General features: G+C 42.3%; 6 protein-coding genes and 1 long non-coding RNA gene across 15 annotated transcripts; 3 read left to right on the top strand and 4 right to left on the bottom strand.

Annotated features, from left to right (window-relative positions):
• Positions 1–29,187: 29,187 nt before the first annotated feature.
• On the bottom strand, positions 29,188–45,929 carry vimr2 (vimentin-related 2). The gene is made up of 10 exons (XM_014211819.2): positions 45,746–45,929; positions 44,782–44,926; positions 44,210–44,359; positions 43,722–43,841; positions 41,113–41,208; positions 38,904–39,041; positions 37,271–37,423; positions 34,243–34,353; positions 33,522–33,646; positions 29,188–30,098 (listed from the first exon to the last, which is right to left on the bottom strand). The coding sequence occupies exons 1-10, from the start codon at positions 45,859–45,861 to the stop codon at positions 30,056–30,058; spliced, it is 1,197 nt and encodes a 398-aa protein (XP_014067294.1). The 5' UTR covers positions 45,862–45,929; the 3' UTR covers positions 29,188–30,055.
• LOC106611528 (uncharacterized) lies at positions 32,849–34,718 on the top strand. The gene is made up of 3 exons (XR_001330116.2): positions 32,849–32,944; positions 33,077–33,151; positions 34,597–34,718. It is a non-coding gene; the product is annotated as an uncharacterized lncRNA (long non-coding RNA).
• Positions 45,930–46,204: 275 nt separating the features above from the next.
• On the bottom strand, positions 46,205–82,159 carry ocrl (OCRL inositol polyphosphate-5-phosphatase). 8 transcript variants are annotated; one of them, XM_014211813.1, is made up of 24 exons: positions 81,157–82,075; positions 80,378–80,460; positions 75,303–75,394; positions 74,856–74,894; positions 74,104–74,217; positions 68,209–68,418; positions 67,701–67,968; positions 66,774–66,935; positions 66,178–66,279; positions 65,664–65,778; positions 65,305–65,421; positions 64,562–64,743; positions 64,032–64,143; positions 63,514–63,623; positions 62,744–62,879; positions 62,331–62,441; positions 61,796–61,961; positions 60,927–61,162; positions 57,374–57,397; positions 51,118–51,237; positions 50,723–50,807; positions 50,071–50,198; positions 49,750–49,861; positions 46,205–49,371 (listed from the first exon to the last, which is right to left on the bottom strand). In XM_014211813.1, the coding sequence occupies exons 1-24, from the start codon at positions 81,199–81,201 to the stop codon at positions 49,247–49,249; spliced, it is 2,994 nt and encodes a 997-aa protein (XP_014067288.1). In that variant the 5' UTR covers positions 81,202–82,075; the 3' UTR covers positions 46,205–49,246. The 8 variants fall into 8 exon arrangements, with proteins under 8 accessions (XP_014067288.1, XP_014067290.1, XP_045579792.1 ...); XM_014211815.1 differs by having other exon boundaries at positions 67,701–67,965; XM_045723836.1 differs by lacking the exons at positions 80,378–80,460; positions 81,157–82,075 and adding an exon at positions 82,082–82,159.
• Positions 82,160–82,299: 140 nt separating this feature from the next.
• si:ch73-335m24.2 (protein eva-1 homolog C) lies at positions 82,300–92,507 on the bottom strand. 2 transcript variants are annotated; one of them, XM_014211817.2, is made up of 8 exons: positions 92,292–92,507; positions 85,289–85,491; positions 84,841–84,964; positions 84,427–84,579; positions 83,890–84,033; positions 83,628–83,705; positions 83,410–83,493; positions 82,300–83,098 (listed from the first exon to the last, which is right to left on the bottom strand). In XM_014211817.2, the coding sequence occupies exons 1-8, from the start codon at positions 92,401–92,403 to the stop codon at positions 82,704–82,706; spliced, it is 1,293 nt and encodes a 430-aa protein (XP_014067292.1). In that variant the 5' UTR covers positions 92,404–92,507; the 3' UTR covers positions 82,300–82,703. The 2 variants fall into 2 exon arrangements, with proteins under 2 accessions (XP_014067292.1, XP_014067293.1); XM_014211818.2 differs by lacking the exon at positions 83,410–83,493 and having other exon boundaries at positions 92,292–92,505.
• Positions 92,508–96,877: 4,370 nt separating this feature from the next.
• On the top strand, positions 96,878–101,789 carry clic2 (chloride intracellular channel 2). Its single transcript, XM_014211812.2, has 6 exons — positions 96,878–97,173; positions 98,862–98,971; positions 99,790–99,915; positions 100,006–100,109; positions 100,430–100,611; positions 100,891–101,789. The coding sequence occupies exons 1-6, from the start codon at positions 97,120–97,122 to the stop codon at positions 101,050–101,052; spliced, it is 738 nt and encodes a 245-aa protein (XP_014067287.1). The 5' UTR covers positions 96,878–97,119; the 3' UTR covers positions 101,053–101,789.
• A 1,050-nt stretch (positions 101,790–102,839) lies between these two features.
• Positions 102,840–104,795, bottom strand: urp1 (urotensin-related peptide 1). The gene is made up of 5 exons (XM_045723831.1): positions 104,504–104,795; positions 103,912–104,043; positions 103,689–103,729; positions 103,452–103,557; positions 102,840–103,121 (listed from the first exon to the last, which is right to left on the bottom strand). The coding sequence occupies exons 1-5, from the start codon at positions 104,604–104,606 to the stop codon at positions 103,090–103,092; spliced, it is 414 nt and encodes a 137-aa protein (XP_045579787.1). The 5' UTR covers positions 104,607–104,795; the 3' UTR covers positions 102,840–103,089.
• A 15,249-nt stretch (positions 104,796–120,044) lies between these two features.
• c1galt1c1 (C1GALT1-specific chaperone 1) lies at positions 120,045–123,114 on the top strand. The gene is made up of 2 exons (XM_014211811.2): positions 120,045–120,282; positions 121,630–123,114. The coding sequence occupies exon 2, from the start codon at positions 121,652–121,654 to the stop codon at positions 122,606–122,608; it is 957 nt and encodes a 318-aa protein (XP_014067286.1). The 5' UTR covers positions 120,045–120,282; positions 121,630–121,651; the 3' UTR covers positions 122,609–123,114.
• The last annotated feature ends 4,202 nt before the right edge of the window (positions 123,115–127,316 follow it).

Below are 127,316 nucleotides of genomic sequence, written 5' to 3'. Positions count from 1 at the left end.
AGTGGGGAGGGGAGAGGAAACTGGGAGACTGGGAGAGAGAGTGACTTCTGTCTCCTTCTGTTGTTAAATGTGGACAACAATATGACATCGTAATAAAAAGGGTCGATTTCGTAATTACAGACATCAACCGAAATCAAATATGCCAAGACTGCCACAGCTTTTCCTAATTTGAATCTTTCCTTTGGGGAATGTCCATATTGGGAATAGCCAATGGGGTGGCAGGTAGCCTAGTGGTTAAAGAGGCGAGCCAGCAACTGGAGGGTTGCCAGTTTGAATCCCGGGTCCAATGGGTTATTTCTGTCCGGAAATGAGCTGGCAGCTGGAGGGTTACTGGTATCAAATCCTAAATGCATTGTCTGCTGTTATGCCCTTGAGCATGGCACTTAACCCCCACAACAACAGCTTCCCACTACTCTCAAAACCTGTATGTGTGTCTTTCAGAGGGGTTGGGATAAAAACGGAAGTAACATTTTGGTTGGACCTTGTGTGCAATTTACTAATAAAGTGATCTTAATTTCTTAGTGGCAGTCTTTGAAGATTAGAATTTTGTTGTTGTTGATTTCTTAAGGAGGAAGTCGCCCTGCGGTACATAATGATGTCATACTGCTGAGTCTACCTTTAAGGTGGAGATTCCCTCCAATGGGGTATGTACTGTAGAGAGATTTATGATATCATCCCAAGTTCCTTTGAAGTTAGAGAGCACTTCTAAAAAGGTATGGTGAGAATGTGGTGGGGGATGTTGGGTAATGTTGCACCTTTCATTGAACTAATTTCCCTCGTCACTGAGCCAAAACTGTCCTCCAGGATGAAACCGCACACTGTACAGCTCAGCCACATTAGCCCTACATCGCAGGCTGGGAAAAAAGCAAGTGCACTAGCCCATAGGCTAATGTATCGTCGACTGTGGTCAGAATAGCGTGGAGGAGAGGTGTGGTCAGAATAGTGTGGAGGAGAGGTGTGGTCAGAATAGTGTGGAGGAGAGGTGTGGTCAGAATAGTGTGGAGGAGAGGTGTGGTCAGAATAGTGTGGAGGAGAGGTGTGGTCAGAATAGTGTTGAGGAGAGGTGTGGTCAGAATAGTGTGGAGGAGAGGTGTGGTCAGAATAGTGTGGAGGAGAGGTGTGGTCAGAATAGTGTGGAGGAGAGGTGTGGTCAGAGTAGTGTGGAGGAGAGGTGTGGTCAGAATAGCGTGGAGGAGAGGTGTGGTCAGAATAGCGTGGAGGAGAGGTGTGGTCAGAACAGCGTGGAGGAGAGGTGTGGTCAGAATAGTGTGGAGGAGAGGTGTGGTCAGAATAGCGTGGAGGAAAGGTGTGGTCAGAATAATGTGTGGAGGAGAGGTGTGGTCAGAATAATGTGGAGGAAAGGTGTGGTCAGAATAGTGTGGAGAAGAGGTGTGGTCAGAATAGTGTGTGGAGGAGAGGTGTGGTCAGAATAGCGGAGGATCGGTGTGCAGAGAGGCCTGAGGTCGTCGGCTGTGGTCAGAATAGCGTGGAGGATCGGTGTGCAGAGAGGCCTGAGGTCGTCGGCTGTGGTCAGAATAGCGTGGAGGATCGGTGTGCAGAGAGGCCTGAGGTTGTTGGAGGCCGATGCACACAGTGCTGCAATCTTTACGTGTACATTTTTGGCAGTAAACATAGTCCCATAGGGGGATCTGGTGATATTGCAAAATGGAGCCTTCTGCTGTGCTGTCATGTTTAAAATAACCAAATAACCTTTTATAGATGTGTTTTCTGTTGTTATTGGGAGTCTTATAAGATGAACACTTGTTGGTTTTCAATGGTTTGTTTGTCAGCAGGATGACACGTCAATTGATAAGAACAATATTTGAGGTGTCCGTTTGTCCTTGAGTTCCATGAAACGGGCCTATCTATACACCCCAGAGGCAACACACGCAAGAACCAACATAGCGCAGGGAGGAAGTCAGATCGCAAAAAGCGAAGATTATCAGTTGTGTGCATGGTAGAGATTGTCGGATGACAACAGCACATCCTGGGCCCTAGAAAGACCGTTGATGAATACCTTTGAAGCTCACACCAGTAAACCTTTCTCTCTCACCCACACAACAGCCCACCCAATCCCAAAACAACATTTAAATTTAAAAAATTCTGCTGTTCAGGGGGTGCATTGCCGTGCCATTATCTTGTTAGGGCCAATTAATTAAGAGGCCACGTCTTTAAGGGGCCGAAGCAGGGCTTGTCAGCAATATTTAGGGTGATTTTTTGACCAAACGTTTGTGTTTTTTCGTCCTTTTGTTCTGCCAACAGTGCAAAATGACTGGAAGGGCAGATAAAATGAAGTTATATGGGCAGCTTCAAGTTGAAAGAATGGGACAGTGACAGTCCTTAAAATAACAGGGGGGAAAACCCATCACAATGAAAACCCATTCAGCTTCTCCCTCCCCCAGTTCCCTTTGTAACTTAGCGGTATTCCAAAAACACATCACACAACAATAACTCTGGAGTATAGTGGCCATGTCCTTACTGGATGTCTTCCCAGTCAAAATAGAACGGGAATAAACATATAACTTAGTGCAGCGGGAAACAGGGGACAAAAGCATTAAAAACGGAAGACAATGATGCTGTGACACACACTAACCTATAATTGCACACAGCACAGGATGCGAGGCCAGTCATTGGCTGCCTCTCCAGGGCCCTGTGGCCTCCGAGGACGAAAGCCATCATGAAATTGCATAGGATCAGCAAATCACTGTCAGATGGCCACTGGCTAAACCATTCCAAAATAAACCCATTTTCCCATAAGCGTGAAGAAGTTTACAAAGCACAAGGTAAGGAGAGAGACAAGGATAGACCACAATTTGTAGTGGCCTAATAGACAGATGTCAACGCAATGATCTTAAAACACAATCCCTGAATAGGCTCCATTAGCAAAGGAGAGGAGAAATTGAGCTTTTAAATCTCGATAGTGTTCCCCCACGATGACAACATTACCTCAAGCTGCTTGAATGCATTAGGTTACTTGGAAAGTAGTGTAGTAGTACTCGAAAGATCTTGGCTCTGGAGATTCATTCATCCGATGAGACAGAAACAGGTTGCCTTAGTGAATACTATACAGCTCATAAATGCATTAGCTTGGAGACGGAGACATTAAGTGAAGCAGCAAGTATTTGGGCCATGTCCAGACAGCTCTAATCTGCCAGCATGGATTAGATGAACCCTATTAAAACTGTAATAGCAGATTTCCCTAAATCACTGCCAAAGCTTTCCTCTTTAACAAGTTTTTGAAGATATGCACTAAGACCAGCCCCTTTTAACCGTCAGGCTGTTCTTCATGTCTTAACGCAGGTCAACTCTCAGGTGTCACAAACCAGCTGCAGAGAGAAGAGATAGAAAGAACAGAAACAGAAGAACACCAGAGGGAGAAATACTCCACATATTTGTTTATTGAATGAGAAGGAGAGAGAGAGAAGTAGAGAGTAAGAACACGGAGTGGTCCCAGAAACCAGCCAGCTCCCTATTCCTCCTCTATCTCTCCCTCTCTCTGACAGACACAGCATTTCAGGCCCAGCCAGTCTTTTCTGGCACCTCTCCCCCACTAAGGAGAAGACAGTGTAGACCCATCTACACCTCAGTGTGAAGCCAGTGCTCCGCACATCAACGTCAGTCAGGCAGCGGCAGTGGCAGGCGCATCATTTATGGCAGACAACCACTCTCTAATCATGCCAAGTGGAACCATACTGTGCTGGCTCAGATATTTTCTCTTAACATTGTTGAGTTCCAACAACCACGGTGGATGCGTAACCAGGCCAGCGCAATACAGTTCGGCTTGGCTCACTAGTATGGAAAGGGTATTAGACAGCCACTCAAACTGTATATACTGCAGATTACTGTATACATGAGTGTAAATATGAGCCATATGCAAATATAAAATCATTGTCCTTGATAATTGTCCTCCCACAATCCCAGTGGAGTAAATCTGCATTTTCTAATTTCTCCCTTTAGGTTCTTAATTGATTAAAAATGAATATGGTATGGTAATATTAGGCAAGCTTTTAACTGTGACTGGTTGTAGGCGATATATGAAGTTGGAGTCCCTGTGGTTAATGAAAGTGGGGTCTTGTCTAATTATTTTCTCAGAATTGTTTATCAAACACAAACCCTGAATTCCTTTCCTCCTCCACTCTGGGCATGTGTGTGTGACATATCTGGTTAGCATTCCGAGTCCAGGGTTAGTAAACACAGATGGGAGGAATATACAGAGCAGATTTCAGAAAAGACATGCATAGGGTGCTAACAGCTAGCATAGTGAGGCTGTGACTGCTAACGGAGAGCATTGCTATTGCTACTACCGACGCATAGCATGCTAGTAATGTATAGCATATGCTAGCAATGCATACCAAGCTAATGGATAGCATAGATATACAGCGCCTCGTGAAAGTCTACACACCCCTTGCACAGCTTCACATCTTGCTGCCTTAACATTTTATCTAAAAATGGATTACATCAAAAATGAAATCTGCCAATGTACATAACCTACTCCACATTTCCAAAATCAACCAGCCATTCTGGGGTGTCTTTTGCATTAACATTTGTGTCATTTTCAGCCCTGAAAAAAAAACCTCTATCCCAGGGTTAGGTATTCAGAAGCCTATGGTAAGGGTTCCTTTAACTTTTGATCTGTTCTTTGCTCCTTTCATATTTATTTTGACCCTGACAAACTCCCACAGTCCCTGGCGGTGACAAGCATTCCTATAGCATGATGCTGCCACCACTGTAATTGAAAATACAGAGGATCAACAGCATTGCATTCACTCCACATTACTGGCCTGCATGACAAAGTTAAAAGAATGACACCTGTTTTAAGAAATACACTCCAAATCATCCATTATGTTTGCAACAAGGATGTGTAGTAATACTACAAGACAACACGGCAAAGAAATTCACTTTTTGGCACAAACCAAAAAATACAGGCTTGGGTCAACTTCAATACAACACAAAACAGATTGAAAACCTCTGTATTGTGGATGGCAGGATCATGTTATTGGTATGCTTGTAACCGGCATGGACTGGGGAGTTTATCAGGATCAAAATAAATTTGAAAAGAGCAGCCCAGGTAAAAGCCCAGGTAAAAAGTTTGAGAAAAACCAGCCTCAGTTTTCTAAAAACCTAACCCTGGGGAAGAGTTTTTATTTTCAGTGGGACAATTACAAAAACATGTATGCCAAAGACACACCAAAATGGCTTTCGAATAGGTGTTGAGTATTCCTGAGTGGTCCAGCCTCAGACCTGACTTGAACATTTGCTTGAAAATCAGAGACAAGGTTTGCTGTCCATCAATGACTCACAACCAAATGTACTGAGCTTGAGCAATTTTGACAAAAAACATTGGATAAATGTTGCCCTAAGAGTTGTGCAAAGTTGGTAGAATCTTATTGAGAATGATTCACAGCTGTGTAATGGCTGCCAAAAGTGCATCCAAACATACACAATCAAGACATTTTAAAGCAGCAAAAATGTGAAGACCGCGCAAGGGATGTGTAGAGTTTCACTAGCGGATAGGGGATGTGGTTGCTGTGCTACAAGGATACACAACATGGAGGTGCAGCCTGGGATAATAGTCTCATTCTCAGCTGTATGGCTTCATAACATCAAAGTTAGCCTGGCTGGTTAAGGGAAGGCAAGCTCCTGAGTTGATGGAGTTCCCAGGGTTCCTGGGGAATGGATCATCCACCTTGGGGGGCAGGCAACTGCCAAGGCCACATGACAGGCGTGCTGTCAGGTAATGGACCAACCCGAACCTAGCCAATCACAGCTCAGACGAACACAGAGGACTAGCACTGGAGAGGGGCTATTTGGCAGGCTAGTTGGACCTGTTCTTCAAAGTGTACATGTGTGTTAACCATAACATGATCACAAACATAATCTAGCATTGTATTGGAAGTCATTACAATGTTATTACTGAGAAATATCAGAAGTATTTTATATATCTCTCTGGGTTCAGTATTGTCTATGACATTTTGGGAAATCAATGTTGACAAGCCTAATATTCTCGAGTTAACTACTCGCAGCTGTAAACTTGGCTACAGTAACAGTCACACACTAACTATGATATGAATAATGTTCATCGCACTGCGGTCAAAGCACTTCAACTCAATAGCCTCACAGTGTATGGAGAGACAATTCCCAAGGTTTTGAATATTAACAGCCAAATCACTTTTCTCTCTTTGCTCAGGAAAGTGTATTCACATGGGTGTCATCTCCTCAACAGCTCCTTTAGTTGTGTAAACATGACGTCTAGTGCAATAACAGCCTGAAATATTGTAAGTGTAATCTAATTTCAAGAGGAACACAATGTAAAAACCAAAGCCAAACACCTTAAGAAAAAAACAGTCGGTTGCTAAATCCGTTGCTAAACCCGGCGAGAACTAGGAACGGCTTGCTGGAGCTCATCTGGCTGGATATGCCGTCACCCGCAAGTTACTGCTGATTGGTTTTGGTTCAGCCCATTACTGTGCTGTCCGGTTAGAACGTGACGTTGAGGCCCATTACTGTAACTTGGTCACCGCCACACACTCACACACACACACACACACACACACACACAGCTGCTTCCATTAGAAGGGTTTGGTTCTAGTGTGGTTCTAAAAAGGGATAGCAATACAATCATTAGGATCCACTTACAAGAGGCTATTGAGATAAATAGACGCAATACAACAGACATGCAAACTCTAAACGGAGATCAGGATGTGTTAACATATGACCTGATTAAAAGCATATCAACGAATGCAATAATAGTACAGGCTAACACAGGGATATTCACACATCAGCAATGTAAACATATTGCCAGAGAGGGAAAGAGAACTGAGTCTAGGGACATTAATAAGATGTGTGGCCCTCTATGGCCTGGCTACAGATCTTATCTGAGGCAATTAATAACTGCACGTGTGGGGGCACGAGAGAGGCTATACTTTGCAGCGGTAGAATGTAAACAATATAACCATTGTTAATACACTTAATACTGAGTAAGCTAGCTTGCACTCAGTAAACACTCTTGTAACAATGAATAAACAATACTAACTGGATGAGGTAGCATGCACAGGGTACATATAACCAGACAGTGATACCCTTAGCTCAGAGCTAGTAACAACAATTCAAACCTCTTACAAACTTATCTACACAGTTACATTGCACAGTAAGGTAACCATCACTCACTAATATTACACCTAATCTTATCCCATTAACATTTCCAACACTTAAACTTCATTCACATTACCCATAAGCACTCTGTTACGTTGTGCCGGATGTCATGCATTTCAATGGATACATCCACAATGGAGTGGAATCGCAATGCCCACTTTCGGTTGAAGGCTCCATTGCGTAACTTTACGTCGTTTTCAGTCCAGACAGAGTCCGTCGAAGAACAGAAGTTACCAAACCACAGATGAAAATATGTGGTTTTTGGTGATGGCTTTATGGGATAGATAGCTAGCTGCTCTGCAGTGTAAGCTTGACTTGCTATAAAGTAACAAGTTGAGGAAAAAGTAAGTAGGAAAAACATGTTTTATTATCACCTGAAACAAAATATTTATCCTGTCTTGAATGAAAAGGTCATATATTGCAATCTCCCAAAAGAAATGCAATCTCTGACGAGAGATCACGGGGCAAGATTCCGTGAAGATAACGTACGGCATAATGAAATACATCACAATGTAAACAGGGCATTACTTATTTCAATGGACGCAAACAACACTTTGGTTCGAAAACAGCTCGTGAACAGTCCGTAGGCACAACACTTTCTTCTTCTTTCGATGCCATGGACACACACACTAATGTGAGATGTCAGGGGGGCCTCTGGATTTCTGTTGGAAATCTACACATCATAAAAGGCCTCAATGGGGGCTTAGTCCTGAAAGGGTCTAGTCCTATCTGACAGGGCAGGAGGGCAAAAGGGCAGAGCAGCGAAGGGACCAGACAAGGTGGGGTCTAGTCTTAGTGTGCATCTGGCCGAACTAGAGGAGCAGCTGATTACTAAGGTCTCTTTAGAGGCCGATGGGGACCAGTAGGGTGCCGGTTCCACTGCAGACAAGGGGCTTAGAGGCAGCCCAATGAGGGAGGTGTACGGAGACACAATGACAGTCCTGGGCAACCCATGGATGTGGGTGTGGAGGAGGATCCTCTGGATTAGCTGGTGCAGGGTGCTCAGCTGATGCAGGGTGCTCAGCTGGTGCAGGTCGCATCCTTGGATTCTGAGCACAGTGCTGGAGGCTGGCCACGGCTGGAGGAGATGGCTCGCCTACTGCGACGGAGGAATGTGGCACGCCGGCGACAACTGTTGTTAGCAGTTGAATGCTGAAGGTGATGGCTCCCACGGTGGAGCAGGTGGGAACCCCTGGGTGAGGCTCATTAGGGATCTGAAGGTAGTGACAGGTTGGGCCTCAGAGACAAGGTCAGGTGAATTCCCAGGTGCAAGGGATGGAGGGTCTTCCAGTGCAGGAGGCGGGCGGTCCCCCTGGGGATTTAGATCTTACTACTAAGGTTGGAGGCTTAGAGCCAAGTATGGCAGTAGACTGTGAACAAAGCTGATTAGAGAACTTTGAACTGGGTAAGGCAGTGTTTCCCAAACTCAAGCCTCGGGACCCCAAGGGGTGCACATTCCATTACACAGCTGATTTAAATATTCAAGCTTGATGGTGAGTTGATTATTTGACCTTGAGGTCCCCAGGACCGAGTTCAGGAAATGCTAGACTAGGGGCAGGGACTGCAGACCTAGCTAAACAGCTGACACAGAGCCTAGCTGAACAGGAAATCCAGGGCCTGGAACTAGTGCAGGGGAAGTGACGTGTAGCACTAAGGGAGCTTACTGCTTACCAACTGAGGCTGGGGGCTGCTAACCAACTGAGGGCAGAGCCTGTGGACCTAGGGGGGCAGGTAACCGAAAGCCTGGCAGAGCAGCGGGCTGACTAGGGCTGGAGACAGCGAAGCTAAAATGGCTGAAGGCTGACATACTAGTGCTGATAGCTTTGGGCCTGAGAGGGAAACTGACTCTGAACCTGACAGGGAAACTGACTCTGGACCTGACAGGGAATCTGACTCTGGACCTGACAAGGAAAATCATTATAATTATGCAGGATTGACTGGACCTACCAGGAAGGCAGGGAACTCTAGACCTACCGCAGGGGCAGGATACACTGGGGGAGGACACTCAAAGCCAGGACACTTTACACCTGCCAGGTAGGCAAGAAACTTAAACTTTGACCCTACCAGGAAGGAAGGGAACTCTGACCCTGCAAGGAGGGAAAGGAACTCTGACTCAACCAGAAAGAAAGGGAACTCAGACCCTACCAGCAAGGGAACTCTGACCCTACTGTGAAGGAAGGGAACTCTGACCCTACAATGGTGGTAGGAAATTGGATGTCTAGGTCAGGGGGGACATTAGGGGTGACTTCTGGTCACCCAAGGTGATGTCCATATGGTTCCCAGAGGGATGGAACTAGCACAGTGCTAGAAGACAGGGCAGGAGAGGCCTCAATGTCCTGGCTGCACTTGACATCTGCAGTAGCTGCAGGCTGTGGCTCCATGCTACGAACAGACAAATAATCCAACGCTGGCTTGTCAAACCTCTGGCACTCGAGCATCAGTGGAATTATGTTTTTAGAAATTTTTACAAATTAATTAAAAATGAAAAGCTGAAATGTCTTGAGTCAATAACTATTCAACCCCTTTGTTATTGCAAGCCTAAACAATTACAGGAGTAAGCATTTGCTTAACAAGTCACATAATACATTTCATGGACTAATAATTTTGTTTAATATGATTTTTGAATGACTACCTCATCTCTGTACCCCACAGGTTATCCAATGCCTCACAATGAAGGGCACCTATTGGTAGATGGGTAATAAAATAAGACATTGAATATCCCTTTGAGCATGGTGAAGTTATTAATTACACTTTGGATGGTGTATCAATACACCCAGTCACTCCAAAGATACAGGTGTTCTCCCTAACTCAGTTGCCGGAGAAGAAGGAAATCGCTCAGGGATTTCACCATGAGGCCATTGGTGACTTTAACACAGTTACAGAGTGGCTGTGATTGCAGAAAACTGAGGATGGATCAACAACATTGTAGTTACTCCACAATACTAACCTAAATGGCAGAGTGAAAAGAAAGAAGCCTGTACAGAATACAAATATCCCAAAACATGCATCCTGTTTGTAACAAGGCACTGAAGTAATACAGCAAAAAAATGTTGCAAAGCAATTTGTTTTTTGGCCTGAATACAACGAGTTATGTTTGGGGCAAATCCAATACAACACATTACTGAGTACCATTCTCCATATTTTCAAGCATATTGGTGACTGTATCGTGTTATAGGTATGCTTGTAATCATTAAGGACTGGGGAGTTTTTCAGAATAAAAAATAAACAGAATGGTGCTAAACACATGAAAAATCCTACAGGAAAACCTGTTTCAGTTTGCTTTCTACCAGACATTGGGGGATGAATTCACCTTTGAGCAGGACAATAACCTACAACACAAGGCCAAATCTATACTGGAGTTGCTTACCAAGATGACAGTGAATGTTCCTGAGTGGCCGAGCTACAGTTTTGACTTAAATCTACTTGAAAATCTATGGCAAGACCTGAAAATGGTTGTCTAGCAATGATCAACAACCAATTTGAAAGAGCTTGATGAATTTAGAAAATAATAATAGGCAAATGTTGCACAATCCAGGTCTGGAAAGATCTTAGAGACTTACCCAGAAAGACTCACAGCTGTAATCGCTGCCAAATGTGCTTCTACAAAGTATTGACTCAGGGGTGTGAATAATTATGTCAATGAGATATTTCCCCATTTCATTTTCAATCTTCAAAATGGTTTTCTTTCTGCTTGCATTTTGTATTTATATTTTGATGCGTGTATTTTCTGTAATTTATGTAATTCAGGGCTCATGTGTAAAATTAACCTTTTTTGCAAAAATGTCTAAAAACATGTTTTCATTTTGTCATTATGGGGTATTGTGTGTAGATGGCCTTCAAAATATATTCTATCCATTTTGAATTCAGTCTGTAACACAACAAAATGTGGAATGTCAAGGGATATGAATACTTTCTGAAGGCACTGTATAAGGATTTGTACATTGACTACCATAATGAGTCTTCTATCACAAGCAGTGAGTAAAATAGAGCTTGAATAAATTGTGTGTGTGTTTTGTTAATCTGATTAGCCACCAGTAGCTCTGTGGTCCCAGTAAGACGTAAGCAGTAAGGAGGACCTTACAACGCAGTGGCCCTAGTCTCGCTGGTTTCTGTCCATGGACTTTTCCATGTGCCAACAACACAATTCAAAAGGCAACAAGGAGAGAAACACAAACAAACCCAAAAGCTCTGTGAATTAGTCTTGGTCAACAGCTGCTGGACAACAATGGTGCTCTATGCCTGACTGGGGTATCTGACACATTATTATCCCATTCGCTACACTTAACTTACAGTCGGGTAATCAAGCAAAAGCTTAAGGTGGCCAAGACAGAAAGACTAAGATAGAGATCTGGTACTATTCATGGCCACTACCTAGGGTCATTCCCAGCCTAGTTTTGTGGACCTCAGGAAGACTAGTGGTCGCTAAGGCATCAGGTAATTGGGATCAAGTAAAGAAGAAAGTTCATACTATGGTTAAATATAGCCAGAGCAGAGCTATATAGCCTGGAATCCAAACGTATAATGCTCTGTTTCACTATCCAGACTTAAGCAAAGAATTGGTACAAATGCAAACAAATACTATGGTTCTGGTAGAGAAAACACTCTCAGTTCATACAGTATCCAAATGTGTAGCCTGTTCGTCATAGATGTCCTGTTTACAGCTTCTGTCATCGTTAAGCCATTGTAATGGGAGGCATGCAGAGGTAATGTGAAACATGTTCTAATGTGTTGAGGTATTGTATAGGTCTGGTCCCATAACACATCTTCACATATGCTACAGTATATAGCACCTAACTGACAGAAGGGAACATCGTTGAGTTAAACATGACAGGCTATGGGCCTATGTCCTGGTCCTCACACAAGTATGATCGACTGTGTTTGAACCCAAGTCACCTGCGAGTCATAAGACTGTGTTAGCCCGCTGAGTTTAAGTTTGGGCATTCGGCTAGGGGAGCATATGCAAGTCTTCAGGTCTCGGGCAAAGGTCAGTCATCCCGGAACCATGTCTGTTACACAATGTGAAATAAAGTTCCATGCTCTCAATTCTAGATAATTGAATTAAAGCAGCCTATGTGCTAGACTAGAGGAAAATATATCTCAGTTGTTTCTGGTTGTTCGCTGCGATTTTTGGATTCCACGTATGAAACGCAAACCATGCATCATCTGCTTGCTTTACATTACATTGCCTTTCTTGTTGGTTGTGTAACAATGTGCAGCAACAAGACGTGTGTGTGCAAACATGAGGCACAATGCTCTCATTATCATGTGGCTACATCAGCTACCCATGCAGAACACTGGGTCTGCATACGGGCAGGAAGGGTCCCTTCCTTCCTCTCTATAATACATTGTGCCCTTGTATATCCCCTGTAGAACTCTCCTTGGATAGGGAGTCTGATGTTTATGCAGTTGCCATGGCAAGGGCTGTCCTTTGGAGAGGAGCAAGGGAGGTGTCGCATGATACACATCATCCTTCCAGGGTAATCAGACAAACCTGGATGTCAACCACAGAAATACCATCTCTCCTCTTTCTGCAGTCTGGTTGAGTGCTCTGGTGAGAGAGGAATGAAGAGAAGATGCATCACAATCAATCCAAAGAGAAGTCATTTTTTTGCATTCATTGTAATACCACCCAGAAGAGAGTTAATGATAGCTGCTGAACTAGCCGAAATACAAATATTCCCATAATTGTGGAACAGATCCCACTGTAACAAATGTGATATGAATTTCTTATTTTTAGCTCTTTATTTGTTTGCATTTCGAAGGTCCAAAATCTTCTCTGCTTTCGTTAGAGATTGCATTCCCTGTGAGACTATATGAATAGAATGTATGCCAGAAGAATACGCTTTCTCACAGAAACAGATACAATTCTTTTAAGGGAATGGAAATGGTTAGGAGTGCTTTGTCAATACATTGACTTTACAAAACATTAGGAATACCAGGTGAACCCAGGTGAACACTATGATCCCTTATTGATGTCACTTGTTAAATCCACTTCATTCAGTGTAGATGAAGGGGAGGAGACAGGTTAACCTGTTGGGGCTCGGGGGCAGTTTGACATGTTTGAACGAACGTAAATAGATTATTTACTAGTTGTTTTTTTTGTTTTTCGGCGTGATTTTACAACCCCCCCCCACCACGTTTTGTGGGAGCATAATGAACGCTAACTACTTGGTGTTATTTGGACATAAATTATGAACTTTGTCAAAAGAAACCACATTTGTTCCGGACCTGGGATTCCTGGCAGTGCCTTCTGATGGAGATAATCAAAGGTAAGGGGATATTTACAATGTTATTATCGATATTAGATGATGCTAACTGTATAGCATAGCTTATTGTTCTTAGCATAGCACCCCGTTTATTGCAAAATGTGATTTCCCAGTAAAGTTATTTTGAGATCTGGCCATTTGGTAGCAATTACGAGATGATAATATATTATTCTTTGAATGACAATATTATAATTTACCAATGTTTTCGAATAGTAATTTTGTTATGTTCACCGGAAGCATTTAAGAGAAGAAAAAAATCTGAATTTCACGCTACTGTAAAATGCTGTTTTTGGATATAAATATGAACTTGATGGAACAAAAAATGCATGTATTGTATAACATAATGTCCTAGGAGTGTCATCTGATGGAGATTGACAAAGGTTAGTGCATAATTCTAGCTGGTTTCTGCTTTTGGTGACGCCTGACCTTGAATTGAAAATGGATGTTTGTACTTTTGTGGCTATGTACTGTCCTAACATAATCTAACTTTATGCTTTTGCCGTAAAGCCTCTTTGAAAATCGAACAATGTGGTTAGATTAAGGAGATGTTTATCTTTTAAATTGTGTAAAATAGTTGATTGTTTGAGAAATTGAAATTATTAGATTTTTTATGTTTTGAATTTCCAGCCTTGTTAGCAATCCCGACTTGGGGTTCATTGCTAACCTGTAGCCCCAACAGGTTAAAGAAGGATTTTAAGCCTTGAGATAATTCAGATACTGAGTATGTGTGCCATTCAGAGGGTGAACGCGAAAGACAAAAGATTTAAGTGCCTTTGAACTGGGTATGGTAGTAGGTGCCATGTGCACCAATTTGAGTGTGTCAAGAACTGCAACGCTGCTGGGTTTTTCAACAGTTTCCCGTGTGTATCAAGAATGGTCCACCACCCAAAGGACATCCAGTCAACTTGACACAATTGTGGGAAGCATTAGAGTCAACAGGGGCCAGCATCCATGTGGAACGCTTTCAACACCTTGTAGAGTCCATGCCCCAATGAATTGAGGCTGTTCTAAGGGCGAAAGGGGGTGTAACTCAATATCAAGAAGGTGATCCTAATGTTTTGTACACTCAGTGTATATATATCCTTAGACATTCAACAGTACTTTATGAGATCATGTCATATTAAAGGCCATGCAATTGAACTAATTATCAATTAAAAGAGTTAATGCTCTCTGGCTTAAATTAATCAGCAATACACATGGCAAGTGTTTATGTACGCAGGGAATTTTAACTGTTGCCATTAAAAGAAAGGAGTCTCTCACTCAAGTAATTTCCTATAAAAGTTGCAATGCATTAATCTTTACTGTCCTTCCAATGTTAAAACAACATTTATATTTGGATACACACATGAAACCGATTAAAAACATTTTAAAAAAGCACTCAATATCGCTTCCATTCTGCCAAAGGGGCTTGGCAAAAGTAAAATTAAATATGCACCTTGGACATGTTTGGTGTAGACCCATAAAATCAAGGGGTTTAAACTGTCCAAAATATGCTACTTAATTCGTGGTGCATATTTGGCACTCCCTCTCCGCCCTGTTTCTCTGCACATTTGTCTCTGGCTGGCAGCTGAGTTGGGCCTGGCCGCCAGCTCCTTTCTGATTGTTTGATGATTAAATACATCTTGATTTGCTGAGCTAGCTGTGTTGTAAACTTCCTGTGCGGGTGCAACCAGTCAGGTCTGCGTTCGTTCTCCACCTGCACTCCCCAAAGGCCTTCTGGGAACACCATTATTAACCCTGCTAATTAGCCTGATTAACCACGCCTCTGCTCCGGCTCCGCTCTCTTTTAACCCCTAATTTTTCACTGTCTGGACTCTGGACCTGAGGATCGAGAAGGGGGGGGGGGGGGGTCTTCTAGCTAGCTCCTGTGAATATTAAACAGCAGTGACTGCAGGAATGCTAGCCTGCTAAATTGGCAGCAGATGTTGTTGGGGGGATTGGGTTAAAACGTTTTTTTTTTCTCCAAAGGGGCTGTAAAACATTGCAGGGCAGACAACTCCTTGGGTGGAACCTCCATGGAGTTGAGGCGCAGGCGATATGGGCCCGGTGGCTCTGCTGGTTTATTGGTGGCTAAACACTCCACCGGGCATTTAATGGTCACTGATGAGGGGTCTTCAGGAAACAAGTTCCGAAGGGAGATACTCCTTTAACAGTCTGAATACAACAGGGATTGAGTCTATGTAGCGCACTTGAGCCTTGCCTTGCCCCCATTGTAGGTGATAGAGGAAAAATAATTCTGAGATTAACTGGAGGATAACCTTCTTACTACCACCATGGAGTGATGTCAATGTGCTCCATATGTTGACCCTCTTTATGTAGACCTCCTAAGCTTTTATCCGGATAATTAAAAACATGTCGGTTTTGTCTGCACAGTTTGCGTATTTTCGGTTTAGATGTCTTACGTCAGCTAACTGGAAGTCCCATTTGGGCTTAGATGGGCACCAACATGTTTAATGTGTTCGCAAAGCTACATGGGATTTAAGTTACCTGCTTTGTCTGTCAATGTTGTGAGGAACCAGACCTAGTCGTCTGGGACAAGATGAATGACTGGCACGCCAAGACCAGCTATACCTCCAGGCTATGGCTGCCTACATAAACTGTAACGTGTCATTTTTTGGTTTCAAGCTGGATTTCTGGTGTTCTGGCTTCATGTCTTATGAGGCGGATGAAAAGGAACTGACAACGAACTTAAATAAAAGTCAACGAGTGTATATCAGAAACATATATTGAAATGAATTCTTTAAAACAATGATCCTCCTTCATTCCATTGGCAATACAGGCATATTACGGCATTCTAGCCTAAGCTTGGATATCCACTGCAAGGACATGGTACGAGGACATTTAGGTAGAAGATGAGGCTTAACATGGGAACTCGATGTTCAACTCCAGGGAAGCCATGATCCTTTCAGGCCATCTGCCAAAAGTCCAATAAGGAAAATGGATGGATCTGTGTAAGCCATGGCCTAACAAAGTCACTATGCTGAAAATGTTGCTAACACCTTGTAACGCAAATGAAAGCCACAGCTAAAGCGCCATACAAATCCTGCCAATTTACAGGTGTTCCCGTAGTCAAGACTGTTATCCGCCTCCATCCATTACACCCTTCTGAAGTTGATTAATTGAACACTTGAAAAAAAGGGTAACCTTTTATCAGCTTTGATCAAGACCCATTGGCTTTGTAGTGGTGGGAAATCAGGCGTAAATATGCAGAAATTACGCTTTTTATCATTAGATCAGAGGCAACATTATCATCACTCGGATAATATCCATAGAAAATACAGACATTATTTATAAAAGGGCCTACTACAATATTAATGGCTAAGTAACCGGGGTCTCAAAACAGCAAAATACACAAGATTCAAACACGGAACACTAATGAGTGGTAATGTACTGCTTGCCACCTGCTATGGGAGAGACATATGGGGAGTGTGGGATAAATGAGGGGCCATGGCTGTCAACAGTCTCTCAGTTATGCACACCAAGTGGAGACTGAAGACACGAGGGGCCACAAAAAAACATGATGAGAGGATAGAGACCCTTAGGCCACATGACTAAACCACTGCCATCACAATGTGGTCAGGGAAAAGGTGTGTGAAAGAGGTTGGAAGGGGGGTCATGGGGTCACATTTCTTTATGGAGACAATGCCAGAGTTCTGGTATTTTTTCAGGGACTAGGGGACGAATCCTATGTACTTCGATGCTGGTCTTCTTCTCCTACAGTGGATTTAAGTCCATGACCCCTATAAAGATAGAGGGATGCCCACGTCCTTCTACCCTGGGGCCTGCCAGTCGCACCCCCCAGGGAGAGGGGGCCCCATCATTTATTATTTCTTCCCCTCTTGTTAAGGAAATACTTTCTCAATACCCTCCTCAGGTTTGTATATTTGTACAGTCTTTATTTTCTTCCTTGATTCAACCCCCTTTTTCTCCTATTTATTTGCTATATAAACACCAGTTCGGTCCCCAGCTTCCACCCAGGGTTGAATTATTTGTATTTTTTTTATGATGTTTCTTCCCATTGAAGACTGTGTTTATTTGCCCGGGCGATCTGGTTGGGATAAGGGTATTTTGGGGGTACTTATGAGTAGGCGAGAGCTGAATTGAAGCATAAAAGCTGACCTGGTTACCATTACCTCAGGTTCTAATCAAATTCCTCAGCTGCAGATGGGAGAAATATGTTGACTGATCCAGCTCCTGCTGTTGGTCTCAAATGTCATAATTCATAGGCAAAGGCCCTGTCTCATATTAACAGGTTCAATATTACATTTCAATATTACACTCAATTTCAATAACCCACCCTGTAGTTTGGGTAAAAGAGCCAAACAGTCAATTATGTTAAATTTTTTCTTGGTCTGTTGATTGCCGTTTTCTCCCCTCCTTGAAACTCATCAAGGGCAACAGGATTAAAAGGCCAACCAAGTCACTGACCACTGACCCGTGACACAGCTTTGATGACCCCTACAACACCCCCACCCTTCCTTAAAGTAAAATTGTCCAGTTATCGAGGGCTGCCCTAGGCCCCTTCAATAGCTAGGTTTCCATTCAATTGGCGACAGATCTCCATGCGAATATTCTAAAATCGCGTAAAGAATATATGCACATTTTGTCACCAGTGGTGCTTCCACCAAACGGACTTGTTGTGGATAAAAGTCAGTGGGTGATGACATAGTGCACACAAAATGTTTCCATCACATTTTCAACTCTACTGATGGTTTTGTCACAAAAATTGTTGTGTTAAATAGAAAATGTACCTAATCATGTCTTGGCATGTGCGCTCTAGCTAATAGCTCGCTGTGTGGGTAGGGTGGTCTATATGACGAAATTATTATGGATAAGAGCGAGAATATTTTTATTTGCCAAACAGTAGTCAAGCATCGATCATCATTTCACCAGAATAAGACCCTTTATTTTTATAGGAAAAGAACATCAAGATCACCGTGCACTTTCACCACTCTGTGAAGTTCATCATAACTTATTTCATCTGTAGCCTAGTAAACTGCATGGTTTCCCAAGTCATAGAGGGATGACCAAACACCATATCATCGCTTGACTCTAAGTTTACTTTGATATGATGGTTATTAGATACATTTTTGTGCATAAAGGCGTTTCTACCGCCATTTCTCACATCATTATTTTACCGACACAAAAAGATCCCACCATGTCGAACGAACAAATTATCTTTTGGTATTTATAAAATTGTATATGTTTCAATCACAGCTGTCGTTATTTGTTTTTATATGGTATGACTTTACTTGCATAAAAACTGTAGATGGAAGCGTGGTTAATGTCACAGACAAGCTTTTTGGGGTTAACAGCAGCCATATTCTACTAAGCTAACATATGGAGTTGTTTTAAGATGGTCATACCATGGATCATTTAGCTATTTGATTTAGAATTGTAGGACCCCTTTAGGCATCCAACAAAATAAATATATATATTGAATTTGGCCTTTACTACTATAGCCCATAGAAACGCATTGAATAACACAATCAAAAATTAGAAAACTGACAGTAAAAAAAATACATAATGAGGAAAAATATTTTGAAGAGTCTATCCTATATCTAATTTAGGATATAAAAGAAATCTCAGGAAATATTGTAGTTTTTTGGACAAATATTTGTTTTTGTTGGCAATAATCTCCATACTTCCATTCATTCACCTTCAGACGAGTCCCGTGACAATTGTGAGGCTCATAAAAAAAAGGAGAACACCATCATGTTCGTGAGAGTCTCATCTTTCAATGAAGTGGTCATAGTTAGTAGGCCAAACCATTCAGACACTACAGATATTTTCGTGAGAAGACCGATTTTCGGGATGTCTGCTGGTCTGACAAACAGCTCTGTAGCTCTGTCACTTCCGCAGATGCGAAATCAAATCAAATCAAATGTATTTACAAAGTCCTTCTTACATCAGCTGATATCTCATAGTGCTGTACAGAAACCCAGCCTAAAACCCCAAACAGCAAGCAATGCAGGTGTAGAAACACCGTGGCTAGGAAAAACTCCCTAGAAAGGCCAGAACCTAGGAAGAGACCTAGAGAGGAACCAGGCTATGAGGACTGCGAAAGGCCGACATAGGTGGATGCGGGGGATTGAGACAGCACATACAAAAAAACAGATATCTCTAGCTTAAACTGACAGACTTTGATGGGGATTTTTATATTATATTACTTAGATTGATGCACAGGTGAACAAATAGACTCTTAACGATGTTAAGGTCTTCATTCGGCATAGTCGAATATATAACTGACTTACCATGCAGTTGTAACAAGTTTCACTGCATTTTGAGTAGAGTTCATGCCAACTTCTGTCTTGATGGATCGGAGTTGCCTGCCTGCATAGTTACAGAAATAAAATGTTCTGTTCAATGTGTCTCTCAACTGCCTCCACACCTTCTCCAATATGAGCAGAAGAACAGTGAAGAAGAAGTAAAATAAGGACTTGGTGTACACACACATAAAATGCACAGCACTACTAAATAAATACAGCACGATACAATATGAAAATTAAAATCTATTTTAATTCTTAACAGGCTGCATAGAGTTGCATAGAGTTATAGAAATTGAAAACAGCATTCAGTTCAATGTTTCTCAACTGCATCCGCGCCTGTTGGAAAGTAAAGCAACATAATTGTCAGTGCATGACCAGTGAGATATGTCGTGACGTGACTACCATTAATGTGATGACTGCTATTCATCAAATAATTACCTCCTACATTTAATTACTACCCGATTAAATTAATCATGTAACAATTAACTCATTAGGAATCTGGGGCACCACGGGAAAAGTTTGTTTAATAAATTACCGTTTCCCGAATTAACTCAAGAATATATCAGAATATATCTATCATACCAGTCATCAATTAATCAATTCATAATTTCCTCATATCAGTCTCATTCTGAATGTTGTTGACCTCGTAAATCTGCACAAACCCTAGCCTAAGTGATGAATCAGCGATAATCAAATTGGCTTAATTATTTATTTACTAACTAACTAAATAATCACACAGAATTACATAAACACACACACACACGGTATAGGTTATATTGATTACTAACATAATGCAATGAAAAGTCCCTAGTGGACTAACCTAATATGATGGCTTGTTACACAATGGAAAGGGGGTGGGGAAATAAAGAGCGGGAGAGACAAAGTGAGTGGACTTATCGAACATACATGTGGAAGCTATGCACGTGGGAATATGAATACTTTGCACATGAACGACCACTCTTTCGAAAATAATTGCAATGTATATATTTACACGTGGATGTCTTTGTCGCCTCTCTGTTGAACTCGATCCGTCTATGGGAAGTGGTTCGATGTAAGTCTCTGGTTGTGTAAGTCTCTGGTTGTCCACCAGAGGTCACAATGTCCTTAGTTGTAGTCTTCTTTGTCTTGGAGTGTTTGTTAGAATGGATACATCAGAGGTGTACCAAGCAGTGTTCAGAGGGATCTGTATTTCCCTACGTTTGTTAGATAGACACATTGGAGGTACCTATGATGGTGAGAGGAATTTGTCCTTCCCTCTCGTCTTGGTCAATTGTCCTAGACTACGTTACATGTAGAGCTGCTGGCGGTGCATGTTTTAGTCTAGTCTTCACCTTCGTCACTCATTGAGCGTTTCAGAGGGTCTTAACATTTTCTGGTCTTGAAGTTTTAACCATTTCCATCCGTGTAGCCCCCGCTCCATGCTGTCTGGTCTGGTAGAGTCTAACCATTCATGACGTCCGGCTTACACCGTCCACCTGATTGGTCTAATGTACATTTCGTTATGAGTCCTTTTAAGCACTCTGGTCTTGGAGGGTGTTCTATCCTGTTGACACAATGTATGCGCTCACGTGGGCGTGGTCACTGACCTGGCCCAGGTCTACATGAAAAGCCATTATCCCATTTAGAAGGCCAAAATCCCGCTTCCATCTTCTCAAAAGTATTGCTAAACTTAATCACCTATTTTATTCAACATTCAGATGCAAACCTGATAACACTTTCAGAGCTACAGCTATCTTGCTATACAGTCGTTCTGAAAATCTCAATGACATCACAAAATAGAAATACATTTTCCATATTCCATCTGTCATCATTACCAACATTCTTTATGTTAGAAATATTGTTTCAATGTTCATTGTTTGATGTTTTAGTTCTTTGGCAAGAGTCTCTCTGTAACACTAAGACATTCCATTCTCAATACTGCAGAGCCAAAGGGAAAGTTTCTGCTAGGTATTTACGGTCTGGCTGTTAAGTCATAAAACCGGGCCAATTCCCCCAGGAGAGAGAGAGTTTGGCTATCTGTCAGCCATTGGCCTAGCTCAGTGGTTCCCAAACTTTTATAGTCCCGTACCCCTTCAAACATTCAACCTCCAGCTGCGTACCCCCTCTAGCACCAGGGTCAGCGCACTCTCGAATGTTGTTTTTTGCCATCATTGTAAGCCTGTCACACACACACTATACAATATATTTATTTAACATAAGAATGAGTGTGAGTTTTTGTCACAACCAGGCTCATGGGAAGTGACAAAGAGCTCTTATAGGACCAGGGCACAAATAATAATATAATAATAATCAATAATTTGCTCTTTATTTAGCCATCTTACATATAAAACTTTATTTGTTCATCGAAAATTGTGAATAACTCACCACCGGTTAATGAGAAGGTTGTGCTTGAAAGGATGCACATAGCTCTGCAATGTTGGGTTGTATTGGAGAAAGTCTGTCTTAAATAATTTTCCACATGTAACCAGTATGAAATGGCTAGCTAGTTAGCGGGGTGCGCGCTAATAGCGTTTCAATCGGTGACGTCACTCGCTCTGAGACCTTAAAGTAGTTGTTTCCCTTGCTCTGCAAGGACTGCATCTTTTGTGGAGCGATAGGTAACAATGCTTCGAGGGTGTCAGTTGTTGATGTGTGCAGAGGGTCCCTGGTTCGAGCCCAGGTAGGGGTGAGGAGAGAGATGGAAGCAATACCATTACACACACACACAGTCTGTGCCTGTATTTACTTTTCATGCTAGTGAGGGCCGAGAATCCACTCTCACATAGGTACGTGGTTGCAAAGGGCATCAGTGTCTTAATAGCGCAAATTGCCAGGGTAGGATACTCTAAGCGCCGCCCAATCCAGAAATCTGGCGGTGGCTTCTAATTAAATTCAATTTTCACAGAACCGCTTGTTGCAATTTTGATGAGGCTCTCTTGTTCAGATATCGGTAAGTGGACTGGAGGCAGGGCATGAAAGGGATAACAAATCCAGTTGTTTGTGTCATCTGTTCGGGGAAGTACCTGCGTAATTATGCACCCAACTCACTCAGGTGCTTCGCTATATCACATTTTACATTGTCCGTAAGCTTGAGTTCATTTGCACACAAAAAAATCATACAATGATGGAAAGACCTGTTGTCCTTGTTAATGCAGATGGAGAAGAGCTCCAACTTCTTAATCATAACCTCAATTTTGTCCCACACATTGAATATAGTTGCGAGAGTCCCTGTAATCCTAGATTCAGATCATTCAGGCAAGAAAAAACATCACCCAGATAGGCCAGCCATGTGAGAAACTCATCATCATGCAAGCGGTCAGACGAGTGAAAATTATGGTCGGTAAAGAAAACTTTAAGCTCATGTCTCAATTTTTTACAAATGTGTCAATACTTTGCCCCTTGATAACCAGCGCATTTCTGTATGTTGTAAAAGTGTTACATAGTCGCTGCCCATATCATTTCATAGTGCATAAAATACACGAGAGTTCAGGGGCCTTGCTTTAACAAAGTTAACCATTTTCACTGTAGTGTCCAAAATGTATTTCAAGCTGTCAGGCATTCCTTTGGCAGCAAGAGCCTCACGGTTGATGCTGCAGAGCAACTGCTTGCACGCGCGTTAACACTCCACTATGTCTCCCTGTCATGGCTTTTGCGCCATCAGTACAGATACCAAGACATCTTGACCACCAAAGTCCATTTGATGTGACAAAGCTGTCCAGTACTTTAAAAATATCCTCTCCTGTTGTCCTGGTTTCCAGTGGTTTGCAGAAGAGGATGTCTTCCTTAATTGACCCCCCATAAACATAACGGACATATACCAGGAACTGTGCCAGGCCCGCCACGTCTGTTGAGTCATCCAGCTGTAATGCATAGAATTCACTGGCTTGAATGCGAAGCAGTAATTGTTTCAAAACATCTCCTGTCATGTCACTGATGCGTCGTGAAACAGTGTTGTTTGATTAAGGCATTGTCGGTATAGTTTTTTTGGCCTTTTCCCCCAGCATTGTCCCAGCCATATCCGCGGCAGCAGGAAGAATGAAGTCCTCCACAATAGTGTGGGGCTTGCCTGTCCTAGCCACTCAGTAGCTCAACATATATAACGCTTCTAGCCCCTTCTTATTAATGGTATCTGTTGCTTTTATACATGTCTTACTACTCGAAGTCATCTTAATTCTTGCTCAAACTCCTGTGGCTTATTTTTCAAATTGGCATGTTTTGTTTCTAAATGTCTGCACAAAAGTGAAGGTTTCATCAAGTTGTGAGATGGTACTTTTGCACATATAACACACTGTGGGTGAGGAAAGGCACTACTCCCAATATAAGTGATCCCCAAATCAATGTAGTTATCATATTTGCGCCTCTTCGATGGTCCAACGTCCCCATCTGTTGTTCGGTGCTTTCCCGGGTAAGTGTGCAGTAGCTCTTTGGCTGCATCAGATTCACAACTGTCAGTGTCCATGCTAGCTGGGCTAACAACAAACGTAGAATTACTGATGCTAGCATTGGATGTGCTTGTGGAAGCAGAACAACTTGTGTCATCTACAGGTGCAGGTGTAGTACTGCTTGTAGTAGCAGTACTACCAGTAGAGCTGGTATGTGTCTCTATGGACGCGGGCCTTACTTTTTTTAATCATTTATCCATTTTCGAGCAAACTGAATGAGCAGCAGCTAAGTTTGGCTACATATGGACTGTTAGTGGAATTCCCGCGAGAGAACAACGGTTAATGTGACTAGATGTTAATTATTTCACTCTGCTACCTGTATCTGACATTGTGTTGTTATTTCGCTAAACACTAGATGGATTCACTTTATTTTTGGCAGTGAAACGAGGCTACTCAGGCAAGAAAAAAACCTCACCCAAATGTATAGCCCTGTTGGAAAATATAAATGGACTGTTTGAAAATGTGAAGAAAAAAATAAATATATATATGGATTATATATATTTTTTAAAATGGGAATCACATTTTTATTTGGCGTACCCCTCGACGGCATTGCGTGTACCCCTGGGGGTAGCTGATCCGGCACCTTTGATCCTCACCAAGGAGAGAGAGTCATGACAGATACAATAAACTCGGTTTACCAAAGAAAATGACAGCATTGCTAAAATGCTAACGAATCTGCATAGCTTGCTAGTGAATGCTAAGTTAGCAGCTGGTGCTCAACATGAGTGAACATTGAGTTTGTGTACAAAAATAACATTTACAACCAACAGAATTCGAACTCAATGCAATAATTACATTTACAATAAACACATTTGACCATTTCTAGTAAACAAAGAGCGATATTAACACGCTTTTAAAAACAATACCTTCTCCAACAGGTATAGACAGGAATATATAGCCATTGAAACAGATGATGCAACAGGTTCACAAGAAATTAACCGAACCAGATTACACTGAACAAAAATAAACGCAACATGCAACAATTTCAAAGATTTTACTGAGTTACAGTTCATATAAGGAAATCAGTCAATTGGAATCAATGGATATCACATGACTAGGAATACAGATATGCATCTGTTGGTCACGTGGATCAGAAAACCAGTCTGACCACCATTTACCTCTTGCAGCGCAACACATTTCCTTCACACAGAGTTGATCAGGCTGTTGATTGTGGCATGTGGAATTTTGTCCCACTCCTCTTCAATGGCTGTGCGAACTTTCTGGATATTGGCAGGAACTGGAACAAGCTGTCATACACGTCGATCCAGAGCATCCCAAACATGCTCAATGGGTGACATGTCTAGTGAGTATGCAGGCCAATGAAGAACTGGGACATTTTCAGCTCCAGGAATTGTGAAACAGATCCTTGTGACATGGGGCTGTGCATTATCATGCTGAAACATGAGGTGATGGCATCAGATGAATGGCACGACAATTGGCCTCAGGATCTTGTCACGGTATCTCTGTGCATTCGAATTACCATCGATAAAATGCAATTGTGTTCGTTGTCCGTAGCTTATGCATGCCCATTCCATAACCCCACTGCCACCATGGGGCACTCTGTTCACAATGTTGACATCAGTAAACCGCTCGCCCACACAACGCCATACATGCTGTCTGCCATCTGCCCGGTACAGTTGAAACTGGGATTCGTCCATGGAGAGCACACTTCTCTAGAGTGCCAGTGGCCATCGAAGTTGAGCATTTGCTCAGTGAAGTCGATTACGACGCCAAACTGCAATCAGATCAAAACCCTGATGAGGACGACAAGCATGCAGATGAGTTCCCTGAAACAGTTTCTGACAGTTTGTGCAGAAAATATTTGGTTGTGCCAACCAACAATTCTCTGGCATCAGCTCTGGTGGACATTCCTGCAGGCAGCATGCCAGTTGCATGCTCCCTCAAAACTTGAGACATCTGTGATATTGTGTTGTGTGACAAAACTGCACATTTTAGAGTGGGCTTTTATTGTATTAGCACAAGGTGCACCTGTGTAATGATCACGCTGTTTAATCCGATTCTTGATATGCCACACCTGTCAGGGGGATGGATTATTTTAGCAAAGGAGAAATGCTCACTAAGAGGGATGTAAACAAATTTGTGCACAAAACGTTTTTGTGCATATGGAAAGGTTCTGGGATCTTTTATTTCAGCTCATGAAACAATGGACCAACACTTTACATGGTGAGTTTATATTTTTGTTCAGTATGGTTGGCCATCCTCACTGGTTCTATGTCATGTTTTTATACCAGCTCTGCTAAACTCAAATGACAAAGATTTGCATTGATGTTAGAAATAATACACCAGCATAGTGATAATAAGCCAGTTAATATGCCAGTAAATAAAGAGAGCAATAAAATAACCCTTAGTGACCAGATTGACCATTCAAGATCATTTCTGATTAATCAAAATAGTGGCACTGGCAAAAGTCAGCGACTCAGTGTGATACCTCTGGTCTGGTATATATCAGCTTGTTGTTAACGTACCACTACTTCGCTACAACCAATTGGCATGGAATGAATAAAAATCTTGCCATCCTGTCTTGTATTTGGAAAGTTTAAAAAAAATGTGTTTTTATGTGTTTGTATATTTCTGATGTGTAAGAACATTTCCCCATGAGACCGTCAAAAGACAGAATTAGTGTGAATGATAGGAGAGAGAGGCCATACTATACTATACTATCTCTTTAAACACATATGATTTTATCTTCCACTCCTTTTTGACACATGTACAGAAGGTCCAGAAATCGACCATCGGGGCCCTAGCAGTCCCATGTGGTAGAGGAGATGGGTGGTTGGCCGTTAGAGACCTATATCCATCCTGCCCTGCCTTTCTAAAGTCTTCGAAAGCCAAGTGAACAAAAAGATCGTACAACCATTTCAAATCCCAACAGAACCTTCTCCGCTATGCAATCCGATTTCCGAGCTGGTCACAGGTGCACCTCAGCCACGTTCAAGGTCCTAAACAATATCATAACCGCCATCGATAAAAGACAGTACTGTGCAGTCATCTTCACCGACCTGGCCAAGGCTTTCGACTCTGTCAATCACCGTATTCTTATCGGCAGACTCAACAGCCTTAGTTTCTCAAATGACTGCCTCGCCTGGTTCACCAACTACTTCTCAGACAGAGTTCAGTGTGTCAAATCGGAGGGCCTGTTGTCCGGACCTTTGGCGGTCTCTATGGGGGTGCCACAGGGTTTAATTCTCGGGCCGACTCTTTTCTCTGTATATATCAAAGATGTCACTTTTGCTGCGGGTGATTCTTTGATCCACCTCTACGCAGACGACTCTATTCTGTATACATCTGATGCCCTTCTTTGGACACTGTGTTAACAAACCTCCAAACGAGCTTCAATGCCATACAACACTCCTTCCGTGGCCTCCAACTGCTCTTAAATGCTAGTAAAACGAAATTCATTCTCTTCAACCGATCGCTGCCTGCACCTGCACGCCCGTCCAGCATCACTACTCTGGACGTTTCTGATTTAGAATATGTGGACAACTATAAAAACCTAGGTGTCTGGCTAGACTGTAAACTCTCCTTCCAGACTCATATTAAGCATCTCCAATCCAAAATTAAATCTAGAATTGGCTTCCTATTTTGCAACAAAGCCTCCTTCACTCATGCTGCCAAACATACCCTCGTAAAACTGACTATCCCACCAATCCTTGACTTCGGTGATGTAATTTACAAAATAGCCTCCAACACTCTACTCAACAAATTGGAAGCAGTCTATCACAGTGCCATCCGTTTTGTCACCAAAGCCCCATATACTACCCACCACTGTGACCTGTATGCTCTCGTTGGCTGGTCCTCGCTACATATTCGTCGCCACACCCACTGGCTCCAGGTCATCTTTAAGTCTTTGCTAGTAAAGCTCTGCCTTATCTTGTAGCACGCGATCCAGCAGGTATATTTCACTGGTCATCCTCAAAGCCAACACCTCCTTTGGCCGCCATTCCTTGCAGTTCTCTGCTGCCAATGACTGGAACGAATTGCAAAAATCACTGAAGTTGGAGACTTATATCTCCCTCACTAACTTTAAGCGTCAGCTGTCAGAGCAGCTTACCGATCACTGCAGCTGTAAACAGCCCATTTGTAAATAGCCCATCTAACCAACGACCTACCTCATTTTTTTTTCTCTGCTCTTTTGCACACCAGTATTTCTACTTGCACATCCTCATCTGCACATATATCACTCCAGTGTTAATTGCTAAATTGTAATTACTTCACCACTATGGCCTATTTATTGCCTTACCGCCATACTTACCTCCTTACCTTCATACTTCATTTACACACGTGTGGCTCAGTTGGTAGCGCATGGTGTTTGCAACACCAGGGTTGTGGGTTCGATTCCCACGGGGGACCAGTACGGAAGAAGAAAAAAAAAATGTATGAAATGTATGCATTCACTACTGTAAGTCGCTCTGGATAAGAGCGTCTGCTAAATGACTATAATGTAAATGTATACAGATTTTTCTGTTGTGTTATTGACTAAGTTTGTTTATTCCATGTGTAACTGTGTTGCACTGCTTTGCTTTATCTTGGCCAGGACACAGTTGTAAATGAGAACTTGTTCTCAACTGGTCTACCTGGTTAAATAAAGGTGAAATACAATACATTTTTAAAAAAGAGGGGGGTGGCAGGGGGCTGGGTGGGATATAAGTCTTCTGTGGGTCCAGTCCTCAGAGGCAGAGAACATGATTGAGTGCTGCAGCCCTGAGAAAATAAAGGCCCACAGACCCACCGGTCTGCTTCCTCCACTGCTCACCATGTTTCATGTCCACACAATTAAACAAGTCCCCCTGACCGCTTGCAGCCTTCTCCTAGTGTCTGTGTGGATGTGTTTCAATTCACCAGGAGATCACCGGTCAATATTAGCGGTATTGTTCATCTTTATGGCTGAGCTAACAAGCCTCTGATACCGTTAATAGCCAAGAACATTCACATGTGAGGTTAAGCATGAAGACAAATGGGGAAGGGATCACACAGCATAACTCATCCTCTGTTAAATGTACAGGTATGATTGTGAGGTAAGGCACTTAAGGTGAGAGTGAAAAAGACAAGAAGGTGATGTCAAGCAAAATGTTTTTTTTATTGTTCTGGTTTTAACTTGACTAAGTTCTTCCAGGTGTCATGGGCAGAGAATGAGCAAATAAGTCAGGAACAGCACAAAAGCTATCTGCTGGCCAGCTGTACGGAGCTGCAGAATGTCAACTTAAAACAACTATTTGCAAAGCTAATATACCAGTTCGCAAGTATACATGAACAGTGTAACTGACTTGACTGCCATTTCTGTGTAAAACATTAATGCATGACTGTAAAACAAATGATAGCCTTAACCGATCATGGCAGGTCACCTATCTTATGGGATATAAGAGCTGTCCAATGGCTGTGAACAGTGGAGAGGTCAGTGGTTAAGAGCGTTTAATGGGCTCATGCTGGAGTGAGGGGTAACGGGAGGTAAATGATTCTGCAGGGCCAGTCAGTGTGTGTGTGTGTGTGTGTGTGTGTGTGTGTGTGTGTGTGTGTGTGTGTGTGTGTGTGTGTGTGTGTGTGTGTCATATCAGTGAGTTAGCTCCAGAGACTGTAGCCACAACAGATAGAGACCACTTAGGGAAATTTCACAGACACTGAATACACACTCTCTACCCAGTCCCATCCCCCTCCACCCCAATGTTAGACAATTCCATCTTTCTTATAGGACAGGGGTCACCTGCCAGTGACCTGTTATCAATGGCCCTGGCACACCCTCCAGACCTCTGTCATGATTAATCGGTCAATGATACTTTTACATCTGCTCAAATGGTTGTGTGGCGGTTAGCTTCATGTGATCTCTAATGGCTGACTTAGGTCTGTTGTGTTTTGGCAACGCATGAAATCTGTATGGGAGGATATCCATCGCCGAAAGCAGGTTGGTTGGTCTGGTCTGCATCGGTTCCTCTCACAGGTAGCAAAGCCTCTCATCCTCCTCTTCCACCAAACCTCTGGGAATAGAAGAGAGGAAAGGGAAGAGAGGAAGAGGAAAACAACTGTAAGAAGGTCTGCTGATAACACACACACACACACACACACACACACACACAGAGTTCTTCCACTTCAGCTAGGAGGACTTAGACCCAACATAGCTAGCCTCCATAGAAACATTGTCTGTTTGATGTACTTCTTAATAAGCCACTATGGAAGCATACCTATCGGAGTTACGGACATTACTTTTTCATATTATTGAGAACATTTTTCTGTCCAGCACTTGATTTCAACCAGAATGTTTAGATAAGATGTGAATTAGATCAGATGAATTCCATCAGTTGTTCCTATTTTTCCTATTTCATTCATTATAGCCACCATATCAGGGCTAGGGGTAATCTCAATATCTGTTTAAACTTCTGCTTGTTGTTGTGTTGTCTACCACTAAGACATTGTTTGTGTCCCAAATGGCACCTTATTCCCTATAGTGCACTACTTTTGACCAGAGCCCTATAGGCCCTGCTCACAGTCCGAGTTACACACGTAATACTGCTGAAAGTGAATTGTTAACATTAAGACTCTGTTACTGGGGAGCTACAACAGCGGCGAGCATCTGGTCCAAACGGCTCAGTGTACATTTTACAGGCGAGACTCGTGTCATTAGGCTCTCTTCCGCAGACACATTTCCAAAGTGTGGAGAGAAGCTATATTTAATCTCTTATTCATGGTTTTAATCACAGATGACAAAACAGCCCTGTTAGCAAAATGTTTTAAAAAAGTTAAGCAATGTCGCACCCAGACCATCTTGCCTGCCTGTGCCTTGCCTAAGTGTCCGTGTGTGTGTATGTTAATGTGCGCCCGTGTCTTGAGTCTATGTGGTGCGTGTCTTTGGAACAGTCTGTTCAGGGACCAGAGTGTTTAAAAGGAGGCTATGGTGTGTTGCGGGGCTGCTGACATTAACAGGCTGGCGGATAAAGTGGCTTGGCAGAGACCCAGCCCACGGTCCTGACAGTGTGAGGTCCCCCCTGTCCATTCTAATGAGGAATTGTTTGAGGCTGCCTCTTCCTGATCCACAAGGATGTATCGGGGGGGCCTCCCAAGGATCGGATGCGTATGGAGGGGAGTCCAAATGTAGGGGGTCGGCAAGGGCAAAGTGCATCATTCTACATACCAGGATGGCAGATGGTTGAGCGCACAGATAGACAGGCACAAAGACACACACACAACAGGAGGGAGGCATGACAGCAACACAAAAACGTCTTCAAGGACACCGGACAGGAAACTGCATCATGTTTTCTGGGGCTGTCGTAGGGCCTTTGTTTCCTGTGACCCCAGTTAACCTCGGATGTCAGGCCTTTGTTCTCAGGAATGTCTTAATATGGATATTATGGATATGGAGTTGCACAGGTGACATGTCACATATACTACATGTTCACAATGTAGGGCTACACAAATATTGTGAACAAAATCGAAAATATCACGTCATCTGAAGATGCCATTGTCATTGTAATACTACAGAGGCCTCTGTACACTCTTCTCAATTTACATCAACAACATAGTTCAGGCAGTAGGAAGCTCTCTCATCCATTTATATGCAGCTGATATAGTCTTCTACTCAGCTGGCCCCTCCCTGGATTTTGTTTTAAACGCACTACAAAAAAGCTTTGTAAGTGTCCAACAAGCTTTCTCTGCCTTGTTCTGAACACCTCCAAAACAAAGGTCATGTGGTTTGGTAAGAAGAATGCCCCTCTCCCCACAAGTGTTATTACTACCTCTGAGGGTTTAGCGCTTGAGGTAGTCACCTCATACAAGTACTTGGGAGTATGGCTAGACGGTGCACTGTCCTTCTCTCAGCACATATCAAAGCTGCAGGCTAAAGTTAAATCTAGACTTGGTTTCCTCTATCGTAATCACTCCTCTTTCACCCCAGCTTCCAAACTAACCCTGATTCAGATGACCATCCTACCCATGCTAGATTACGGAGACGTAATTTATAGATCGGCAGGTAAGGATGCTCTGGAATGGCTAGATGGTCTTTACCATTCAGCCATCCGATTCGCCACCAATGCTCCTTATAGGACACATCACTGCACTCTATATTCCTCTGTAAACTGGTCATCTCTGTATACACGTCGCAAGACGGTTGATGCTTATTTTATAAAACCCTCTTAGGCTTCACTCCCCCCTATCAGAGATACCAACTGCAGCCCTCATCCTCCACATACAACACCCGTTCTGTCAGTAACATTCTGTTAAAGGTCCCCAAAGCGCACACATCCCTGGGTCAGTCCTCTTTTCAGTTCGTTGCAGCTAGTGACAGGAACGAGCTGCAACAAACACTCAAACTGGACAGTTTTATCTCAATTTCTTCATTCAAAGACTCAATCATGGACACTCTTACTGACAGTTGTGGTTGCTTTGCGTGATGCATTGTTGTCTCTACCTTCTTGACCTTTGTGCTGTTGTTGTCTGTGACCAATCATGTTTGAACAATCACTAGTTAACACTGCTGTGCAGTCTTTTTCACTACTACATAAGCCTTGAGTACCCTGTAGGTTATCCATTGTTATGCATAGGAATTTTGGGTTAAATGTATCAGTGCCTCTAGTATGGTGCTGGAGGGGATGGCTGCCATTTTACTGACTCCTGACCAACTGTGCTATTTTGTTTGTTTTTTCGCATTGTTTGTAACTTGTTTTGTACATAATGTTGCTGCTACCTTCTCTTATGACCGAAAAGAGCTTCTGGATATCAGAAAAGCAATTATTCAAACTCAAACTGGAAAAATATTTTTTCTTTAAAGATTCCGATGTGAAGGATATGCTTTGTGAAGCAAAGACAGAAAAAGGGGGAGGAGTGCCAATGAGTAAGTAAACCACCACTACCCTCCATATTATTGGCCAACGTGGAATCATTAGAAAATTAGCTAGACGATCTATGATTAAGACTACCCTACCAACAGGACATTAAAAACTGTAATATCTTATGTTTCACCGAGGCGTGGCTGAACGACGACACGTAATATGAGCTGGCTGGCTTCTCCGTGCATCAGTGGACAGAGCAGCTACATCTGGTAAGACAAGGGTCGAGGGGGTGTGTCTATTTGTCAGTAACTGATGGTGCACGATGTCTAATATTAAAGAAGTGTTGCGGTATTGTACCGATACGCCCTGTATATAGCCTTACGTAATTTTCTTGTGTTACTTCTCTGATACATATATATATATATATATATATATATATATATATATATATATATATATATATATATATATATATATATATATATATATTTCATTTTCGTTTATTTAGTAAATATTTTCTTAACTATTTCTTGAGCTGCATTGTTGGTTAAGATAATATAAGTAAGCATTTCACGGTAAGGTCTACACCTGTTGTATTTTGCGCATGTGACAAATACAATTTGATTTGATAGGGCCCACCTGTAGGCAGCGATCTCGATTTCCCGGGCCATCTTCTGACCCAGCAGCTCCTCATAGTCATCACATTGTTCCCTCATCTGGACCTGCAGGTCATACTGCTGCTCCCGCATCTCCTCAATACGACACTGAGGAGAAACAGAGAGATAATGGGCCATGTTCTAATAGCCGTACAAGCATACTACCACTTAGTGTTAAGCCATGTATCTAAGTATTGGACACATTCTAAGTGGTATGCTAGTGTGTTTATTGGAATCGAGCCATTGGGTTTATGGGATGGGTGGAGGTAGAAGTTATTGGAATAGAGCCATTGGGTTTATGGGATGGGTGGAGGTAGAAGTTATTGGAATAGAGCCATTGGGTTTATGGGATGGGTGGAGGTAGAAGTTATTGGAATAGAGCCATTGGGTTTATGGGATGGGTGGAGGTAGAAGTTGACCCTAACAGCTGGTCTATGGTCTGATATTTAACTTTCTACCCTTAGGATTGAGGGTAGGGTAAACTATTCCTAGATCTGTGATTCGGTTTGAGGGTGAGAAAAACAGTTTCTAGATCTTTGGTTCGGATTGAGGGAAGGATAAATTGTTCCTAGATATGTGATTAGGATTGAGAGTAGGGTCAACTGTTCTTAGATCTGTGATTAGGGGCAGTGTCTACTTGGAGCAGAGATGGTGGGGTACTGTACTGGGGTCAGTTTAAGCTCGGTGTGGTCTGTCTCTCTTACCTCCAGCTCAAAGATCTCCTCCACATATGCTTCTCTCTTCATCTCAATCTCATCTTCCAGCTCCTCACCACACTTCTCCAGCTCTGCAAGCTCCTTTTCAAGCTCTGCAATCTATACACACAAGTACAAACACGCAAAAACACAGAAATTCAGGTACATGGTCAGAGGAAACATGAGATGCGTGACTTAATCTCTGCCAATGTCATTCTAAACAGCACATTGAAACCTCAAACTGTATACTCTCTTCCTAACACACATACAATCACACCCGGCTTCCTGCTGTAAGTACACTGAACAAAAATATATATCCAACTGTTACGTTCCCCGGTTTTTGTTTGTATGTGTGTGTTTCAGGATGGCTTCCTGAAATTCCCCCCAAGCAGCCGATTGGTCGGCCACATCGATGATTGGAGAGCTGACCCCGTCCCCTCGTCAGGATACAGCTGTATCCCATTAGATTCCTTCTTCCAGCTATATAAGCCAGTGTTCTGTTGCTCAGAAGATAGCTGAGGGTTATATCATGTGTTGGTTGTTTCTCAGATAGAGCTGATGTTCTGTGATTGTTGCTGAGGGAGATGATTAGTATGTTATGTGTTGGTTTTTGCTGAGAGACAGGTTTTTTGTTAAGTATTTTGTAGCCGCTGCTTTTAAGGTATGTGTGTCCCCATAGGAGGCAGTGTTTTTGATTATTGAAATTGTTTACTTACGTTTGTATTCTGTTTTTGTTCCCATGGGGGAAGGGGAAGGCACCTAGGGAGTGCTTAGGCAAGAGGCCTGCGGGCATACGTAACCCGTAGTATTCACTGTCTATGCACACTAGGTAAGACCTGGGCGGACCACCCCCTGTATTTTGGTTAGCGCACCAGGTGGTGCTAAGTTAGGTAAGTAGTGGGTAGGCAGGTAAGGTAGGGGAGGGGGCTTTGACATTTAGTTTCTTTGCTTTGGTTCCGTTCAGCCCCTTTTCCCCAAATTTACCGTGTGACGGAATAAATTCCCAGTAAACGGTAAATTCTCTGCCTTTGTCATCCTTACTCGCACCTACAGTCCCATACCTCTTTCACTCTATGGGGAGTTGAGTTGTAACAGGGCGTTGCGTTCCCTCTTCCTAGAGGCGTACGTAACACCAACATGTAAAGTGTTTCATGAATTGAAATAAAAGATCGCAGAAATGTTCCATACACACGAAAAGCTCAAATTTTGTGCACAAATTTTTTAACATCCCTGTTAGTGAGCATTTCTCCTTCGCAAAGATAATCCATCCACCTGACAGGTGTGGCATATCACGAAGCTGATTAAACATCATGATCATTACACAGGTGCAACTTGTGCTGGCGACAATAAAAGGCCACTCTAAAATGTGCAGTTTTGTCACACAACACAATACCACAGATGTCTAAAGTGTTGAGGGAGTGTGCAATTGGCATGCTGATTGCAGGAATGTCCACTAGAGCTGTTGCCAGAGAATTTAATGTCCAACGTTTTAGAGAATTCGCAGACCACGTGTATGGCGTCATGTTGGCTGATGTCAATGTTGTGAACATTGTGCCCCATGGTGGCGGTGGGGTTATGGTGTGGGCAGGCTTAAGCTACGGACAACAAATGCAATTTAATTTTAGCGATGGCAATTTGAACACACAGAAATACCGTGAAAGATATCTATGACCAACAGTGGCATATCTGTATTTCCAGTCATGTGAAATCCATAGACTAGCGACTAATGAATTTATTTCAATTGACTGATTTCCTCATATGAACTGTAACTAAGTAAAATCTTTGAAATTGTTGCATGTTGCATTTATATTTTTGTCCAGAGAAGTTAAACAATTAGCTGTCAGAGACGGATGAGGATCAGGCTGTCTGCTTCTCTTTCAGGTAGATCACAGGAGCTCCAGGCTACGTCCTAAATGGCACTCGATTCTCTATATAGTACATTACTTTTGACATCTGGTCAAAAGTAGTGAACTATATAGTGAGTCATCTGGCAGACGGCCCCAGTCAGCTAGGTCTCTCTCTCCCCCCTCCCTCTCTCTCTCTCTCCCCCCCCTCTCTCTCTCTCTCTCTCCCCCCTGGTTGGATGCCCTGTGTGTGGGCAGGGGGGTGGGTGTGTGTCATCCCCCTCTATTATACACATCTCTAAGCTGAGTCTGATTTCACTGCAAGGTTGTTTGTTTGGCCAAGTTGTGTCTCAGTGAGAAACCAGAACTGGAACATCCATCATGGCCGGTGAGAGATAGATTAAGGGAGACAGGCAGGGACATGTCCATCAGACTAGGCCCAGGCTAGGCAGAGCGAGGGCTCACGCGCTGCACATTAAGGGAAGAGGAGACGGTGTTATGAGAGCGCGACTGTGGTTACTGAGGGGGCCTGATTCTATTAAGTGTTGATTCTTGAATGATGGATGAACTGCAATGGGAAGTTCCAGCATTTCCTTGAATACTGTAAACTTGAGTGAATCATTGAGTTTTGGGGTGGTTGGAGACTAATTCGTGAAAGACTGTACTGAGACATTCTACCATTTTCTCAATAAAGCCTGTCTGTTGTGTGTTTCTTTTTCTCTAGGAGATGGGTGATAGATGAGGTTCTATTTCCATTGTTCAGTTTGGGGTCTCTTGAGACACAGAGGAGGAATGTGTGAAGTTTTAAGAAGTTGATGATGAAGAAGAGAGAGTACTGTGAAAAGTCTGTCTAAAAATATATGAATGAGAGAGAGAGAGAGAGAGAGAGAGAGAGAGAGAGAGAGAGAGATCACTCATGGAGAACTCCTGAGGAGTGAACTGCCTTTCCCTCCCTATACTTTACTGTCTGTGGGAAGAAGCCATACATTTTCTACAATTCCTCTCGATTTCGTGGCTGATGTTTGATGCTGAACCCATGGTGGGGCTTCTCTAAGAAGATGTCTGGGAGCTGTGAATTTACTGGAAGGAAAGTAAGAAAACTTGAGAAAACAGAGTAAAATCAGCAGGTAGTGATTGTCTAAAAAAAAAAAGTAGGTGCATGCCAGAGAGAGAGAGAGAAAGCGGTTCCTCACCAGTTTCTTCAGTTCGCTGACGTCCGTTATTTGGCCGACGCCTGTGACCCCCGCAGGTCTGGCCACCGCCAACTCCTTTCCAGCTCCAATGGCGACAACAGCACCAGCAACAACAGCACCGGGGACAACCGCACCAGTTTCCCTGCACTCACACTGGAACATAACATAGTTACTACCTTCAATTTACTGCATGACACTAGATGACAGTGTTTCCCTTAAATTACTTTCCGGGGGGGTAAGTACAATAACCACAAGTAGATATTTCAGTTGTCTTACGGTTGTTGTTTAGAAATGCAGTATGCATGGGTTATTCATGTGCAATGAAGTCCTTATGTAGATACACTTCCAATAAAGTGTTACCCTTTCCACCATAAAGGGAATGGTGAAGGGGAACAACTTAAGACAGCAAATGAGTGGCAACAAGGGCTCACAGGTGTGTCAGAGTCAGCCAGCAATGACAATTACACTTCAATCCCAATGGCAATCATTTGGGGATGGAGACAATTGCACCTTGTGAGACACTAATGGAGGCCAGGCCCAGACCACAAGCTGTCCAGCTGGCAATGAACGAGGGAAGGAGGAGGAGGGGAGGATGAAGTGGGAAGGAGAGTGTAAGTGTCTGGGTTAGAGAGAATAAGAGCTGTGGTCAATTTCAACTAGTTCTCACAGTCTCACATCAGAATTAGACGTTCATCCATGTTTTGCAAACGTCAAATTTCGAAGTTGTTGCAAACGTCAAATTTCAAAGTGTGTAAGGTTAAGTTTAGGAATGAACTTCTAATGTTTAAGGTTAGGGTTACGTTTAGGAATTAACTTTTAATGTTAAAGGTTAGGGTTACATTTAGGCATTAACTTTTAATGTTAAAGGTTAGGGTTAAGTTTAGGCATTAACTCCGAAATCTTAAAGTTTCTATCACTGGATTCAAATTTGCAACCTTTGGAATCAGAGGTCGATGCTCACGCCCATCCACCATCCCCGTCCACAACGGCCTTGCAAAACCAAAACTTAGTTGACGGTAACAGCGCTCACTGTTGCCCCTAGTGGCCGGTGTCCAGGTCATCTTTTGACATCCACAGACATAAATGGACGTCAAATATTGACTTTAATCACGGGTAACCTGGCTGTAAATTTAGCCCAAAGCCTTTTCACATACACATGCACACACACACGCCGCCTAGGGGCCTGGGAAGGAGCCCAGGGGTCTGATTACGAACGTGACCTTGCTAGGGGGGGCAGACATCCCCGACCCGGGACCCTAAGGAGGGTCAGACCCACCGGAGAGCAAGGTTGACCCCAGCAGAGCACCTCTAGCTTGTAACACACACTCTCTTTCTGAAACACACCAACATAGACACACCAACGCAAGACACAGGAGGGACAAAGTGGGTCTGTACTGGTGTGCGGCAGCACCTCTGATTCTAAGGTTCGCCTCTAGTGTTATTTCAAGAGGAAAAGAAAACAAGCAGGCCCATCCCTCTGCGATGTGAGAAGGCTCAGGTTTAGCCAGACGGTTTGGGGAAGAAAGGGGGAGTGGTGTGTAGCCGGTGAGTGGGCTGTCAGGAGTTACATTGAAGAGTATGTGTGTTCTGTTTTTGTGACATGCACATTGTGTGTATGCTCCAGACTCTGTACCTGGATGGTCTCAGCCAGCTGGCTGTAGTTCTCCTTGATATCTATGATGGCTGACTTGATGTCAGGGTTGCAGAACTCCAGGACTCCTCTCCCTGCTGCAGCTGGACCCTCTACAGGGGCCACCATGTTCTGAACCATCTGCAGACACACACACACCATTATGTAAGTAGGTAACAACATTAAGCCCCCACCATGTACGTCTTCAGGTCACAATACCTAAAACTCCATTATTAACCTCCATGCATCCATCATAGTAGAATGAAGTGTTGGAGAAATACCCAAGCAGCTTGACCCTCATCTAATTTTTCCTCGACATGAGTAACGGCGGCTGATTCATCAGGGGAATAGGTGTTTGGAAATGCCTGGTAATAATAGCAGTTAATAAAACAAAGGAGGACTTCTGTTTTCATTTGGTATTGAGCCGGTGCTGTGAGTTATTCAGTGCAGGGAGTTATCGAGCATGTCCCTGAGGGAGTGTGTTAAACGTAGCCGGCCAGCCGAGTGGCCGGGCTTCACAGAGGAGAAAAAAAACAGAGTGATGGAACTGCCTCGCTTTCTCCCTCTCTCACTGCTCCCAGTTTCTTGTCTCTCTGCCTCGGCCTCTCCTACCGCCTCGGCCTCTCCTACCGCCTCGGCCTCTCCTACCTTCTATTCTGCTGTCTCCTTCTGCCCCTCTCCCTCTGATATTGCATTAACACTCCTACTCTTACGATAAGTGCCACGGGACCTTTAGTGACCACAGAGAGTCAGGACACCCATTTAACGTCCCATCCGAAAGTAGGCACCCAACACAGGGTAATGTCCCCAATCACTGCCCTGGGGAATTGGAATATTTTTTTTAGACCAGAGGAAAGGGTGCCTCCTACTGGCCCTCCAACACCACTTCCAGCAGCATCTGGTCTCCCATGCAGGGACCAACCAGGACCAACCCTGCTTAGCTTCAGAAGCAAGCCAACATTTGGATGCAGGGTGGTATGCTGCTGACATTGCCCTGTGTAGAGTGCCGTCTTTCGGGTGGGACGATAAACGGGTGCCCTGACTCTCAGTGGTCACTAAAGGTCCCATGGCAGTTATGGTAAGAGTAGGGGTGTTAACCCCGGTGTCCTGGATAAATTCCCAATCTGGCCATCATACCATCATGACCTCCTAATCATCCCCAGCTTCCAATTGGCTCATTCATCCCTCCTCCTCTCCCTTGTAACTATTCCCCAGGTCATGCTGTAAATGAGAACGTGTTCAGTCAACTTACCTGGTAAAATAAAAAATAAATAAAATGATTGGTCTATAAACTCATTTACCACCTGGTGATGTCACCAGGCAGGCTAAAATAGACACATTTCCAGCAGTCTTTTCAAACACTAAAAGGGCATTATCATTTTCATGATTTCACAGTATTATTCCAACCTCAAACAATACATTTCACTGCAGCTATCTGGTGTTTGTGACAATAAATTAAAACAATTATATAGTGTGGAAATATATAGAAAACACAGGTCAATTACATTTTTGACTGCACTGGCCCTTTAAAGATATGTGGGTTTTTGGTAATGGAATTACAAGGCACAAGGCAATGTTTCTTAAAATAACAGAAGGAAAATAATTTCTCCAAAACAAAATATAAGTGCTGATATTAGTTGGCAGAGGTCTTTACTTCAACTTGTGTTTTGATGTATTTCTAATACCCTTTAAGACTTTTTGTTTGCAAATGTTTTCTAAGACCCCCTTTCCCTCTGTTTGACCAGAAATTAAAGCCATTACTTGATATGCTCTTATGAACTTCACATGTTAGAAATTTCCTTTAACAACTGGTTATATCACCTGTGAGATCTATCCTTGGCAAGGCTTATTCTGGTTCTACCCTGCTTTGCTGTGCTCTAATCCTGCCTCAGTATCACAATTGTTCCTTGTAAAATAACTACTGTTCATGGTAAAACCTAATCAACAAGGTGGCCGGGGTCATCTGAACCGTGTTGCCTCCGGCAAACCCTAAACAGAAAAGCTTACTGCTTGTGTAAATGAGGTGGTTCAGCAAACCTTGCCAGAGATCTGAAGACTCAGTGGGCAAACAGTCTGTGGGCATGCACTTGTAAGTAATGACCCAGAGAGCCATTGAGTAGTACACTTTTCCACATTTGTGTACTAATACTGTGGGATAATCAATGTTTGCCATCCAGCCAGTCATAACTAGGATATGTCCCTTCTCTCTTACCGTCTCATGCTGTGCCTCCATGTGAGCCAGTTGTTCCTCATAGATTTTCACCTGCTCCCTCAGGGCCAGACAGTCTGCAGTCACTACATCCACTTCCTACAAAAGGGGTAGCAGACAGCCAGGTCAATAGAAAACCGAAAGCACCCGCTTGTCTTCTGATAGACTAGATATCATTTTCACAAGATTGCTTACACCAGTGTTTCCCAATCCTGGTGCTGGGGGCCCAAAGGGGTGCACATGTTTGTTTTTGCCCTAGAACTATGACGCTTGATTCAACTAATCAACTCGGATTAAGCCTTTAGTTGAATCAGGTGTGTTAGTGCTAGGGCAAAAATTAAGCATGGGTCCCTAGAACCATAATTGGGAAACACTGGCTTACACCAATCCAATAATATCTACACTGAACAACATAAAACGCAACATGCAACCATTTTAAATATTTTACTGAGTTACAGTTCGTAAAAAGAAATCAGTCAATTGCAATAAATTCATTTAGCCCTAATCTTCCACATGACTGGGAATACAGATATGCATCTGTTGGTCACAGATACCTTAAAAAAAGGTAGGGACCTGGATCAGAAAACCAGTCGGTATCTGGTGTGACCACCATTTGCCTCATGCAGCATGACACATCTCCTTCACAGAGTTGATCAGGCTGTTGATTGTGGCCTGTTGAATGTTATCCCACTCCTCTTCAATAGCTGTGTGAAGTTTCTGGATATTGGAGGGAACTGGAATAAGCGGTCATACACATCGATCCAGAGCATCCCAAACTTGCTTAAATGGGTGACATCTCTGGTGAGTATGCAGTCCATGGAAGAACTGGGACATTTTCAACATCCAGGAATTGTGTACAGATCCTTGTGACATGGAGCCGTGCATTGTCATGCTGAAACAGGGGGCTAGGGGTGGTAAGGGGTGGGGAGGAGGTAGGGGCTTGGGGTAGGGGTCGATTTGAAATTCAGTACCATGACACACTATTTTCTCAACCAGCAGATAACTAGACAACGCAAGGCAGAGGAAGAGGGGCTAATTAGCTAAAAATGCCTTCGTCCTCGATTCCATTCAGCGGCAGGGTTTATCAAGCCCTTTTTAAGTGCCTGATTAATTGGTGATGAATTCAATTACTCCTGGTGCTAGCATTTGTATCTGAATGCAAAACGGGTAGGGTCCAACGGTGGAACCTTCCTGCTGTGGCTGCTGGAACACATGGGTCCCTGATGGACGTGACACGTAAGGCAGGCTGTCTGTTACTGTTATCTATGGGCAAACACAAGGCCGTAAATTGGAGAGTCATGCACTCACAGTCTATGGACTGTAAAAACCAAAGAAATCCCCCCTAGATCACCCTTCTCTTGTTCCCCATCCATCGCGTCAGGCTAGCTGTGCTTTATAGCATCGTCTTCTGCTTAGGATTTGGATGAGAACCAGCCAGCTCCTCCAGCCTTCTTCCACTGTGGGAAGCCTTGGTGGGAGCCTGCTGAACCTTTTAAACACTATAAGCCTCAGCCCCAGATAAAAGCTCAAAAGAACACTCAGAGAATTGGCTGGCAGAGAGACGGACAGACAGACCATGGAGGTTGTCCAAGATGTGGGCAGCTTTAGCACAAAATACAAACAGGCTTAATCAATAGCTAATGGCAAGGCTGGATTTTAAATACCCAGCCATGCCTTGTTTTAAGCTTCTTCCAAAGTCTGTCTGCTTGCCTACTGAGAAAGACTGCAGCCTCCTCTCGTGGAGCTGCTTCCAACACTGGTTCACAATCACATTCAATCTCTCCTCTCCCTGCCTGTTTCTGTTTGTTTGTTTCCCACCGACTCTAAGCTCTCTCCACGCTCCAGCTGCTTTTCTATCGGAGCCAGAAGCTGAGCCAGCCAGCAAGCCAGCAAGCCAGCCAGCAAGCAGCATTACTGCACCGACTACATTACAGTCTGTATTACATCTGTATAGGAGAAATTAAAGACTGAATGACTCAATAAGGAGACATGTAAACGGCTTCTCCCATATCTGGGCTGGCAGTGGGGAGATTGGCTGTGACGGCAGGAACATGTGTGGCAGGCAGTGAGGGAATGGGATGGTAGGGTTTGTTAGGACTGGGGTTTTGTGGTTGTGTTGTGGCCACCGGCCCAGACTGTAGGACTGATAATTAATCAACACCCTGTGGGTAGAGATACAGAGGAGCAGCAGGGCTATGCTGAGCCACACAGCTTATGAAATTCGTTTTTTTTTTTTTTATAGTAGAGAATAAAACAGTGTTGGCAAATCATGGCAATAGTGCCGTCTAGTGGTAGTTATACATTAGTACAGTCAGTTTATAAGTGCTCCTAAAGAGATATTGGCCTTTGAACATTTAGATACTTCATGTTTCTTTCCACCCTTCCTTGCCTATTTTCAATCTTTCATTTTGAGGAATGTTCAAACTGGGTAAATTGGGTATAAAAGTTGAGCCACCACACGTTAGATCTATGTCTATATACATGTTCTAAATTGACAGTAGCACACATGAAAAGTCTACTTATTGTTAGAGAATAAATTACCAACGAAGACACCAATTCAACACAATAACTAAACAATAACACCAAAATGGCACAGGAAGTGAGGTCATTACCAGGCCAACGTCTTCCTGCTCCAGTTGGATGAGGGTCCTCTGCTGAACGGTCTCCTCATACTGCTCCTGCAGACACTCCAGCTCTCTCCTCAGCTCCTCCACATCAAACAGGCTCTGGTCCTGGACACACACAATTACTTATCAGTCTGGCACTGGTAAGTAATGGTAATGGTCTGTGACAATGGCTACCTGTCCATTTGGCAGCCCCCGTGCCTCTCTGATTCAGAGGGGTTGGGTTAAATGCGGAAAACGCATTCAACTTAACTATATTCAGTTGTACAACTGACTAGGTATCCCCTCTTTCCATCTGCACAGTGGCTGTACATACAGACGCTCACGCTGACACATATACACTCACATTCGTTCGCACACACATTCACACTACTTATCTGTCATGGGAACCAACCACCATTAGACAACAGGTTCCTTTTTCTCTTAACATTCGTGTGACATGAATGCCTCCACTCTGCTGCATTGTTAATATGTACCCTGTCCTTGCGCAGTCTCTCCACCACGGCGTCCAGGCTGTATTCAGGGACAGCTACGGCAGTGGAGGTGGTCTGTTGGCCGGTCATCCTCTCCTCCAGCTCACAGATCTGGGCCTCCAGAAACTCATTGTCCTCCTCAAAGCAGCGTGCCTATAGGGCGCACACAGCATGTACAATGGTATAGGAATGTACATGAACGTTAAGGGTTGCAAAATTCTGGTCATTTTCCCATAATTCCCAGTTTGACTATTAGAATTCCTGCTTATTCCTTCTTGATTGCGGGAATATTCCAAATGTGATTTCTGGAAAATCTGGGAATTTGGGGAAGGTTACCAGAATCTTTTTGGGTTGCTTCCTTGGAGCATCTGTGTAGAATAGACTTGGTCAAATACAATAAGAAATATCTTTGAACTTTTGGGACTTTCCCATTGGTTCTACTGTGTTTGTTGGTCAATCTAAAATCGAGCACAGTGCTCAAGTTAGTGTTCATTGTGACCCTTAGGTGTCAAGTTTATATAACATTATAGAACCATAGAATAATGTTTCAAGGGTTGAATCCATCCCGGGCTCACCATGTTGATGAGGGCGACAAAGCGATCATTTAGGGCGGCAATTGTGCTGCGGTCTTTAGCGAATCGGACCAGAGTCTCCTTATTGAGCGTCTTGGCAGTCACAAAGTCCAGCTGGTCACACGAACACTCCTCAGCAGCCGCACCCCTGTGGGAGACACACAGCTTAGGAGAGGCCCGAGTTTGTATAAAGCCCTGGAGAGACACACAGACACACTAGCATAACACATTTCAGAAAAGTATCAGCGTCAGATTTTGTGGATGTACATAGAAAATGAAAGATCGCAACCCCTAAAAAGTCTTTAATGCATAGCATTGCTGCCCCTCCCAAATTAGATCTGTGTAAATGAACACAGCCAAGGGGAATAAGTCGTCATTATCTGATGGAAGTACAAAAGGCATTTGTCAACACCCTTCTAACTTTTCCCATGGGACTGACACCTAATGTAACCAATGTGCGTAACTAACACTAAACACACAACAGCCAACTGGGGGACATTCAACACTGCATATGAAAACCATGCAAAGCTACCACACATTTGCTTGCGATTCAATTAAATAAATATTTAGAAATACTTAAGGAGTGAAAGGAAACGAACGTCTGGTCCCTGGGATGTTGCTGCCTGGTCCCATGGATGTTGTCTGACACGTTCTAGTTATAATCTAAGCAGTCCCCCAAGAAGAAAGCATACTAGCTTTCCGGCCTGTGGTACACTGTAGTAAACCATCCTCAGTGCACAGGGTGTTCTCCATAAAGCCCATCTCCAGTGGTCCGTATGCATGTTGAGTCACGTTGATAGGGCTTACCGTAGCAAAACATTTTGTGACAGGAAACAATAATCCTTGAGTTTAGGTAGTACCTCCACATTTCACTGTTTCTAAATGCCCCCCCCCCCCCAACTGAATAGGACCCAGGCCCTCTAAGCCATGAAGAGGTGAGGGGGCTACCAAGAAACCACACACTGACCTGGCCTTGACCGCTGAGGAGCGGTACTGCCCTCCACAGCTTCCGCTGGACAGTCCATTCCGACTCCATTGCTCCTCAAACTGCCGGCGGTAGGACGACACTCTCAGCATGGCCATGGTTGATACTGGGACACGTACTGCAGGCTGGAGCTACAGTAACAAATAATGGCAAACGGATGACAGCGAGTCCAGTTTGAGGACTTTATACATGGAGATGAAGGGGAATGTTGCATCCAGGCGATGGATCTCTCACGGCCCGCTGACTGGACTAACTATAGGGGCTCACACCAACAGCTGGCCATTTCACACGGAGCAGACAAGTCGGCCATAGCAACGATGTCACCATATTGTTGACTTGAATGTTTTCTTAGGATTTCCAAAAGTGGGGGACTGTGATTACTTAGAGTATCACATGTGAACAATTGGGTATTTCTTAGGAAAAAAAAGTTAAAACAAAGGATGTTTTTTGTACATTATTTTATTTCCGTTAAATAAATTAAAAGTACCACACAAAATATACATTGAAAACAGTTGTGCAAGTTTTCCTTTGCATATGTAGCATTATTACTAGACAGACCATTACAAAACTTGAGGCATGAAGAGGAGCAGAGCGCATAAACCAACACATGAATACACAGACAGGCGCCAGATGAAGAGAAATAAGGAGGCATGAGTGTGGATTTCTCCCAAATATGACTTTTCAGTCCTGACAATCTCTCCTCAGCTTGGGTTGGCCTTATTTCTGATGTAAAAGCTTTGTGTTGTGAATGAGATGAAAATACCAGATTTCCTGTTCCTCCTCTTTTGACTCCGAGACAACCAGAAGGACAAATCCATCCAGGGCCAGCCATGGTTTAGCAAAGCTAAGCAAAGCGCTTAAGTCTATGACAACTCTGAGGAATGCTAAAGGCATGCCTGGCCCATTTTAGAAATATACTGTATGGAATGATTGCAGCGAGGCACAGAAATATACACAAGGCCCACTCCACTCAAACTCCTTTCAGGTACAGAGCTAACACTGACATAGAAACCGGTAAGTGCTTTGATTAACGAACTGTCAGTGTTACAGCTATAAGATTATGTAACACACCGAAACAAAAACTTCCGTCTCAGAACGCATTTTCTGGTGTAGCAATGGTCCAGCAATGCCTGTTAAACAAGATTACGAAGTACAGGCTTTTCTGGCAAGACTGTCGGTGTGTTAGCTATAAATGTTATTTAACCCATTGAAACACTGTTTGAAATGTATTTATTAGGCTGGACCTGTAGTAGCCAGGTTCCATACTGTGTATGCTGTAGGCAAATCAATACTCGATGTCATACCTTAGCATTGAATGAAAATAATAGAGGGGTTGGCTACAAACACATACAGTGTACGGAACCAGGCTAGTCTTGAAGTGTCTGTTGATTAAGTAACAGGCTTTTCTGGCATGATTAGTTGACTGGAGACGTACGCCAGGGCAACAGTTCCAGTGGAAACGGGTGTCATATACCAACCGTGTCACATAACCGGCCTGTAAAGTGCCGACCAGGAGAAATTTTGACATATTACTGCTAAAATTACTAGACAGTGTCAAACACAGGGAGGAAACACTGTTGAAATTGCACAGCATTGGAGTTCCCCATTTCATAACCATAATACAATCCACGACAGCGTTCGGGGAAAAAAACATTTCCTTTGTGGCCCAGAAAAGATAATGTGTCTGGAAAACAGTTTTCGTTTCTCAGGGTGTAATGAACAACTAAATCCTGTTCAACCTGCACTGTAAAAAATGCTTAGTCACAGAAAAAGGTAAAAGAGTGTGTCTGAAATGGCACCCTATATAGTGCACTGCTTTTGATCAGAGCTCTGGTCTAAAGTGGAGCACTATAAAGGGAATAGGCTGCCATTTGGGACACAAAGAAAGCAAAACAGGACATTATATTGTCTGAATATACTGCGGGAGACAAAGTGACAAAAAATACCCTTGCATGAGCACACAAGCCCAAAACAACAAAGCTCTAAAATCAGCATGAAGGCAGATAGTGAGGCTGAAGCAAGGAAAGAAAAAAAGTAAATGAGGACATGGCAGACATTAAAAACGACGGTACCACCTGCATGACGAACACACAGCACATACATTTTGAAAACACAAGAACACATAGTTTGCACCAGCATAGTAAGAGTTGACAGCAGAGTCAAACATCGTGGACAATGGGGACAGGAGGACTATTTACAACAGTTAAGACATACCGTAGAGGTGTTTTCTCTCTGATGTTCTGTAGGGCTGGTTTCTGGGACTCATTAAAAGCCTACTCTTGAACAAAAAAAAAAAAAGCATGCTCAATAGAGAATGTTCATCTCTGGGTCTGAAAAACTGGCCCATAAAAATGGCAAATAAATGCAGGCGTGATGACTGATCACTCTATTGTGAAGTTAGTGTGACGGGTTCAGAGTTGCAATGTACTCTCACTGATATTGAACAACACGTGTTTCAGAATGGCAGAAGCAAAAGGTGGGTTTGAACAACCATGGGCAGTTAAACAATATGCAAAAATGTGGTCTCTTAAAATAATTATGAAGGTGAAATAAACTATAAAGATGGTGAACAAAAGTAATGCAAGGAAAAAAAGAGAATAAATAACATTAGTTTAAAGTACAGCCCACTGATCATTCGAACATCTCCCAATATCACAGAACCCAGACGGGACTTCTCCCCATTGTCATCGTTATCTTGTAACAACGGAAATCTTCCTTTATCAGATTTTCCGACAAGCAAGGATTCACTCAGTCTCTCTGTGTTCACTAGAAGTATTTTGTGCCCAATATCACTGTCTACTGATGGTTTGAATAGTTCACCCCGAGAGTAGGATGCATCGGGTAGCTGCAATCCAAATCTTCTGGACGACCACCTATGTGGTCCATCTTTAGTGTCATGGACTAACGGATCATCATTATATTAGTATCTATGGGTTCGTACATACATGCATACATACAGTACACACATACATACACACATATTGTATTTTCATTCAGAGTTCAGATTCAGATCAGGTATAGGGAGTCATTTTGGCATGGAACATGTTATATGACGCATGGGGGTCGCCGGGGGGGTGTGATCCATAGACAGGGCATACAGGTCTTCTGGTACAGCAAAAAGTGCAGAGAGGCATCAGTCAGTTCACTGTCACTCCAAGCAACCAACACCTAAACCCCTGGTCCTGCAGCTACACTATGAGCAGAGGTGAAAACTATGATGGTTGTGAGTGACTGAACTACAAAGGCTGGGGTCCGGGCATTGATAAGAACCTGTGATAAAAGAGAGGGTCCCATATAACTACACTGTTTGCTCTCCCACCACAGGATCCAACACACATCCCCTAAGGGCCAGGGGGTGCAGGGGTGTCACACCATGGTCCTCCACACACACGCCTTGAGTGCACCAAAACTCCACTCTTATAACAGTTATCAAAAGGTCCAGCCTGGAGGATGTCTGAGCCCTAACCCCTGACGCTTAACCCCTCACTCGTCGTCCCCTCCCATGAGGAAGCCCATGATGAAGACGACGGCTCTCTGTCGGTCCTGCGGGGTCTGTCGGCCCACCATTTTGGGCGGGGGCCGGATGAGCAAGCTGGCAAAGAGGGTAGCTGGCATGGGGCACAGTGGAGGAGAGAGAGAGGTAGAGGAAGATGTTAGAAACAGAGGCAATTCTTAAGCAAGAGTAGTTTGGATATGTTTCCTTTCAATTCAGTCAGGACTCAGTGAATTCCAGTTCCTGAATATTTTTTTCATTTCTAAACTTGGGAATTTCATTTCCAGAATTGAAGTGGTATTGACCCTAAATCTGGGTTGTGTTCAGTAGAGAGCATACATTTTGAAATGGAGTCAAGTGAGGACAAACTACTCTACGTGAACATGTCCAATAAGAACACTGATATTTGCATTCTGTTGTCAAATGTTTTCCTACATTGAACCCTAGTGAACTCAACCTCGGAAAGCAGAGAATGTGGCCAGGGGGAACTGACCTATGAGGCTGGCAGTGAGGTTGTTGTTGTGGGCGTATTTCAGCAGCTCCTTGAGGAAGGCCATCAGGTAGCGGAACACGTTGCGGTGAGCCCGGGGCAGCTGGGAGATCAACTGTCAAAACAACCCAGAGAGAAGACAAATGAGAACCCCAACCAGACCCTTCTAGAGCCTAGATGCCAAACTATGTCTCATGGGTATCCAATGACCATATGAGCTTTTAACGATTCAATAGAAGTCACTGACTCAAACTCGTATCCATTATCAGATTCATATGGTATCACGTACATACATTTTTATGTGGAAATATGTATTCACTGCACCTGTTTGCAGAGGCGTCTGTCGTGGGAGCAGTCCAGGCTGCGCTGGTAGAGCTCGTAACACACTACTGGCTCAGGCAGAGCTTCCAGAAATATCAACAGGGCCTCGGCCACCGAGTGGTTACAACCAGCTGACACACACACAGTCGGGGAATAACACATAGATTTGTGGCAGAGGGTCGGTGTGCGTGTTTCATCTACATTGCTGTCATACTGTGCAGAATCACTGACCTACAAATCACCTTGAATTCAAAATAGCTACCCATTATGTGATGAAGAATAGCAATCTTGCGCCTCTCCATGCTCAAACTGATCCTCTCACACACACTGGTTGTGTGTGTGTGTGTGTGTGTGTGTGTGTGTATGGGCAGGAACACTGATGATAGGGAGAATTGTACACCATAAAACCCAAATACCACACACATCATTTTTCATCCACATGGCAAATCTATGTAACGTATGTCGTGAATGTAGCACCTCCTAATACTACCACCCCATGCACCTTGGCAGCAGTCTGTGTATAGCAGCCACTTTATCACGGTGTCCCATATAGCTGTGTGGCATCTCAGTCACAGTCTCCTGTTACAGGGCTGGGCCTAATAGTGGATCTGGGCCAAAGGGTTTGGAATGACTGGGGACATATGAGCAAGGATACGGATGGAGTCAGGAATGCTGGTGTCCAGGCAGTCAATGATACTCTGCAGCTCCTCCTGCAGGCCCGGTGTCTGGAACAGGTCCTCCTGAAATAATGGTAAGGAGTTTACAGCCATTTTGTTTTTCCTTGGAATAAGGGTAGGGTAGAATACAATTTAGAGGCTGAGACGCTAAGTCTAGAATAGTACTTGGAAGGGTTAGCCTGGAATACAAACAAAATGTTGTGCTGTTTCGCTCCGTCCAAACAGAATAATTGAAGTGACAATAGTGAAATGGAGCGATAATCCGTTTGGATCCCAGGCTAACCAAGTTCACCCATCTGTGAGGAATATCCAAATTCATTGCGACAGCACTTGAGAATAGCGCTTTGAACATTCCCCCTTACTATCCTCTCACCTGTTGGCAGGACTTGGTAAAGAGGTGGTTCACCAGCAGCCACACCTCCTTGGGGATTTTTAAAGGCTTGTCCTCCATGCCAGCACTGTCCACCATAAGGAAGCTCATCTTGGACTTCTCCTGAAGTAACACACACAACCACAAGATGTCAGAAACATAGATACTATACTGAGACCACCACAAGATGTCAGAAACATAGATAATATACTGAGAACACCACAAGATGTCAGAAACATAGATAATATACTGAGAACACCACAAGATGTCAGAAACATAGATAATATACTGAGAGAACACCACAAGATGTCAGAAACATAGATAATATACTGAGAGAACACCACAAGATGTCAGAAACATAGATAATATACTGAGAGAACACCACAAGATGTCAGAAACATAGATAATATGCTGAGAGAACATCACAAGATGTCAGAAACATAGATAATATACTGAGAGAACACACACAACCACAGCATGTCAAAGGCATACTATACCATAATGACACAACACACACAACCCCAGTATACTGAAGAAAATAGTTGGCATTTCAGCGCAACTTTCGGTCAAAAAAAAAGACCGTCGTCAGAGCATAAGCATACCAGATTCTGACACATAAAGTCTCTGTTAGTATTGTGATTGAAACCAGCTTTACCCGGTCGATTCATAAACTTATGAACTGCTTAATTCCCTAGGGAGGATTTGATTAGATTCATCCTGTGCCATTACATAAGACAATTTAAAAGTATCCCATTTATCAAAAATGTTGATTCCATTCCTAAGATGATTCCACATGGCACATTGCCTGTCATTATAGGAATAGGGAACATATTATAGCGGATTATCGCAAGGTTTGGATGTCGAGTCGGCTTGCAGGAGAGCCATTTTACTGAAAGCGGATCACATCGTTTTGTGTCTAGCTGCAAATGGATCCCTGAGAAGTAGGGAGAGTCGGGCCAAAAATAACCACTGGCAATGGGGGTCACACACACGAATGGGACACAGTGATAGCCTGCAGAGCCATATACAACATCAAGAGCTAGAGAGCCTCTCAAAGTGTTACTGTTCCTTAAGCTTCTAGGAGTGCAGCTTCTACAAAAGATGTAGCCTAGGCTATGGTTAGGTGACCAGAAATAAAGGCTTTTACAGAACTCAAATACATCAGGCCCTGAATGTTGATTTGGGGGGGGGCAGGGCTTTTTCCACTGGTGCTACTAACTTTTTCAGTTGATGGCACCCAGCATTTGATTTGGGCGCACCAATTTTTTTACCTGACTAGTGTCCCATAATGTACCTACATTCCATAGAACCAGGCTAAAAGACTAGACATCTTTTAAAGTAACATGCCATTACAGGGCTCGACATTCAGGTCCGTGACAACTGAAAGCTACTGGCCTGAATGAAAAGAATACTGGCCTGGGAAAGCAGATGATACTCGCATTACTTAAATGTTCGATTTAATTTGAGGGCTGAGCAAATACCCTATTTCTCGGGCTACCCAGACTCCTTGCTCCATCCAAATGCTACGCCACACCACGGACGTTAGTTTCTTCACCGCAATTAGTCTGGATTGGAGTACCTCCCCAACCCTTTACCGAATGCGAACACATTCAGGGCCATCTTAATAGTACAGAAACCGATGGGTTGGGCCAGAGACAGAACACACATGGGTAAACCGGCAGTTTGACAATTCGTCATTGGATCTGATACTAAGATTGGATAGAGACGATCCAATCGCTGATGACTTTGTTTTGTACAACACCCCTCGTCACCACAAACAACTTCAATAACGGCGCAATCTCAAAAAGGCTGTTTTTGTTAGAGATTTTTAAGGTCACTCCACAGTTAAAGAGCCCTTTTTATATTTTGGTAAATTCTGTTTTATTTTTCTAGGTTTGCGGTTTTCACTCTCAAAATCACACTTTATCAATAAACTACATGTTCTATATTCACAAAAATGCTTAAACCACATCATGAGACCAATTTTGAGGTCTGGAAAAAATAGGAGGGATTATTAGGTGGCCATGATGGTATGAGGGCCAGATTGGGAATTTAGCCAGGAAACCGGGGTTCACACCCCTACTCTTACGATAAGTGCCATAGGACAATTAGTGACCACAGAGAGTCAGGACACCCATTTAAAGTCCCATCCGAAAGACAGCACCCTACACAGGGCAATGTCCACAATTACTGCCCTGGGGCATTTGGGATGTTATTTTAGACTCTGTGGATGTAAATCAGTAGTTGTTTAGTAAACTGTTGAAAACATTAACTTGCTGGACCTTGCTGTAGGTCATGTAACTGTTTGTTACATCTAATATTTGCTTTGTGGACTTCACCGGACAGATGTTGCTCTCCAGTTTTGTCATGAAACAAACGAATGTGTAGTTGAAATGATTCCGCCTCTGTGTGACTCGTCTTTTTGCTGTCTTGCCTTATTGTACTGTATATCACAGTGGCGTATGAATGAATGGGTTATAAAGCACGCAACGCAATTATCACAGCATAGGTTGTAATACAGCTTTTTTTACTGGCTTGGCTTCACCAGTGATTTAACCCACGCACCACTACTGGTAGTTCCTGAGTTAATTAACAACTAGCATCCCATCATGCTTAAGGTCATGTATAAAAATGCCCAGCTGCCCATTATTTTGGCTACCATGGCTAGAAGAAGGATCTCAGTGACTTTGAAAGAAGGGTCTCAAAGGAGCATATGGGGTTTAAAGGGCGTGTGTGTGTGTGTGTGTGTGTGTGTGTGTGTGTGTGTGTGTGTGTGTGTGTGTGTGTGTGTGTGTGTGTGTGTGTGTGTGTGTGTGTGTGTGTGTGTGTGTCGCCAGATCCCAACCCAATTGAACACTTATGGGAGATTCTGGAGTGGCGACAAACAGCGTTTTCCACCAATTATGGAATTTATTGTAGAATAATGGTGTTGAATCCCTCCAATAGGGTTCCAGACACTTGTAGAATATATGCCACGGTGCATTCAAGTTGTTCTGGTGGCTTGTAGTGGCCCAACGCCCTATTAAAACACTATGTTGGTGTTTCCTTTATTTTGGCAGTTACCTATTTATGGTGCCATCTGTAGTGGGTTTAGCCATGCAGTGATTCAGTTTCACTGGCCGGTGAGCTGCTCAGATACGGAAGGTGAAGATGGGATTAACATCAGGCTTTATATGGGTGAAGCTGATGCTGCTTAACTGAGCACAGGCCCCCTCTGCTTCTCCCTAAACTCTCATTAGCCTTAATCATGTGTGTGAAGGCCTGTGCACTGTAGGGTGACCTGCTGTGAAATGAGCTTGGGTGTGCGGAAAAAGGACTGTATGTGTGTGTGGAGGGACGGTTGTGATGCGTGTGTACTGCGGTGGAGACGTGCTTGAAGTCTAGTTCATGTGGTGTCACTTCTATGATCGCACACACACGCAAGTGTGAGAACCAGGCTCCTCTCTTGTAGGGCTGGGCGATATATCGAATTCATTTGATGAATTCAAATGTATGTTTTTGCGCAATATTCTAAATGCCTGTATTGCTCCTTCTGTGCACCTTCCCATTTACACCAGAGATGTGAATATAATGACAAGATGCTCATGACTCTGCCCTAACAATAGGAGTCGTCCCAAAGGCGGGAAGGCAGGCGACAAGCTTAGGTCCAAAATAAGCCCATAGAAACGCATTGGGCTTATTTTGGACAGATTTTAACAAGAGCGAAACCTCTCGCTTCGCCTCTTCCTCTGTTCACACACCCAAGCCCCTGAAACTCACACCAACAAAGTTGAGAGATCACTTCTTCCTCTCTATTTGCATTTGAGGTTTGGTCCAACAGAATCGGTCATATGGACACCCAAACACATTGAGACATTTTACTGTCATAGTAGAAGTTAACCTGTCTAACGATATCCTTTATATGTCTCAACGACTCAGCTGTCTAGTCTTTTATAAAATGTGCAATAAGCATAAAATACAGTTATATTAGGAATTGGCCACATTATCATTCGGAGAAATACGATAGGTCACTTGATTTGAACATCTGAACAAAGTGAAGAGGCTAGCATGCTGTTCAAACAGTTGGAGACGCATAGAAGGTAGTCTTCATTACAATTCAACTGTTCTGCCGTGTTAGCTACAAAACATATCCAAGTTGGCTAAACTTGAAATATAAAGATTAGCTGGCTACTCACTAGCATGTGGGTTTGTGCTTGAGAGATTGTTGTTGAGACCTGTGTTCATTTTCTCTAATGCCTGCTACAATAAGTTAGTCATTATTAGTGAATGTGCATTATGCATGGTTCTGGTTAAATTTATAACAAGGGCATTTTCATAGACTCGAAAGCCAAATCAGAGACGTTTGCAAAAAAGCAGGTTAAACTATTTTTTATAAATAATTACATTATCAGTGGGGCTTTTAGCCTAATTTCACACGCCCTGAATTCATTACATTATTGCTGTTTGAAATGCAGTGTATTTGACCTTTAACTATACAACAAAGCTTAGAGAAAATGTTTAAAAAATATATATAATAATAATAATAATTATCGAGATGTATATCATGAAAGTTTGAAAAAAAATTAGATATGATTTTTAGGCCATATCGCCCTGCTCTACTCTCTGGTCTATCACTGCCTTAGGGTTATCAATCTCAACCAGTGCTTGCATAATTTGAAATATTTAAAGCGTATAATATGCACTCATGCACATTTCATGACGGTCTTATGCGGCCCACCAATATCTCAGATTGAAGACTAGCACAGCTAGTAGTGCTGAGAGATTAGGTCTTTAGGTCGATTATTAAAAAAGTAACATCGATTTCAAATATTTTTGTAGACATTAAATGCAATACGCATTATGTGGGTTGAATGCTGTAACAGAGAATAAAAGTCCCATGATGGTAGTGACTGCCCATTACTGCTTATCACTTATTAACCACAATTTATTCACATTACTTCAAAAAAATATTTCAGCTGTGTATACTACATTTGTTTTAGGCCTAGTTGATGACGTTATTATTTCATTCCAAGTGATCATCTCTATAGAGCAGCTGCCTATGCTGTCTGACAAAATAGAATATTGGCCTGTTGGAAACTACAACGACCTACTATATCACACAGTTGGGGCTTGATCTGATTTCTCTCTAGAGAACCTGCACATTGCGCTCACAGCAAAAAAGGAATTCAAATAATTGAACCAACATCAGTCAATTAGTTGTTTAAAAACTGAAAAATACCACAATTCAACTAATCGCTCAGCACTAACTAACAGTACTGCTATGGCAAAGACGGACATGCAACCCCTGCGTCTAGAGCTGTAGTAAATTAAGACTTTAGTATTGGATTCCAGAATATTTGATCATGGTCTTGTCTGAACCAATGTCCTTCCCTAATTCAGAACATGAGGTACTGTATATTTGGTTAATCTAAAGGTGTTTTTATGTCAAATCTAGAAAGCAACATTACTAGACTAGAACCTGGGTTGCCTATTTCGCTGACCAACAGCGGGGCAACAGACTAGCCTTATACCCTGACTACACCGCTTGCGTCGCATGCGCAAGCGTTGCAAAATAAATGTAGAAATCTATGTTATTCAATTATTGCACCCACACTGCTTGCACGCGTCTGCGTTGCCAAGGGCTAAAATAGAAGTCCTTTCTATTTCTGACGCAGATCGCGCTGCAAGTCCGGTCTCTCCCATCTCCTCATTGGTTTATAGAAGCAAGTACCTCATTGGTTATACCCATGTGGGTGATTGAAAGACAAACTGTGTTGCCGGTCGTCGTAGTAATACTATGAAAGTTTAGATGCCAATCACCATATAAGTTCAAAGATGAAAAAGCTTGGAAGGTGGAGAAAGTACTAGAAACGATTCGGTTGGCCGTTTTATGTGTGGATTAATTGTCGGAGTAGAAGACCTTGTGCATTTCAGGTAAAATAACAACTCAATGTTTATATCCCAGGACAAATTAGCTAGCAACAGCAAGCTAGCTAAATAGGTCAAATTAGCTAGCAAGTGCAAGCTAAGTAGCTAAATTGCCATAAATGTTTAATGCTTTTCGACCTGTCCCCAAATTAATGGAATTGGTTCAGAGTTTGTTTTGATATTTTAACCTGCATGTCGTGATCGCGTTTGGTGTAGGGGGACAAAATAGATTTATGCACGATGGCGCACGAGCGCAGCCGGTTTGGGTTCCGTGTTACAGTGGGACACCATAGAAATAGAATGATTCTAATCATTATATATTTCTATAATGGGCACACCATGTTGACTTTACCTTTTCCGTGTAGCTGTCCTCTCCCTGAGCACCCAGCAGCCACCAGCACAGCAGTGAAGAGTTGGAAGGGAATGATCAAAGCAATGAGGAAAGAGAACAGAGAAGATACTGTAGATAGGAGATAAAGCGTAACCCACGAGGAGTAAGGAAGTAAGATAATGACATGCTGTTTGAAAGGTGCAATCTGTAGTTTACTGTCTGTTTTTTTAAGTATTGTCCTAGGCCGGCAGGATTGGGGGAAAGGGTCTTCGAGAGTGTATCGAGCACTGATTGGCCTAAATTGAGTTTTGTTTTGTGTGTGTTTTTGTTTGAGCATTGATTCCTTGAGCATTACAGGGCATTACAGATTGCACCTTTAAAAATGAATGATTCCACCCAAAAGTACCCATGCAAAGAATGACAGTAGAAAAGTAACAGTGGAAGGAAGAGATCATTTGCAATGCAATGGATCATATAAACATAGCATACTAATATAACACTAGCGGCCAAGGTGGATATAGATAGAAATGCATGGACAGGCTATTTGTAATGTAAAGTAGACCAGGGTATATGACTAGCCTAGACTTAGTCAATGATCCCAACATTTCAGGAAAGCCCTTCTGACATTTGTACACATCATGTTCCACTTCCTTATTCCCTTGGAGATTCTAAACAATGGCACGGGTTGAAACATTCTCGCTGCACTCGACAGACTGTGGAGATTAGGGCTGTGGCGGTCACGAAATTTTGTCTTTATGTTAGGTCCTGATCTGGCTATGCCAAATGGATTTGGGCTACCCTAGTTCATTTAGTAGACCAGATTTGCTTAGAATTCCATGGCATTATTTTATATTATGAAGAATACAATTGAACAAAGCGGAATAAAATAGAAACGATTTGAGGGTGTGGGGCTATTCTGTGTTGAGCGGTTAACAAAGAAATAGGTACTCCTATATGCTTCATTTAGAGTTATTAATGTAACTTTAGTTGTTCTACAAACGTTGGGCTATATGTTTTTATTTTTAATACATTGTAAGGTTGCATGATGAGACTAATGATGATTTGAAAAAAGTTGCTTGAAAGGCATGAACTCTGCTTTGTTTTTTTGTGCAGGCTGTACACACTTCATCAGTATCTCATTCACAATTTGACAAGCACTTGATAATGCCTTGAATTTCACAGCGGCCTCCCCTTTGTGTGGCCGTAATGTACCCTAAAAAAATCAATTCTTTTTGCGGCCAGTGGCCGTTGTGCCCTTGGCCCGGAGTGCTGTGTTGTGCCCTTCTCCCGGAGTCCTGTGCGCCCTGAAGCACCTCTTACTCACATGGCTCTCCATCACGTGATCGGGTCTTTCTCACAGGTTACAAGTGAAGACAGACATCTGGGATGCAACTGCGCGCGTCCTTATCCGATTCCGAGATACATATTAAAAGATATTGGAAGAACTGTCCACATTTACTTTTCATCAGCAAACAAGATGAGTAGACCTACCGAACAGCAAAAGCACTAGCCTATGTCAATCTACTATCCCCCATAGTACAAAAGTCAACCTATTATATTCTGTGCGAGAAATAAATATTCCAAAACAGTCTGGGAAAGTTGTGGGATGCGATAGATCCCAAATTAATACAACCACTAATATCCAAAACCCTTTTTCTCGCAATGTGGCTGACGAAACAGAGCAGAACATTTAGCTTAAAACGTTGATAAATTAGGCTATTTCTTCACATTATAAGCGCAGCAATGTGCACATTGCAGTAGGCTATAAGTGCAAATGTTTTATTAGCGGGAAAACACCATTATTAAAAGTGACCGCAATTGTGATTATGCATGTAATGCTTTTATTATAAATGATCTTCCCCAAACTTGAAACTCACGCGCTGCTTATGTATGCCAGTTAGGCTCTACACCCCTTGTAAAGTGGATTAATGGGCTTCATTTTAAGAAGTTATTTGGCGACTTTAGTTGTGATACAAACCTTATCAAAACATATAAACTATGGGCTAGTTTACATGATGTGTTCGACTATGATTAGAAAAAGGTTTTTTTTTAGTTTTTTTTTAAAGGCATTGTTTCTTATGCTGGGCATCATTCACAAGTGATAATATATAATTCAGGCTAATATTGTCACCCATCAGACTATTCTTAATTGAATCTTGTCTTTACATATACTAAATAATATGTGTGAAATTTGTTTTGATTTAGAATGGACCATTATCATGCACCTGTCTTGAAATAGGGTCAGTGTGAAAAAATACATGTCATCTATGCACTTAAATAGCGAAATTAGGACGCTTTTCCCGTGGTTCATTTTCATGCCAGCTAGGTACGCTATACTCCTGTTGTAAAGATAAGCAATGTGCTTAATATTATGAAAGTTGAGAAATAAATATAGTAGGCCTAGCCTACTGAAAGCTGATGGGATTCTCCTCTTTTTAGTAGAGGCCATCACTGTTTTCTCGTGCAATTGCATAGCCAATAGAAATGTTGCGCAACATGAGCTCTCATGAAGTGTTTGATGAAATTTTCGATTACATTTGAATTGTCAGAGTGATTAGAGGGACAATAGAGTGCGGAGTACCAGTCAGTTAGCAGGTTTGGTAGGCTACTTATGACCATCAGCAGCATCAGAGATTGGAGAAGCCTAATTACCGTGACTAAACGGTCACGTGGAATTTGACTGCCTTCATGACCACCGGTATGGCGGTAATACGTCACCGCAACAGCCCTAGTGGAGACTCTTACAATCCCTTAAAGGAGTGGACAAACAGGCCTTCACGTGTCCCTGCCAGATATCACTTTCTGAACAGGCTTTTTGAAAAAATAAGGAGGGGCTCTTCAACACCAACCTTTGAGGCCTGCTTCAGTGTTGGCTGCTTTTCATGTCTTAACCGTTTAGATGGTTTAGGGTTAGGGAAACCAACTTTAGCAGAATCTCTTTGCCAAAAGTGTCATGGAGAAAAACAACTACCTGCCATTGCTGCCTTCAGTTCCTTCACAGACTGAAGTACTGTATATACAAAAAATAAGCTGTTGCATTGACTGTTCACCTAACCTGGCAATGAATACTATATTTATGCTGTGTTGTCATCTTAGGTCTCTCTTTATGTAGTGTTGTCTCTCTTCGTGATGTGTGTTTTGTCCTATATTTTCAATCCCAGCCCCAGTCCCCGCAGGAGGCCTTTTGACTTTCGGTAGGCCACCATTGTAAATAAGAATTTGTTCTTAACTGACTTTGCTAGTTAAATAAAGGTAAAACAAAAAATAACATTTAAAAATATACACAGTACCAGTCAAAAGTTTGGACACACCTACTCATTCAAGGGTTCTTCTTTATTTTTACTATTTTCTACATTGTAGAATAATAGTGAGGACATCAAAACTATGAAATAACACATATGGAATCCTGTAGTATCCAAAAAAGTGTCATATTACATTTGACTGGTACTGTGTGTGTATATAATTTAACAAACATTTCTTCAATACGGAACAATATATACATCACTCCTAACCTACTTTGAAAGTATTCCTTCCTGGTTGCTACAGTAACTTCACGTTAACTAGTCCCACTCACCAGGTCGATGAGCTTGGTGATGGGGATCTCCCGGATGGGCTTCTTCATGCGGCACAGGGTCTCCAGTGAGGTACCGAAGCAGCTGGGCAGGTAGTTGCCTGAGATGGTGATGAAGTAGTCCTTTCCTCGGTCCAGATGCAGCACCAGAATGTCCTCGATGGCGTCCTCTCCTGAGTTGAGCAGCGTCACCGAGTCCTTGCTCACATACACATCCAGGAAGATCTCTAAAGTTTCGTCTGGTAGGGAGAGACAAAGAGGGGAAGTTTTCATTCGGGTATGGGATGGAAAACATTCTGCAATGGAAAGTGGACATGGGCTTCTCTTATTGAACAAATCCAGGTAGACCAAAATCCTTGTTTCAATCTGTTTTCTTTCCTTTTGGTGCCTCAAGAACAAAGCCCTAGTGGTATTATAACTGATGAGGGATAACACTGAGAACAAAAGATACATGCACACAATGGGTTATGACAGAGTATAGATGCAATACAAATGCATTCTTCGGTCCAGTTGCGAAACAACCCCTAGACCCTAGGCACGTTATGTAAAAGATTTGATTGGTAGGCCTATAAATAATATGGTAGCAGCATGCCCTCTTACAGGCTTGGTAGGACTTTTAACATATTGTTTATTGTATACGTGTCAAAAGCGTATTTAAGGAGTAGGGGGTAGGGGTCGTATCTGGACAGGCCTTCCTTCTCCCTCCTCTAGGAGATTATTCAACTAATTGATCAGTGAATCCTTAGATCCTCAGATCAGTGAAATCCCAGCAAGGAAGAAGTGAAGTATGCATTGTGAAAGTATCCCACCAGACAGGGCCTGTGACTGACTGTGGAAGGTAGGTGACATGGCTTAAAGTGATGGGGACTCACTGGGCTCTAGGAAGCCTTCGCTGGGCTCGGCGTGGAGCCAATTCTTGCAGTACTGTGAGTCGTTCAGCTTGGGAATGAAGGCAAAGTGACAGGGGACCTGCCCGTCGTTGGAGATCACAAAACGCTCCCGCTGAAGCTGGCGGAACTTGACGTCCTTAAAGGTGAACTACGGGAGAAGAGAGAGAGAAAGAAGTTGAGAGGAGGACAGACACGCAGTAAGCCGGAGTGCAATAATATTTGATTGACCTATGCAAAGTAGATAGTTTAAAATACAAATAGATGCCCATACCATTCTACCTGTGCAAAGTAACTCAAGCATCTTGGCAGGCTTATATCAATTTTCTTTGTGATTTAAATTCAGACCAAAATATTGCCTGTCACAAGTCCCTGATTCAATTCAAAACGACCATGTACCTTGCTTACTGACAAAAACAGAGAATTATTGATCTGAATCAACATGGGGAGGACATGCTGGACAGGAAATCAATACGATGAGAGTCATGGCTCTTCACGTGTGCATGTTCTGTCTACTCACCTCTCTGTGGGTCAGTGACAGAGACGGGAGGAATTCGTTCTCCATCCTGTCCATCATGCGCACAATCTCCTCAAAGACCTTCTTGTGGCGCGCCTCGTTCACCACCTTCACCTGTTACACACAGATTCATTTTCCATCAACACCGATTCATTCATTATAGCATAACCAAGCACGCTATTCGAGAATAAACACATTAAGCCAATTTATATGTATTTATATTATCATTCTTAATAAGCTGTATAGTATGTTAAAGGTTTTTATGTCTATTTTACTTAATGGACTCCTTCAGCTTAGCAGATATGTGTTTATTGTGAATGTGAGGTCTCCATTGACTGCCTCGACCTCAATCAGTCAGATGTGATTTCCAGACGCTGACAGACAATGAAGTGAGTGAGTGGCTCCATGATCCTTACCCCTACGCTGAAGAGGGAGCTGACGGGCTTGTGGTCACTGGTCTTCAGTTCCATGTGGCTCCTGTAGTGGAGCTGCTTAACGTCACTACCCCTCCACAGGATCCGGTCGCACCACGCCGGGACACGACACTTACCACTGCAGGAGAGCCCCAGACAGAGAGACAGTGGTTAGAGGCACAAGGTCAGCTAACCTCACACAAGGATCGTGTTCATTTGGGCACTAAATGAAAGACAGCGGATTGAAACAGTGATGGACAACGTGGACTCGTCCAATAGGAAACAGTAATTTTCGCTTTCCGCTGAAATGTTTTCCAAACATGTTCAGTTGCATGCCACACAACCCAGTGTCTCCCTAGATACCTTAGATTGTTTTCCAGGTACATAACAAAGGCCCCCAAAGCAACCTCCTGGGTCTCTTCAAATGATTTTAGGCAGGAGGGGAAAAAGCTAGTTAGGGGGGCCTACCATGCCCATTCAATACTGGAAAAACATTGCCTCAAACAGCTGTTTATATTTGAGTAAGGACTCATTTCATTACTGGGACAGAATGTTTGGAAAGGTGGCTTTTCAGATTTGACCTAACTAGGTACATAAACATGAATAATCAAGGTGCTATGGAATATGAGGACTATCCTACACAGGGTATTTCCTTTGCACTCTGTTGGGTGGGGGAGTAATAATTTACAGCTCAAAATACTAACCTCTCTGGGTATTATATACTGTAAGTCCGTACTTGACGGGAAAGGAATCAGGATCAGTGGTACATTTACCTAGAGTCCCAACGGTCCGTCTTGGCATCATACTTATATGTGGGCATGAAATTGATCTCTCCCTCAATGAAGTCTGTGAAGGCTTGCCTGGTCTGTCTCTGGATATTCAGCTTCACACAGAGGAAGGAGGGGAAATATACCAACAACAAAGGTTATTCAGAGACAGACAGAGGAACTCCTGTATTTATAACCCTCATAAACAACCAGAGAGAAAAAGGGAACAAGGAGGGATTCCACCAAAGTTATTGCAGAATACAGAAGTCCTAACTCCACTCAAAAAATAGTTACTTTTATTTAGTGTCACTCTTATTGTTGAAGTTGCTGTTTATTGTTTTGTTTTTGTAACTGATTTGTCACAGTGCAGAACTTTAAATGACAACATGATTGATGTGCAGTATTGTTTTATTCAATTTCAACAATTTATGACAGCGCTGAACCTTAAACTTTAGGTTGTTTGCATAAACAAGTTGTAAAAACCCATTGCGTGTGTGTGTGTGTGTGTGTGTAAATATTCTCACCTGGTCATACTCCTGCAGCTTCCTTAGTTTGTTGTGGGAGATGAGCTGTTTGACCTCGGCTGCATCGTACACAAACAACCGGTAGTTCAGATCTCCTACCCAGATCACTACACTGGACCACAGAATGGATGAAGAGTTATGCATTGTAACACAACACCATGTAAAGTCTTACTGTAATGCCATAAGTTTACACATAACATAAAACTCTACGAAAGTAAATCTGTGACATGGTTACACTATTTTACAGTCCACTATTTACTTTGAAATTATGTTGAATTACATTATTTTTACCTGAGAATTGTTTATTGGGTATTCAATAACAATCACCACGGCACTTCGTAAGTACTATTTCAAAGAATTACATGTATTATGGGCAATGACGACTACTGTAAGTCCCTTAGATCTTGAAATACTATTATTGAGAACACATGCCCAATGCATTGCCCAATGCTTTACACTAAGTGGCATGCTAGTGTGGGCATTGGATCAATGCCTATGACTCTACAGTATGGGTCTTGTAAGGGACTGACTCGTGTTTGACGATGGTGAGGGGAGGGTGGTCTAGCAGGTGGAAGCTCATGCGGGCACAGATGTCTTTGTAGTCCTGGTTCCTCCTCTCAAAGTCCTCGACGTGGGCCGCCAGGTGGGAGTTGACAAAGCAGAAGCTGGTGTTGTGGAACACAAAGCGCACCGCCACGCCTCCCTTGTTCCCCTAATGGGAAAAGAAAGCATTGGATGTTGATTGACTGATTTGTTTGTTCAGTAGTGTCCCGCAACAAACGCTCAGCCCATCAAAACTTAAGACATCTATGGCGTTGTGTGGTGACAAAACTGCACATTTTAGAGTGGCCTTTAATTGTCCCCAGCACAAGGTGCACCTGTGTAATGATCATGATGTTTAATCAGCTTCTTGATATGCCACACCTATCAGGTGGATGGATTATCTTGGCAAAGGAAAAATGCTCACTAACAGGGATGGTAAACACATTTGTGCGTAAAATTTGAGCAAAATAAGCTTTTTGTGCGTATGGAACATTTCTGGGATCTTTTATTTCAGCTCATGAAACATGAGACCAACACTTTACATATTGCGCTTATATTTTTGTTCAGTGTATTTCATATTGCATTAAAATATCTGTTAATTTACATTTGCGCACAAATACAGTGTCTATGTTCTGAATACGTACCTATAAAATGGTATAAAGTTATAAAGTTGATTGGAGAAATACGAGAACACAAACACTTCCTCTTAGTTGACTTGACTCATTCGTACCATTTTTCCCATGATGCCAGTTCCCACTTGCTCAGCAGCCACTTCTTTGATGTGATTCTTGTGCACCTTGTTGACATACACCACCAGCATCATGCCCACTAGTCGGATGGTGCGCACCTGCGGGGACAAAAGCATCCATAGTGGACGACATTCATATCCAAATAATATTACGTCTATTTGTGTATGAACAAAATATGTTGATAAAGGCATCTGCTGCTATTGATAAGTGTGTGATTACGGTAATTATTTTACGTAATTACAAGAATGTAATATTCTAGGAAACAGTTTATTTTTAGTTTAGTTGATCGAACCATTCCTGTTTAACACTAAAGATGAGAAGAGACCTGTCACTAACTCACCCTTTTGTACTTGGCTTTGGGGTGAAGACTTCTCTCCACAGCCTCCACCCACAGCTGCTCCTTCGAGGAGTCCAGATAGAAGAAGGCCTCTGTGCTCAGGTCCAGCTCCTGGAAACTACAGCACCCAGAATGCACAGGGAAGTCAGTGTTTCAATGCTTAGGAAAGTGCAATCAGCACTCATGCATGGGAAAGTGCACAAAAACACTTAAGAGTATGTAATGAAATTTAGGTTATAACTAAGTCCATCCATCATTAATGATGTGGCATTCAGAGGATCCGTTTCCGAAAAGTATGTTATTTGCACAATTCTGGGTTGTATTCGCTAGGCCCCAAACGGAAGAAAACGGACTGAAGCAGGGAGGGAATACCTGAGGTTGTCCGATAAGAAAAGCTTGTTGCTTGTTTCCGTAGCAAAACATTTTGCAACGGTGTGCACTGATGAATACAACAGGTTCATTCACTCATACATTCTGTGTAGAAGACATTGGATACTCAGATAGACATGTCACTGACCCCAGAGCGTATACGTCAGGAGGTTCTTGGTTACAACACAGCCAGGGGTCTAGACAGCTGTCTGGGGACTGGCCGTTCACATTCCACGTTCCGGTAAACAATCTGAAACACACACAACAGTCTTATATAGACATTCACATGATTAAGTGGACAGACACACAAGTGAGTTTAGTGCTTGGGTGTAGGCTGATAAGGGTTGCAGGTAAGAATGGGGACAATGGCTCAGTGAGTGACGGTACTTTTTCATTCAATGCAGGATCCTGCCCACTACAGCCTCCAGAAAAATGTATAATAACTAAATAGGTGCATTTGATTTAATCTCACCAGAATGGAATTTAAAAGGGTGATGCTGCTATAATCCACTTTCAATCGATCTCCTCAATGTTCTGTCCAGAATCACAACTGGCTACTGCAGGGGAGCACATATAATGGAGCTGGCTCAATGAATCACGCGTGTGTGACGTTACCTTACCGAGACCGAATACTCAGATTAGCTCTCCAAGGTAATGCCTAGTGTTTCGCTTGTGGCACACAGGAGACCCGGGTTCGAACCAAGTCGGTCACACACACACACCCACAAACCAACGGGTACTCACCTGAAGTCCTTGATGTCCACATACTCCTTCTCCTTCTTGCCCAGGCGGTGTTTGATGAGGTACTCTCTCTGGCCGGCCTGAGTGGAGAACATGGCATTCCGCATGCTGTTGGTGGTGGGGCTGTCGTTCCACGAGGTGGGCCGGTCCACTGCAGTCCTAAGACTGCAAGATCAGATGAGCTAAGTCATCGCCACAGTATTTCCACATCATTATTTCACAAGCAGGATGTAGAGCCTACACATCAACAACTAGGCCAGTGGTCACCAACAGATCGATCGAGAGATCTCCAAGGCATTCGTAGGCGATCACCAAACATTTCTATAGAAAAGCCAACGATAAAGCCTTGTGTTCCTATTTTTTTGTTTAGCACAGTTGGCGGAAGGTGCACTTGATTCAGCAGCCTTAGGGCCAGGAAGGTAAAGTGTTCCCATTTTGAACCATTTCATGTGTCTGAAGGCAGAACTTGGCATACGTTCATGTATAAGTTATTCAGTGCTTTAAACACTTTGTTCAACACTTTTTATAAGCTATTCTGCTTACTTCCACTCACGCTACAACCAGCACTGCAGCTGCAATTAATGAGTATATCAAAATGTTTCCATAAGCTTGTGTTTTCATTAACGGCTTGTCTTTTTCAAGTATAGCCAACATGCAGTGATAATGTATTGGGCCTATAGCGCAAACATTATTGCTACAGAACGGTTTTTAATAGGTTAATGTTGCATACACTTATGTTTTTTAAGTGACGTTTATTTTGGAATCAGAAAGTGATCTTGACTCAAAAAGGTTGGTGACCACTGATCTAGGCCCTCTAGAAATAAATAGAGGCCATCTGACACCAATAGAATCCAAATACAGTTCTGTAGGGGAAAAAATATCTCCAACAGGATGGGCATACTATGGGACGGTCCTACTGGTACCACTCACTCGGTTTTGGCAGGCGTGACGAAGGCAGCATCTTTAGCCTGTACGGACGAGGCTCGGTCTTTGGAGGTGGGGATGGGAGCGGGGGGGAGAGGATTGGAGGGAGTGTACGAGCCTTTACGTGGAGGTAGAGGGGGAACTGGGGGGGCTTCCCGGGGGGGCACAATGCGATTCTGCTGGTTCTTCTTCTCCTCCACTTTGAGGGAGTGGTTGAAATTGTCCTCAAAGCCAAAGTCCGTGGCCAGGGATAGAGCTGTGTCCTGTCTATCTGCTGAGATGGAAAGATTCAGATGTGAGAAACCCTGTGACATTCAACAAGTACTGATTCACTCCTGACCTCTTCGCTGTATTGTGTGCTGATGTAAAATGGCTGCAGCACCATCACCCAGGTGGGTGCTAGACATAAACTGACAAGGTGAGTTTACCCTATACAATGTCAAGCGCTTTGAGCAGCTGGAAAAGCGCTATAAAAATGCATTCAATTTGAACTATATTATCCATGTATCCATACCTGTGCAGGTCTGGTTAGCTGAAGAGCTATTGTTGAGGTTGGGAGGCGGTGGCGGTACGCCGATGGGCTTGGTATGAGAGTTGACAGCTTTGTGGATCCCTCTTTGTGGAGGGATGGGTGGGACTGGGGCAGAAACTTTGTGAGGAGACGACATTATGGGAGCCGGCACGATGGGATCCATCACTTTGATTTGCGTGCTTTTGGACTCCACTGGAGGAAAAAAAATAAAAAATTAAATGAGAACCTTGGGTTTGACAGCAGCGCTGGATCACTTAAGAGATAAATGTTCTGAGTTACATAAGACAGCATTTCTGTACAAGTTGCAACCTGCATAGTACATAGTACCAAGAATTGCAGTCTTTCAAATGTGTATAGTTCCAAGAATGACCTCAGAGTACAGTAAATATAGTTTTTAGTGGATCTAAGGAGAATTGCAATAGCAATATCACTACTCCCTTCAAAAGGATCTAAACCATTTTTCTATGAAATTTGCCATCTTGTTTCTATTGACCATCTCAAGCGGACATCAGCAGTTTCTGTGAATCATTATTACAATGACTGGGAAAACAGACTATCTAGAGGGACAATCCAGGAGGAATAAGATCGTTGTGGATGGCAGTCTTCGTATGAGAACTGGGCCGTATGAAGAAAAATGCTCAGTGAAAAGCTGCAGATGGATCATACGAAGATTAAAGTGGAGCGCGCTTGCAGGTCTGGAAAACATCTAACCAGCCAATAGTGGTCAAGTTCCTGAGGTTTTTAAAAAAAAAAATGTATTTCACCTTTATTTAACCAGGTAGGCAAGTTGAGAACAAGTTCTCATTTACAATTGCGACCTGGCAAAGATAAAGCAAAGCAGTTCGACAACATACAAAAACACAAAGTTACACATGGAGTAAAACAACATACAATCAATGATGCAGTAGAAAAATAAAAAAAATAAGACTATATACAATGTGAGCAAATGATGTGAGATAAGGGAGGTAAAGGCAAAAAAAATGCCATGGTGGAAAAGTAAATAAAGTATAGCAAGAAAAACACTGGAATGGTAGATTTGTAGTTTGAAGAAAGTTCAGAGATAAAATATAAATAATATGGTGCAAAGGAGCAAAATAAATAAAATAAATAAATACAGTAGGGGAAGGGGTAGTAGTTTGGGCTAAATTATAGATGGGCTATGTACAGGTGCAGTGATCTGTGAGCTGCTCTGACAGCTGGTGCTTAAAGCTAGTGAGGGAGATAAGTGTTTCCAGTTTCAGAGATTTTTGTAGTTCGTTCCAGTCATTGGCAGCAGAGAACTGGAAGGAGAGACGACCAAAGGAGGAGTTGGCTTTAGGGGTGACCAGAGAGATATACCTGCTGGAGCGCGTGCTACAGGTGGGTGCTGCTATGGTGACCAGTGAGCGGAGATAAGGGGGACTTTACCTAGCAGGGTCTTGTAGATGACCTGGAGCCAATGTGTTTGGCGACGATTATGAAGCGAAGGCCAGCCAACGAGAGCGTACAGGTCGCAGTGGTGGGTAGTATATGGGGCTTTGGTGACAAAACGGATGGCACTGTGATAGACTGCATCCAGCTTGTTGAGTAGGGTATTGGAAGCTATTTTGTAAATGACATCGCCGAAGTCGAGGATTGGTAGGATGGTCAGTTTTACGAGGGTATGTTTGGCAGCATGAGTGAAGGATGCTTTGTTGCGAAATAGGAAGCCAATTCGAGATTTCACTTTGCATTGGAGATGATTGATGTGAGTCTGGAAGGAGAGTTTACAGTCTAACCAGACACCTAGGTATTTGTAGTTGTCCACAAATTCTAAGTTAGAACCGTCCAGAGAAGTGATGCTGGACAGGCGGGCAGGTGCAGGCAGCGATCGGTTGAAGAGCATGCATTTAGTTTTACTTGTGTTTAGGAGCAGTTGGAGACCACGGAAGGAGAGTTGAATGGCATTGAAGCTCGTCTGGAGGGTTGTTAACACAGTGTCCAAAGAAGGGCCAGAAGTGTACAGAATGGTGTCGTCTGCGTAGAGGTGGATCAGAGATTCACCAGCAGCAAGAGCGACATCATTTATGTATACAGAGAAAAGAGTTGGCCCAAGAATTGAACCCTGTGGTACCCCCATAGAGACTGCCAGAGGTCCAGACAGTAGGCCCTCCGATTTGACACACTGAACTCTGTCAGAGAAGTAGTTGGTGAACCAGGCGACGCAATCGTTTGAGAAACCAAGGCTACTGAGTCTGCCGATGAGGATGTGGTGATTAACAGAGTCAAAAGCTTTGGCCAGGTCAATGAATACGGCAGCACAGTATTGTTTCTTATCGATGGCAGTTACGATGTCGTTTAGGACCTTGAGCGTGGCTGAGGTGCACCCATGACCAGCTCTGAAACCAGATTGCATAGCGGAGAGGGTGCGGTGGGATTCGAAATGGTCGGTAATCTGTTTGTTGACTTGGCTTTCGAAGACCTTAGAAAGGCAGGGTAGGATGGATATAGGTCTGTAGCAATTTGGGTCAAGAGTGTCACCTCCTTTGAAGAGGGGGATGACAGCAGCTGCTTTCCAATCTATGGGAATCTCAGACGACACGAAAGAGAGGTTGAACAGGCTAGTAATAGGGGTTGCAATAATTTCGGCAGATAATTTTAGAAAGAAAGGGTCCAGATTGTCAAGCCCAGCTGATTTGTAGGGGTCCAGATTTTGCAGCTCTTTCAGAACATCAGCTGAATGGATTTGGGAGAAGGAGAAATGGGGGAGGCTTGGGCGAGTAGCTGTGGGGGGTGCAGTGCTGTTGAATGCAGTAGGGGTAGTTAGGTGGAAAGCATGGCCAGCCGTAGAAAAATGCTTATTGAAATTCTCAATTATAGTGGGCTTATCGGTGGTGACAGAGTTTCCTATCCTCAGTGCAGTGGGCAGTTGGGAGGAGGTGTTCTTATTCTCCATGGACTTTACAATGTCCCAGAACTTTTTAGAGTTGGAGTTGCACGAAGCGAATTTCTGTTTGAAAAAGCTAGCCTTGGCATTTCTAACTGCCTGTGTGTATTGGTTTCTAACTTCCCTAAAAAGTTGCATATCGCGGGGGCAGTTCGATGCTAATGCAGAACGCCACAGGATATTTTTGTGTTGGTTAAGGGCAGTCAGGTCTGGGTTTAAAGACAAGATGGCTGTTCTGGAGAGAGCCAAGATCTTGAGAGGAACCAACATCTCCCTCAAACAGGACTTCTCTGAAGCTGTGCACCAGAGGCGGAAATAACTTATCCCAGCTATGAAAGCTGCCAGAGAGCATGGGAACATTGCTTACATTGACTAAGACCCCATTAGGGGTGTCTGTTATAAAAAGATGCTCTGCGTTTTGACACAAAAATCAACTGTATTAGTTGTTCAGGCGCTGGTCTTGTCCCATCTTGATTACTGTCCAGTAGCATGGTCAAGTGCTGCATCGAAAAACTAAGCAACGCTGCAGCTAGCTCAAAACAGAGCAGAACGCCTTGCCCTTAACTGCACATAAAGAACTAATAACAACATGAGAAATGTTACTGTGACAAATTCCAGATTGTCTGCAAAATCAAATAACATTCATCTCAGATACCAATACATAAGACATGCAACCAGGAGTCTCTTCACAGTCCAAGTCCAAATTGAATTCACAGAAACGCACAGTTTTATACAGAGCTATGACCGCATGGAACTCCCTTCCAATTACTCAAGCAAACAGAACAATTACCTTTAAAAAAAATTATTAGCCTCCCGAGTGGTGCAGTGGTCTAAGGCACCACCTCGCAGTGCTAGCTGTGCCACTAGAGATCCTGGTTTGAGTCCAGGCTCTGTTGCAGCCGGCCGTGACCGGGAGACCCATGGGGCGGCGCACAATTGGCCCAGCGTCGTCCGGGTTAGGGGAGGGTTTGGCTGGCCGGAATGTACTTGTCCCATCGCGCTCTAACGACTCCTGTGGCGGGGCGGGCGCATGCACGCTGACACGGTCGCCAGGTGTACGGTGTTTCCTCCAACACATTGGTGCGGCTGGCTTCCGGGTTCAGCGGGCATTGTGTCAAGAAACAGTGTGGTTTGGCTGGGTCATGTTTCGTAGGATGCACGGCTCTCGACCTTCACCACTCCCGAGTCCGTACGGGAGTTGCAGTGATGGGACAATTGGATACCACGAAATTGGGGGAAAAAAAGGGGTAATTTGAGGTTAATTTCTGTGACTTTCCTTGTCTATCAGTGTATCAGTGTTTTGTTACCTTCCATGTTCTGTGGACAGCAAGAGTAGTTGCTGCTTCTGCAAAAGCTAATGGGGATCCAAATTGCCACTGGTCAAAATTTGTGCACGGAATAGGGTGCCACTTGGGACAGTAGGAGAGACAGCGCGTAGGCAGTTTGGGTGGTATCTAGGATCTAGGAAGGAGCTGGTTGATGTAAGAGGCTGTGTTGCTATATTTTTACAAGCTCACTGTGAGACTGCGTCCCAAACGGGACCCTTACTCCCTATATAGTGCAGCCTATGGGCCTTAGTCAAAAGCAGTGCACTATATAGGGAATAAGAAGCCATTTGGGACGATGTAACAGTGTGATCTCATTACAGTGGGCTTTCTCAATTATTAACCAGCGATGCCAACCATTGACACGGACAGGAACTGTTCTAAACTTGAAGGGCGGGTTGTCATATTGAATAGTTACTATCCCCCATCTAGCCAAACTGATCCAGAACCTGCATTTATAATGGCTAAGGCTGCGTGACCAAAGGCAACTGCCCCTTTCTGCCCCCTTGGTAGACTCTTCCCCAGAGCTAAAGAACCAAATCACATTCTGCACGTGTTACTTTAGGCAGACATCCCCATCTCTTTACATTTCATACTTTACTGACCCTCTTCTAAACCCTTTCTATCAACCAATTTGACTGAAATGATGACGTAGCCTACAAATCAAAACGTTCAAAAAATATATTTTTATAATTTACGATGTAGACTACAACCACAACCTTCTCTGTCTGTGTAACTAAGGATATTGCAGTAGCACACAAAGGACGCAGGCAAAAACGATCTCTGTTTTAACCACTAACATACATCTGTTAAACACTGAAAAAAATAACACTACAACTTGACTGCCTGTCTGCCTCCTGCCTGGCCAATGTTTGCAAAAATAACATTCAATCGGTACTGAGAGTGCCTGTCTGTCCTGCTTGTGTTTGATATGCTGGGGCAGCAGATGGAACAGGAAAGTAAAGAATCCCACACATGTGCAGAAGCTTTGGTTGTTTTGCTATAGGGAAGAATATTCCAGAGAATTGCCCAAGGCAGCCACTCCATTTTCAGATAGATCTTTGTCAATATTCCAGGACTGGGCGTTGTGAATGAGTGAGCAATCAGTGAGAAAAGTATTGTATTTTCAACTAATAATTACTTTTGGGGGGGTGAAACATTTTTCCATGTACAATGCATGTACAATGCATCTATAGTAAAGAGCCACTAAATATTTTGGCTGTGATAGATGAGGAACGTGGACACCAATCATTTAATACCAATCATTTAATACGCGTAATCCCATAAAGATAACCCACATTGAGTGGCCCCATTACCCCCGGAAATAGCTGAATCAAAACATACGTCTACCAGAGACTATCAAATGTGGCAATCGTAACATAACACAACACCAAAGAACGTGGGTACTACTAGATACTCTGGTTGCATTTCGGTGGCTGCCACTACCACCTTTAGAGGTGCATTTGACCTTAAACATATCTGTCACAGGCAGGCATGGGTTCGACGTGAGAGAAGAGAATGTAGAGATATATCAGTAACCTGAAGCAGTGCAAGTGAATAATACATGCCCAAGGGAGTAGGGACGTCAGTCCGGTTCGGCAGTGTTGAGCAGTGTGAGAGAGAAGAGAGAAAGAGAGACTGGCTCACCTTGCTGCTTGGCTCTCTTCACCTGGGAGAAGAAAGACTGGCTGCGCTCATCGTCCTGTAACTCCAGCACCAGCTCTGGGGCTTTCTCCCCTCTGACACAAATCCTAATGCAAGCTGGAGGGGCAGGGAGAAAGACAGATTCATTCAAACAAAACACACATTCACCATTGACTCACCTTATGGCCACCACAGACCCATTCAATTCATAACACTTTATTCCCAAGGGGCAATTATTGCTGGACATAGTGTGTGACACGGGCAGGAGTGACATGCAGACAACACATGGATAAATGAGTTACATTCGCCACAAATATACCATTGACTCACTCACCACAACCATGGAGACAATACCCACGTCTACATGCATGTCTACCCACTATGTACAAAATTAGGTAAACAGTGATTTGGAAACAGTGACCCACTTCAACCAAGTGCAGATTGCCCCATTGCCATAGGCAACTCATGACCAACTTTTGCAACCAAATAAAGCTGCAGACACATCCAGACATGGAGCTCAGGGCATTGCATGCTCTAAAAATGTAGCCAAATTGGATGTAGAGTGCTGTAACAACCGACTGAAATGTTTTTATTGTAGTATTGTTGCCACAACACTGGTATTGCACATAAGCTCATATTATAAAAGGTAGAAACAACGACCTAATCCATTGTTTACAGTAAATCGCCATTAGAAACAATTCCTATCAAGACGGATGCACATTTAAAAAATGGAAGTATGAGGAGAAAAGTCTTACTTTTTAATGGTAAGTCAATGAACAGCGCTTCTTCGGCCTCTGAAATAAAGCGGTTAAAAAGAGGTGGGGGGTGAAATGATGTCGTGAGAAGGTTCCAATAGGCTCTTGCTACTAGCTGTTGACTTTTAAATGCTGTCTAGCAAGAGAAAAGAAAGCACCTTGAACTTGTTGCATACTACGACAAGCAATAACCTTGAGTAAATACTGCTCCCATGGTAAGGAGTTAAGGAATGTGAAGTGAAATGCCTGCAGGATTTTGAGGAGAGGGGCTCTGCATCACAAATAACTGTTTCGTAACTGGAAGCGCAACAATTTCATATTAAAAAAAAAATCTCTGAAAACTAGCCTGTTGGAAGTTAATTTCCAAATCATTTACTTAGGCTGCATTACAAAGTGCATGGAATTTAGTCTCAAAGGATAACTTAGAGAAACCATACGTTCACTTACGTCGCACTATCTGAAAATGACTGTTGATGGGTATGGACAACTGAGGTACCGGAGAGGACACAACAGCATCAGGGTTAGCCAAAACACCCAACCTGGAGGGAGAAGAGGAAATTATATTTGGATACAGCACCCTAAATGGTTGGTTTTCAGCTAAAAAGTTTCATTTGATCCAATTTGCATAAAACTTCATGCAAAATAGTGAGCGAGAGGTTGTCATAGCGATTTCATGGACCTCATCTCAAAAAAAGTAACAGGGAGGAAAAAAATACATTTCTAAATAACTTCTATAACTTTTGCAGTTTCATGCAAGACATTCAAATGCAAGTGCAATGAAAGGAAATGTAAATGATTAGGTCTGTATGTTAGAGCTTCAGAGCTGTGATGCTAGGGTTAATATAGGGTCATATATCTCTCGCTCCCTGATGATGACAACGCAACAGCCAAAGCATCAGCGAACTGAAGTCGATTCCAATTGAAATCCATGCAAGACACTCAAATAAAAGACAGCTTAACCTCATATGAAATGCTTACAAGGCCTGAGCTTTAATCCATATAAAATGGAGTCTGCCCGAGCTGTTACGTGGGTTAATGTAGGTCATGTTTCACTCCCCAACAATGACTGTGCAGCAGCAGCCAGGGCGTCGGGTTCGGCAGAACATGTCCACACTTCCTTTCAACACTTAACAGGAAATGTGATTACTGTGGAGTTGTGGAAGATGATTCAACCCTGGCTGCTTGTCGGAATGTGTCGAGTCGGGACACTCTTTTCCAAAAAGGATAGCTGGAGATTGCTCAGTAAGTAGTACACCCAACTTAAAAAAATAAATATATCAAATCACAATGTTTTATCCCCTCGTAATTTAGGCTACATTTAACATCAACAAGTAGGCCTCTATTACTATGACAACCCTTGTCCCTCACCATTATTCCAGCAAGAAATGATCAATTCAATACGTGACATGACAAAAGCCTGACATCATCCCCTCCTGGCACCTCTCCTTGCAATCACTGCCTTATAAGCACTTTTCCTTAAAGTTGATAACCAACTATAGGCTAGTCACACAGAGAGCCTGGGACCTCTCTCAGCCTATGAGAGCATAGCATAGGCCTACTACTCAGACTAGAGCAGGGCTTAGCTCAGTATGTACAGTTTTGATGCATTTAGGTAGCCCTCATGCCAGTCTCATTAGAATCTAGGACATGGTGGTGGAATGCATGTATAATACAGTGGCTGGTACTAGGGCTAATTGCCCTCTCTTTGCCACACACCAGATGTAATGTTCCAGAGTCTTACTGCTCGCTAAACAAAAACATCCAACCATGTGCTCAAGCTGCAGGCTGAGAATCTCCTCGTGTGAAGCCAAGATTGGTGCTGTAAACAGTGGGCCTTACTTTGAGACTGTGGCTGTTCTGCTTGCTCCTGACTGTCCATATTAAGAACTAAGCAACAACAGGAGTTCAGTACTTTTCACTTTTATACTGAAACATCTGATTGCAGGAAAAGCCACTTCGGCAGCAGACTACATCAACATGAGATTCTGACGTGAAAACCACTAGGACATCTGAGCTCTGTAATAAATTGCCTGCGTGCATTTGACAGCGAACTCCCATCAGGACACAGCGGATCAATTCAGGCTCTTTCTGGCATGATGCACTGAGGTCTATCACTTTATGCTTTAGTGCTGCACTGTTTCTCTTTAGAGGCATACCTGGGAATTATCACTCCACCTCAAACATTATACTGCTAAAATTGTAACAACGCAACCTTGTTATTCAAGGTAGACTACAGTATACACAGCACCACAGCCAACATTGGTATGGTGGTTCTGCAGATAGTCTTGTAGAGATGGTTCACAAAAGCAAAATGCCTTACAAGTAGCAGTCGGAGCGTAAGAGGTTTTGCAATGCAACGTGTCATCTTAAATTGTACACCACAGCTTGACAAAAATAAACCTGACCACTTGAGTGCAACTCATAATTAGGTCCATGTTTGTTGACCCAGTCTGTGTGAGAAAGGCAGATATGAATAGGGCTTTGGCGGTCATGAAAATTTGTCAGCCGGTAATTGTCATGCAAATTACTGCCGGTCTAACGGTAATTGACTTAATTAACGTAAACACTTTTAGCATCTCCAAGCAAGAAAATGAATTTCAGAAGAACAAAATATGAGTCGGCCTACTGTTTGTTATCTGGCTATGCGCCATGCCATAGGCTGTAGGCTACTTCAATTAGCATACAAGATATGCTTATAAGTTCTGTGCCATTATTTAATATTATATGATTTTATAGTAAGAAGGATATAATTTAACTTAGCTGAATAAGATAGAAAGGATATTTTCACCATTCCAGAGCGAGTGCACATATGAAGTGGCTACATTGAGCGTAAAAGTGATCATTTGAAAAGGTCCTATATGCTAGATTTAGAGTTATTTGACAACTTTAGTTGTGAACGATACAAACCTTAGAATGTCTTAGAAATCAAAGCATATATGGGCTGCATGATGCGACTACACCGAGTGTACAAAACATTAGGAACACCTTCCTAATATTGAGTTGCACCCATCTTTGCCCTCAGAACAGCCTCAATTCGTCGGGGCATGGACTCTACAAAGTGTCGAAAGCGTTCCACAGGGATGCTGGCCCATGTGGACTCCAATGATTCCCACAGTTCTGTTAATTTGACTTGACGTCCTTCGGGTGGTGGACCATTCTTGATTTACGTTGGAAACTGTTGAGCGTGAAAAACCCAGCAGTGTTGGATTTCTTGACACACTCAAACCGGCGCGCCTGACACCTAAAACCAAAACCTGTTCAAAGGCACAAAACTTTTGTCTGGCCCATTCAACCTCTGAATGGCATACATAGACAATCCATGTCTCAATTGTTTGAAGGCTTAAAAATCCTTGTTAACCCTGTCTCCTCTCCTTCATCTACACTGATTGAAGTGGATTTAACAAGTGACATCAATAAGTGATCATAGCTTTCAACTGGATTCACATGGTCAGTCTGTCATGAAAAGAGCACGGTGTTCCTAATGTTTTGTACACTCAGTTTATAGGCTATTGATGATATGAAAAAGTCGCAAAAAAGCTTGCTGTCTGTTCCTTGCCTCAGGCTGCACACACTGTTCTCTCATCACAATCAGACTATTCTCAATTTAACCTCGTCTTTGCTAATATGTAAAAGGAGTTCAGATTTAGAATGGCCAGTTATTAAAATGGGCAGGAACAGGGGCAGGGGGGAAAAAATACCTCATCCGTATGTACTCGATTAGTGAATGGAGGCCGCTTCCCCATCGAATAGTGAATGGAGGCCGCTTCCCCATCGAATAGTGAATGGAGGCCGCTTCCCCATCGAATAGTGAATGGAGGCCGCTTCCCCATCGAATAGTGAATGGAGGCCGCTTCCCCATCGAATAGTGAATGGAGGCCGCTTCCCCATCGAATAGATAATGGAGGCCGCTTCCCCATCGAATAGTGAATGGAGGCCGCTTCCCCATCGAATAGATAATGGAGGCCGCTTCCCCATCGAATAGATAATGGAGGCCGCTTTCCCCCTGGTTTGTTTTTTAATCATGCCGGGTATATAGCGGTTTTATCGCTGAGCAATGCTTAATATTAGCAGCTGAGAAATATATATAGAAGCAGTAGAAAGCTGGGATCCATTTTTTAGAGGCAACCATCAAAACTGTGCTTCACACGGGATTGCATTTAGAAATGTCTGGGCTTATAAGAACAGTTATTTCACTCAAGGCATCAACCACTGTTTGAGTAGTATGCAGCCTCTCGCTGCGTGGCTAGGGATATTCCACCCAAATTCTGTTTGCCATGGACTCTCCAACCCTGTTCCTGCAGCTACCCAGTACTTAATTTGGTAAAACAAGTGAAATCTGTTCGGGAACATCAATAGTAACATGTTTTCACAACGAAACATATTTCATTAAACTGTTGACAGCCACTCACTCAGCAGGCTCGAGAAAGGAATGAAGGACAGAGGAGATAGAAACACTCGATGGTGAGATATTCTGTAGCTAAAGGTGTCAGCCTAGTCATTATGAAAATATAAAAAATGCCAAACACAGATAGGCTGCAATTGTTTCCAAATATGTAGCCTATTTGACTGATAAACCTTAGCTTCCAACCCAATATGGCGAGTAAAAAAGACTTGCTTTGTAATTTGACGAGCTGACGCTGTAGACGGTCGTGGCCGTCTGTTCTCTCGGTCACGCCAGCGCATTCTAATTCCAGGTGTTCTTTCAAAATAAACCGCCTTTTGATTGATTTGGGCTTAACTCTAAGCCACCCTGCACTATCAATGAACCAACAGCATCGCCTACAGGCTCATGGATAGAAAGTTTGGACTGAAGCATAAGGTAACCAGTCCATCCAGTATGCATAATACAGTCCGCTCAAAGGCGATTACTAGAATTTGTTTAATTTTGCAGTAGAGGCTAGACCAATTATGTACCAAAGACATGTTAAATCTGTTTTTTTTCTGCCATGCGTAATATGTGGTAGGATATTAGGCTTTGTATAATGCCACAATCATTATTTTAAATCAGTTTTTTTTTTTTTTACAGATCTGGGGGTCATATATAGGCCCATGCGCATTGGTGTTTAGAATGAGTCATCACCTTAGAAAGCGCTGTCCATTTCTTTGCGTTTGGCTTAGAAAACACATCCACAACAACCATGTTTTCCACTCAGTTTCAACCTGTTGTGGAATTTCTTTCTTCAAATTGATCAATCACAGTAGGTGAGTTTTAAAAGCATGGTACTGTTTTGATGACAAGTGTTTTGTTGTGATTTTCAATTGCATTTGCATTGTGAGTGGTTAAAGGGACAACAGAGTGCCGAGTACCAGGCCTTTAGTGACCTGACAGTACTACAGAGTTGGGTTCTACTAACGCATGTCCAGACTGCGTAAAAGGAGATTACCATGACTCAACAGTTACGTGGAATTGTACTGCGGTCATGACTGCCGGTGTGGCGGTCGGTAATATGGTCACCACAACAGCCCTAGATATGAATTAACATCACATTTAAGACAATGAGTTCTCTATTGTTAGTACTTACATAAACTCCCCAGAGCACTCAATCAGCGACAATAGCCTGGGCTCCTTCTGACCAGACAGCCTTAGCTCCTGTCCTCTTACAGTTTGAACATCACTATTAAGGAACTAGCAGGAATCATGAGAGGGCAGGGACACAGACTAGTCTGTGTCCCTGCTTAAACATAAAACTATAAATAGGCCTAGTGAACAGAATATTGACTATGATTTTGTGAACAAATATTTTACCCACTAACTATTCAAGACTGTTGTGAAATCCTTCAAAATGTATCTAATGCGTATAATGCTTGTGGTATTATTCAAGAAACAAAATGTTGTTTAACTAAAGTTAGTACATTTGCACAAGCCTCAAAGAGTAAGGCATCATGACCATAGATTGTACGGGCCAAGCAATGGGTTATTTGGTTACATTGATAGCTACATTGTTTTGGAAACTGAAGCAAAAAGCAAGCGTTAGTTACGTTAGTCTGTTGCCATTCCACCAACAATGGCATGCAATTCTGAACATAGCATTCCAATCTAACTAGTTTAGTAACTCGGCTAAATGGGTTATCAAATCAATAAACATCTGAAATATTCAGAGTAACACACCCAAATGTTTGACCTGCAAGACAGTATTAGCTACATAAACTGTACTGTTTATTTACATTACAATGCAAGCAAACCTAAACAGTTGGACAATATTAAGGAAGCTAACGTTAGTTAGTTACCATTATGCTAGCAAACTAGCTAAGTTTTAAAAGCAAAACAAACAAAAAATGGCACAGACTTTTAAAAGGATATTGCCAAACACTGCTCGTCACGTCCAAAGGCCAAAGAGGAATCCATTCTCACCTATATATATATATACACGTGTGGTAGTTATAGACAACTAGCTATATTTACTCGGTCCATCCAGACGTTTTAGGCAAAGAAAGTTGTTCAATCCCCGGGCCCACCCCTGACCCGCGGCCTTCCGGATGACAGCTGCGGGCGGGGGGCAGGCAATGCTAGGCTTGCAATAGGCTAGCTAGCTAGCTAATTCCACCATCAACCACTTGACAGCCAGTACCGTGTGGTTACCAAGCTAGTTAGATAACTAGCTTAGCTGGTTCAATAATTTGTTGCAAGAGGTAGGCTGCATGCTATGTTCATATTGCTAGACTGGTCCTGGCTTAAAATGTGTTATCCACACGCACACAAAGAATGCGTGCTAGCTGTGCTAATCAAAATGCCGGTGTCATTATTAGCTACCTAGCTTTGATAATAATGTCATTATATTGCTAGTAACTCCTCCATCATGGCACCTTGTCTGCAGTGCTGTCTTCTCTCCTCTTCAATGGCAGGGCTAGCTAGCCATCCAGCCGGCTACATAAACTCGGCACCCGCGTTGCGACCATTTGTGTACAACATTTGGTTACAGATTCACTCGTGAACTTCCCCGCTTCGTAGCGTTTACGCATGGATACTTTCTTCAGAACAGTAGGGACGAGGTCATACGGGAAAAGAAAACGGACTGCATCAGAAAAAGTCAATTGAATATCATTATGATAATCATAAAGCCTGTTCGTGTGTGTGAATTGATCAAACCATAAGGAATGAGCCCACACAAAAACCCTTTAGCCCCTATACACTGTATTAGGCCAATACAGTACCTAATTAGGGACTACACTGACAAAAGCGCTTGGATCCATGTATTCAAAAATGTTTACAGCTACTAATCTCTTACCTGGACTAAGATTATCAATAATGTGGGTGAGAGAAACAGTGAGGACAATGGAGGTCTGTATACCATAGTTTGAGGATGGCGTCATCTACTGGACAGTTTACTGTAGGCTACATGAAGATCACCAATTGATGGAATTTAATGGTACAAAAAAGGCCTAAATCAAAGAAACATTTGATTTGACTCAGTGCAATTGAAATTGTCTTACGATTTCCCAAAACTTCTAGGCAAAAAGTTATTACGTTTATTGAAACCCACCAACTAAAAACATGTTGAACTTGTTATTATGTGTGTGCTTCTTCCAATTATCTGAATATGAGGTTAGGCCACCAAATCATATAAAACGTACATTAAGGAAAGATAGATAACATGAAATTACAATAAAATAATGTCTACTAAATATTCATTTTCAGTCCATGATTAATGTGTTGCTGCTGTCTATTCCCACAAGCTTTCCTGTGGATCCTCAGGCATTGCAGGCCTTTTATTTTCTGTATAGTATAGAATACAATAAAATACCTAGAGATATTCAGACACTGCTGGCCTTTACCTTATGTCTATTCTATTCAATTTGATTCTATTCTACTCTACTCCTGTGGATTCTTGGGCACTGCAGGCTTTTATTTTATGGATATTCTATTCTATTCCCTATTATCTTATGGATGGCGTATGGGCTAGAGTCCCTGTGGGGCCAGATGTCTCCGAACTTGGGCATCTCCTTCTCCTCTCCCTCCCTCTCCACCATCTCCACCGTCATGGTCGCTGGACTGAAGATATCCGCCGCACGGTAGGACTGGGTGAGGCGGCGGAAGGAGGAGGCATCAGAGGTGTCGTCGTCATACTGGTCCTCCATGACTTCCCGGCGGGGTCTGCGGCTGGCCTTGAGCTCATCCCCCAGCTCTGTTGCCAAGTCCTTGATGTCCCTCACCACGGTGGAGCGCAGGCCGAACAGACAGAGCAGGAAGACTAGACCCGCGCAGATCCCTGAGACAAAGTAGAGGGCCACTCTCTCTGGAAGACCTGTGGGTGGAGGGATGATACACAAGTCTGGGGTGAAACTAGCATGATATTGCTCAATGAGAAATAGATAGAAGACAAAGCCTATATTGACAGCTATACAATCAAGATAGTTACAATTGGTGGGCCTGCTCCCAGACCTGTTTGTGCTGTCTAGCCAAATCCTACAGCTATACAGAACAAACAGATCTGGGACCAGGCTAATGATGGGTGACTGCTGATCATTAAGTAAGACAAGGCGTATTATATAAAGTACAAAGAGGCCCTGCTAATGAGTAACCAGCCAACATGCACACAGAAAACAAAAGACCTACCCAGTATTTTGTCAAAAATTTCCAGAGAGTTGGTATAAAGCACGTTTTGAGGCCTGATGATGCCGGGGCCAGTGTACCAGCCTCCTGCAGATGAGAAGGGACTTACTGTGCCTTCTGCCCAACGGCTACAAATCATATTGTCCACCGACCTAATTGCACAGCTAGTAGCTGAGCTAAAGCTACATTTACTTGGATACATGTATTTGTAGGTGTCTTACCATGTGTGTAGTCTGAGATCAAGAAAGGGTCTGATGTTGATCCGCTCCGTCCCACATCCTCCAAGAGATATCGAGGAACTGGTGAGGCAAAAGAGGGTTCATTGTGATCAATTTCTCCTGAAACATTTTCTCAGTAATCTGGTGAGACCATGAAAACAGAGGGAAAGATGATATGAAAACTATTTCTTCAACTGTGGGTTATAGACACCATGATGTTTGTGTCTCTCACATGGTAGTGGCTCTTTGACTTCTAGTCACATACCACATGTAAAGGACACTCTCAGGTGCTTCCTGGTGCCAGGAAAACATGGGTCCCCAAAGTTCTGAGTGTCAGCTAGCACTGAGCAGTTGGCTCGGCCATGACACCTGCGTGACACCTTCCTCAGGGCAGATGGTGACAGACACTCTGAAGGATAGATGTACACTCTGATCAGTCAAATAAGTAAAATACTTTCAAATACTTGAGCTGTGCTTGATATAGTCTGATACAAACAAGCAAAAGGACTAGTCCCCAAAGTACAAACTCCAACCTTAATCAAGCACAAGTATTTAAAATAGGTATTTATTTGATCCTGGTCTGACTCTGATATACAGTAGGCTATAGAGGTTGAAAACATGCATAGCTCAAGCGTATATCCATGTACCTTATGCCTACTCATGTGTTACTCATCTGTAGTAAGTAACATAGTAACACACCATTGATTATGTATTGATAAATGCACATTATTTTTATCCTAGTATTTGACCACTAGAGGACACTTTAGTTCCCTGTTTCACACCAATGACTATGGTTTCAGACCCATGTCAGGCTGTGGTGCAGTTTCCTGAGGACAGTTGGGACTCCCGTGCAGCAGGTGGCCAAATGTAGCCGAGTAGATAGCCAGGACAGTGTTATTCTTACACACGAGCCTCAGTCTCTCGTTTTCACACACCAACCTAGTACGGTGGTGCTCTGAAAGATAAAAACAGCAGTATCGATCACTGACAAACTTACTGTATAATACTGTATATTTCAATAGAATTAGATATTATTCTATTCAGTTAAATAGAAACAGACAAATGTAATTCTGTGTCCGATAATACATTTCCTGATGTATCTAATGTATCCAGTTGTGGAGTACTACTCAAAATCTTTTGTCTCCTAAATTCACAACCGCAGTTTATGACAGTTTGTGTTACCCTCGCACAATCAAACCCTGTGGACTAGTCTTACCTGGGCGGCACTTGTAGGACACTATGAGGTACTTGCTGGTGAGGGGACAGGGGTCCTGACCAAACACTGGGCTAATGACAGGTATATGACAGGAACGCCGGTCCTGACACTCCGACACCACTTTCTGCAGGGACAATACAACAACGTCTGAGTGTGAGAAATATATGCACATTTACGTGCAAGTCCTTAGGTCTCAGGCAAGGTTACTCATCAAAAGGCTCTAGCTCAGCAGACAGTCTTGAGGCATACCGGAGACCCAGGTTCAAACCCACAACTTATTCAATCACTGCTGTAGTAATTCCCAACAGTATGGGATTAATAGTACTTAAGTGAAGAGTAAAATGTTATCAACTTGTGGAGCAAACTGCTGATAACTGCTGATAAGTTGGCTTCTGTTTTGCTGTCGGTATTAGAGGACAACGCTGTGTGGCTAATTACTATACTGTACCTGGATAGCGACAGAGGAAGTGCATCCAGTGTTGTCCTCAGTCATGTTTGTGTTTTCAGGGGGACATAAGTTCTTGCTGGGGACACGGCGTCCGTAGAATGCTGACAGGACGGACACAGAGGTTCTGGAGGGACACTTGATAGAAAGGGTGTCTCCATCACAGGCATGAGCAGTGTGGTTTCTAAGTATTGTGTGGAGGTACACTGAAAAGGAACAAATGGTATGCATGGAGATAAGACTTAGACCTCAAAGATCAAACTGACAACTGTCCAATGCTTTTGATCAAATTCACCACCTCTCAAGAAATGGAGCAGAAAATGCACATAGAAAATTATTCAAAGAAATAGGCCCTATAAAGCAAGGACGGGGATTATTATGCCAAAATATTGTACTGTAATTGATTTGCCATTTTAGAGGCAGGCAATGCCAACAGCACAATATAACACTGTTCAAACAAACACCCTGTCATGCAGTGCCTTCAGAAAGTATTCATACCCCTTGACTGGAGTGTGGTGTCAGGAAAACAACCTCTCACTTAACGTCAACAAAACAAAGGAGATGATCGTGCACTTCAGGAAACAGCAGAGGGAGCACCCCCCTATCCACATCGACGGGACAGTAGTGGAGAAGGTGTACAGTTTTAATGTCCTTGGCATGCACATCACGGACAAATTGAAATGGTCCACCCACACAGACAGTGTGGTGAAGAAGGCGTAACAGCACCTCTTCAACCTCAGGAGGCTGAAGAAATTTGACTTGGCACCTAAAACACTCACAAACTTTTACAGATGCACAATTGAGAGCATCCTGTCAGGCTGTATCACTGCCTGGTATGGTAACTGCACCGCCATCAACCGCAAGGCTCTCCACAGGGTGGTGCAGTCTGCACAACGCATCACCGGGGGAAAACTATCTGCCCTCCAGGACACCAACAGCACCCGATGTCACAGGAAGGCCAAAAAGATCATCAAGGACAACAACCACCCAAGCCACTGCCTGTTCACCCCGTTATCATCCAGAAGGCGAGGTCAGTACAGGTGCATCAAAGCTGGGACTGAGAGACTGAAAAACAGCTTCTATCTCAAGGCCATCAGACTGTTAAACAGCCATCACTAACACAGAAGCTGCCTACTTACAGACTCAAATCATTGACCACTTTAATAAATGGATCACAAGTCCCTTTAAATAATACCACTTTAATAATGTTTACATATCTTACATTACTCATCTCATATGTATATAGTGTATTGTATTCCATCTACTGCATCTTGCCTATTCCGCTCGGCTATCGCTCCTCCATATATTTATATGTACATATTCTTATTCCATCCACTTAGATTTGTGTGTATGAGGAAATTGTTGTGGAATTGTTAGATTACTTGTTAGTTATTACTGCACTGTCAGAACTAGAAGCACAAGCATTTCGCTACACTCACATTAACATCTGCTAACCATGTGTATGTGACCAATAAAATTTGATCTGATTTAACTTATTCCACATTTTTGTTGTGTTACAGCCTGAACTCAAAATAGGTTGAATTTATTTTTATTTATTACCCATCTATACACAATGCCCCTAATGTCAAAGTGAAAACGTGTTTTTAGAAATTTTTGCAGATTTATTGAAAATGAAATACAAAAATATCGAATTAATATAAGTATTCACACCTCTGAGTCAATACTGTACATGTTAGAATCACCTTTGGCAGCGATTACAGCTGTGAGCCTTTCTGGGTATATCAGGAATCAAGGTAAGACCCAAGTGCAGACTGTGTGAAGTAATAATGTTTATTGTAACCACAGGGGCAGGCAATCGACAGGTCAAGGCAGGCAGGGGTCGATAATCCAGAGCAGAGCCCAAGGTACAGGACGGCAGGCAGGCTCAGAGACAGGCAGGCGGCTACAGGGTCACGACAGGCAAAGGTCAAAAACCAGGAGGACGAGAAAAAGAGAGACTAGGGTAAACAGGAGCTGAAGCAACCCGCTGGTAGGCTTGAACAAACAAGATGAACTGGCAACAAACAGACAGAAAACACAGGTAGAAGTACCCAGGGGATAATGGGGAAGATGGGGGGTGGAGACACGCACAAGGACAGCTGTAACAGATCAGGGCGTGACAGGGTAAGTCTCTAAGAGATTTGCACACCTGGATTGTACAATATTCAAACGTTATCCTTTAGAAAATTCTTCAAGCTCGATCAAATTGGTCATTGATCATTGCTAGACAACCATTTTCAAGTCTTCCCATAGATTTACAAGCAGATTTAAGACAAAACTGTAACTCCCCCACTCAGGAACATTCACTGTCTTCTTGGTAAGCAACTAGATTTGGCCTTGTGTTTTAGGTTATTCCATTCCGTTTCTTTTTTAAACTTAAAAAACTACCCAGTCCTTAACGAATACAAGCATACCCATAACATGATGCAGCCACTACTATGCTTGAAAATATGGAGAGTGTGTCACGACTTCCGCCGAAGTCAGTCCCTCTCCTTGTTCGGGCGGCGTTCGGCGGTCGATGTCACCGGCCTTCTAGCCATCGCCGATCCACTTTTCATTTTCCATTTGTTTTGTCTTTGTCTTACACACCTGGTTTCAATTCCCCAATTACCTGTTCATTATTTAACCTCTGTTCCCCCATGTTTGTTTGTGAGTGATTGTTTCTATGTAGGAAGGGCCGTTATTGTGGGCTCTGTTTTTGTATTGCATTTATTATATGTCGAGTAAAATAAGTTTATTTACTCATATCTGCTGTCCTGCGCCTGACTCCTATACACCAGCTACACACAGACTTCCTTACAGAGTGGTACTCAATAATGTGTTGTTTTGGATTTGCCTGAAACATAACACTTTGTATTCAGCACAAAAAGTGAATTGCTTTGCCAAATGTTTTGCTGTATTACTTTACTGCCTTGTTGCAAACAGGATGCATGTTTAGGAGTACGGCTCCACTAAGGGGCCTTACAGATAACTGTATCCTCCTCAACTTAGGGGTTGAATACTTATTGACTCCTCAAGACATTTGAGCTTTTCATTTTTAATTCATTTGTTAACATTTCGAGTAACAGAATTACCTTAGACATTATGGGGTATTGTGTGTAGGCCAGCGTAAAAACAATCTAAATTGAATCAATTTTAAATTCAGGCTGTAACACAACAAAATGTGGAAAAGGTCGAGGGGTGAGAATAAACTACATGACCAAAAGTATGTGCTTGTCGAACATTTCATTCCAAAATCATGGGCATTAATATGGAGTTGGTTCCCTTTGCTGCTATTACAGCCTCCACTCTTCTGTGAAAGGCTTTCCACTAGATGTTGGAACATTGCTGCAGGGATTTGCTTCTATTCAGCCACAAGAACATTAGTGAGGTCAGACACTGATGTTGGGCGATTAGGCCTGGCTCGCAGTCGGCGTTCCAATTCATCCCAAAGGTGTTCGATGGGGTTGAGGTCAGGGCTCTGTGCAGGCCAGTCAAGTTCTTCCACACCAATCTCGACAAACCATTTCTGTAAGGACCACGCTCTGTGCACGGGGGCATTGCCATGCTGAAACAGGAAAGGGCCTTCCCCAAACTGTTGCCACAAAGTTGGAAACACAGAATTGTCTAGATGCATTGTATGCTGTAGCGTTAAGATTTCCCTTCACTGGAACTAAGGGGTCTAGTCCGAACCATGAAAAACAGCCCCAGACCATTATTCCTCCTTCACCAAACTTCACAGTTGGCACTGTGCATTGGGGCAGGTAGCGCTCTCCTTGCATCCGCCAAACCCAGATTTGTCCATCGGACTGCCAGATGGTGAATCGTGATTTATCACTCCAGAGAACTAATTTCCACTGCTCCAGAGTCCAATGGCTGCGAGCTTTACACCACTCCAGCCAACACTTGACATTGCGCATTGTGATCTTAGGCTTGTGTGCGGCTGCTCGGCCATAGAAACCCATTTCATGAGCTCCCGACTAACAGTTATTGTGCTGACATTGCTTCCAGAGGCAGTTTGGAACTCGGTAGTGAGTGTTGCAACCGAGGACAGATGATTTTTACTCGCTACGCGCTTCAGCACTAGGCGGTCCAGTTCTGTGAGCTTGTGTGGCCTACTACTTTGTGGCAGAGCTGTTGTTGCTCCTAAACGTTTCCACTTCACAATAACAACACTTACAGTTGACCGGGGCAGCTTTAGCAGGGCAGAAATTTGACAAACTGACTTGTTGGAAAGGTGCCATGTTTTAAGTCACTGAGCTCTTCAGTAAGGCCATTCTACTGCCAATGTTTACTATGGAGATTGCATGGCTGTGTGCTCGATTTTATACACCTGTCAACAACGGGTGTGGTTGAAATAGCCGTATCAACTAATTTGAAAGGGTGTCCAAATACTTTTGTGTATGTAGTGTACTTTCTGAAGTCTCTGTATCTAATCTTCTGGGAGTGGTTTTATTCAGCTTTTTACTAGTTGACAAGCTGTTCAGAGTTTATGAAACATATTTAAGAAATAAAGGATGACCTCACATTCAAGAAGCCATATAGGGCTTGATACACTTGACTTGTTGAACCAAGACTAAATAAAGTAGAGTTAGTAATAAATCAATTGCCATACAAATAAAAGAATCCACTAAACACAGAATGAGTTTGTTTTTCCTAAGTCATCATCTTTTAACAATGAAATTATATGACATCTCATGTAATGCAGGTGCTTCTACACCTGCGTTGCTTGCTGTTTGGGGTTTTAGGCTGGGTTTCTGTACAGCACTTTGAGATATCAGCTGATGTAAGAAGGGCTTTATAAATACATTTGATTTGATAAACCATCTTGGCCGGTTTACCTGACACTGACGAAGCCTATCCTGGACAAAAAAGTCATTTTATTGGAGAATCTCCATTGTTTGAAAATGCTTCTTAATTGAGGACTAGGCTTCATCTGTGAAGCAACAGTTTGACACATTGTACATTCTGTGTCCTGTGTCATTGTACTCATGGTCACCCAGCCCTGGTTACAAGAGGGTTGTGTCCCAAACATTGGGAGTAGCTCTCCTGAGCAGTGTTGCGCTATGATACACAAACACATAGGATAACAGAGTTCATAACAGAGTTGGATCCATAGAAATAGAATCCCTAGAATGGACATAATTTTGACTTAAAGGGATATTATCTGTTCTAGTCATTCTTATTCTATTGTTGGATTTGGACTCATCTTATTGTCACAGCGATTTCCTGGGCCATAGAAATAGAATGAATAGAAGGAATATCCTTTCTAGTCATTCTATTTCTATGCCCTGGCCCCTGTCTGTCTCTTCCTGGCTGGGTCTGTTTTGTGTTCCCCAATGGCATGCAGCTCTGCAGAGCCACGGTAGGGCAGTACCAGTCTCTCCCTCACAATGTGCTATTCTTAGAGCAGCTCATTGCTCACACCCATACACAGATGTTGATCCCTGTAGTGGTCAGATATAGAGATGGAGTGACAATGACAAGCCCCAGACAAAGGCAACACTGGACAGTAGTGGTCACCCCAGCATGGACTGGCTGTCTATCTTGTCCAAATAAATCATCATGTAACATCTCTGTTTGTTGTCATGCTGAAGTGTCTGACATTCATCAATGAATATGCAACCAGGACAACACAAATACACCCACTGGACATTTTATTAGGTACATCCATCTAGTACCAGGTTGGATCCCCCTTTGCCTCCAGAACAGCCTGAATTCTTCAGGGCATGGAAATGTTGCATAATTCATATCAAGGGACCTAACATGTGCCAGGAAAACCTTCCCCACACCATTACACCACCGCCACCAGCCTTTACTATTGATACCAGGCAAGATGGGGCCATGGACTGATGCTGCTTATGCTAAATCCTGACTCTGCCATCAGCATGATGCAACAGGAACCGGGATTTGTCGCACAAGACAATGTTTTTCCACTCCTCAATTGTTCTGTCTTATTGATTGCATGCCCACTGGAGCTGCTTCTTCTTGTTTTTAGCTGATAGGAATGGAATCCGGTGTGGTGGTGTGCAGCAATAGCCTATCCGTGGCAAAGACCGACGAGTTGTGTGTTCCGAGATGTCGTTCTGCACACCACTGTTGCACTGCGCCGTTATTTGTATGTTTGTGGCCCGCCTGTTAGCTTGCACGATTCTTACCATTCTCCTTAAACCTCTTATCAACAGCTGTTTACGCCCACACGATTGCCGCTGACTGAATGCTTTTTGTTTGTGGCACCATTCTCTGTAAACCCTAGACACTGTCGTGGGTGAAAAGCACAGGAAGCCGGCCATTTCTGAGATGCTGGAACCGGCATGCCTGGCACGCCTGGCACTGACGATCATACCACACTGAAAGTCGCTTAGGTGACTCGTTTTGCCATTTCTAACGTTCAAATAAACAGTAACTGAATGCCTTGATGCCTGTCTGCCTTGATGCCTGTATGAGCAAACCATTTTCATGAACAGGGTGGTGTACTTCAACTGACCACTGAGTGTATATCACTGCTATAATCTCAAACAGGTGTCAATGTTATTCTTATTTAACTACAAAAAAATACTATTACTCAAGCCTATAATTCTAGATTCTGTTTGCTTGATATGTGTACTGAAACAGATAATCGTGCATGGCCATTATCAGTGATATGTGGAGAATTAAACAAGAATTATATTTTCAGAATTATAATGGTTATTATAATGACATTATTGTCAATGAGAAGGACAGGGTGCTTTAACCCTGTAACCCTGACTCTTGTCTCTCACAGTGAACCGCTGCCGCTGTTTGTTGGCACAGGATGTCCAGGAGATAAATCAGGGAATGTACCGTCCCAAATGACACCCTATTCCCTATATAGTGCACAACTTTGGCCAGAGACCTGTGAGCAAACCGGGTGCCATTTGGGATGCTGCTAGTGTCTTGCGTAGGCTTCCTCTCTACACAGCATGTAGTGCTGAGTGAAACATACCAGTATCTATTTTCCCCACTTTTTCTCTATAACAGCAATAACAAAGGCCAAAAACACACTTACCGGAGAAATCTGGAGAGGACCATGCGCTGTGTGTGTTCAGAGCCAGGATAAGGAAGAGGGACAGAGACCAGCAGGACCTCCAGAAGCTCCATGGAACTGTCATGGTGCCCATCCTCTATATTACACACCACCAGTGGGGTTTATCACTATGCGATGCTGCTTGGCTGTTTTCTTGACCGTGATCGAGTGGTCAATGTTACCCATTGTCTTGACCGTCGAACAGTCCCCCTTTTCACAGTCAAAAGGATCAGCTGACGTGTGTGTGTGTGTGTGTGTGTGTGTGTGTGTGTGTGTGTGTGTGTGTGTGTGTGTGTGTGTGCGTACGTACGTACAATTGTGCGTGCATGTGTGCATGCATGTCCTTGTGGGTGTGCATGCAAGCATTTTTGTCCATTTGTGTGATTCTCACCTACCATCCAAGGTGTGAGAACTATAGACCTACTGTATATAAGAAGAGACCAATGTTATTGAGGTTAAAATCAATCAACTCAACACAGCTATTAGGTCCACATGGATACCTTCTTTGTTTAGTGTGATAACATGTATTGACCCTGCGTGTGTAATGGCCGAATCAAGACCCCCAGCAGCCCACTGGTCAACATGGAGGGTCCTGTTCATATAGACAAAGAGGTTATCTGCATTCCAAATGCAGGGGTGGAAAGAGTAGTGAAATATCCTACTCAAGTAGGACTATTGTTTCTTTAATTACATTTTACTCAAGTAGAGGTAATATTACTGGAGTAAAAAAAAACTAAAAATACATTCAAATTAAAAAGTAGCCAATTTAAAAGTACTTTAAAATAAAAACATTGACCTTGATAATTATCTATTTTCGCTAAGGTTACCTGAACGTCGTTACACATGAGAGGAAATGTATGTACAGTAGGAACTACGGTTTTATTTATTTTATGAGTTGCAGCAAGGCACATCTACATGTGAAAACGAAGGATTTGTCAAAAATATACTATTAACATTTGTCAACTTAAACATTCAAGTAAATGAAGATGTATTGGTAAAAAAATATATACAAAATAAAGTTAATAAACAAAGTTGCCAGACTTCTATATACAGTACTTCTACATACAGACTCCATAAATAAACATGTCTAATTCTTTCACTTATTCAATCCCTCATTCCCCCCTCTGTTACTTGTTACTTGTCCAGGGGACCGGCTGATATTCACTCACTCCCCCATTCACACTCTTTCCTTCACTCACTCAGTCCCTCACTCACAAAATGTATCTTTTAAGAGCAGTGAAATATCCTACTCAACTAGAAGTACTGTTACTATAATTCAATTTTCCTCAAGTATAAGTAAAATTACTGACTTTCAAAAATACTCAAAGTATAAGTACTCGGAAAAGCTAGTCAATTACAGTAACAAGAGTAGCTGTAATTAGTTACTTTACACCTCTGTCCAAAAGAAACCCTATCCCTTTATAGTGCACTTCTTGTAATGAGTCTTGGTCAAAATTAGTGCACTATATAGGCAACAGGGTGCCATTTGGGACTTCCTCAAAGAGGTGGTTTTCCAGAGGGGCTCACTTCCAGATGCTGTGTGTCTAATGGAGATATGGCTAGTCTGTCTCCTTGAGATAGGCCTTTTCTTTTCCTCTGCTCTGTGGAAGGGGAAGAGAGAGGTCAATGGCTAGTAACACATTTCCAGCCAGCTCTGCTTTTCCAGTAACACTCCAGATATCACACTTCATTCTCACAATGTTTATGTTAATACTTGTTTCATTGCTCCATACGTTTGTGACATATCTGTTGTTTCCATTTTTCTTATCCTGGTCCAAAAATGTGATTTACTAGGAAAGGTACATTACCTGAAGAAAAGTTGTGTGCTTGCTTCAGCTGTCCAAATGTAAGAAAGGATGAAAGTAAATAGTAAGTAGTATATTAAATAACAGTAGTGTTGCAAACACATTAATGAATAAATATTGTCTTTTTACATAGACAGGTTTATTCAAGGCAATTGAAATGCATGCCTGTATCACAGGAGGTTGGTGGCACCTTAATTCCATTCGCTCCTTTCCAACCATTATTGTGAGCCACCAGTTGGGGAACCCTGCTCTAAAGGTCAACCAATTCCAAGATGAGTCACACTCTTGGACACTCTTGGAGCGATACAGTAATTCAGATGGAATTCATAGGGGCTTGGATAGATACACATCCCTGCTTTTTGATCCTATTGAGAAAACCTATTGATCCCACATTTCCAACTTTCCCTTACCACCTAAGTTATTTTAACTTGACAAGTGATCCAACAAACGCACCACTGAAATCCAGAACACCTCCCAATGAGTGTCAATGCGGTGACTAAGTCCTGAAGGGAACTCCGCCTATGTCTATCACAGGAGGTTGGTGGCATCTTAATTGGGGAGGACACGCTCGTGGTAATGGCTGGAGTGGAATGAGTGGAATGGTATCAAATACATTAAACACATGGTTTGGTGCCATTCCATTTGCTCCGTTCCAGCCATTATTATGAGCCGTTCTTCCTTCCGCAGCCTCCACTGATGTCTATGGTATGACCTCCTATTCGTTCTTCATTGGAGGAGGCTGCTTTGTTACTCTCCCTGCTGGATAATTTCCTGTTCTGGCTGCGGGTTATTTGTTTCATTTCCAGGATTTGCTGGGAGTTTCCATGTCGAGCGTTTTCTTTTTATCCTCCTCTCTCTGTGATGGAAATACCCATCAGACCCTGGGGCGCCAGATACTATATATCTGAGACTAGAAGTACACTGAGCAGAGGTCCATATTGTTCAGTCATTTGTCCCTGGACTCCTTGTCTTATCAAGGTTTTAGCCCCTTGGAAGGCATGTGTTTCCTGAGCCGTCTCCACACTGCTGAAAGATGTCAGAAATTGGTGAACTCCCCCCTAGACTTATTTATACTGGGTTTACATATGTACAGCTGGAGCAACTAAATTTCCCCTGCAGATGTTACAACTGCCAACTGATTTCTCAGTTATTACACACTTCAGTGAAAGGAGAACTAAAACCTTGTCTCCTGGGAGGTGTAAAGTGACAATCATATCAAATTAATTCAATGAATTCACATCTAGAATATAATGTACTGTAGATATAACAATATAACACCCTGCAGTTTTAATGCTTTATTTGTTATAAGCATGTACGGGCCTGATTAAATGACAGGAGATCATACATGCTTATTATAACTGCATTATAATGGATTGTCATTGATAACGTGCTGACTGGTTCATTCATATTTACCTATGTCCTCACAAATAATCAGTAGATCTTTTACGCTACTGCTACTCTCTGTTCATCATATATGTATAGTCACTTTAACCATATCTACATGTACATACTACCTCGATCAGCCTGACTAACCGGTGTCTGTATGTAGCCTCGCTACTGTATATAGCCTTGCTACTGTATATAGCCTGTCTTTTTACTGTTCTTTTATTTCTTTACCTACCTATTGTTTACCTAATACCTTTTTTGCACTATTGGTTAGAGCCTGTAAGTAAGCACTTCACTGTAAGGTCTACACCTGTTGTATTTGGCGCACGTGACAAACTTTGATTTGATTTGATTAGATCCTTGCGTTATTCGATGAGCTAAGGACTCGTGACAAACCATCTTCCTTAGAGCAGCTTGTGCCTATTTATGGTTTATGGACAAACCCTTTTGGTTTTCTTAAATTTCCCTGTTCCACCGCTATACCCTCAGATGGGAACTGAAAGCAAAACGAATCCGTTCCATTCCCTCTACCCAGGGGATGTAGGCTGGGGGTTCTCCAATCATGACACAATGACCCGTGCCTCCACCTCCCCTGTGACTCAACAAGTACCAACATTAACCCCAAACACCCATGTGATTTCACTAAAATCATGCCGGCTAGATTCTACTGCTGGCAAGATATCATGCATTCCTGACATATTAAAAAATGTAATTAAATAAACGCTTTATCACAGATTTATTTTTACAGGGATAACAGTCGTAGATCTTAGTTTTATATTAAGGTAGCTAACCGTGTAGTCTTAAAGGTTACTGGCAATTCTGGGCAAATGTCAGAATTTTTTTCCAGAAATCCTTACCATAACACAGCATAAAAAATATGTTTGATATATATATTTGTTTCTTATGCGCGATTGGGTCTCATCACAAAATATCCTCATCTGGAAGTCCAGTTACCAAAGCAATCACTTGGTCAAACAGATGAAAGCCACTTGTGAAACTGAGAGCCACTCAGTTTCCAAATCAAATGACATTTCCAAATCAAATGAGGTGTTAATGGTTGCCAGTATATTCCAATACAGTACATGCTTTGTAAGGAGCGAGCCAAAAAGTATAACGTGTACACTGTTACTAGTGTGACAAATCATCAAAACAGTGTATTCAATATGGCTATACTGTCAGTATGGGGAATATGATGGCCATCAGGTTTTTTTGTCACATGGTGAAACTATATTTCTACATCGTTTGATTAACCATTATCAACTGACAAATAATAGGACCTATTTTAGGCTCTCCTCATAGAGAGAGCTTGGCACTGTTTATATAAGGGGGGACCACGCCCATCCTCTGGACCCACCCCCTCCTCTGACTTTTCACAGTGATAGCCTCATGAAGCCCTCAGACAAAGCATGCCAGCCACAAGGGTCTTACACTGCCTCTTAAGATCCATATATAAACCAGCACACTAGAGCACACAGATATATAGCAGACTCAAGGGCATAGTGAGGTTTTACTTCAGTGGACTTGGAGTCTTCAGCGTCAACAGGTTTTGGTTGGGTCTGAGGACACTTGTTGGAAAACGCTTCTGAACTTGGCACCACACAACACAGCTTTTGGACAAAATGGCACTACGACAGAACTCCGACAAAGACCCGACTATTGAACTCTTCATAAAGGTCAGTATTGTGTTTAGTTTAGTATTGTGTTTCCTTCAGTTTAGAATAAGAAAATAATAATTCGTTTTAATTCTAACATACTGCCTATGAATGTCTATTATTTCAACAATATGTAAGAAGATGTAAATTATGTGATGATTGAAATACAGAAAAACATAACTCAAAAGTGTTTCATGTGAAAGCAAATTAAATGTACAAAATCGAGCTGTAATGTAAGCTTCAGCCACTTCAGCCATAGCCTCTGTTTCAAATAAGGGCTCAATACTTGTAGTGTTGTGTTCAGGATTGGTAAAAACTGGAATGTGACCAAGATTTGTAGTTCACTTATCAGCACTCAGCATTGTAGAGGGGCAGAGATCTACATTATGGGCACCATCAATCCGAGCTTGGCTCTCCATGAACGGTCGTCATCTAGGGTTACGTAAAGCCTGGTGTGTGTGTGTGTGTGTGTGTGTGTGTGTGTGTGTGTGTGTGTGTGTGTGTGTGTGTGTGTGTGTGTGTGTGTGTGTGTGTGTGTGTGTGTGTGTGTGTGTGTGTGTGTCTGAGCATACACTCCTCAGTGAGAGTGGCCTTTATCCCTGTGTAATGACGCCAGATACTGGAGGCCACCTTATCACCACACGCCCAGGAGGAGCTGGCAAGACGCTGGGAACCCCTGGCCCCCGATGAGACAGACACGCCCACACACTGACATCTACACACAATACCCCATAATGACAAAGCAAAAACAGTTTTATTTTACATTTCATATTTACATAAGTATTCATACCCTTTCCTCAGTACTTTGTTGAAGCACCTTTATCAGTGATTTAAGCCTCGAGTCTTCTTGGGTACAACGCTAGAAGCTTGGCACACCTGTATTTGGGGAGTTTCTCCCATTCTTCTCTGCAGATCCTCTCAATCTCTGTCAGGTTGTGTGGGGAGCGTTGCTTAAACCACACACACACACACACACACACACACACACACACAAAAAAAAAAGATCTAATTGCGTACAACAGTGAGTGAACAATTACATTAGTTTCTCAATACCAGAGGCCGTTATCTACCGTTATCTTCCTCTCCAACACAATGTCTGCTTTTTCTATCAAGTAGCAGCTCCTAAAATACCCCAGCCACTCCCACCACTACAAGTGTGTATATTTGTGTCTTTTGTCATGAGATGAATATGAATTGCATGATAGGGTTTGAGATCAGGACTTACTGTAATGGATAACATGGACAATGTTAACATAAAGCCATCGGAATTTGGAAAGGGCACAATATCTTACATGTGACCGTGAGTCTTCTGGCAGTTCTCATATATTGCTGTCTATGAAATATACTACTGGTAAACTAGCCTGGTCACAGATATGTTAATATTGTCTTGCCAACTTTTTATTTTTCCTTTATCTAACTAGGCAAGTCAGTTAAGAACAAATTCTTATTTTCAATGACAGCCTAGGAACAGTGGGTTAACTGCCTTGTTCAGGGGCAGAACGACAGATTTGTTAATTGTCAGCTCGGGGATTCGATCTTGCAACCTTTCGGTTACTAGTCCAACGCTCTAACCATTAGGCTACCCTTCCGCCCCAACTCCTATGGTCATTGTTTGGTATGACAATGACCAAGGAGTTGGCAATACAGCACAAACAGAACCAGGCTATAACCAAACCTAAACCCAATTATTAATGCTGCTTGTCCTTCAGGCTGGCCACGATGGAGAGAACGTGGGCAACTGCCCATTCTGCCAGAGGCTCTTCATGGTCCTGTGGCTGAAAGGAGTCAAGTTCACCGTGACCACCGTCGACATGAGGAAGTAAGCCCCCCGCCTCCCACCCTTCCACTTCCTGTGCATCTGTTTAAAGGTCCCCTTACGCAGGGTCCTGTCTAGATTATGTAAAATTGACTTCAAAAATGTAATTATTTAGCATTTTAGCTAACCTTAACCCCAACCGTTTCCGTAATCTTAACCTAATTATCCTAACTTGCTATATTAATTCTCCTAACCAACTGCATGAGTTGTCCTAACCTGCTACGAAAAGTCAATTTTGACATAAACTGTATCCCTTCTAGACAAAACCCTCACTCACGCAGGGCTCTATTAAGAGTTGAGGGAGAACAAGGATGTTTTTCAGAAACCAAACCGTTTAATAGGGTAAAAGTAACACTCAATGGGGTGTGATACAGAGAGGGGATAGAGGGCGGTGCTTGCAAGGCTAAAGCAATAGCAGAATGGTCAGTGTGTTATTGAACAAACATATTTTCTTAATCTAACCCGTGTGAATTTCTCAGGCCCATTACCAGTGAGTTAATAAGATCAGGAAGCGTTGAAAGGATGTGATAACTGAGTGATTAAGAAAACACACAACATGAACCCTTTGAGCTAGCCACTCCCATGCCAGTGTGTTTTACTTACTGAATCATGGGCATTGTTGGAATCATTAATCGAGAATGCCAACACTGGATTTTGACATGGCTTGATAACCATTGTGTTCGTTGTGATTGTGTCGCTGAATGATCGACATTGTATCTATTGATATAAAGCTGGAATGATCACATATATGACCCTGTCTACTCCCTTTCTCCCTCCCCTTTACCCACCTCTCCACCCAACCCTGCCCTGGTACACTCTAGGAAGCCAGCAGAGCTGAAGGATTTGGCACCAGGGACCAACCCTCCATTCCTACTGTACAATGGCACCCTCAAGACAGACTTTATTAAGATCGAGGAGTTTCTGGAGCAAACACTGGCCCCTCCCAGGTATAGTGTTATTATATTAAAGAAAGTGAAAGGCACTGACCTTCTTCAAACAAATTCATACTCAGACTCATCTCATCTCCCTCCATTCAGGTATCCACACCTTAGCCCACTCAACAAAGAGTCCTTTGACGTGGGTGCGGACATTTTCGCCAAGTTCTCCGCTTTCATCAAGAACAACCCAGCCAACACTACTTGTAAGTGAAGTTACAGTCAGTCCACATTCATCTATTAGACCATGTCTTATGAGGCAATGGAAAATATGTACTCAACGGAATATACACTATGGGCGTATGCCTTCATGAAATGCTGGTTTGATGTGAATTTTAGGGACCAGACCATGCCTAATCCTGGACTGAAAAGCATGCTCAATGGAGAATCTCAATTGAAAGTGCTTTTTCACCCAATATATAAGCTTAATCTGGGTCTGGGAAAGCCGCCCATAAGGAACACCTCTATAGCTATAGATATATAATATATGTCTGATATACATGCCTGTGTCTCTCTCAATCCACAGTCCAAGAGAAGGCGCTGCTGCGGGAGTTCAAGCGGCTGGATCTCTACCTGAACTCCCCCGTCCCTGAAGAGATTGACCACAACTCCAGAGAAAACATCACCCTCTCCAAGAGAAAGTTCCTGGATGGCAACCATCTCACCCTGGCAGATTGCAACCTGCTGCCCAAGCTGCATGTCATCAAGGTGAGACAAATAGGCCTATAACATAAACGGTTTAGAATATGAATTTGATTATTTTCTGGTATTAGGCATGTCTTATGAAGTGTAGTACACAACCTATGCAATGACAGGGCCCATCCTTACTTTCTAATCCTGGGAGAAGTGTAACTTAATTTTTAACCATTGGGAATTAACATTCCTTATTCTCCAGTCTTCATTATTTAAATAGTGTAATATGACTATTATGGTTTATAGTGTCTCACAATTCAACAGTTTTCCCATGTATTCTGTTTTATTTGATAGATTGCTGCCAAGAAGTACTGTGACTTTGACATCCCGGTCCAGTTCACTGGTGTATGGAGGTACCTGAACAATGCCTACGAGAGGGAGGAGTTCAGACAGACCTGCCCTGCCAACATCGAGATCGAGAAGGCTTACCTGGACGTGACCAATAAGAGGCTGTAAACCTATAACCAACCTTTAACCAACCATTACACAACATGTCCTCTTTTACTATTACCTTACATGGAAATGGTAACTCATTCACAACAACAAAATATAACACATTTTTGGGAGGCCACAGCAATCATTATCAAAGTATCTCAAGTCAATTGTTTGAGGTGGAACAATCAACATTTAGAAATTCCTTTGAAATCAATAGGCATTCTAGGAATCAAATCAGTACAGAAGTTCACACCCGCTTAAAGTGCATTATGTTAAAAAGTGCATTATTTACAAAATTAACTGCAATGCCTTATGTTTTACAGACAATTTAATAATAGGCTGCTACGGTAACTATGGTCTATGTATGATGTTCATTTCAAGTAATTATACTGCCAATTCCCATTATATGCCACACTAAATAGGCCAAGTGTGCAATTTGACTGTTTATCTAATTAAGTGTTTCTTTGTCCATAGTGTAAATATATATATATATTTTTTACATGATGTTTATGACCTGAACACCCATAATATTAGAATGTATAAGACTATAAGAGTGTATTATAATTATGTTTATGTGTGATTGAATGTAGTGATATAAAATCTATTTTAACAGTTGCTCATGATTACCATAGAGAATAGTCAATTATCATGTAAATAAGTTTAGGTCAAATGTTTTACCATAATACATTACACCTGCCTGATTCTAGTTTTTTCAAACTATGATGTGAACTAAAATAAAATCTATTTCATGAGTCTGACCCTCGAGAGTGTGTGTGTGTGTGTGTGTGTGTGTGTGTGTGTGTGTGTGTGTGTGTGTGTGTGTGTGTGTGTGTGTGTGTGTGTGTGTGTGTGTGTGTGTGTGTGTGTGTAAATCTCTAGGACTCTGCTGCTCCCTTGTGGGTGTAAAAAGGAAACACAGAAACCATTGCTGACCATGTCAAAGAAACCCATATATACTGTATGTAGTCATATCGGATTTATGCTGTATGATTACCCTAAATATTTCTTTACTGTGCATTTCTAAATTTAAATAAGTTGACAGATCATTTTTGTGTTTAATCCTTAAGTCTATTGACACACCCATGCGTCAATCTGAGTAACATAATAAAAAATATCCCCATCAATTTCGGTCTGTTCATTTTTTTTGCATGGGCTGCGTCTCAATCCACCGCATCCACCGATATCGGCCTTCCACATCTCCGGTGGAAGGTGGCCGAGCTACTGTACAGCGGTGTCTGTCAGACCATAAGACCTCCCGAAAATCGGTCTTCTTGTGAAATCGTCTGTAGCATCTGACCGGTTTGGCCTATAAAACTATTATGACCACTCTATAGAAAGGGGAGTTACTCACGAAGGGGTTTTACATTTTGCTCTACGACCCCCACAAGTGTCACGGGACTCGTCTGAAGTCGGTAACACTGATGTGCCAACTTCTGTCTGTTGCGTCCGATCTGACCCCACTTTGAAAAGAGGAGACTCTCACGATAATTGTAAGGTACAAATGGCAGTATGGTTGTAATTTGTGCCCAAAAAATAAGGGGTTAAATATGTGTAAAATATAAATATATATATATATATATATATATATATATATTTCCTGAGCTTTTTTATATCTCCTAGACATACGACAGAAACTTCAAAACCTCATTCCTTATGATACATTTTTTTACTGTCTTAGACTGTAATGTTGTTGACTTCATTTCGCTTCCAAGCATTGGTTCTAGGCATGTATTCTGTGTATTTGTGTAGAAATGTATATGCAATCTGACACAGTGTTGGTGTCAAAAACGAAGTTCTTCCATTCAATCCACATTATACTGTATATTTCATTTTATTGTCAGCCAGCCTCAATGCAAGGCCATTTTCAACTGGATTAAAAAATATATTTCCTACCAATCATTTACTCTAGGTTTCTATGTATGACCAATGTACCCATTGTCTTGGGGCTGTAATTTGAATATTTAATAAGGGACACAGCTTGGGGTGAGGGTGGTGAGATAAGGTGTTCTTGTCCAGGTATCGTCAAAATGTATCTTATCCTCCTCCAGCACACAGCTTCTAGTTTGTCACACAGTATTTCCAGAAGCATGCTATCCAGGGAAGAAAGAGACGAAGATAAAGACAAATGTCAAGATTATGTGCATCAGTTCTGCTTTCATGAGTCCTATCATATCCTGTTTGTATCCTGCAATGCTATAGTTACTCCATCTCACCTTCCACGGAACAATCCTTAGTTAAACATCCTTACCAAACACTTTATTGCATTGCAAATATTCCTGCATAGATACATTTTCTTCCGTTGTTGATGCAACACTGTTTTTGATTGTCCTCAGCAAACATCGGTTCTTACTGTGTACATAAGGAACATAAAGGAAGGTATGGCAACAGAGTCGGTCCAGGATAACATTCTTCTTACTCACCTCTCTTGTTGGTTTTCGGCAAATTCTGCTCAGACCGAAGGAAGCCCTGAGAGCGAAGCTTGTCGGCTGCAGCGAGCTTCAAGACCACCGCCTTCAGATCATCAACCTAAAAAAGCACAATATATTTTATGACACATGGAGCAAAATAGAACCAAATAGAACAGAACAGAATATAATGGCTTTTCCTAGAGGGTTCTTCTGTATTACACATTCAATAAAAAATTCTAACACTCTTACCATGTTGACAAATTTATCCTGCTGCACAGAATCTTTAGCTTCTGAAGGAAAATTGAGAAAAGAAACCAAATTCAATATAGAACTAATCATGTTACATGGGTGACTAGCTGTTTGGAATAAAACCAATTGTCCTTTTGATTAACATATGGCAAAGAGTTATGGGATATCAGAACATTCATGTCCAATCCTTGGTGTCTTGATTCTAGGTTTCGTCTCTCCTCACCTGCTTTATTCCATGTATCCCTGGCGCCATTGCGCTGCATCAGAAGAGGGTAGAGATTCTTCACCTCTCTCTGGTCATTCAGCTCAGCGTTCTCTCCATCCTCCACCTGCGCCACCAACTTCTGGATCAGCTCTGCTCAGACAAAACAGCTCTCAATTATCAAACAGTATTATCACCATCATCAATACTGAGACCTACACCATTGTTGAAAGTTCCAGTGAACCCAATTATGTCACCCTAATCCAGACTCAAACCCTGAACTTAACTGTCAAAATAGCTATTGCCATCAATGTTCTCAGAGGAAAATCTATCCCCTTTGCCATCTATGGGAGACCGACATGGTTATAGAAAATTCTCTGTCAACAGACAAAGAATTTCAGAGTTCAACATTGCCCTCACAACATTATGCATTGGGATCTAAGAATGAATATCAGAAACCTGAACACTATCAATTCCACCAAGAAAGGATGAGACCTTAATTGTCTCATAAGGTTCAGCAAGACATGCCCTAAAATAGAACATTATAGACATAGACTATTCAGAAATGATCAAATCAAGGGATATCAAACACACCACAGATTCTCTTGCATACCTTCTTGAGGTTCCAAGCTTGTGTCTGGATACAGTGGTAGAGCATGCGTCCGTCTGGCAGAGCAAATAACAGCTAAAATGTAGAACAGTGCTAAGGACAGCATGATGACAATAGCTTAGGTGGCTCTGGACTGTACTATCTTACCCTGACTGGGAACTTCACTTTTATATCTTCCTCAACCATCCATCATGACGGGATCGATACATTATCACGTCACCCAGTCTCAGTCTAAATGGTTTTGATGTAATGGTCCCATCGTCATAGACACAATTCGGGGATTCTGTCAATGCATCTAGGGCCTATCTCTGCTTGTTCAGAGGGCCCTAACAAATGTTTACTCTCCAATAGCAATCAGAGGCCAGTCAGCATCCTCAGATTTTTTATGTCTGACTAACACCATTTTCTTGTTCTAATGGGTTGTTCATCCCATCACAGACAACATGATTCACTGTTCTAATCACAGCCCCTTCTACGCACAGAGACTCTGTATCTTTTTTGTCTTACCCTTGTAGTCATACACTCTCAGAAAAAAAGGCTATGGTTAGGGTACAGTATTGTTCCCTGAGGTACAAATAGATCAAAATACACAATGTACCTTCAGAGATACACATATAATCTTGTACTGTTTGGTACCTATTAGGGTAGGCCTACATATTTGGATAATCTAGTATAATGGTACATTTCTGTACAATCATAACACACAAAAAAACCACATTGATCATTATCATATGTCCCAGCATGCTCTATTGCAGGTTGATTTTTAGAATGTTGTGTTTTTGCATGCACATTGATTGATTGATCTTATGCTACACAAAATGAACTAATCCAATATGAAAGTAGATGTTCCTGTTTAAATGGTTTAGGTAGTCTCATTTATACATTTTCCCAACCTTGGCAGTCATTCTAAATGCAGGTTGCTGTTATGTTTACTCCCGCTCCCCGGCGCTCAATGTTGCCAGTTTACTCATTATTACCCACACCTGCCACCATTGTTATGAGCACCTGAGACTCACCTGGACTCCATCACCTTCCTGATTACTTCCCCTATATCTGTCTCTCCGTTTGGTTCTTTCCCCAGGCATAAATAGTTTCTGTTCCTGTGTTTTATGTCTGTACGCTACTTGTGATCCTTGGTTTGTTCTTTATTTCACTCCCTGTACTTGCTTCCCGATTCGTAACATACACGTTACAGTTGCGGCTGATTAAAAGTTAACATTTTTGGATAGCCTAACTCTGATTGAGGATCAGTCTATAATTTTAATGGTAGGTTTATTTGAACAGTGAGAGACAGAATAACAACAAAAAAATCCAGAAAAACGCATGTCAAAAATGTTATAAAATGATTTGCATTTTAATGAGGGAAACAAGTATTTGACCCCTCTGCAAAACATGACTTAGTACTTGGTGGCAAAACCGCTGTTGGCAATCAGAGGTAAGACGTTTCTTGTAGTTGGCCACCAGGTTTGCACACATCTCAGGAGGGATTTTGTCCCACTCCTATTTGCAGATCTTCTCCAAGTCATTAAGGTTTTGAGGCTGACGTTTGGCAACTCGAACCTTCAGCTCCCTCCACAGATTTTCTATGGGATTAAGGTCTGGAGACTGGCTAGGCCACTCCAGGACCTTAATGTGCTTCTTCTTGAGCCACTCCTTTGTTGCCTTGGCCGGGTGTTTTGGGTCATTGTCATGCTGGAATACCCATCCACGACCCATTTTTAATGCCCTGGCTGAGGGAAGGAGGTTCTCACCCAAGATTTGACGGTACATGGCCCCGTCCATCGTCCCTTTGATGCGGTGAAGTTGTCCTGTCCCCTTAGCAGAAAAACACCCCCAAAGCATAATGTTTCCACCTCCATGTTTGACGGTGGAGATGGTGTTCTTGGGGTCATAGGCAGCATTCCTCCTCCTCCAAACACGGCGAGTTGAGTTGATGTCAAAGAGCTCAATTTTTGTCTCATCTGACCACAACACTTTCACCAGTTGTCCTCTGAGTCATTCAGATGTTCATTGGCAAACTTCAGACGGGCATGTATATGTATTCTTGAGCAGGGGGACCTTGCGGGCGCTGCAGGATTTCAGTCCTTCACGGCGTAGTGTGTTACCAATTGTTTTCTTGGTGACTATGGTCCCAGCTGCCTTGAGATCATTGACAAGATCCTCCCGTGTAGTTCTGGGCTGATTCCTCACTGTTCTCATGATCATTGCCACTCCACGAGGTGAGATCTTGCATGGAGCCCCAGGCCGAGGGATATTGACAGTTCTTTTGTGTTTCTTCCATTTGTGAATAATCGCACCAAATGTTGTCACCTTCTCACCAAGCTGCTTGGCGATGGTCTTGTAGCCCATTCCAGCCTTGTGTAGGTCTACAATCTTGTCCCTGACATCCTTGGAGAGCTCTTTGGTCTTGGCAATGGTGGAGAGTTTAGAATCTGATTGATTGATTGCTTCTGTGGACAGGTGTCTTTTTTACAGGTAACAAGCTGCGGTTAGGAGCACTCCCTTTAAGAGTGTGCTCCTAATCTCAGCTCGTTACCTGTATAAAAGACACCTGGGAGCCAGAAATCTTTCTGATTGAGAGGGGGTCAAATAATTATTTCCCTCATTAAAATGCAAATCAATTTATAAAATTTCTGACATGCGTTTTTCTGGATATTTTTGTTGTTATTCTGTCTCTCACTGTTCAAATAAACCTACCATTAAAATTATAGACTGATCCTTTCTTTGCCAGTGGGCAAACGTACAAAATCAGCAGGGGATCAAATACTTTTTCCCCCCACTGTACATTTCACGTTGCAAGCCAGCATAATGGGACGTGTCTGATGTGGCCTGCAAACCAGGAGTTTCAGACCACTGTGTTGGTGTAAAACAAGGCTGTCAAAGTATGGCGTTATGATATACATTGAGTATATCAGGGCCCATTTTGACTCCAATACTTCCCACAGTTGTGTCAAGTTGGCTGGATGTCCTTTGGGTGGTGGACCATTTTTAATACAAATGAGAAACGGTTGAGCATGAAGAATTCAGTAGCATTGCAGTTCTTGACGCACCTGGCACCTAAACTCAGCAAAAAAAGAAACGTCCCTTTTTCAGGACCCTGTCTTTCAAAGATCATTTGTAAAAATCCAAATAACTTCCCAGATCTTCATTGTAAAGGGTTTAAACGCTGTTTCTCATGCTTGTTCAATGAACCATAAACAGTTAATGAACATGCACCTGTGGAACGGTTGTTAAGACACTAAGACACTAAGCTGTTAGTGTCTTAACCTCTTACATCTAGATGTTCCGCTAGCGGAACACCGCTCCAATATCCAATGATAGGGCGTGGCGCGAATTACAAACACCTCAGAAATCCCAAAACTTCAATTTTTCAAACATATGACTATTTTACAGCATTTTAAAAGACAAGACTCTCCTTTATCTAACCACATTGTCCGATTTCAAAAAGGCTTTACAACGAAAGCAAAACATTAGATTATGTCAGGAGAGTACCCAGCCAGAAATAATCACACACCCATTTTTCAAGCTAACATATAATGTCACAAAAACCAAAACCACAGCTAAATGCAGCACTAACCTTTGATGATCTTCATCAGATGACACTCCTAGGACATTATGTTATACAATACATGCATGTTTTGTTCAATCAAGTTCATATTTATATCAAAAACCAGCTTTTTACATTAGCATGTGACGTTCAGAACTAGCATACCCACCGAAACTTCCGGTGAATTTACTAAATTACTCATGATAAACGTTCACAAAAAACATAATTATTTTAAGAATTATAGATACAGAACTCCTTTATGCAATCGCGGTGTCAGATTTTAAAATAGCTTTTCGGTGAAAGCACATTTTGCAATATTATGAGTAGATAGCCCGGCCATCATGGCTAGCTATTTTGACACCCACCAAGTTTGGCACTCACCAAACTCAGATTTACTATAAGAAAAATTGGATTACCTTTGCTGTTCTTCGTCAGAATGCACTCCCAGGACTTCTAGTTTACACCCAATGTTGTTTTGGTTCAATTACAGTACTTCGAAGCATGTCAAACGCTGTTTAAAATCAATTTTTATGCAATTTTTCTTGTAAAATAGCGATAATATTCCGACCGGGCGACGTCGTTTTCGTTCAAAGACTGAAAATGTAAAATGGACTCTTCACGTGCATGCGTGCGCCCGTTTCATTGTTCTCAGATCGACCACTATCCAAATGCGCTACTGTTTTTCAGCCAGGGACTGCAGAGTCATCATTCCCCGTTCTCGCGCCTTCTGAGAGCCTATGGGAGCCTTAGAAAATGTCACGTTACAGCAGAGATCCTCTATTTTCCATAAAGAGGCTATAGAAGGCCAAGAAATGGTCAGAGAGGGCACTTCCTGTATGCAATCTTCTCAGGCTTTGGCCTGCCATATGAGTTCTGTTATACTCACAGACACCATTCAAACAGTTTTAGAAACTTTAGGGTGTTTTCTATCCAAATCAAACTATTATATGCATATTCTAGTTTCTGGGCAGGAGTAATAACCAGATTAAATCGGGTACGTTTTTTATCTGGCCGTGAAAATACTGCCCCCTATCCTAAACAGGTTAACAACCGTTCCACAGGTGCATGTTCATTAATTGTTTATGGTTCATTGAACAAGCAGACGTAGGCAATTAAGGTCACAGTTATGAAAACTTGGGACACTAAAGAGGCCTTTCTACTGACTCTGAAAAACACCAAAAGAAATATGCCCAGGGTCCCTGCTCATCTGCATGAACGTGCCTTAGGCATGCTGCAAGGATGCATGAGGACTGCAGATGTGGCCAGGGAAATAAATTGCAATGTCCATACTGTGAGAAGCCTAAGACAGCGCTACAGGGAGACAGGACGGACAGCTGATCGTCCTCGCAGTGGCAGACCATGTGTAACAACACCTGCAAAGGATCGGTACATCCGAACATCACATCTGCGGGACAGGTACAGGATGGCAACAACAACTGCCTGAGTTACACCAGGAATGTACAATCCCTTCATCAGTGCTCAGACTGTCTGCAATAGGCTGAGAGAGACTGGACTGAAGGCTTGTAGGCCTGTTGTAAGGCAGGTCCTCACCAGACATCACCGGCATCAACGTCGCCTATGGGCACAAACCCACTGTCGCTGGACCAGACAGGACTGGCAAAAAGTGCTCTTCACTGATGAGTTGCGGTTGTGTCTCACTAGGGGTGATGGTCGGATTCGCGTTTATCGTCGAAGACTGAGTGTTACACCGAGGTCTGTACTCTGGAGCGGGATCGATTTGGAGGTGGAGGGTCAGTCATGGTCTGGGGCAGTGTGTCACAGCATCATCGGACTGAGATTGTTGTCATTGCAGGCGATTTCAACGCTGTGCGTTACAGGGAAGACATCCTCCTCCCTCATGTGGTACCCTTCCTGCAGGGTCATCCTGACATGACCTTCCAGCATGACAATGCCACCAGCCATACTGCTCATTCTGTGCGTGATTTCCTGCAAGACAGGAATGTCAGTGTTCTGCCATGGCCAGCGAAGAGCCTGGATCTCAATCCCATTGAGCATGTCTGGAACCTGTTTGATCGTAGGGTGAGGGCTAGGGCCATTCCCCCCAGTAATGTCAGGGAACTTGCAGATACCTTGGTGGAAGAGTGGGGTAACATCTCACAGCAAGAACTGGCAAATCTGGTGCAGTCCATGAGGAGGAGATGCCCTGCAGTACTTAATGCAGCTGGTGGCCACACCAGTTACTGACTGTTACTTTTGACCCCCCATTTGTTCAGGGACACATTATTCAATTTCTGTTATTCACGTCTGTGGAACTTCTTCAATTTATGTCTCTGTTGTTGAATCTTATGTTCATACAAATATTTACACATGTTAAGTTTGCTGAAAATAAACCTAGTTGACAGTGACAGAACATTTCTTTTTTTGTTGAGTTTACTACCATACCCCGTTGAAAGGCACTTACATTTTTTGTCTTGCCCATTCACCCTCTGAATGGCACACATACACAATCCATGTCTCAATTGTCTGAAGACTAAAAAAATCATTTAACTAGTCTCCTCCACTTCATCTACACTTATTGAAGTGGATTTAACAAGCGACATCAATAAGGGATAATAGCCTTCACCTGGATTCACGTGGTCAGTCTGTCATGGAAAGAACAGGTGCCCTTAATCCTTTCTATACTCAGTGTATGTAATATACTGTCAAAAAGATGTACCTAGTCACTCACTTGGTGAAGTTTATAGGATTGAGAGCCATTGAATGCAAAAACCATGTCTCTGTCACTAGCAAACACAGTCATGGGTGGTACTCTAAAGTTCACTTGACAGGCACCCTGGGAAATATGCAAATAAGGCTTTGCAAACCTTTTTAGAGGTACATTTTTGCCACTTAAAAGACACAAACAGATTTGTCACTCTGGTGGTACCCTAAAAAGGCAAATTGTACATTTTCTAAAGGTGCACTTTTGTACCCGTGGACTATATATAAGAAAGGTAGCCTACTAACTCATCCCCTAAGGTACACTATTTGCTCTTCCACGGTACGAACTGCAAGGGTATAATTATGTACCTATAACTAAAGGTACAATGGGAGTACCATACAGGGTACCACTACAGTGACAAATGTTTGTACCCCTTTAATTACAATTCTAAACCAAGAATACATAATGTTGTGTTTAGAGACCATCACTAAGCAAGCTTCAGGGAAATTACTCACTGGGTGGTCTTCAGTCATTTCTCATTGTCCGAACATGAAGCTATTGACAAAGACAATTGTGTGTCCTGCTTTCCTAATGTCAGTTTATACGGGAAGTCTGTTGAATGTTATACATAAAAAATGAAGTATTATTGTATATGTACTTGCAAAACCATCCTATCATTTACATTTCACACAACCTTTATCATATATAACCTTAGTGATTCTTGAAAAAAGATCAGAGAAAAGTTCAAAAGGGCACAAAGTATGTTGTGTGTGGTGTGTCAATGCTCTAGGTTTTAGGTCTCTTTGTCAAAATGAAAGGTATTTAATAACAGGAAATAGGAGTATGATCAAAAGGCCCAGACTGTTGTAAGTGATTTATAAGGTTGTCATATGGTTGTCTACAGGTTTCAGAAATTGCTGTTGAAAACAATCTGGTGTCTTTATCTTACCTCTATACATCATCTCATCTGCTCATTCTTAGGTGAAAAATAGTGATGAAAAAATAGTGATGAAAACAAGCAGGACTAGACTTCCATCATAGAATATTGTATTACTCAATTTCAAAATGAAAAAACAATGATGATGTGTCAAGATCTAATTTCAACATTAGGCTATACAAAATAAAATATTATATGTGTCACGTCCTGACCAGTTTAGGGATTATTTGCTATTGTAGTTTGGTCAGGACGTGGCAGAGGGTATTTTGTTTATGTGTTTCGGGGTGATGGTTTATGTAGTAGGGTGTTAGAGTTATTATTTCCGGGTTTTGGTTTATGTTCTATGTTTTGTATATCTATGTTCTTTCTGGTTTGTGGTATTTCTATGTGTAGGTTAATGGGGGGTTGGACTCTCAATTGGAGGCAGGTGCTTTCTCGTTGCCTCTGATTGAGAGTCCTATATATGGGTAATTGGTTGGTGTAGTGTTGTGGGAGATTGTTTCTTGTTTTGCCTGTGTGAGTGTGACAAGACTGTTTTGTTGTTTGTGTGTTCTTCATTTTGGTGTTCTCTTTATTTAAAATAAATAAGTTGAGCATCCACATTCCTGCTGCGTTTTGGTCCTCTATTCCTGACGACAGCTGTTACAATATGATGAGTAATGGTGATGACATCCATTTCAAAGTTTGTACAATGGCATTGTATCTGGTTCGCGTCAAAATAACTGAAATTTACTATATTCACACACATAGTTTAAAGCGGTAATTAGCAGTTGAAACAATAACTAAACTTTCTCCCTGCCCCCGTTTTGGCAAAAAGCTGAGGGTTGGGGCTGGAGAAATGCAACCACTCCCAAATTCATAGACAGAGCAATTGGATGAAAGGACTGGCCATCCATGATATCTAACTGATAGCTTTAACCATCTTTTGAGGCTATATAGTGTTTGTTTACATTTACTTTGATACAAACACTGGAGTAAATCAAGCTTATATTTTAGGTCCTGATGAGGTACAGTTGAACTAAGCTCATGAGGCAATTATAAGTTATATTTTTCATGAATCAATGGTCCCCCCAGCCACAGATACAAGCTATCAAGAGGATTCCAAGAGCAGGATGAACTGAATTCTCAGTAAGTATGACGGTTTCTGGAGTGGAGGACTAAATCAAATCAAATAAATGTGTATTGGTCACATGCGTCAAATACAACAGGTGTAGACTTTACAATGAAATGCTTACGAGCATAAATATTAGAGGGGGTCAGTGTAAAGTAAATTGTCCAGGTAGCCATTTTATTAAGCAGTCTTAAGCCTTGGGGGTAGAAGCTGCTCAGATGCCTTCTGGTCACAGACTTGGTGCTCCGGTATCGCTTACCATGCGGTAGCAGAGAGAACAGTCTATGACTTGGGTGGTTGGAGTCTGACAATTTTTAGGGCCTTCCTCTGACACCGCCTGGTATAGAGGTCCTGGATAGCAGGTAGTTCGGCCCCAAGCAGTTGCCATTTCAAGCGGTGATGCAGCCAGTCAAGATGGTGGAGCTCAATGGTGCAGCTGTAGAACTTATTGAGGATATTATCAGCCTCCTGAAAGACTATGTGAGGTGGGTGGACGCGAGGACGATGGCGGAAGCGGATGGTGAACTTGAATCTGATGGCAGTGGAAACAAGGAGAAATGGGCTATTGTCCAAAAGAATGGGAAAATAAGCTAAATTGCTAGTCTTGATAATACCCCAATGTATCTGTATCTGATATTTATAGAAAACAGATATACAGAACCAGTCAAAAGTTTGGACACATTCAAGGTTTTTCTTTATTTTTACTATTTTCTACATTGTAGAATAATAGTGAAGACATCAAAACTATGAAATAACATATATGGAATCATGTAGTCACCAAAAAAGTGTTAAACAAATCAAAATATATTTTATATTTGAGATTCTTCAAAGCAGCCACCCTTTGCCTTGATGACAGCTTTGCACACTCTTGGCATTCTCTCAATCAGCTTCATGAGGTAGTCACCTGGAATGCCTTTCAATTAACAGGTGTGCCTTGTTAAAAGTACATTTGTGGAATGTCTTTCCTTCTTAATGCAATTGAGCCAATCAGTTGTGTTGTGACAAGGTAGGGGTGATATACAGAAGATAGCCCTATTAGGTAGAAGACCAAGTTCATATTATGGCCAGAACAGCTCTAATAAGCAAAGAGAAACAACAGTCCATCGTTACTTTAAGGTCAGTCAATACGGAACATTTCAAGAACTTTGAAAGTTTCTTCAAGTGCAGTCGCAAAAACCATCAAGCGCTATGATGAAACTGGCTCTCATGAGGACCACCAGAGGAGAGGAAGACCCAAAGTTACCTCTGCTGCAGGGGATAAGTTCATTAGAGTAACGAGCCTCAGAAATTTCACACCAAAGAAATGCTTCACAGAGTTTAAGTAACAGACACATTTCAACATCAACTGTTCAGAGGAGACTACGTGAATCAGGCCTTCATGGTTTAATTGCTGCAAAGAAGCCACTACTAAAGGACACCAATAAATCGAAGAGACTTGCTTGGGCCAAGAAACACAAGCAGTGGACATTAGACCGGTGGAAATCTGTCTTTTAGTCTGATGAGTCCAAATTTGAAGTTTTTGGTTCCAACCGCTGTGTCTTTGTGAGACGCAGAGTAGGTGAATGGATGATCATGTGTGGTTCCCACCGTGAAGCATGGAGGAGGTGGTGTGATGGTGAGGGGGTGCTTTGCTGGTGACACTGTCGATGATTTATTTAGAATTCAAGGCAGACTTAACAAGCATGGCTACCACAGCATTCTGCAGCGATATGCCATTGTCACAGGTGTCGTAGGGTAGGGACCAAGACACAGCGGGAAAATGTACACTCGTCTTCTTTTATTATAGTGAAGAAGGAAAACACATAAAACGTATACAAAACGAACTTGACAGTCTTGTCAGGCAAACAGCTAAACAAGAACAATCTCCCACAAAATCCCATGAAAAACAAACTCCTAATTATAGGACCCTCAATCAGAGGCAACAATAACCAGCTGCCTCCAATTGAAGGTCCAACCCCAATTAACTAAACATAGAACTACAAAAGACTAGATAGAACATAGAAATATACTAACATAGAACAATGACTAACAAACCCCGGACTAATAAATCAAATACCCCTCTACCTAAACACATACACAAAACTCACCCTGAACCACATAAAACAAACACCCCCTGCCACGTCCTGACCAAACTACAATAACAAATAACCCCTATACTGGTCTGGACCTGACAGCCATCCCATCTGGCAGGACAATGACCCAACACACACCTCCAGGCTGTGTAAGGGCTATTTGACCAAGAAGGAGAGTGATGGAGTGCTGCATCAGATGACCTGGCCTCTACAATCACCTGACCTCAACCCAATTGAGATGGTTTGGAATGAGTTGGACCGCAGAGTGAAGGAAAAGAAGCCAACAAGTGCTCAGCATATATGGGAACTCCTTCAAGACTGTTGGAAAAGCATTCCAGGTGAAGTTGGTTGAGAGAATGCCAAGACTGTGCAAAGCTGTCATCAAGGCAAAGGTGGCTACTTTGAAGAATCTCAAATATAAAATATATTTTCATTTGTTTAACACTATTTTGGTACTACATGATTCCATATATGTCATTTCATAGTTTTGATGTCTTCACTATTATTCTACAATGTAGAAAATAGTAAAAATAAAGAAAAACCCATGAATGAGTAGGTGTGTCCAAACGTTTAACTGGTACTGTATGTAAATGAGATATTTCTGTATTTCATTTTCAATAAATTTGCAAACATTTCTAAACACATGTTTTCACTTTGTCATTATGGGTATTGTGTGTATTCAGGCTGTAACACAACAAAATGTGGAATAAGTCAAGGGGTATGAATACTTCCTTAAGACACTGTACGTACATATCATATTCCCAGATTTTTGTTTATTATGTTACGTCTACCCCCAAGTCCAGGTTGAGCTGCCGGCCTTTAGGCTATTCACGAGCCTGAATAGGAAAGTACTAAATTATCGAATGACGTGGGAAGATTTATGTTGATAATATTTTTTGTTTTTATGGATTCATGTTATTTTTTCCCTTTCTGTAAATTTACTTTTCTTGTGTGAGTTTATTCACACCCGTCCAGTTGGTGGCGGCATGCACCTCTAACGTTTGTTTGTGGACTGCCATAATACCACAGAAGAAGAAGAAGAAGAAGAAGAAGAAGAAGAAGAAGAAGAAGAAGAAGATTGTATCATTAAGGGATTCCACCATTTTAATGTAGTCAACTTGGCGGGACTTGCAACTTCATTGGCTGATACCTCCTGGTGACCCTGTTGGAGTCATGTCCAACCGGGTCATCAGGAGGGATCAGCCAATCGTGAAGAAGAAAATTGAAAACTTCAAAATGGAGATAGCCTCAATGGCACATAAGGTATAATGGCACAGATGCAAAAGATGAGTCCTCTATCTATCTCTATGGCTGCAATGATCAGTGAGTCACATGACTTCCGAACCCGGAAGTTCCTGGTGTTTGTAAATCCACTAGCTATCTGCCCAACTTCTTTTTTAATTTGCTACGTGAGGTTTATTTTATATAATATAATGCTTAAATTGTTACGATTGTACCCAAACTGCTACAGACCTATATCTATCCTACCCTGCCTCTGTAAAGTCTTCAGAAGCCAAGTCAACAAACAGATTACCGACCATTTCGAATCCCACCGTACCTTCTCCGCTGTGCAATCTAGTTTCAGAGATGGTCATGGGTGCACCTCAGCCACGCTCAAGGTACTAAACGATATCTTAACCGCCATCGATAAGAAACAATACTGTGCAGCCGTATTCATTGACCTGGCCAAGGCTTTCGACTCTGTCAATCACCACATCCATTAACTACTCTCCAGACGAGCTTCAATGCCATACAAATCTCCTTCCGTGGCCTCCAACTGCTCTTAAATACAAGTAAAACTAAATGCATGCTCTTCAACCGATCGCTGCCTGCACCTGCCCGCCCGTCCAGCATCACAACTCTGGACGGTTCTGACTTAGAATATGTGGACAACTACAAATACCTAGGTGTCTGGTTAGACTGTAAACTCTCCTTCCAGACTCACATCAAACATCTCCAATCCAAAGTTAAATCTAGAATTGGCTTCCTATTTCGCAACAAAGCATCTTTCACTCATGCTGCCAAACATACCCTCGTAAAACTGACAATCCTACCGATCCTCGACTTTGGCGATGTCATTTACAAAATAGCCTCCAATACCCTACTCAATAAATTGGATGCAGTCTATCACAGTGCCATACATTTTGTCACCAAAGCCCCATATATTACCCACCACTGCGACCTGTATGCTCTCGTTGGCTGGCCCTCGCTTCATACTCGTCGCCAATCCCACTGGCTCCAGGTCATCTACAAGACCCTGCTAGGTAAAGTTCCCCCTTATCTCAGCTCGCTGGTCACCATAGCAGCACCCAACTGTAGCACGCGTTCCAGCAGGTATATCTCTCTGGTCACCCCCAAAGCCAATTCCTCCTTCGTCCGCCTCTCCTTCCAGTTCTCTGCTGCCAATGACTGGAACGAACTACAAAAATCTCTAAAACGGGAAACACTTATCTCCCTTACTAGCTTTAAGCACCAGCTGTCAGAGCAGCTCACAGATTACTGCACCTGTACATAGCCCAGCTATAATTTAGCCCAAACAACTACCTCTTCCCCTACTGTATGTATTTATTTATTTTGCTCCTTTGCACCCCATTATTTCTATTTTGCACTTTCTTCCACTGCAAATCTACCATTCCAGTGTTTTACTTGCTATATTGTATTTACTTCGCCACTATGGCCTTTTTTGCCTTTACCTCCCTTATCTCACCTCATTTGCTCACATTGTATATAGACTTATTTTTCTACTGTATTATTGACTATGTTTGTTTTACTCCATGTGTAACTCTGTGTTGTTGTATGTGTCAAACAGCTTGCTTTATCTTGGCCAGGTCGCAATTGTGAATGAGAACTTGTTCTCAACTTGCCTACCTGGTTAAATAAAGGTGAAATAAAAAAATAAAAAATAAAAAAATATAAGTAGGACACGTGACATCCCGGCAACTTTGAGTTGTCTCGAGATGGCAATTCATGACATGAGGTTAGTAGCGCATAGCATCTTTTTTTAATTTGTATTTTATAATTAACAACAAATCAATACAGGAAGTACATGTGGGAACACAAGTATATATAAATAATATACAAATGGCAATTGGGTTAGAGGCGGGGCTGGGGGGTACAATATTACATTACACAAGGACCTTAAGGGACAAACATACACTTATAATTCTAACAGCTTTTTTGTTAGTAGAGTATTTAATTGTCTTGAAATACAGTTCAATTTATTTTTGTAAGGTAAGAAAATGTGGTGTTTTGTTTGTAAATTTACATTTGTGAATATGAAATTTGGCCAAACGAATAATGAAATTAATTACATAAAAATGTTTCAGCTTATTTCTATCGAAGGCAAAGAGTCCAAGCAGTACATCTCTCCACAATAGTGTAAGATCTTCATAAATGTGTTCAATTATAAATCTACTGATGTCTTGCCAAAGTTTTCTTAAATGAATACAATGCCAAAAAAGATGCAAAACTGTTTCTGGGTGGTCATTACAAAAGGAACAATTTGAGTTGATGTTTTCCTTAAACTTCTTCATATAGTGGTTGGCAGGATAATATTTATGAATAATTTTAAAGGAAACTTCCGTAGTTTTGTTAACAAGTAGGTATGTATGTGGCAACATCCAAACTTTTTTACAACCGATATTATCAATAAATCCATTCCAATAAGGCATGACATAAGGTAAAGATACATCCTGCTGAAACAAGGTTTGTATCGCTCTGTTGTTGAATGGACCAAAAGAGAAACAAATCTTTCCTACTGATGAGTCAACAGGGTCAACGGAAGGTAGGCTCTGAGGGTCAGGTCTTGACACGTTCCTGAATAATAAAACAACACCTGAAGGAATGGCATCTAAAACAATTGCAAAATCTTTAGGTGTTACAGGGACCTTGTAAAGTGATAAGAATTCCTTATAACTAAGTAAAAGACCCTCTGCATTTACCAGTTGGCTCACCAAAATGATATTATTTTGGAACCAATATTCTAAAAACAAAGAACTATTTTTATACAATATATGCCGATTATTCGATATATAATATCTGTGTGGAGAAAAATTATGTTTATAAATTAAGAAAACCTGAAAAACAAGAAAACCTGCCAATGAAAATCATAACGTTTCACTGGAACTTTGTCAATATTAGAATTGCAAACCAACATGAAGTTAAGGTCACCAAAAGTAAAGAAGATATCTGCCCAACTGAGGTATAATAAGAACTGGAGACTGCATCAGAGATGTCCGACCACTGTTTTCAAGGTAATCTACTCACATTCGCAGACGCCATTTCATGGACCGTCTATATCCGGATTGCATCCGGTTTATAAGAACCAACATCACCTGCGACCCAGTCGTTCGTTCTAAATGTTCCATTGCCAAACTGGCTAGCAACGTTCTTATCCCTTGCTTGCTAGCTAGCCAACTACAGCTAACTTACAGTCACGTCAAAAAGTGAAGAAATAATAACAGCAAAGTTGCTGCATTTGTTTAAGCTGTTTTCTAGTGCCATTTATTTGGATACATCATTAACAATGAGCCAATGAGGCGCGATTTCGCCGGGTATAGAAAATGTGCTCGCTCGTCAGGAACAACACATCTACATTAACACAATTCACTTCAAACTGAAGCTGGAAAGAATGCAAATTAGCAGCGTTTTGTTTAAACTTTTTTTCAATTTACATGTTTTAGTATATATCCATAAAAATTATGCCAACTGATTCATGATTTCGACTGGCTGAGAAACGCTGCCTGTCTGTCTCGTCCCGACACTATGGGACAGTAGAATATCGAATTTGAATATTGAAACAATGTTGCAAATGTCAGAGAGACAGACAGCAAGGTTTATACAAATCTCCGCTGTTGAAAACGTAATGTTATTCTAAAAGAAATGTGAAATAATGTCTAGATGCTTTTTATAGTGGAGAACAAGTTTCTAAATTATCCCGCTGTTGAAAACGTATGTTATTCTAAAAGACTTGAGATAATGTCTAGATGCTTTTTATAGTGGAGATCAAGTTTATAAATTGCCTGGCTAGGCTGAGGAGACAGTGGATTGCGAAGTCAGATGGAACAGAGTAAATAAGCATTTTGGTGGCAACTTGTGGAACTGGCTGGAATGAGGTTTTCAGGATTTGACCCACCCGTTGTATAAAATGTTAATATCTTCAACTGTGAGCAACAATTATTGAATAATTCAGTGGATGTTTTGTGCATAAATGTGATGACCAATGTATCTTGTTAGGAATTTTCTAATCTGACTTCTCTATGTGGAAATTGTCTTTCTGGGCCGAGCGTCAGTTAAACTGCAGTACCGACGCAAAACTGTAGGAGCAGTCGAAATCGTGCTTCTAGACCGGAACACTGGCCCCTTGTTCTGCCACAGCATACCTAACACCTCTCTCGACAGGAGTAGAAACTAAAAAGAAGGGAGAATTCTTAGTCAGTGGAAGTCGTTTGTAGGTAAGTGTTTTCTTGATGTTTTGGTTGAAACGTTTGTCTTAATGAGCTATTTGCCGTGTTGTGATTATAGCTAAGGTAGCTAGCTATCTGTAATGTTACCTAACAAGCAAGCTAACAAGATTATACTAACGGCTTCATTAAACGTAAATCATAGTCCACAGACGCTGAGACGCGATAGTACGGCGTCCCTTTGTAACATTAGTACGCGGCTCATAGACCACCACTATGACCAACATTCTCGAGGGAAGCACAGTCCGAACGCACACCTCCCCACCGACGCGTCTCCCGGTACACGTCCTCTATTCATTTGAATGTGTTGACAGTTTGATAAACTGCTTGAGCTGCGCCGAGAAATGGTCCAATATTTTAGAACACTACAGTGTTTACGCGTGCGTTTACGTTTGGCACTCTGATATACACCCTTTACTTGTAAACCTGTTTGTCAAGTTTCATAGCCAGTTAGCCATGAAATAGTTTGATAATTTTGCACTGATAGTTTATGTCCTTTGCTAACTTGATTCTAATAGTAAAGTGAACTACACTGAAAAAAACCACGAACGCAACATGGAAATTGTTGGTCCCATGATTTCATGAGCTGAAATAAAAGATCCCAGAAATGTTCCATATGCACAAAAAGCTTATTTATCTAAAATTTGTTTACATTTCTCCTTTGCCAAGATAATCCATCCACCTGACAGGTGTGTCTTATCAACAATCTGATTAAACAGCATGATCATTACACAGGTGCACCTTGTGCTGGGGACAATAAAAGGCCACTCTAAAATGCCACAGATCTCTCAAGTTGAGGGAATGTGCAATTGGCATGCTGACTAAGGAATGTCTACCGAGCTATTGCCAGAGAATTCAATGTTAATTCTCTAACGTTTTAGAGAATTTGTCAGTACGTCCAACTGGCCTCACAAACGCAGACCATGTGTAACAGCGCCAGCCCAGAACCTCCGCATCCGGCTAATTCACCTGCTGATTAAACTTAGTATTTCTGTCTGTAATAAAGCCTTTTTGTAAGGAAAAACTCATTCTGATAGGCTAGGCCTTGCTCCCCATGGCTGAGTCCTTGCCCAGTCATGTGGAATCCCTAGATTAGTGCCTAATTTATTTATTTCAATTGACAGATTTCATTATATGAACTGTAACTCAGTAAAATTGTTGAATGTTGCGTTTAATATTTTGGTTCAGTATAGTTTCTTACACTGAACTAACATGAAATGACAGTCACTTGTTATGTAGCTAGATAGCTAGCTTCTTTATTTTGATCCATGACCACCATCATGAGTATCCATTTGATTAGTAATATGGCAAATTAATGTTTATTTCCTACTTTCACAGTGTGTGCTGCTGACAAACTAACATGTTGTCGGAAGGCAGCTCCTTCATGAAGGGGATGGCCCTGGGAGGCATATTCTGCCTGTTGTTGTCCCTGTTAGGGAGCTTCACACCAGGCATGCAGTCTAGCCCAGAAGACCAGCACCACCACCACCACATCAAGGCTCCCACCAACGACGAGCTACAGAGCCTGTCCGACACCCAAATGGTGGAGCTGAGCCAGAAGGTGCGAGTCTATTGCGTCATCATGGTTCAGCCTAAGGTCCTAGTGTATTGGGCCACAGCCAAGGACACCTGGGGTAAACACTGCGACCAGGCCGTATTCTACAGCTCCGAGTCAGCCAAAGCTCTGGAAGCGGTGGACCTTAACGAACAGGACGAGTGGGCCAAGCTGCACAAGGCCCTGAAGCACGCGTACGACAATTCCGGTGACCTGCGCTGGTTCTTTGTGGCGCGGCCTACCACCTTTGCCATTATTGAGAACCTCAAGTACCTCGTTCTGGCCAAAGACCCCAACGAGCCCTTTTACATCGGCCACACCATGAAATCGGGCGAGCTGGAGTACGTGGAGTACGACAGTGGCATCGTGCTGAGCTACGAGGCCCTCAGAAGGCTGGTGAACGTGTTCAAAGACGGGGAGAAGTGTCCAGAGCGAGGCAGATCCCTGTGGAAGCTAAGCGAGGAGAAACAGCTGGCTATGTGTCTGAAGTACACTGGGGTCTTTGCAGAGAATGGTGAGGACACACAGGGCAAGGGGCTGTTCAACAGTAAGAGTGTGGGTTCACTCATCGAAGAGGGCATGTCCAAAAACTCTTTGGGTGTGGTGGAGGGCTGTTGCTCTGACTTAGCCATCACCTTTAGCGGAATGTCACCAAACCAGATGCAGGTCATGATGTTTGGGGTTTACAGACTACGCCCATATGGGCACAACTTCCATGATTCCTTGATATTCCTGCCCCCCGAGGGCTCTGCCAATGACTAAAGTGCAAGGCTTCCCCCTTTGGGCCAGATATGGAATTAAAGACTGCTGCTGTGTGATGTCAAGTCTAACTGTTGAATAAAGACCGTTTTCTTATTCAGTTTGTATACATGAGGGAGGGTGGCAAATCATTAGTCTTAGTCTTTTATACCTTTTGAAATTTGCACTCTGCACAATACAATTGTGGTTGAAGAATGAATGAACAGATTTAGGCAAATGCAGTGCTATGAAGAAATATCTAATTCTTTCACTAAATATCTTTTTATTTTTTTCATTGGTATTTGTGGCTAATTTGGTTTAATTAGGCTAATACAAGGCCACATGGAGTGAACATTTGGTGAAATTCATCAAGTTTTGAGATGACTGTAAAAGTCTGTAAACAAATAGTTTGCTACACATGATTGTTGTCATTGTAATGAAATTAATGTTGGTGGATTAGTTTTTTGTTTATTTTGTAACTATTTTACCCACTTGGAAAACAAGGTGAAATAAAAATTGACTGAAATTGACAGCCATGTTTATCCTCCTAATACCAACAACTAAATGATATGAATTGTGTCCTGAGACTGTTCTGTTGCTGCATTCAGTCATAGTGGGAAATCATAGTTCTTAATTATTAAAAAGTGCTAAACCAAATATAGAGCACTGTAAAGCAAAATAGGCCTAGCTCATAGTGAAGCATATCTTACCCCTTGTTATTGATAAGCTAATATATATATATATATATATATATATATATATATTACACACGCACACTTACACACACACTTTTTGGGACTAATGTAATATGGCCAAAATAGACGAGTTTCCGCTACCAGTTGTAGCGCCGTTCGAATAGATTTTTCCCAGTCATATGTGCTAAACAAATGATAGAGATACAGTATCTTTAATACAGTGTACAAAACATTAGGAACACCTCTTTCCATGACAGACTGACCAGGAGAAAGCTGTGATCTTTTTTTGTATAACCCCACCCACCCATTTTAATAAACATGGAATCATGTAATAACCAAAAAAAGTGTTAAATCAAAAGAAAAATTGTATTTGAGATTCTTCAAATAGCCACCCTTTATCTTGATGACAGCTTTGCACACTCTTGGTATTATCTCAACCAGCTTCATGAGGTAGTCACCTGGAATACATTTAAATTAACAGGTGTGCCGCCTTAAATTCATTTGTGGAATTTCTTTCCTTAATGCGTTTGAGCCAATAAGTTCTGTTGTGACAAGGTAGTGGTGGTATAGAAGATAGCCCTATTTGGTAAAAAACCATGTCCATATTATGGCAAGAACAGCTCAAATAAGCAAAGAGAAACGACAGTCCATTACTTTAAGACATGAAGGTCAGTCAATCCATACAATTTCAAAAACGTTGAAATTTTCAAGTGCAGTTGCAAAAACCATCAAGCGCTATGATGAAACTGGCTCTCATGAGGACCGCCACAGGAAAGGAAGACCGAGTTACCTCTGCTGCAGAGGATAAATTCATTAGATTTACCAGCCTCAGAAATTATAGCCCAAATAAATGCTTTACAGAGTTCAAGTAACAGACACATCTCAACATCAACTGTTCAGAGACTGTGAATCAGGCCTTCATGGTCGAATTGCTGCAAAAGAAACCACGACTAAAGGACACCAATAATAAGACTTGCTTTGGCCAAGAAACACAAGCAGTGGACATTAGACCGGTGGAAATCTGTCCTTTGGTCTAATGAGTCCAAATTTGAGATTTTTGGTTCCAACCGCCGTGTCTTTGTGAGACGCAGAGTAGGTGAACAGATGATCTGCGCATGTGTGGTTGCCAGCATGGAGGAGGAGGTGTGATAGTGTGGGTGAGCTTTGCTGGTGACACTGTCTGATTTATTTAGAATTCAAGGCACACTTAACCAGCATGGCTACCACAGCATTTTGCAGTGATACCTAGTGGTGAAAAAAGTACTCAATTGTCATACTTGAGTAAAAGTAAAGATACTTCAACAGAAAATGACAAGTGAAAGTCACCCAGTAAAATACTACTTGAGTAAAAGTCAAAGATTATTTGGTTTTAAATATACTTCAGTATCAAAACTAAATGGAATTGCTAAAATGTACTTAAGTATAAAAAGTAAAAGTATAAAGAATTTCAAGTAACTTATATTAAGCAAACCAGACAACTCAATTTTGTATTTATTTTTATTGATGGACAGCCAGGGGCACACTCCAACACTCAGACATAATTTACAAACTAAGCATTTGTGTTTAGTGAGTCCGCCAGATCAGAGGCAGTAGGGATGACAAGGGATGTTCTCTTGAGAAGTGTGTGAATTGGACCATTTTCTATTTTCCTATCAAAATGTACTTTGGGTACTTTTGGGTGTCAGGGAAAATGTATGAAGTAAATAGTACATTATTTTCTTTAGGAATATAGTGAAGTAAAAGTAGCCCAAAATATAAATAGTAAAATACAGATAAGCCAAAAAACTACTTAAGTAGTACTTTAAAGTATTTTTACTTAAGTACTTTACACCACTGGCGATATGCCATCCGATCTGGTTTGTGCGTAGTGAGACTATCATTTGTTTTTCAACAGGACAATGACCCCAAAACACACCTCCAGGCTGTGTAAGGGCTGTTTAACCAAGGAGAGTGATGGAGTGCTGCATCAGATGACCTAGCCTCTACAATCACCCAACCTGAACCCAATTGAGATGGTTTGGGATTAGTTGGACTGCAGAGTGAAGGAAGCATATGTGGGAACTCCTTCAAGACTGTTGGAAAAGCATTCCAGGTGAAGCTGGTTGAGAGAATGCCAAGAGTGTACAAAACTGTCATCAAGGCAATGGGTGGCGATTTTCTTTTAAACATTCCTGAACCTGTGACCAGAAACGAGCTACATAGGGGCAATACCAGACTTAATGTTCTCATGATTCTGTCTCTTCGCAGCAAAATCTACAGAGATGAGATTGTTGTATGCCCCATATATATAGCATTCTGTTGGTGGCATGAATTTTGTATAATAATTTAAATTGAAAAACTCGAAGTGTTGAATCAAGTGTTGCTTTTTGTAAGAGTTCATAAACCTTGTGCCATGGAATTGGTACATCGGAAATCTCTTCCCATTTATTTTGCAACCTGTATTTTATTTCTATCTATGCCAATTCCTTTCAGCCAATTTGTATCTTTAAGATATGGCAGGCAAACAAGTTCCCTACCTTCTCCACTTGCCTCCATTTTTGTGGTAATGTTGCAATCAGTTGGTTGTAAGTTTGGATTGAGCAGACGTTCCCATATATTTTCGATAGCTGCATATGTGACATAATTCCTCCGTTTATATTCACAATATCATTAATAAATATAATACAATTTGGAAACATTTTATCCATCTAGAATGTTTTTTTTTTTAATTAATGAGTATATTTAAGTTTAACCATAACATTTGTTCTATCTTTTCTGTAGGATAAAACTGAAATTGTAACCAGCTTTGTATGGCATGTTTAAGAAAGGGCGATACTTTGAACAAAATTCCATCACTTCCCTGATTACCTTCCCTATATATGTCACTCCCTTTGGTTGCTTCCTCAGGCGTCATTGTTTCTGTTAAATGTCTGTGTGTTGTTTCATTTATTTATTTATTAAAACTCTCACTCCAAGAACTTGCTTCCCGACTCTTAGCGCACATCATTACACATTAGTAAGTAAGTAAACTGTGATAGGACCAAATAGTTCATCAATGTGATTTTTTCAAAAAATAGACAAGTATTTACCTCTCCATGGTTGCAGAATCTTATCTATTTTTGCAAACTTTCTTTTGAAATTGATTGTGGGGCGTCCCGAGTGGCGCAGTGGTCTAAGGTTAAGTGGGCACGATTACATTTTTTGATTGCACTTCAACTCACGTTGTTTGAGCGCCCTCCACTTCTTTCCATTATCAATTTACAGACACAGTAGTAAACTACAGTCTAATCATATTTAAGTTCATTTCATATTCAAGTTAACTGCCATGTGATTCTCCATCCATGTAGGCAGCCTACTCTATTTCAAAGAGATCACACATACTAGGCGCACTTGAACTCTCACGCCCAATTAGGAGAGAGGTAGGCTACTGAAGTTGAAGCTGCGAATTCTGTGTGTGAATAATGCCAAAAATGTGCTTTTAATACACGTAGGCCAACGCATACAATGCAGAAAGAGGATAGTTTCCAAATAATCTGTGGGACACCAAAACATTTTTATCCCAAAATCGTCTGTCTGACTGCCCGTAGCATGAAACGCAGGTCCCTCAAGGGTAACATTTGTTAATCGTACTCTCCTTACATTGTGTTTTGTCCAAATAATTCACCCCAGCCAGTGGTCCCAGTTGAGCATTATTTATTATCTGTTGTTAAATAGGAAACAGCACGTTAGTTGTGCAGGGCTTAATGATGTTGATGGCTGTCGATGGTAAAATCCCTTGCATCACATTTTCATACTGGGGCATAAACAAAATATAACGTGTGTAAATACCTGTTGTAGGAAACAGCACATTAGTTGTGCAGGGCTTAATTATGTTGATGGCTGTCGATGGTAAAATCTGTAGCATGAAAACAACTGTGTTTGCAGTGAGCTTATGTGACCATTACATCGGTGCATGCTAGCTAACACACTTATATACAATAATCATATACCAAAGCACATCCCAGAAAGCCCCTCAATCCCTAACAGGTACCATATGCATAAATCAGCAATGTACAGCA

The sequence above is a fragment of the Salmo salar genome, chromosome ssa09 (assembly GCF_905237065.1).
Source record: "Salmo salar chromosome ssa09, Ssal_v3.1, whole genome shotgun sequence".
NCBI lineage: Eukaryota > Metazoa > Chordata > Actinopteri > Salmoniformes > Salmonidae > Salmo > Salmo salar.
Note: the sequence above shows the minus strand (reverse complement) of the source record. Positions and strands in the feature narration are given on the sequence as shown.

Excerpts from the sequence above, each read along its gene's own strand:
- urp1 (XM_045723831.1), bottom strand. The coding sequence starts at position 104,606 with ATGCTGTCCTTAGCACTGTTCTACATTTTAGCTGTTATTTGCTCTGCC. Across the intron at positions 103,558-103,688 it reads AGGATAAATTTGTCAACATG|GTTGATGATCTGAAGGCGGT; the intron begins GTAAGAGTGTTA and ends GTGCTTTTTTAG. Across the intron at positions 103,122-103,451 it reads GCCGAAAACCAACAAGAGAG|CATGCTTCTGGAAATACTGT; the intron begins GTGAGTAAGAAG and ends TTCCCTGGATAG.
- si:ch73-335m24.2 (XM_014211817.2), bottom strand. The coding sequence starts at position 92,403 with ATGGGCACCATGACAGTTCCATGGAGCTTCTGGAGGTCCTGCTGGTCT. Across the intron at positions 83,494-83,627 it reads GATCTCAGACTACACACATG|GAGGCTGGTACACTGGCCCC; the intron begins GTAAGACACCTA and ends TCTCATCTGCAG. Across the intron at positions 83,099-83,409 it reads AATTTTTGACAAAATACTGG|GTCTTCCAGAGAGAGTGGCC; the intron begins GTAGGTCTTTTG and ends CTCCACCCACAG.
- ocrl (XM_014211813.1), bottom strand. The coding sequence starts at position 81,201 with ATGGATTCCTCTTTGGCCTTTGGACGTGACGAGCAGTGTTTGGCA. Across the intron at positions 75,395-80,377 it reads GAGTGCTCTGGGGAGTTTAT|GTTGGGTGTTTTGGCTAACC; the intron begins GTAAGTACTAAC and ends TTCTCCCTCCAG. Across the intron at positions 64,144-64,561 it reads CTCACCATCGTCAAACACGA|TGTAGTGATCTGGGTAGGAG; the intron begins GTCAGTCCCTTA and ends TCTGTGGTCCAG.
- vimr2 (XM_014211819.2), bottom strand. The coding sequence starts at position 45,861 with ATGGCCATGCTGAGAGTGTCGTCCTACCGCCGGCAGTTTGAGGAGCAA. Across the intron at positions 41,209-43,721 it reads AGCAGGAAGACGTTGGCCTG|GAAGTGGATGTAGTGACTGC; the intron begins GTAATGACCTCA and ends CCCCTTTTGTAG. Across the intron at positions 34,354-37,270 it reads TCAGCGAACTGAAGAAACTG|ATTGCAGAGCTTGAAAAGGA; the intron begins GTGAGGAACCGC and ends TTGTGTGTATAG.
- c1galt1c1 (XM_014211811.2), top strand. The coding sequence starts at position 121,652 with ATGTTGTCGGAAGGCAGCTCCTTCATGAAGGGGATGGCCCTGGGAGGC.
- clic2 (XM_014211812.2), top strand. The coding sequence starts at position 97,120 with ATGGCACTACGACAGAACTCCGACAAAGACCCGACTATTGAACTCTTC. Across the intron at positions 98,972-99,789 it reads ACCACCGTCGACATGAGGAA|GAAGCCAGCAGAGCTGAAGG; the intron begins GTAAGCCCCCCG and ends GGTACACTCTAG. Across the intron at positions 100,612-100,890 it reads CCAAGCTGCATGTCATCAAG|ATTGCTGCCAAGAAGTACTG; the intron begins GTGAGACAAATA and ends TTTATTTGATAG.